The following is a 138,067-nucleotide window of genomic DNA, read 5'->3' as shown; positions in this document are numbered from 1 at the left end:
GGGAGCCAGAGGCAGGCCCCTTGGCTTCGTTGTCACCCAGCCCTGGGGGAAAACCATCCTAGCTGGACCTCCGAGAAGTGAGCGCCGGCCTCTCCCTTCGTGTGGATAGTCCCACTGGGGGTGGAGAAGGCACTAAAGGGCACCTGCTTAAGCAGAGGCGAGAAGCAGAGGTGCATGGAGGAGGAGATGCTGGGACCCGAGCCATCCGCTTGTTTCTGGTGCCCAGAGACCTGCTGGGGAAGCCCTCCTGCCACTGAGGACGTGCCTCCCAAGCAAACCCACACGCCTCTTCCCTCAGCATGTCCAACCCTGGGCCTGGAGGCGGGGAGGGCCCCTGCCTTTAGGCAGCTTCTCCTGTGGGTGTGAGGGTGTGAGGTCTGGACACTGAGGCTGAGAGAACCCTCCCTCCAAGCTGTTGCACTGAGGCCCCGGAGTGTGACCCGTCAGAGAGGAAGGGCTCTGTGCCCGTCAGCCATTCTGTGGTCAAATCGGCACTAGGTGCTACCCCACATCAGGCTCTGCTGGGGAGGCTGAGGGTACAGAAGCCAGGCCTGGGGCGGGTTGAGAAGGTGGGCCTTGCAGGTTAGCCAGGGGTGAGGAGGTGTGAGCAAGGCGAGTGTGAGCGTAGCAGGATGTCAGTTACAGAGGAGAGCGGCAAGGGGCCGGGGAGACATGCTGGGGAAGTTAGCTGAGACCATGACTGCCAGGCTGAGGGCTGTCCTGGGGGAGATGGGGGCCACTGTAAGGTCAGAGTTGATCTGAAGGGAGAAAAGTCCTCCACCTGTGTGCCTTGCAGGATGAGCCGGCAGGTGGTCCGTTCCAGCAAGTTCCGCCACGTGTTTGGACAGCCGGCCAAGGCTGACCAGTGCTATGAGGACGTGCGCGTCTCACAGAACACCTGGGACAGTGGCTTCTGCTCTGTCAACCCCAAATTCGTGGCCCTGATCTGTGAGGCCAGCGGGGGAGGGGCCTTCCTGGTGCTGCCCCTGGGCAAGGTGAGCCCCTGGAGCCCTGGGGGGGGGGCCTCTGGTCATCTAGTGGCCCCCTGGGGGTCCTGATGAGGTGATTGACTATCCCCAAGCTTTCCCGGGCCACAGTGTGGTCGTCTGTAAAATTGAGCTGGGCCAGATGAACCTTATGCTTCCTTCAGCTCCTACATGCAGTGGTTGGATGGAAGCTAAAGCTCAGGGGGGAGATGACACGGGAAGGGACATACAGTGAGTCCTGCAGACCCAGGGCCAGGCCTCCCAATTCTCAGCCTGGACCTTTCTCTCTTCGGGAGCACGAAGAGGGCTGGGATGGAGTCTGGGCAGGCCCAGCAGTGCTCTTAGGGTTTGGAGGGACCTTTCTGAGCCCTTGGGAACCCAGCAAGCTCTGGCTCCCAGCTCACAGGCAGGGGTGATGTAAGAGACCCTCTCCGCTCCCCCAACCCGGCCTCCGTCAGATCTCGCCTCCCCGGCCCTGTTGTCTGCTGACCCCACCCCCAGCACACTCCTGTGCTCTTGGGTGGTGAGACAGGAAGGGGAGACAGGCCCTCAGTTGTTACCTTAAAAGGGCCGATGGAAACAAGAGAAGAGGAAGTGGTTGTCGGGGTGAGAGCTGGGCCCGCTTTTCACACAGGAAGCCCTGCTGCAGCAGCTGTCCCCGGAAGAGCCCATTTCCAAACCTCTGCTCCTGCCAGGGGGCCGGTTATGACAGACTTCCCCATCCCTGTCCTTTTGGAAGGACCCATCCCTACAGCCCCATCATTCACACTTCCCTGGGGAACTCCAGCCCCAGTATAACTACCCCCCGCCAGCCTGTCCCATGCCCAGGGCCCTGGCCTGTCTTCCCATGGGAGCCTCACCTGGGGAAGCTGGGGTGGGAGTACCGGGCCGCGGGGCATGGATGAGAAACTGAGCTAGAGATGGCAGGAACTTGGCAAGGCTCTGACAGCAAGGCAGGACCAGCCCCGTGTGCCCATCCTGCGCTACTGAGTTGCCCAGACAACTCTGGGGCTGGGGCAGAGGCCCAAACCCTCCCACCCCAGGCCCTGCTCTGCCTCCCAGGGACCTCACAGCTTTTCTCTCTGTGCCTCGTGGAGGGGAGTGGGGAGGTTGGATTGGGTTTGGAGGGCAAAAGCACCTCCCTCAGAGGCCCTGCTGTGTCCTCTAGACTGGACGTGTGGACAAGAACGCGCCTACGGTCTGTGGCCACACGGCCCCGGTGCTGGACATAGCCTGGTGCCCGCACAATGATAATGTCATTGCCAGTGGCTCCGAGGACTGCACAGTCATGGTGAGTGTGGGGACACACGGGCCAGGAGGGGGCTCCAGCACTGGAGCTGACGTTTGGAGCCCCCAAGACTCACTCGCCGCTTCTCTGCAGGTGTGGGAGATCCCCGATGGGGGCCTGATGCTGCCCCTGCGGGAGCCTGTCGTCACCCTGGAGGGCCACACCAAGCGCGTGGGCATTGTGGCCTGGCACCCCACGGCCCAGAATGTGCTGCTCAGTGCAGGTGCCCGGGGGAGAAGCAGGGAGGGCTGGTCCCCTGACAGCGAGGGTGGGAGGCTCATGGCTTCTGACACTGGGGGCATCGCCCAGGTTGCGACAACGTGATCCTGGTGTGGGACGTGGGCACGGGGGCGGCGGTGCTGACGCTGGGCTCGGATGTGCACCCGGACACAATCTACAGCGTGGACTGGAGCCGAGATGGCGCCCTCATCTGTACCTCCTGCCGCGACAAGCGATTCCGCATCATTGAGCCCCGCAAAGGCACCATTGTAGCTGTGAGTTGCCTTGACCCTTGACCCTGAGAGCTTTGCCCCTCCTACCCACCACCAACCAGGCCCCTAGATGCTACCCTCTCCCAGCTGGGGCCTGGCCCTTAGGGCATGCGTGCGGATGCCTGACCAGTCCCCTCCCTTTCCTTCCAGGAGAAGGACCGTCCCCACGAGGGGACCCGGCCTGTGCGCGCCGTGTTTGTGTCAGATGGAAAGATCCTGACCACAGGTTTCAGCCGCATGAGTGAGCGGCAGGTGGCGCTGTGGGACACGGTGAGTGCCCGGCGGGGAACAGGCTTAGTCCCAGCCCTGCCAAGTGTCTGGCTGGAAGGCCATGGCCTCAGTTTACCCACCGCGAGATGGGGTTTTCCACTGGCTGGTCTTTGAGCCCCCCACCCCACTCCTGCATCACTGGACCACACCTGGGCCTGACAGGGCCCAGCTCATTATAACCCCCTGCCCGTTTCTACAGAAGCACCTGGAGGAGCCGCTGTCCCTGCAGGAACTGGACACGAGCAGCGGTGTCCTGCTGCCCTTCTTTGACCCCGACACCAACATTGTCTACCTCTGTGGCAAGGTGGCCCCATTGGGCAGGGGGTCGGGGGAGCGAGGTGGGCAGGGGGACTGGGAAGGGACCACGGCTGGAGGCATCTGCCGGTGTTGATCCTCCCTTGCATCCACCACCTGCAGGGTGACAGCTCTATCCGGTACTTCGAGATCACTTCCGAGGCCCCATTCCTGCACTATCTCTCCATGTTCAGTTCCAAGGAGTCCCAGCGTGGCATGGGCTACATGCCCAAACGTGGTCTGGAGGTGAACAAGTGTGAGATTGCCAGGTAACTGCCCCTGACCCTGACCTGAGTATGCTCCTTGGGCAGTGCCGACCGCATGCCGAGCTTCAGTCCCAGCCCAGCCATGCTGTGGGTGCTGATCGCCTTCCTGTTTCCACAGATTCTACAAGCTGCATGAGCGGAGGTGTGAGCCCATCGCCATGACGGTGCCTAGAAAGGTGATGCTCCAGTGTCCCTCCCCGGGCTCTCGGAGTGGCGGGTGGTGGTGTGGCCCAAGCACTTTCTTAACCAGCCTTGGCCTTGCCCCACAGTCGGACCTGTTCCAGGAGGACCTGTACCCGCCCACTGCAGGGCCTGACGCTGCCCTCACAGCTGAGGAGTGGCTAGGGGGTCGGGATGCCGGGCCCCTCCTCATTTCCCTCAAGGATGGCTACGTGCCCTCAAAGAGCCGGGAGCTGAGGATCAACCGGGGCCTGGACACTGGGCGCAAGAGGATGGCACCTGAGGCCAGTGGCGCTCCCAGTTCGGTGAGAGGCAGATGGGAGCCCGGGAATCAGGACAGGAAGATGGGGTAGGGCAGGGGCTGCTACTGATGTGGTCATTGACCCGGTGGAAAGAGGCTGGCATTTGGGGCAGCCCAAACTCACAGTGTTGGGGATCCTTTGGGGGCTGGGAGTGGATAATCCTGAGGCCTCAGAAAACAGGTTTCAGGCTTATAGGCCTGCAGCTCTCTGGCTGAGAGACAGAAGGGCCCAAGCGCTGGGGCTCTTGGGAGGAGGCCTAGTGGCCAGGGAGGAGCTGGGCCTGATGTAGCCCTGGATCCCCCAGGATGCCGTATCCCGGTTGGAGGAAGAGATGAGGAAGCTCCAGGCCACGGTGCAGGAGCTACAGAAGCGCCTGGATAGGCTGGAGGAGACAGTCCAGGCCAAGTAGAGGACCACCGGCTGAGGCCAACAGCATCGCCTCCCTCCCTTCCACTCCCACTCCTCAGGCCACAATGGCAGATAAGAAAATACTAATAAAATGGCTTTATTTTCTGGTAACTCTCAGACTCCAGTGACTGGTCACCAGATGCTGGGTCTCCTGAACTGACCTGCGCTTGAGCTTCCCCCTCCATAGCCTTGATGAGCTTGACCCATAGCAGGGGTGGGCTGGGGAGATGCCTCAGAATGCCCTAGACCACAGCCAGGAACAGCCCTTTGCAGGTGGGAGCCATCCTGTGCTGCTGTGGGTTGGAAGCCTGCTCTGTTTTCCAGCTGGTAGGTCAGAGCTGCTCAGGGCTCTAGCCTGGAGCCTCGCTCATTCCCACGTTTACCCCAAATCTGCCTTTGCTGGTCAACCCCAACATCAGCTTGCATGCAGCTGTCCTGACACTGCTGCTTGCTTGTGGGGAAAATGAAGCAACCAGCACTTGCATGACATCTTTCAAACTGTAAGCCCAAGGGATCAAAATAAGGGGTGCTTTTGTAAGAAGAAAGCTTAGAATCAAAGCAATAGGCCCTGACCCTAGTTTACAAGTGAGGAAACTGAGGCTGAGAGCAGGAGCGGGGCTTGCTGAAGGACAGAGCCCGAGTCAAGATGCAAGTCTCCCCTTCTAGTTCGGAGCCTTCCCTGCACGGCGTGGCTGCCTCTTGAGCCCTGTCTGTGGCTTCCACCTGGGTCTGGCCTCAACCTGTCAAGCGCTATCAAGGGGGGACTTGGAAATGGGTTTCCGATGGCCAACTTAGCAGGTGATCCCCCCTGAGCTGGGACACAGGACTATTGGGGATGGGTGTCCCGGCCACAGCAGGGCTTTGTTCATCCACATAGGGACCACAGCAAGGACTAAATGTCCCCTTTGAACCCCCATTCCCCATTTGGCATGCCGTACAAACGTCCCTGTCTGCCCATTTGGGTCTCAATCTCTATGCGAACCATGTGACCCTGGGCAAGTCACTTCTCTCCAGGCCTCAGTTGCTCATCTATAGAATGGGGAGGGATTCCACCACAGCTCTGTGAACCCAGGGGGTGGATCCAATGAGGGGTGTGGTACAGAGAGAAGGAGACCATCTGGAGCCTGGGCCTCAGCCTCCCACACAAAGGGATGATGGGCCCTCCTAGTGAAGCAGACTTGTGGGTAGTCACTAGTTCTCCTGGCCCAGGGAAACGGACAAAAGTTCAGGGAAGGATCCCTGGAACTCAGAAGGGTTAGCCCCTACTCACCATGATTTCCAGCTTCCTCTGAGAGAAACAAGAGAGGGAGATGGGGGTGGGGGTTGGCAGTAATTTAGGGGCCAAGAAACTGGCCTTGAAAACAGGAGAGCAGGGTGGGTGGGATGGTTGAAATCTGCAATTTCTCACCCCCAAAGAGCTCTGGCCCCAATTAGCACACTTTCTATTCCTCCTGGGTCTCAGGGCCCTCATCTATGCAAGGCCTAACCAACCCTGGCACCTGTGTCGACTCTAGGGTATCACATGCCCCAATTTTGTGGCTCTGGTTGGCCTTACTTTCCTGCTGTAACCCCATCCCTATGCCCATCCCATCCCTCCATTCCTGAAAAACCTCACCAGCTCTCCAGGGGCAGCTGTGGCCACATCAAGCCCAGGGCCAAAGGGTCACTGGACCTTCTCCAGGGGCCAGAAAACACCAGCATTCCAGATGTTGGGAAGCCCCTGCTGGGGTACCAGGTCCCTGAGGCTGTGAAGGGCTTGGGGAACCAACAGAGGAAGTGTGGAATCTTCTATAATGCCTCTGACATTGGGATGATATTAGGGAGAGGGAGAGGTTTGTTAAATTGCCCAGGGCCCTGAAACCCTGAGCACTTCTCATCTATGCATCTTGAAGGAGAACAGAGCAGGAACCCCCAGCAATGGTCAATGAATGCGTGGGTCAGGTGGGTAGTGGCCGTACCCCTAGGGGGTCCACCAAGGATTACAAAGAAGACCTGTGAGGCCCACCCTGGAAGGGACTTTAAGAACTGAACTTTCGGGCTTCCCTGGTGGCACAGTGGTTGAGAGTCTGCCTGCCAATGCAGGGGACGCGGGTTTGAGCCCTGGTCTGGGAAGATCCCATGTGCCGCGGAGCAACTAGGCCCGTGAGCCACAACTACTGAGCCTGTGCGTCTGGAGCTTGTGCTCCACAACAAGAGAGGCCGCGACAGTGAGAGGCCCGTGCACCGCGATGAAGAGTGGCCCCCACTCGCCGCAACTAGAGAAAGCCCTCGCACAGAAACGAAGACCCAACACAGCCAAAAAAAAAAAAAAAAGTACTGAACTTTCACTTTATAAATGGGGACACAAAGGCCTCTGTGTGGAGAGGGACTTGCCCAAAGTAAAACAATGGAGAGTGGAGGGCAGGGAGAAGCCAGGCCCTAGACCCGGCCTCTGCACACCTCCCACCCTCCTACACACAACACACACTGACACTGAAGCTGGGCCTGACTCATAATTTAATAGATGTGCAGGTCCGGGTCCCTTATTTCTGCTGCTCACGGGTCCACTGCTCTGGAGTCAGGGTTTTCTGCTCAAAGGCATGGATGTGCAGGAGCTCTTCTGCTAGGCAAGTGTTCACAAGCCTGAGAGAGAGATGGGGTTAGAAAACGACAGGCTGGGGCCTGGGTCGCAGACCCCGAAGCTAGGGTGAGCCGGGAGACTGGAGGTGTCCCCCAGGTCGTAGTCCCCGGAACCTAGCAACAAGTGAGGTAGAGGGCTAAAGTCTCAACATTTGAAGCAGAGGCCATGAAGGCGGGATCGCTGGGGTCGTGGTCTGCGGTGCTGGGCCGCGTTGGTGGGTGTGAGTTAGGTTTCGGGGAGCGGCCGGGGATGTGGTCCTGGAGCTGGGGCCGCGCTGAGTGAGGCGTTCCTGGGGTCTCACCGGTGTCTCTGAAGCAGCGGCTTCCCCTCGAACTTGGCCGACACCACGAGGACTCGGAAGCTGGACGCGCAACGGTTGGGAGTCGTGTCCTCCACTTCCTATGGGGCAGAATGGGGTGCATGGTACCAAGCCCGCCCCTCAGGAGCCCTGTTCCCCTCGCTGGGCGAGTGTCCCGGCCGCTCAACTCACCACGTGTTCCGCCTCCAGGTCCCGCTGCAGCTTCTCCCGGAGGTACTCCGCGCTGAGTTCCATTGTGGCAGCCCAACGGGGGCGACAGCTCAGCTGGGACAGAACCGCGGCTCGGACCCCTGCCACACTGCTTCCGCCCTTACTAGCGCCACTTCCGTTGAGGCCTCTACTTCCGCCCTTACTAAGGCGTCAGTAAACACAGTACTTCCGCCCTCTTGCAAGCCCAGTTTTCCAACAGTCTCCGGTTTCTGCACCTACCATCAGTCAGCCAATCAGAGTCTGCATAAGGCCCCTGCGGACGCTAATTGGTACCCGCCGCCTGCACAGCAGCCCGGGTTCTGTGCCCCGGTTTGGACACCCTAGCTCCAGCTAGGAGAGGGTGCGCGAGCCTGCATTGCTGTGGCCTCTAGGGTACCTCGGGATTGCCCCCAAGCGCTTTTTCCGAGACAAGCATCTTGCGGCCCTGGCAACCCGCTCTCCCCGGGGTCACAGGCCAGAGCAATCAACCCCCAAGTTCCGATGGGCCCCACAGGGGGCGCGGCGAGGCCCGGGCGCTTCTTCGGCGTCTACCTGCTCTACTGCCTGAACCCTCGGCACCGGGGCCGCGTCTACGTGGGGTTCACGGTCAACCCTGCTCGTCGGGTGCAGCAGCACAACGGGGGCCGCAAAAAAGGCGGGGCCTGGCGGACCAGTGGACGCGGGCCCTGGTAAGAGACGGCGGGTCACTGTCAGGAGGAGGGCTTCTAGGAGAAGGCCGGAGCCGGCGGAGGGGAGGCCCGCTGAGAGGGGCGGGGCGGGCGTGGGGGCTGAAAAACAGGGCTGCGGGCGGGGTCCTAGTGACGAGGGCGGGACTATCGCGGGGGAGAAGGGGTAGTGGGGAGGCGGAGCCCTGTGAGTCTGGGCTGTGGGTCTCAGAGGAGGGGGCTGGGTGGGAAGGGGACTGATGATCTAGGTTTGGTCCACCGACCAGGGGCTTGGTGAACAAGGCTGGGTTGGAATAGAGAAAGCCTGGAAGGGAGAGGAACTGAGGAGGGCTGTTAAATACCTGTGACTGGAGGCGGGGCCTGAGGTTAGCAGGTGCGAGGGGACATACCCCCATGAAGGGGGCAGAGCCTCGTGGGCTAGGCTTGAAGCCGGGTGTGACTCCCCTCTCAGGTAGGACCGGAGGCGCATCATGGCGAGGGCATTCGGTTTGACACGGGGAGGGGCGAGGGGCTCACAGGCCGCGCCCTTCATTCTCTTCCCCAGGGAGATGGTGCTCATCGTACACGGCTTCCCCTCCGCAGTGGCCGCCCTTCGGGTAAGAAAAGAGATGGGGGTGCCGGGAGGACGGGGGATAGGGCTTAGGGCTTTCCCCGGGCAGCCCTGAAGCTCAGTACTCCCCGCCTGCAGTTCGAGTGGGCCTGGCAGCACCCGCAGGCCTCGCGCCGCCTGGCGCACGTGGGTCCGCGCCTGCGCGGTGAGGCCGCCTTCGCCTTCCACCTGCGCGTGCTGGCGCACATGCTGAGCGCGCCGCCCTGGGCGCGCCTCCCGCTCACCTTGCGCTGGCTGCGCGCCGACTTCCGCCAGGATCTCTGCCCGCCGCCGCCGCCTCACGTGCCGCTGGCCTTCGGGCCTCCGCCGCCCCGGGCCTCGGCCCCGAGGCGCCGCGCGGCTGACACCGAGTCCGAGCTGGAGCACGACGCCGAGACCCGCTGCACCCTGTGCGCGCGCGTGCTCCAGGTAAGACTCTCCACCTGGTCTCCCGGTCAGGGCGGTCTAGGGTTCAGAGGACTCAAGATCAAGCTGTTTCTTGAGGGACTGGGCAGCCCATTGACACCCTTTGGCCAGTCTGCCCCCGTCTCTAAAACGGGGATCATAGTGCTTGCGGCCATTCCTCGACGCCAGTATCCTCTTTTCAGGGCCTTTGCCCTTTCCCTTTGACTGGAAGGTTCTTCCCTAGACCTTACGTCTTGATAAAATGCCACCTTTCCTCCGTGAGGTCTTCCTTGGCTCTCCATCTGAAATTGCCACTCTTGTACACTTCCCTGGTTTCCTTTAACACTTATCATTGTCTGACATACTGTATATTTTATTTACCTTATTATCAGTTTCTACCCCCCCCCCCAATTCTAAACTCTGTTGGGGCATTTAGTTCCTTTTCACTACTGTAGAACAGGGTCTAGTGCAGAGCAGGTGGCCAATAAATATTTAATAAATTAATTGAGATGATGAGTCTGGCTTCTACTGAGCCCTCAGTAAATGTAAGTTGAGCTCTTGCCATTCAGAGATTAAGTGACCTGCCTGAGATTGCTCAGCCTTTAAGGAACTCTAGGTCTGGCTGCCCTGCCATGGTGTTATATAATCGCTGCTAACACTCAGAGAAAACTGGCCAGCTTAGTCCCTGTGGGCCAGTATTTTAACGTCTCCGTGCCTCAGTTTCTTTATCTATAAAATACAAATAATAGTATCAGTAGTGCATGTCTCACAAGGTGGTTTTATGTGAAGTCTTGGAACAGTGTGTGGTCCATAGAAATTCTTCACCATCGCTAGCTACGTCATTACTCCCCATTTTCTCTCTTACCTGCCTGCCACCTCTGACAGGATGAAGAAGACCCCCTGTGTTGCCCCCACCCTGGCTGCTCCCTGAGGGCCCATGTGATCTGCCTGGCAGAGGAGTTCCTGCAGGAGGAGCCAGGGCAGCTTCTGCCCCTAGAGGGCCAATGCCCTGGGTGAGTCCAGCACCCCTACTCCAGCCTGGTTTAGCTCTGGGAAGATGGTGGCCGGTTGTCCAAGTCCAGGCCTGGGGTAGTCCTCATCTTAGCACCCAGGTCCTGGCCTGGAGGAGGCCTGTGATCCTGACTCTGTCTCCTACCAACCGCACCCCTGGTAGCTGTAAGAACTCACTGCTGTGGGGAGACCTGATCTGGCTGTGCCGGATGGGCACCGAGGAGGAAGAGGAGGACTCGGAATTAGAAGAGGTGAGAGGTGGCTTGGGCCCCAGCCTCACTACCCCACCCCATCTCCTGGGCTGCCTTTCACCAACCCTCCTGTCTCCACAGGAACACTGGACCGACATGCTGGAGATCTGATCCTCAGCGTCCCCAACCTCTGCCCACTCCTTTTCTGTGCCACGCCCTGTGGGTCTGGGCAGTTTTTACTTGAGTACAATAAAAAGTCTGAGTTAAGGTACCTTCTGGTGTTCGCTGGGGGGTGGGAGAGTGGGGTAGGAGGCAGAGGCCCTGCCAGTCACTGGGGCCTGAGGAGGACAGAGTGGGGAACGGCCACAGGCCCCAGCACAGACCAGCCTCTGAAGTCACATGGTCCTTTGAGGGCTTGGGAGACTCACACCCTGCACACAGAGCCCACCCACCTCCGGTGCCCAGCTTGACGCTGGACTTTAATCCAGATAGTAAGGACAAAGGCCGAGGAGGAGAGGGGGGATGCTGTCCCCCCATGGGGTCCTGTGGCTCTCTAAGCCCCAACTCCTTCTCATCTCTGTCTGCAGAGCCTTGTTCAAACCCACAGAGAGAAAAACACCTTCTGGGGGCTGTTGTTTTACCAACCATGAGTGAGGCGCCGTGCTGTCCCACGGGAGCCGCCTTCCCACGGGAGCCATGGAGCTGGGGCTCACTCCCAGGGTTATTCGACTTAAGCATTCTGGCTCTTTCCTATCCTTTGCTGCCTCAAAAAGAGCCGGCCCTGCTCGGCTCTGCCCCAAACCCCATGACCCGGCCCACGCACATCCCTCTGGACTGGCCTTGTGGTCAGAGCCAGAAGTTCCTGGAACAATGTTTGGGCTGCTGGGGGCCTGTGGGCTGCCTTCCACCTGAACCCTTGGCCTCTTCAAGACTGATCGGGAGCCAGCAGGAGGGTGAGTATCCCACGTTTCCCCTCCACTCCTCTGCCCTTTCTAGACTGGGTCCGTTAGGTAAAGCTGTCTTTTGGCCCCCTTTTCAGGGGTGGAGTTTAGAGGGCAGGTCGGGAGCCAGGATTACAGCTCGAAACACCAAAAAACAAAAAAGAAAACTATTGCACCCTTGTGTCTAGTTTCAGTCTTCTATTTTCTACACACTAAACCCACATCTTAGGTTTTCAGGCCGGTCTAAGCTTGATTCCAGCTGGGCACTGAGCAGGGTAGCACAGAGGGGCCCTCCCATCCCGAACTTCACCCTTTCCTTCCTGGACGACAGCCAAGTCCCAGTGCCGGCTCCAGATCCCTCCCACTTTGGACCTACAAGACCTTCAGCTCAGAGAGCAGTTGTGCACTCACCATACCACACCCGTTCTAAGCCACAGCACGCAGACGTCACAAGGCCAAGATCCAGAGAAGTCAGGTGAGAGCGAGGTTGTGGGCTGGCTGGGCTGGATCTCCCTCAGCTTGCGCTGCTGGCTCTTATCCTGTCGCTTGATCTTTCTGGTCCAGCTTCTCACATCCTGCCCTTTCCCCATGGATTGCCCATCTCAATCTACAGCCTGGCCTGAATAATCCCCCTCCTCCTCCTCCCCCTCCCACTTCACTGCTCCCTCTCCTCCCCCTCCTCCAGTGAGTCATCAGTTTTGCCCATTCACATACCAGACTCTGGCTCCCCAAACAGTTGCTCAATTGGCTGTGTTTTTCTCCAAGCTGGGGAGGGTAGTTGGGCAAGCGGGGTCTCAGGCCCAACTGGCCTTTGGGAGTTTTCCATATGCGAGGCGCCAGGAGGGGAGCTCAAGGAGGGGACGTCAGGGAGGAGCCCACCAGGATTAGGCCTGGAGGCAAAGCAGGAAGAGAAAGCAAGCCGGGGGCTGGCAGGAAGTTCAGACAGGCAGGACCTAGAGTAGGTTTTCTCAAGTGCACAATGGAATCCCCTGGAGAGCTTCCAAAAAACTGCTATCTGGGTCCCATCCCCAGAGAGTGTTTTAATTGGTTTGGGATTTTAAAAGCTCTGCAGGCAAATAAAAATGAGCCTGGGTGTGACCCACTGCGTGAGCACTGGATCTGGCTTTGAATCCCAGCCCCACCACTCACTAGTTCTGTGAGCGTGGGCAAGTGGCTCCCTCAGCCTCAGTTTCCTTACCTTAAAGCAAGAATTCAACAGCTGGCACCATTGTGATATTGTTAAGGGAAGGAAGCTACACTCTCGCCCTTGACGTGGCAGCATGGAGCTGGTCCAGGACACCTCCCGCCCGCCACTGGAGTACATGAAGGGGATCCCTCTCATCAAGTACTTTGCAGAGGGACTGGGGCCGCTGCAGAGCTTCCAAGCCTGGCCCAATGACCTGCTCATCAGCACCTACCCCAAATCTGGTAGGTGATGAGGGCACCAATGCCTCTCCTGGGCTGCAGTCCCCACCTTGGGCCGGGGGAGGCGTGCCCTCAGCCCTGCTCATCTCCGGTTTCCCTTTCTCTCCAGGCACCACCTGGGTAAGCGAGATCCTGGACCTGATCTACCAGGGTGGCGACCTGGAGAAGTGTCAAAGAGCCCCCATCTTCGTCCGGGTGCCCTTCCTTGAGTTCAGGATCCCTGGGGTTCCCACAGGTGTGTGGCGGGGTGCTGGGGGCAAGCAGAGCAGAGGGAGGTAGGACTCGGGCTCCAGCTCAGCCAACTTTTCCCTACCTACGGCTTAGGTGCTGAGCTTCTGGAAGATACACCAGCCCCACGGCTGATCAAGACACACTTGCCCCTGGCTCTGCTTCCCCCAACCCTGCTGGATCAGAAGGTCAAGGTGAATGGCAGAGGAAGCCAGGGAAGGAGGCTGCTGGGGCCATCCCAACTTTGGCCCTACCTTCTGGGAAGGTCTTAACTTCCTCCAGCCTGGTCTCATCTTAAGGGAGGCGGGGGGCATCTGCCTGATGCTCTAGTGGGGTCAGATAATCTGGTGAAAAGGAGACTCCTCTGTGCAGGCTGGGGCTCACAGGCCCATGGAAGAGGGGCTGGTGGGAATCCAGCGTGCCTTGTTCCAAATTCAGGCAGAGCGGCATTGAGGGGATTAGATTAGTATAAAATACGGTTTCAGGGACCAGCCCAGAGTTCGGCATCAGAGCAGGGTTCAAGCCCTAACTCAGTCTCGCCCACACCATGGGACTGCAAGCGAGTCAGCCTCTAGACCTGTTTCTCCCTCGGCCAAACTGAGAGAACCTCCCTGGCAAGGATGCTGTGAAGGGTGGGACACCTAGTGCCCGGTGTGCTGTGTGGTCATGATGCTGGGGTGGGGGTGTCATCTGCCCCTCCAGGTGGTCTACGTTGCCCGCAATGCAAAGGATGTGGCCGTCTCCTATTACCACTTCTACCGCATGGCCAAGGTGCACCCTGACCCTGGCACCTGGGACAGCTTCCTGGAGAAGTTCATGGCTGGGGAAGGTGGGGCTGACTCTGGAGGAAGGAAAGGGGTGGGGTGGAGCTGAGGGGCACCAGCTACAACTTATGCCAACCTCTGTGTCCATGCCCCCTGCCCTTTTCCCCAGTGTCCTACGGGTCCTGGTACCAGCACGTGCAGGAGTGGTGGGAGCTGAGTCACACCCACCCTGTTCTCTACCTTTTCTATGAGGACATAAAGCAGGTGAGACCACCTGCTTCTGCCTCCCTCCATGTCACACGCAGAGAGGCAGGAACCTCACAGCGACCTGCCAAGGCCCTCTCAGCCCCCCTCCCCTATGACAGCCCACAGCCCAGTCCCCCTGGATCCCCTTCGCAGGACTGAGCAGCAGTGCCCCCTTGCAGCAGCGCCCTGTATAGCTCTCATCTCCTCGCACTCGAGTCAGCAACACGTGCACTCATCCATCAGCTAGTTACTGCTGTTGCTTCTCCTGGGGCCACGGTTATGAAAGAGGACTGTCCCTCCTCTCATCCAGCAGGAACCAGACATCTGTAATAAAGGATCACAGGGCAGAAGGCAATCAAACCTGCCCTAGGGAAAGATGACCAGAGAGTCAAGGAACAGGGTCTGAGGTCTCTAAGCAGAAGTGGCCAGATCCCCACAGGGTTAGAAAGGGGCCTCCCTTCTGTTTGCTCAGCAAGCAATCCAAACCTCCACTGAGGAGCCCTCTGCTGCTCCAGAACCCCAAAAGGGAGATTCAGAAGATCCTGGAGTTTGTGGGGCGCTCTCTGCCAGAGGAGACCGTGGATAACATCGTCCAGCACACGTCTTTCAAGGAGATGAGGAAGAACCCCATGACCAACTACAGCACCATACCCATCAAAGTCATGGACCACAGCATCTCTGCCTTCATGAGGAAAGGTGAGAGCCGCCCCAGGGAGCGGGAGCGGGCATCTGGGGAGAGAGTGGGGGAGCAGCAGCTAGAGCCGCCCTTCAGCCACTCAGGGCCTCCCCTGTGGCGGGGACCTCCCTCCTTTCGTCTCTCCCAGGCATCACTGGGGACTGGAAATCCACCTTCACTGTGGCCCAGAATGAGCGCTTTGAAGCCGACTATGCCGCGAAGATGGCAGGCTGCAACCTCCACTTCCGCTGGGAGCTGAGTGGTGCTCATCAGGATGAGCGTGAAACAACCCTCAACAATAAAATCTGATGTGTGTTAAACAGAGCCTCTGCTGGAAGCAAAGAGCAAACCTGAGCTAAAAGGGTAAATGCCCATTGGGACCAAATGAGGCCATCTTCCCTGGTGGCCTCCAGCTCGCCCTAGTGGGGAGGGAAAGAAGGGTCTGGAAAAGTAAAACCCATGAGACATGGACAAGGAGGGGGAATATTTATTTGATCACAAAATCTTGTGTTGCATCCCCCTTCGAGGGTGTCAGGAGACTGCGAGTCTGCTAGGCCGCTTCACTTTTTCTTGGGCTCCTTACAAGCCACCACGTACCGCTGGGCCACATTGAGGGGAGGGGAGTAACCATCTGCATACGAGGTGTCTTCAAACAGGACCGAATAGTCATCCTGGGGCTGCAGTAGGGGGCAGACAGGAGTCACTGGTCAGAGACCTCCAGGCGAGGCCCCCCCAAACCTAGATAGACAGGAACCTCTGGCTCGTGGGCCCCCAGCCTCTCCTGTCCTCGTAGTCACTCAGGAAGTCTAGATGTTTGAACCTAGTCCCTGTTACAACAGAGCTCTTTCCTCAGCAACAAAGGGCCAAGGGTAAGGGATGAAGAGCAGGGAGAAGGGAGACTTGCCACCTATGTGGATGGGCCATAACTGGAGGGTCTGGTACCAGGGAGCCTGTGTTAAAGGGATCAAGGACAACCTAGAGGGGGACTTCCCTGGTGGCAGAGTGGTTAGGAATCCGCCTGCCGGTGCAGGGGACACGGGTTCGATCCCTGGTTCCAGAAGATCCCACATGCCTCAGAGCAAGCAAGCCCGTGTGCCACAACTACTGAAGCCCGTGTGCCTAGAGCCCGTGCTCCGCAACAAGAGAAGCCACCGCAATGAGAAGCCCACGCACTGCAACGAAGAGTAGCCCCCGCTCGCTGCAAATAGAGAAAGCCCACGCGCAGTGACGAAGACTCAACGCAGCCAAAAAAAAAAAAAAAAAAAAAGACAGCCTAGAGGGCAGCAGGCAGGTATCCTGGAGGAAGAGGGGAGAACAGCCTTTAAACTACCATCAGGTGATGGGTGACCAGGGTGTCAGCAATGTCAGGAGCTTGAGAGAAAGCAGCTCAGCCAAGGAAAGGGCCGTGGTGCAGGAGTCAAGGGTTCCAAAACAGGCCCTGGGCATCGAACTTCCCATCTCAGTGCAAAAGCGAGGTTAGACTAAAGTATGCTTCGGGTCCATTCCGCTCAGGGCTTGCTAAGGCTCTGAAGCTTGGAAAGAGGAGGGTTGGCTGGTGCTGCCCTAGAGGGCAGGGCTGTAGGGCAGACTAAGCAGAAGACAAAGGCCAACTTACAGGACCCTCCTAGCCCAGAGAGGCTGTAAGATGAGGAAAAGGGGACGGAAAGTGGGAAGATGTTCCATGACCCAGCTGGTCCTTGTATCGGGCCAGTGTCTCTCCCGTGGAGGCTGCCTTACCCGTTGCGGGGGTGTGTGGATCAGAGCACGGTAGAAGCAGGTGGTCTGGGGATACAGGGCCAGCACGAGCTGCTCCTTCTGGAATAAGGCTTCGGGGTCCGTCTCCGGGTTGGCCTTCCACTGGGGCAGTGGGATGATCCGCCGGCGGCTCAGGGTGTGTCTCCTGGCGGGGGCGAGGGGGAGCTGAGGTCAACCCATGGCCAGGTGGGGGCCCCATCCCAGCAGCTTAGCTGCCCCCAGGCTTCCATGCCCGCCCCCCCATGAGCACACTCACTCTTTGCCTTCTTCGTCAATGTCATCTACCTCATACCTGCGGGTAAACAAAAGGAAAGCGGTGGATGCAGGGAGGGGCATAGTCCAAGTCAGGGAGCCCCGAGGAAGCGGGGGAGGAGGGCGGGGAAGGGAAGTAGCCCCAGGAGCCCACTGCTTCCCACACCATCCCCACCGGCACCCAGGGGAAGCTGCTTTTCTCCCATCTTGCAGACGGGTGAGAGTCGCAGCCCAAGTGGGTGTGGTGACGGGAGAACAGCCCACAGGGCTGGGCGTCCACTCACTTGTTGGTGGCATGGCTATAACTGACCACCTCGGCCAGGATCCACTGCTCATCCCCATCCACGGCCTTCACCCGGGCAGCCACCTTGTCTCCAGGTTTGGCCACGTAGTCCCCAGAAGCTGGAATGGCCCCACAGAGGGGCGGGGGCCTGAGGGTGGAGTACAATGTCACTTCCAGTCCCCTCCTTGCCAGCGCCCCCAGCCCTGGGCCCGCCCTCACTTGTCACCGGGCTTCCCGATCCACAGGGGCAGGGTCATGGCTGACTGCTGCAGCAGGGTCATCAGCACGCCCCTGCGCATGGTCTTCCGAGGGGGCTCCGAGTCATTGTACAGGCCCGCGATCTTGGCCGCTGTGGGAAAGAAGTGAGCCCTTGAGACACCAGGGACAGGGTGCCCGCCCCCAGGCCCACCCTAGCCTGCCTGCATCGGGCTGTCAGAGCTCAGCCTGCAGCCCCACCGCCCAAGTTAGCACCAAGGGCCCAGGTGCCATCCTGCCCCTTCCACCAGATGCCCACAGTCAGACCGCCCAGATGGTGAGACACCAGGAGGGTGGATACCCTAGGGAGAGGGAACTAGAAAGGGCAAAAGCTGGGATTCTGGGGTTCTGGTCACATTCTATTTCTTGATCTGGGTGCTGGTTACATCGGTTTTGTTCCATTAGTGAAAGTTTCGGTGAGCTGTATGTTCACTTACGTGTACTCTTCTATGAACGTATGTTGTAATTCAACAAAAAGTTTAAAAAACAAACTAACTCTCAAATGTGGACAGACCCCTGACCTCCTCAGGCACGGTTCAACACACCCAGCCACTTCATACAAACCCAGCTGGCAGTGTGACAGCATTTTTGATGGGTGAGGAGTTGCACACGGGGGGTTCACTGGGGCAAGAGAGGTGGGAAAGCCACAGCAGCCTGAGGGGTCTGGAAGCCAGCGCCTCATGTAGGTAAACTCCATGTGGAAGGCTGGCTTCAAGACACCCAGGGTGCAGCTCTGGTTCTCCCCACAGCAAGAAATGGGAGTGGGTGGCAGTAGGAAGGAGGGAGGTGACTGACCCAGGCAGTAGAGGGAGCAGGGGAATCAGCGTGGTCTGCAGGGAGCTCTGGGGATGATCCCCATTCCCTTCCCAACCCCAGGCTGCCCAGGCGCTTCTCTGTCAGAAGCCCCCGGAACAATCCCACCGGACTGAGGTCACAGGCTCCCCTACAGGGAGACCTGACTGCTGCTCTCAGGAACCCTCACTCCGCCTGGTCCAGGAATGCCGGCCTGGTCGTCTCTAACTCACCAATCCGCCTCTCTTCCAACAGAGACTTGATTTCCGCAATCTTATCTAGGGCTTTCCGGAGGATGCTGAGGGCAGGGAGAAGGGAAAGAAGAGGTCTGGATGAAGCACAAAGCGCAGACTTCCTTTTCTCATTACGGCAGGCTGGCTAGCTCAGACCAACCCTGATGCTGGAAACTATAAACCCTAGGCATGTGTTTTTTAATCTTAAAAGCATAAAAGAACTGATGAGACAAGAGAAAGTGGCAGGCCAAAAAACCTAAGAGGGTCCTGGAGAGGTAAGCAAAGCAGAGAGCTGCCTTGGCCGGAGTGCATCCGACAGATCCTGAAGAAGTGTTGCTGGGTGCCAGCAGACTCTAACAACCTCTTGCGATTCAGAGGACAGAAGTTAAAACTTGGGGTCTGCCCTAGTGGCACCTGTAAAAGAGACATTCCAGAGGACTGTGGGGAGTTGTCTCGGCTCAGAGCAGGGCTGGGGGTGGAGGGAACTCATCCCTGAAAGACTGCAGCCCCAGGAAACCTCTGGAGTTCGATTACAGGGGTTCCAGGGTGGCTGGGACCCAAGCAACCTGGCAGAAGTGCACACAAATCCTTGCGGGAAGAAGGCTTCTTTATCCTAGACCTTCGGGAACCTCCCCCAAAGAATATCTCAACAGCAATAAGCAGCATAGAAGCCACTTCAGGTCATTTATTCTCCAGCACATTCCTCTAGCAAACCTTTAGTAAATGCCCACATGTTTCTGAAGGCCTTGGTTCAGACCCATGGGAACACAGCACAATAGTGTCACAGGAGGTGTCCCAGAGGGTATGACTCTTGTGGACCCATCAGGCAAAGAAAGGCCAGAAGATCGGGCAAGGGGCAGCCTTGGCAGAGGGAATTGGGCAAACCAAAGCAGGGAGGGATGAACACCATGCCGACAGGCTTGGAGCACTGAAGCTCAGCGTGGCTGGTGTCGGACGCCAGGACGGCTCAGCGGGAGCCACCTCGGGCTTGTGAGTGAGCACTGGGACACGGGGCAATCAGGCTTCCAGGAAAGCAGAGGAGGAGTAAAAGCCAGCAGGCCAAAGGGAACTTGCAAAGTCTGATCATTGCTGCCGGGCCTGTTTGGAGGACATCCTTTTACGTAGTATGTCCTAAGCTGTATTCTGTGAGATATTAATGGAGTGGTTCTCAACCCTAGCTGGACATCAGAACACCCTGGGGAGCTTTTTAAAAAGAATCCCAATTGCTTTAAGTAAGAATCATCAACAGATGCCAAAACTAGTGGGTCTGACGTGAAACGGGATATGTACATAGTCTCCAAGTATCTCTCATAAGATACTTATTAATCACACAGTGGAAAACAGCAATAACTTGACACAGGAGAAACCTGGAAGAGCCCACCTTAACCAGTGGGAGTCTTTTGCCTTCTAATATGATGACGGAGGACAACATCACTTCCATGCTATTACTTCCAAAAGCGTAAAACCTGAATCTAATCATGAGGAAACATCAGACAAACCCAACTGAGGGACATTCTGCACTGGCCTATAATCTTCAAAATGTCAAGGTCAGGAAAAGCAAAGACAGCCTGGGAACTGTTCCAGATTGAAAGACCAGAGAGACAGGAAAACTAAACACAGTGCTGATCTGCACTATAAAAATGTTCTTTTGCTGTAAAGGTCATCACTGGACAGTGATGAGATCTGAATAAGATCTGTAGATCAGTTAATAGTTTTATATCTGTTATTTCCTGATTTTGAGAAATGTACCGTGGTTGTTTAAGAATGTCCTTGTTTTTAGGCAATGCTGACTGATGTATTTAGAGGTCAAGAGGCATCATGCATCATGTCTGCAACATAAATGATTCAGAAAAAAAAGATTCTAAATACATACATAGAGAGAGAGTGATAAAGCAAATGTGGTAAAAATACATTTGTATAAGTCTGAAATTACGTAGAAAGCTAACACCAATGCATGAACTCCACCCCAGTTAAAGCAGAACCTCTGGGCACAGCCAGACTTGAGAACCAGTGTGTAAATGTATTCCACTGTCAAGTAAGTTTGTGAAATACTGAGTTAAAGAAATTGCTGTTGCAGAACTTGGCAGAGCCTTCAATACTCTAATACTTTAATACTGCAGTACTTTAATACTTCAGTACTTTAATTTGCATTGTGAATCTCTAAGGAGAGGAATGTAATATTCCGTTTCCTAAAGTTACTGAAGTTCCACTGCAGAGATCTGAGGAAACAATGTTTTAAGATCATTTACTATTTAAAGAGCAGTTTTCTGGAGCTGAAACTTCTCCATCTCGGAACCATAGAGGCTTCAGGTCAACCAGGATGACCACCCAGCAAAGCGTGGGTCCCTACCTTCTGGCAGGCAGCCTGCCAGCCCATCAGCAACCGTCAGGGATGGTGCCATCCCAAGAGCCCCACTTCACCTGCGACAGCAGAGGAAACGCCTCTTGCTGGCTGACCTTCCTTTGCAGGGTCCTCAGCCAAGAACCCTGAGCCCTAACCTCCCTCCCCCCACAAACCCGGCACCCCTCCCCAACCATTCGTAAGGGGCTAAATGGTGTGGGCTCTTTAAAGTAATCCAATACTGCTGCATACCAATACACAGTAATTATTTGATTAGGGTGAAAAATAATTCCTTGTGGGCCTTCTCTCCTGTGCCCTCACAGAACCGCACCTGGAGAAGTGCCTTCTGAACCAATGTTGGAAAATATCTTGTTCCCACCCAGAATGGCTACCCGTCTCCACTGGAACACGGAAAGTGACATCTTTGATCTGTTTCCCTTTGACTCCTGCTGCTAAAAGAGATGATTGTTAAATGAAGACACGGGTTCCTTTCTGTTTTCTGCAAAAGCAGGAGGAGGAAAACCAGCCAGGACTGGATAGAAGGAACAGCAAAGCATCACAGGCTTGGGCTAGCTCATGAAGCAGGCTCTTGGCGCCTCTTCAGTTTCCCAAGAGGTTTAATGCAAATATTTAGAAGATGAGCTGATAGGTGCTGCAGCACCTGGGTCAGTGCCACAGGCACACACAGTACCATGTTTTCCCCACCCAGACACGGAGCTCCCTGCGGGTAGGGGTGGCATCTTATCTGTCTCACCCACTCTCCTGTTCCCAGCATGGTATCTGGAGGTGAGGACACCTTATTTGTTGTTTAGTGAATGAACGTATGAAGGTCTAAGAGTCTGAAAAAGTGAAATGACAGCAGGACTGCAAGGGACCTGCACTTATGAAACAAGCTTTAAGTGTTAAACTCTGGTTAAGTCCATGCCAGAGAAGAGCTCACACCAGCTGGTTGCAGAAGCAGCCGCCTCACTCTGCCGGCAGTTAAGCTGGGAAGGGAAAGTATGCCTTTTACTTCCAAATGAGCGTTGAGTCACTCTGACTTATACAAGCCAAACTCCAGGCCCACTAATGGGAAAGGGCCCAACTATGGCTACCTGATGAATCTGCAAATCAGGGAGAAGATGGGGGTGGGGAAGGCTGGGCTGGAAAGCCAAGCAAGCAACACCTCCAACCAGAATTCACTGTGTCCCCTCCCCGCCAGTCGGCCCCACCCTTTTGTTCTCTTCCCACCCTGGCAAAGGGAGCCCCATCAGACCCCTCTGTTCAAGCTAAAAACCTTGGAAATCTTCTCTCCCAACTCGTCCTCCAGTTTGATCTCAGAACCCACCCTTGTTTCTCTATCCCCACTGCCATTGTCTCATCTCAACTCCGTCACTATCTCTTGCCTGGTCTCCAAACTAGCCTTGAATCTCACCTAGTCTACTCTCCGTGCGGCAGCCAGGGGTTTCTCTCCTGCTCTTACATCGTCTTTGGCTCGCTATGGCCTCCAAGATAACGTCCAGGTATTGGAGGTCTTCCACATCCTGCCCTCCCCTCCCCCAGCCATGCAAGGACTAGTTCTCATTCCCCAAATGCACTCCTCCATGGCCCTGGCACACTCTGTCCTCCACTTGGGCTCTCTGACTTGTCTGCCTACCCATCCCCAGCTCAAGTTTCTCCTCCTCCCTGACAGGGTCTCAGATCCCCAGGCACAGTGAACACCATCTCGGCCAGCCCACCAACTACACTGTCCTGTAACTTTTTTAGGGTGTCTCTCCTTTCTGGACTGCTTGCCCTTGAAGGCAGGATCCTCACTATCCTTGTGTCTCTCTATGGAGACTGCCCAACACCAGGCATAACCATGGGTTATGGTCAAAAGAGTTTGAAAAATACTGGTATTAGGCACTTTGTGTGCATTCTCCCATTTTACGCTGACAATTCTACAGGTAGTTATTATCCCTACTTTAATGATGGAGCAACTGAGTCTCAGCTGAAATGACTGCCCAAGGTCAAGTGACTAGAAAAAGGCATCACTGGGATTTGATCCACACCTTTCTGCCGTCTATAAAACAGCAGGGCCAGGGAAGAGAGGCCAGAGTGGGCTCTAGGGAAAGTGGGCCCTAAAGGAGAAGCTGGGGAGTCAGAATCTGCTTATCCGTGGGAGGAGAGGCAGGCTGGGGCTACGGTCCACACGCTCCTACAGCCCAGCACCTGGATGAGGAGGGGAGGCGATGGCAGGGCAGTGGGACGGTACTCACTTGCACTCAGCCTCTGCATCGGCCTTGGCAGTTGTATAGAGGCCACGCAGCTTTGTCCGGTAATAGGGAGAGACTGCAGAATAAACAAAGGGAGGAAGATGCATGGGTGAGGGGCAGCGGGCAGCAACGTGGCACTGCTTCCAGTCCGCCGGAATCAGACTCTGGGAGGCACCGAGGGGCCGTGGGCTGAGGTATGAGCTTTACTGGCTCAGAAGTGCCCCCCAAGGCCCATACCTCCATGTTCACATTTTCATATGGTACAGATGCCATCACAACATCTAGGAGAGGACTCTCTAACCTCTGCCAGAGTGTGACGCACGCAAACAGAAAACAATTCTCCAAGCTCCTCAGAGTTGGAAAGCACCAGCCCGGGAGCCTGACCTCAGGGCATGTGCAGGGCACACGAGTAGGGAAGCTCTAGAAAATGCCGGCTAACTGGGGGGTCCTGTGCACTGTAAGGGGGTTCCCGAGACGCAGCGTCATTTCCTGACTTCCCAGTCCTCAGAGTTGGGGGATTTTAAGGTTCCTTAGTGGCTAGGCAGTCTGTCATCTGTCTCCTGGGTCATCTTAGGTCACCCAGCCTAAGGGAAAACTGTTCCTCAGGCCTAGGGAGCAAGCAGTTCATTTTGGATTAGGCAGATACATGCAAAAGTCCCTTTCAAAAACGATGACCACCATGTTCCCAGTCTTGGCCCACTCCTTTCTCTCCTGAGCCCAGCCACTCACTCTTGTTCTCTGTCTGCATCCGCTCGTGGGTCTTCTGGATGTTCACTAAGTTGTGTTCGCTCCTCGAACGCTCTTCCTGCAAGGAAGAGGTCAACAGGACATGAGCGGAGGCCCTTTATCCTGCTGTGGCAACTACCCTGCAGCCCAGGCCAGAGGCCCCATAAATATGACCCTCATTTTGTAAATCCAACTTCCAAATCCGTAAGTTTAAAAGGATTTTTTCCCCCGACTAATGCAAAAGCAATACAAAAGGCATTAAAGTTAACTTACAAGTTATACATTTAATGACTCTCCTTTATCAAAAAGACAAACTGATCCACAGATTCAATGCAACCCCCATCAAAATTCCAGCTGACTTCCCTGCAGAAATTGACAAGCTGATCCTCAAGTTTATATGGAAATTCAAGTGACCCAGAATAGCCAAAACAATCTTAAAAAACAAACAAACAAAACATTGGAGGACTCACGTTTCCCAATTTCAAAATTTCCTACAAAGCTGCAGTAGTCAAATGGTGTGATACTGCCATATAGGTCAATGGAACAGAATTGAGAGTCTAGAAATTAACACATGTATCTATGATCAATTCATCTGGGGAGCGGGGTGGGTAAGGATGCTGATACAATTCTTCCCCACATCAGCGGTCCTGGGACCAGAGCTGCAAATGAAGATGCCGGAAGCAGGGATGATTCCTAAGGAGAAATTGTAACTATACCTTTTAACCTTTATGTCAGAATTTCTAAGTGCCTGAGGGGGTAGGTACTTTCACCCCATCTGGCAAAATGGAGTTAACAGTGAACGCAGCTATAATGCCTAGTGGTAAAAACAGCCCACTAGTTCCACACCTAAGTAACCCTACCTTACATGAATGGGAATGGACGGGGGCCGGGGTGGGGATAGGGGGAGAGTCGGGGGAAGGTGAGGCACTTGCTAGACTAGCATTGTTGCTGGCAATCAGGACCAGCACGGTAGCTGAGCCTAACGTCCTTCAAAGAGTAGAAAAATCTGGACAAAAATCAATGACAAATGGAGAGAAGGAGAAAGAGTAGCCAAGGGTAAAAGAATGAATAAATGGGTTATGCAATGATGGAAATTCAGTATTACATTAATACCTGAGAGAGGCTCAGAGCAAGAGAATAACATTGACTCTTAACTCAAGTCATACCAGATGCCCTGAAGGGTGACGCCGTGTGTTTGCCAAGACCACCTCTGCTTTTAGAACCCGACAAAGTCAAATGGAAGCCTGAAAACCCTCTGAGAGACATTTTGGCTATATAGTATGATGATAAACTGGACAAACTGTTGATGACTGACTGGAATTCTAGTAATGTGCCAGTATCTTTTTTTCTTTATCTTCAAAATTTTATTAATAAACTATTTTTAGAGCAGTTTTAGGTTTACAGAAAAATCACGCAGGTGGAAGACAGAGTTCCCATATACCTGCTTTCCCCTGCACGGCTTCATCTATTATTAACATCTTGCATTAGTGTGGAACATTTCTTACAATTACTGAACCAATATTGATAATTATTATTAACTAAAGTCCACAGATTACATTAAGATTCACTTTTTGTGTTTTACATTCTATGGGTTTTGACAAATGCAAAATGTAATGTATCCACCATTATGGTATCATACAGAAGAGTTCCACCTCCCTTAAAAATCCCCTGTGCTCCCCCTATTCATCCCTCCCTCCCTCTAAGCCCTGCGCAATCACTGACCTTTTTATTCTCTCTATAGATTTGCCTTTTCCATATTGTCATATAGTTGGAATCATACAGTATAGAAAACCTTTCAGACTGGGTTTTCACTTAGCAATATGTGTGCCAGGATCTTCTGACTCTTATTTTTCAGGTCACATTCCACTACAAAGGATACCATTTGGAAAGGAATCTCTGGGAACTGCTCCCATTGGGTTGTATGGCGGCTCCCAGCAGACTGATCATTGTGTAACTACAAGCCTGGATGATGGGATGCTCAGAAAGGTCCCTGGTTATAATGGACACGATATGCCACAGCATGCTCGCACAAATACATATCACCCTTCTCTTTGTGAACGAAAAGCAAGTAAAAACAATAGGGAAAAGTGGGTTTCTGACAGGATTAGAGCAGTAGGCACATGGTAGGTCCAAATTCCCCTGGGGAACAGCCCCATCCCCCGCTCCCCTAGACGAGGAAGGTTTTGAGAGGCCTAAGAGGCCATATGATATACTTAGGCTAAATTACATCTAGGTGCAACTACCACTCATCTAACCCTAGTATGGGGCACCCAACATTTTTGGGTACAAAATATGTATCCTAACTGCAGTACCCAGGCCATTAGTACACAATGGCAACAAAATGCATGGTGGAGTAAGCAACATTGGCCCATAGACAGAAAAAGGCTTTAGGGGACATAGGTACTGTCGTGTTCATTGTGGGGCAAGCTGAACTCATTTTCAATGAGAAGCAGCAATCAGGGGGAAAAGATTGTTGATTAGAATAAACAAACAGAAATGAGTTCCCTCCTAGGAGGAAGGCAAGGATGGGAGTCAGCCTGGAAAGATGATGAGGCTTTAGTGAAGTGGTTCAGGCCAACCCAACAGGTAATGTGGATAGCTCTAGGGCCCACCTGTTGTTGGGAAAGGGCTTGCACCTTGACCCACCAGGGTTTCTTGACTATTTTAAAATGGATGATACTTTAATAAGTAGCCATGAGCAGCGGCCCTCCATCGAGCTGCTGAGCCCCAAGGGGCACACTTATGGGAATTTTGTGGACCTCTAAACCTATGGAAGCCCTCAAGCGGCATGTGCAATTTACATCAATGCACCATGACTACCCTTGACCCAAGAATAGATCAAAATAAGACATATCCTGAAGTCCAGTTAGCAGAGGTAGGACTTGTACTCTGAACACCACCTGTGTCCTCCCCGTAGGAGGGAGGTGGACTCTGCTGTACAACAGTATGCAGTGGAAACCAGTCTCAGTACGAGCCTGAGCTGAGACAGAGTGACTGGCTTCATCCCCAGCTGACTTGGAACCCAGAAATAACTGAATCATGGCCAACTGTAATAAAGCCTGTCCGTAATAAAATCTGGTAAATGGGCAGGGCCAATTCTGTTGTAAAGGCCTAACAAAGAGCTCTGTAATTCTTACTGATTTGTTCCATAATGAAACCGAATTTTACCATGACCATACTTCAATATGGTGTAACACACTGGCACAGTTGGTAAGATTCAACTACCTTATGTAAGTCAGTCATAGGATAATACTGATATTGATGACCAAATGTATTGGGAGATTGATTCAAAGTCTTCTGGGAATGTAATGCTGATGGGAAGTGACTGACTGACCTGAGGAAGAACTGGATTTAACTCACCATCAGCTAATTGCTATGCTAAACAGTTTCACACAAATTTATCATAAGGTACAGATGGTGGTAGATGAAGGAGGAAAACAGGTAATCAAATTAGTACAGAAATATGAAAGTGTATGTAATGGCTCCACAGGACAGATTAGTTGTTTCTTTAAGTCCATCCCTACCCTATAAGGATTCCTGCAAATGTCAGGCGTATTTATCCTGATACTATTGCTGTATCTTTTATATAAATGCTATACTAAAGGTAAATGCTCAAATGACTGTTTTGCTGTAACAGAGCCTAGGCCAAGGGCCAGGGGGGTGGCAGGTGCAGTTAAAGATCAATTCAGCAGGCCTGGGTTTTCAAACACTACACATTCCAAAAAAGGGTTGGCCCTTGACCAGCTCTTAGTAGATAACCTCTAAACACGCTTGGACTATCTTGCCCGATAAGAGTGTCTCTGTTTACCTGAGGTGGAGGCACAAGGAGAATGACTGCTATTGGGTACAGGGTATTTTTGTCAGGTGATGAAAATGTTCTGAAATTGATCATGGTGATGGTTGCACAACTCTGAATATTGATTCAAATTGGATTGTACACCTTAAATGGGTGAATTGTATGGTATGTGAATTATACCTCTCAATATAGCTGTTACTAAACAAAACGAATCATGAAACCCTGCACATGACAGAAAATCCAACAGGAATGGGAGTCATACCCTACATTCTCTTTCTCCTCCCACCTTCATTACATCACCGTGGTTCCTGCATGTCCAATCTCTTTGAACACAACCACCCCCGCCCCCTCCACAGCTCAGCATCACAGCCCACGTTCCCCTCTAGGAGTGGAGGGCTGTGGATTTTTACCTGGGTTTGCTTGATCAGCTGATGGAGCTCTGTGAGCAGTTCTGCAATGCGGGAATCAGCAGACACGAGGGCCATGGTGTGGTATGCAGGGGCGCCTGGGGTGGAGGGGGAGCAGAAGAGAGCCTTGTTAGTGGCTGTTGTGGGTTAAACCATTCTCCTGAAAGACATGCTGAAGTCCTAACCTCTGGTACCTCTTACTTGGAAACAGGGTCTTTGCAGATGTAATTAAGATATATGTTAAGATGAAGTCACACTGGAGTACGGTGGGCCTTAATCCAACATGACTGGTGTCCTCATAAGAGAAGAAACAGAGACACACATACAGAGAATGACAGGTGGAGAGAGAGACACACACAGAGGGAAGACAGCCATGTGACAGACGCAGAGAGAGAGTGCAGTTACGCAGCTGCAAGCCAAGGAATAGCAAGGATTGCTGGCAACCACTAGAAGCTGGAAGAGAGGCACGGAACATACTCTCCTTCTGGGCACTCAAGAAGGAACCCACCCTTGATTCTGGAACTAATACAACCCCTTGATTTTGGAATTCTAGCCTTCAGAACTGTGAGAATACATTTCTTTTAAGTCACCCAGTTTATGGTCGTTTGTTATGGCAGCCCTAGGAAACTGATACAGTGGCAAGTTGTCTTGGATTTCCTCCCTAATCCAATGATGCTCATATTCGATATGTTCAACCAAGTCAGGTGTACTTATTAAGTATCTTCAAAAGCAGTATGCCCTAGCCCCAGCTCTGCTCCTACTATCCTGACAAATGATTCAAGCATTCTGGTTTTCCTTTTTTTTTTATGTGTAAAATGAGGATTCAAATAAGATTTTATATGAAGACACTTTCTAAGTCATAAAGCATTGTTACTTTTTTTACTGTAGAGGGAAGAGAAATTAACTACTAAAAATGTCTGACTTAAGGTAAGATGAACGTATTCTGATGAAAATAAAATGCAACAGTAGGTAATTAGAAAAAGAATAAGAGACAATAAAAGGTAATTTTAAAAGTAAGCTATTGTATAGCCAACACATGGAAACAACCTAAATGTCCACTGACAGATGAATGGATAAACAAGATGTGGTACATACATACAATGGAATACTACTCAGCCATAAAAAAGAACGAAATAATACCATTTGCAGCAACATGAATGCAACTGGAGATTATCCTACTAAGTGAAGCAAGTCAGAAAGAGAAAGACAAATATATGATATCATTTATATGTGGAATTTAAAATATGACACAAATGAACCTATCTATGAAACAGAAACAGACTCATGGACCTAGAGAACAGACTGGTGGTTGCCAAGGGAACCTATCTATGAAACAGAAACAGACTCATGGGCATAGAGAACAGACTGGTGGTTACCAAGGAAACCTATCTACGAAACAGAAACAGACTCATGGACATAGAGAAAAGACTGGTGGTTGCCAAGGGGGAGGGAGTTGGGGGAGGGATGGAGTAGGAGGTTGGGGTTAGCAGATGTAAGCTTTTATATACAGGATGGATAAACAAGGTCCTGCTGTATAGCACAGGGAACTATATTCAATATCCTATGATAAACCATAATGGAAAAGAATATTAAAAAAAAGAATGTATATATATGTGTAACCGAATCACTTTGCTGTACAGCAGTAATTAACACAACATTGTAAATCAACTATACTTCAATAAAAATTTTTTTTTAAAAAGTAAACTACTGTAACTAGGTAAAACTGGACATATGCCTAAAGATAAAAGTAGACTGGAAAAAAAGAACTTTTTTTTAGGATGCTGAAATTTTTACTTTATACCCTACCTTCTTATAAAGATCATTCAATTAGTACATCTCCATATCCACAAAGATCAGATTCACACTGCATGTCTCCCACCCCCCGGTAATGAACTGTGAACTCTATGTATTTAAATATGCATATCTTCTTAAAATCTCTGCTTTTGTTTATTAAAAGAGTAATATACAAACCAGGAATAGAGGGGAATTTCCTCAACCTGATCAAGGGCATCTATGAAAACCCACAGATAACATCATACTTATTGGTGAAAGACTGAAAGCTTTCCCCCCTAAGATCAGCAACAAGTCAACATTGTTCTGGAGGTTCAAACTAGGGCAATAAAATGAAATAAAAGAATCAAGATTGGAAAGAAAGAAGTAAAACTATCTTCATCTGCAGATGACATGACCTTGTATACACAAAATCCTGAGAAACCCACTAAACAACTATTAGAACTAATAAAGAAGGTTAAAGGACAGAAGATCAACAGGCAAAAATCAACTGCATTCCTATACAGTTGCAATGAACAACCCAAAAATGAAATTAAGAAAACAATTCAATTTACAATAGCATCGAAAAGAATAAAATACTTAGGAATAAATTTAATAAAAGTATACAATTCTTATACTGAAAACTACAAAGTATTGTTTAAAAAAATTAAGAAGAGCTACATAAATAGACATCCCATGTTCATGGATCAGCAGACCTAATATTGTTAAAATAGCACTACTCCCCAAATTGATCTACAGTTTCAATGAAAGCCCTATCAAAATCCCAGGTGGCTTCTTTGCAGAAATTAACAAGCTCATCCTAAAATTAATATGAAAATTCAAGGGATCCAGAATAGCCAAAATAATCTTGAAAAAGTTTTGCCAATTACAAAACGTACTATAAGGCTGTAATCAAGATGTTGTGGTACTGGCATAAGGGTAGACATAAACATGAATGGAACAGAATCAGACCATAAATAAACCCTTATATCCATGGTCAACTGATTTTCCACAAGGTTGCCAAGACAACTTAATGGGGAAAGAATAGTCTTTTTTGATAAATGGTGCAAGGACAACTGGATGTCCACATGTAAAAGAGTGAATTTGGGGCCCTACCTCAGACCATATATAAAAATGATCTGAATAGACAGTTCTCCAAAGAAGATATACAAACTGCCAACAAGCACATGAAAAGATGCTTGATATCATTAGCCATCAAGGAAATGCAAATCAAAACCACAGGAGATACCATTTCACACTCACTAGGATGGCTATAATGAAAATGAGACATAATAACAAGTGTTGGTGAGGATGTGGAGAAACTATATGGATGGGTAAAGTGTGGTATTATCCATACAATAGACTATGTTATTACGCTAAAAAGGAATGAAGTACTGACATGCTACACATGGATGAACCTTGAAAACATTATGCTAAGTGAAAGAAGCCAGACAAAACAAACCTCATATTGTATGATTCCATTTATATGAAATATCCAGAATAGGCAAGTCCATAGAAAGCTGTTGGGGGGGGCGGGGGGGTTTGAGGGAGGAAGGGGAGTGACTGTTAATGAGAATCGGGCTTTTTGGCCAGGCGGTGAAAATGTTCTAAAATTGATTGTGGTGATGGCTGTGTAACTCTGAATATACTAAAAACTACTGAATTGTATGCTTTAAATACATGTACATCTCATCCCTTCCAGCCCCAGGCAAACACTAATCTACTTTCTGTCTCTATAGATTTGCCTATTCTGCACTTCATTTCTTTTTATTGTTGAATAATATTTCATGTTTGCATATACCACATTTTGTATATCCATTCATCAACTGATAGACATTTGGGTTGTGTTCACTTTTTGGCTGTTATGAACATTGCTGCTATGAATACTTGTGGACATGTTTTCATTTCCTGGGTATACACCTAGGAGTGCAACTGCTGGATCATATGGTAACTCTATGTTTAACCTTTTGAGAACAGCTAGACTGTTTCCAAAGTGGGTGTACCATTTTATATTCCCATCAGCAACGTATGAGGGTTCCGATATCTCTGCACGTGCACCAACATGTGATATTGTTTGTCTTTTTTTTTAAAGTTTAATTTTTATTTATCTATTTTTTTATTTATGGCTGTGTTGGGTCTTTGTTTCTGTGCGAGGGCTTTCTCTAGTTGCGGCGAGCAGGGACCACTCTTCATCGCGGTGCGCGGGCCTCTTTATCGAGGCCTCTCCTGTTGCGGAGCACAGGCTCCAGACGCGCAGGCTCAGTAATTGTGGCTCACGGGCCTAGTTGCTCCGCGGCATGTGGGATCTTCCCAGACCAGGGCTCGAACCCGTGTTCCCTGCATTGGCAGGCAGATTCTCAACCACTGCGCCACCAGGGAAGCCCTGCTTGTCTTTTTGATTATAGCCATCCTAGTGGGTGTGAAATGGTAACCAGTGGTTTTGATTTGCATTTCCTTGATGGCTAATGATGTTGAACATCTCTTCATGTGTTTACTGGCCTTTGTGTATCTTCTCTGGAGAACTGCCCTTTGCCATTTTTAGTTGGCTTTTTAAAAAATGATTACTGAATTGTGTCCTCTGAAGCACATGTTTTTAATTTTTATGAAATCCAACTTATTTTCATTTGACTGCTTGTGACATATCTTTTTTTCCTCACACGTGCAACACTATTTTTACCACCACAAGCTTTATATAATGCATTCTAATATAGAGAAGAACATGTCCCTTAAGAAAAAAAAGTCTGGTTGCATTAATTAGAACCACACAAAATCAGGGATCTAGAGTTTAAGAGATTCAAAGTGGATAAATTTGAGAATGATCAGCATAAAGGTCGTTGCTAAAGTGTTGGGAATTGATGACGCTAGGGATGATCTGCTAAGTGAGCAAAGAGGAAGGGGGAAAGAGCCCCACTGAACCACAACCAAGCTGAAGGTGTGCACCAAAGGAGAGTCCAGTGGGAAGATCCCTGGAAGGAACGGATCAGCAGGGAAAAGGGTTGTTCTCTCCTGCCACATAAAGCAGAATCCTGGTCAGAACCGCCTGCCTTTTACATGCCTACACCTGTGCATATTAAAACTGGGGGAATGGGGCTTCTGTGGTGGCGCAGTGGTTAAGAATCCGCCTGCCAATGCAGGGGACACGGGTTCGAACCCTGGTCCGGGAAGATCCCACATGCCACAGAGCAACTAAGCCCGTGCGCCACAACTACGGAGCCTGTGCTCTAGAGCCCGCGAGCCACAACTACTGAGCCCGTGTGCCGCCAACTACTGAAGCCCACGCGCCTAGAGCCCGTGCCCCACAACAAGAGAAGGCACAGCAATAAGCCGGCGCACCACAATGAAGAGTAGCCCCCACTCGCTGCAACTAGAGAAAAGCCCACGTGCATCAACGAAGACCCAATGCAGCCAAAAATAAATAAAAGTAAATTAAAAAAAAAAAAATAGAACTGGGGGAAGCCCCCCCCCAACCGGACAGCGGGTTTTACTTTATACAAGCATTGAAAGCAAGCACTCCCACTCTGCTGCCAGGTAAATCAGTTACCTTCCCTGATAATTCTGACACTTCAAACCTTCTCCCTCCTCAATATCTTTGCTCCTGCCCTCAGACCCACCACCATGCAGGAGGGGTGTGGTAGCAAATAAAGATAACAATTTCCTGCTAGCAGGGCTGTGACCAGAGACAGGGGTGGTGGCTTGAAGGGGAGGCCAAGCAGACGGAGGAGGGTTTACAGGTGGAGGAAATGTGAGCATGTTGGCTGAGGGGTGGGAGCACACTGAGAACAAGTCCAAGGACGAGAGAATGGGGCTGCATCTGAAGAGGCCGGAGGGTGAGGGGTGGGATCCAGCCCTGAGACATATCCAGTGTCATCTGTCATTATCTGCTGACATTTCTTCTGGTCTGTCTTACCTACACACACTCAAATGCAGATGTCCTGTCCCATTCCACACTACCCTCCAAAGAGGCTGAAAGGGTGTGCCATCTACACCCTCTCCCTCTCTGCCAAGGACACAAACATTACACTTTTTTCAACAACCAGATCAAAACTGGTCTTGTCTGACCATCCCTAAATAAGCCTAACTTTTCTCTTGACTTTTCCTGGAACCTACCTAGACCTATAAACTGGCTTTCCAGCCAGTGGATGTAAGTAGATCTTTTCTTCCCCAACCAGCCTGGAAGCTCCTCAGGCAAGAACAGTCATCTCTGCTGTCATCAACAACCCCCTTTCACCAATAACCCCACTGGAAATAGTGTCGGGAAATCGACAGGAACTTCATAGTTTTACTCCTTCACACACCACCTCTCTCCTGCCCTGACCCCCCTCCCCGAAGTTAGGTCCATTTTGAAATTCCCGTAACAACTATTCGTGTTGGCTGGACATCTCCACCAGAGGAGACCCCAAATCACTCTGCCCAGCACAGACACTCCTTATGTGATTCTACTTCTGTATGTCAGAAATGTTCCATAATAAAAAAAATTTTCTTAAATCAATGTACCCAGAAAATATTCTAAAATTAGATGATGATGATAATGGTTGCACAGCTCTGAATATACTTTAAAAAATGCAATAAATTATACATTTTAAATGGGTGAGTTGTATGGTAGGTGAATTATATCTCAGTAAAACTGTTTAAAAAAAAAAATCAGTATGTGCAAAAGCAAGCTCATCCCCTCCCTACTCACCCCACCCCCAAACCCCTCCGTGGTAGCATGCTTCTCCTAACCCATTCAGCCACTTCTGGCTGGAACCTGAGTTATTTTCAAGTCCCCCTTCTCCCTCAATCCTCATGTCCAACCAATCACCACTCTGGCTGATTTACTGCCCCAGTATTTCAGGACTCCATCCACTCCTTTTTAGTCCTTCACTCATTGGTTCAGGCTGTATCAGGTCGATCTCACCGTAACTTATACAGCAGCCTCCTAGCTGGGCTTCCTCCCTGCTTTCTCATCTCCCTCAAATCCACCCTCTGCAGAGCTCCAGGACTATCCATCTAAAAGACAAGTGTGGCCATATCGTTTCCCTACCAAAAACTTTCAACCCCCTCCCACGTCCCCCCCCCCAGGAGAAGTCAAGCCCTTAATACAGGACACAAGGTCTCCACAAAGAGGTTTCCATCCTCATGTCTCCCCCCACTCCAACATCTCTCAGCCCTGTCTGCCTCACATTTTACATTCCAGCGATACTAAACTGTTCCGCTTTTGACTGGGCGCCATGGAACTTCCTATGCCTGTGCCCTATGTTTGTGCTGCTCCCTCTATCTGGGATGTTCTTCCTGCAGGCAGATTACCCCTAATCCTCTGCCTGATTTAACTGTTCTCTAAGACCTGCATTACTACCAAGTCACCCCCTCCTCTAATCACAGAAACCCCCAGTCTCCTCAGCTGGGTGAAGTTACCTTTCTCTGTGTCCCCATTATACCCTGTGCATCTCTCTACCACTGTGCCCATCAAATCGTATTACAATTCTCTGTGTGTGTGTATTTGTCCCCTCCCCTAGCGTGTCCAGTCTCTGAGAGCGGGGATCACTTTACTCTCCGTACCTAGCACAGGGCTGGCACGGTACCCACCACCCTCACTTCTACTCCCATTTAATCTTTAACCATTGCAGTCTGGCTCTCCCTCAGTGCCTGTGATCTCCTGCCAGCTCCTGGAACTTTCTGCTGCACTGAATACCTGACCACACACTGCTCCTCACTCAAAGCTCTGTTCTCTGGGTTTCTAGGCCTCCAGTCTCCCCTATTTTTCTGTTGCCCTCCTCCTCCACCTCAGCGGAAGGTCACCCTGGATCCTCTTCTCATTCTCTAAGCACTCCCTGAGCACTGTCACCAGCTTCAAGCACCCATATTCTGAAACTTCCGCATCAGTATCATCAGCGCTGACTTCTCTCCAAGGCTCCCAGCTCAGACCTGCAGCTGCCGCCTGAACGTCCCAACCATGATGCCCCTCAGACACTTCACACTTTCTGCCCTGCACGGCTCTGCCTTCCAGACGTGGGTTAGTGGTGCCCATCAGTGTCCAGCCAGCTTCCCAAGCTGGAAATCCTGGGGTCTTCTCCTTGCTCATCTCCAAACCCCATGCCCTTGATCAATCCCCCTTCAAATTCTATTGATTTTGCCTCAGAAATTTCTCTTAAATCCAGACCCTTCTCTTCCATCACACCTGTCACTGCCTTAGTTTAGGCTCTCATCACATTACTGCGATATCACCTGTCTCTTCATCTCACTGTGGTTAGACACAAAGTCTGTTCCGCTTAAGGGGGAAAAAAAAAAAAAAAAGAAAACCTTTAACTACTAGATAATATATGCACACAGTAAAAAAAATTCAAACGATTAAAAGAAACACAATGAAATCTCCCACCCCTTGAGGCAACCCCTGCTGTTTTATTCAAACGATTAAAAGAAACACAATGAAATCTCCCACCCCTTGAGGCAACCCCTGCTGTTTTTTGGGTATTTCTCCAGAGATCCCATGTATATACAAGAAGAAAAAGTATGTTATCTCATAAAACCTTTTGCAATTAGTAGATGCAGAGTCAGACAAAGAAATTGATGTTGAAACTTTCAGCCAACCAAAGTGAAAAAGTTGACCCACTTGGTCTGGAGGGGAAGGAGTAGGTCAAATACCGAGCCAGGCAGGGCCTAATTCTGCAATCAGAAGGCAGAGGTGGGAAAGGAGGGCCCTGTTTTTGACAAGAGACCTGTCGGGATGCCCTCACATAAAAACACTGACTTGTGACTTTTAAAATGCTCTCTTCTCACCTCATTTCTGTTCAGTGTGAAGTACTGGGTTGACCAAAAAGATCTTATGGAAAAACCCTAACGAACTTTGTGGCCAACCCAATAATTCTGAAGTAATAAGATGAGTGCCAGGATTCTGGAGGCTCACTTTGCCCACTGGGTAGTGCCCTGCCTAGGAGAACCTCATTTTATGATTTTATCATACAGTGAACTACTGCTCTCTCTGTAAGCAGTCGGTATTGAGCTCTCTGAAAGGACCATCAAGCTGTTTCCACTACCTTGATGCCCCTCCCCCGGGACTTGACTGACAAATGGCAGCGAGTTCTTCCTACTCCAGTGCCCTCTTTTCTCTGGGGTACTGCTTAACCAGCGAGGCAGTCAGAAACTCCCCTGGCTCTCCAAAGTACTTTGGTCACACCTCTATTTCCATTTTTTCCTAATTTAGGTGATAAAAAAAAAAAGTCAACAACATCAAAGAATATCTTAAAGCAAATCCCAGCAACCTACAATGATTTTCATTTTGTATGATACCTTCTGTATATGTAATATACAGATCCTTGACTTACCATGGAGTTATGTTCCGATCAACCCACTATAAGTTGAAAATATCATAAGTTGAGAATGCACTTAATACACCTAACCTATTGAACGTCATAGCTTAGCTTCGCCTACCTTAGACGTGCCCAGAACACTTACAGTATTAGCCTACAGTTGGGCAAAACTGTCTAACCCAAAGTCTATTTACAATAAAGTGACTATCTCATGTAATTTATTTATTTAAAAAAAATTTTTTTTATTTTTAATTTAATTTTTTTTTTTTTTTTGCAACACTGCACGGCATGTGGGATCGTAGTTCTCCAATCAGGGATTGAACCCGCATCCCCTGCATTGGAAGCGTGGAGTCTTAACTACTGGACCGCCAGGGAAGTCCCCTCGTGTAATTTATTGAATACTGCACTGAAAGTGAAAAACAGAATGGCTGCCTAGGTACAGAATGGTTGTAAGTGTGTTGGTTGTTTCCCCTCGTGATTGCCTGCAATACGCCATCAGGGTAATGAACTGACAGGCATATTTTAGAAGTGTTCCAAGGAGAGGAATGGGGACAGAACAGCTATAAAGTTCTCACCCTGGGAGAGTTCTCTAACCTTTCTGAGTCTCTATAAAAACCAGAGCACCCACTTGAGGACTAACCACACAAGTAAGGTGATAGACAGTGTCTGGCACAGAGCGTGCACTTAGTAGATACGAGCTGCCTCCTCCTTGTCTGTAGATGTGGGTCAGGGGACTGCCAGGAAAAAAGACAGGGACTGTGTTAAGTTGAGCAAAGCAGTCAAAGGCACAAGGAACAGAAAACACTGACGCATCCCAAGTCTGGGGAAGCAATCACTGCCCCCACCATTTAAGGGCCCTCTCTTGCTTAAGCTTTGCCTACTGGGTGCGCCCTGCCTGGGAAAACCGACTCATTTTATGATTTTCCAATAAACTACTGCTATCTCTGGATCCAGTCAGCTGTGAACTTGAACTTCCCCAGAAAACACATTCTCAGTAGAGGCAAAGGTTTCTGTGGCTCTCCACTCTGAGGACATTAAGCCTGGTGGTGCAAAGCCGGAATGCAGACTCAGGACCACATCTAACTGAAAGTTCAGGCAGCTCCCAGCTGGGAGGAAACTGAATGTTCAGCCCAAGCTGCCCATTATCTGAGTCCAAGGGTCCCAGTTGATCTCAGCATTAGTCTCAAACCAAGAAGAGGTTACGCAATTCCTATAAATTTCAGAATTCTTATGAATTCTGAAGCAAGGCCCAGTACCCTAAACCTTCTGGGTCCTAGAACCCTCTTTTTTCCACTCAGATGGCCACACTTTCTATTTCTACCCACAAGGGGAACCACTGTTCTGATATTTTCCACTACAGACTAGTTATGCCTATTCCAGAATTTCATAGAAATATAATCATGCCATCCATATTCTTTAGTGTCTGGATTCTTTCACTTAATGTGTTTTGAGATTCATCTGTGTTGCTGTGTGTATCAGGAGTTTGTTTCTTTCTATTGCTGAGTTGCATCTATTGTATGAATAAACTGGTTTGTTTAACCTGTTCTCTCTGAACAGCATCTATTTCCACTTTTGGCCATTATGAATAAAACTGCTATGAGCAGTCATATGTGATTCTTTTTAAAGACACATATTCATTTTTCTTAAGTAAATATTTAGGTCTGGTAATAGCACTCTGAATTTCCCTTTGGGAAACCACCCCTCACTTTGGCTCCAAGGCTGGGTATACCACCTGGGCCCATGAAAATATTATATTCTCCCTGACCACCATGACTGCTTCAGGAAGAGATATGTGACCCAAATCTAGGCAAAATCAATTTCAGATCTTTTGCTAGAGCTATCTGCAAAAAGATAACCTCTTTCTGTTGGTTAAGAGTAGCATGGAATATGACCCAGCAATCCCACTACTGGGCATATACCCTGAGAAAAACCATAATTCAAAAAGAGTCATGTACCACAATGTTCATTGCAGCTCTATTTACAATAGCCAGGACATGGAAGCAACCTAAGTGTCCATCGACAGATGAATGGATAAAGAAGATGTGGCACATATATACAATGGAATATTACCCAGCCATAAAAAGAAACGAAATTGAGTTATTTGTAGTGAGGTGGATGGACCTAGAGCCTGTCATACAGAGTGAAGTCAGAAGAGAAAAACAAATACCGTATGCTAACACATATATATGGAATCTAAAAAAAAAATGGTTCTGAAGAACCTAGGGGCAGGACAGGAATAAAGACGCAGACGCAGAGAATGGACCTGAGGACATGGGGAGGGGGAAGGGGAAGCTGGGATGAAGTGAGAGAGTGGCATGGACAGATATACACTACCAAATGTAAAACAGATAGCTAGCTAGTGGGAAGCAGCGCACAGCACAAGTAGATCAGCTCGGTGCTTTGTGACCGCCTAGAGGGGTGGGATAGGGAGGGTGGGGGGGAGCCGCAAGAGGAAGGAGATATGGGGATATATGTACACATATAGCTGATTCACTTTGTTATACAGCAGAAACTAACACACCATTGTAAAGCAATTATACTCCAATAAAGATGTTTAAAAAAAAAAAAAGCAATTATACTCCAATAAAGATGTTTAAAAAAAAGAGTAGCATGGAAGCCTGGAACCGATGGAGGCTTTTACCTGCCTGAGGGAGAAATCAACATGGACGAAAGCAGAGCTGAGAAGACACAGAAAATACTGGTGACATAATTTAGGCTTCTGGATACAGCCATGCCTGAAGCTGATGCACCCAAGACTCCAGATACAGTCAATAGATACTCCTTTTCTGCTTAGACTAGTTTGGGTTACCTTTTTGTTACCTGCAACTGGGAAGTTTGACTAAAAAGAGGTAATTCTTGGGGACAAAGGCTTCAGGTGGAAAGCACATATCAGCTGCTAAACACCCAGCTTAAAACTATTCTCTGACCCTCTACTAGCAGCCAAGGCCTCATATAAACAAATGCAAACATCCTATACTTAAACCACTCTAAAAAGAATCCCACAGGACTCAAGACAATAAAAGCTTTGTTATGAGTCAAAGGGAAGCAAAGCATCTAAGGCCCTACACTCAGATCCCATACCCTCAATTTAGCCACCATCAGTAAGAAGCTACATTAATCAATTAGTTTTTTTTTAAAAATTAAGACGATGATTTCCACTTACCCCCCCAGTACCTACCATGCTTCTGTACTGAAGCTTACACAGGTGATTCTCCTTTAAACCTACATCAATGCTACAAGCCCACCTTCTTTACAGCTGGGGAAACTGAAGTTCAGACAGGTTAAGTTATGCTGGTAACTCAGGAAATACAGGTAGTTGAGCTGGGATTGCAAGACTGCAAACTATAAAATCTATGCTCTTTCTCCCAATTCTAAGTTTTGTCACAACTTCAGCATATTCAATAGCAAAAGAGGTCATGGAAGTAGAAGCAATTTGTCTACTGTAAACTGCCAATCAACTGTTAGGTTATTATGATTACACTGAAAGTATCACCAGAAAGACAGTGATTCATTGTGCCATCTGAAAAAAAAAGAGGTAGGAAAATAAAGGTAACAATGACAGCTATTCCTGATTACCTACCATGTGCTAAGCACTCTTGCGTGGATTATCCTATTTAACAATCCTGCAAAGTACTGTTCATAGCACTGAGGAAACTTGAGTCTTGGAGAAATAAATGACTTTACCAAGAAAACGCAAAAAATAAGTGGCAGAGGTGGGATTCAAATTCATATTTGTCTGACTCTGCAACCTAAGCCTTAAGGGCTCAAACAACTTAGTATCAACATCCAACTCCCACTGGTTCAGTGTTCACCATTCTACCTTCCTCTCCACAGATACAGTGACCACAAATCCTGAAGTGACATAAATTGGGTATTTTTTCCAAGGCAGATGACTCATCAAAATTCCAAGTGAGATTTCATTTTTAAAACCTTTGTAAGAATCTTTGTATATAAATTTAGAAATCAGAAAAAAAGGACTTTGACTTAACATCCCTGCTTCTAGCTCCAGAAAATTGGTCTCTAAAACTATGGACTCTAATTGGACCTACCCACTGAGAAAAGGGTGCCTTGTGGTGGGCCAGGTATTTATAAAATGGACACTCTGGTTTACCAAACACCTCCATGGCATTGCTTCAGATCCTGGAGGGCACCTCTCAACTGACCTACAATACCCACGCCGAAAAATCCCAGGGCCCCAGCCTCAAACAAGCACAGACTTTTATGCTTCTGTTATGCCTGCCTGAAATGCCTTTGATCCTTCCCCCTCTTCCCCTCTGGATCTCTCAAATTTACTCGTTTTTCAGGGTCCAAATCAAATGGCAGCAAAATTAACACTTTTACAGCAGTATTTGCCAACCTTTTTCACACCATGGCACTAGAACACAATATTTGTATGGCATACTAGGATAGAAGGACAAAGCTGCTTATAGCCAGAAACAACTGGCAGGGAGATCTGGCTGTCCCAGGCCCCTCTCATCTGCCCTGATGCCAAGGGCAACCAAAACTTCCAGAAACTTCCAAAACACGGTACACCAACTTCCGTTCTGGCACCTGTCACACATACACCCGGAGACAAATTGTTTCACTTGTCTCTCCTGCCACACCTCTTAGAAGAGAGGGATGCAATTTTATTTCTTTATATTCCCAGCAACTAGCACAGGGCCTGGCACCTACCAAGTCCTCAAGATAGACTGCAGAACTGAACTGAATCCTGGAAGCCTCTTAGAAACACTGCAACAATTCTGAAGCTGGGCTGTTCAATATCTTCTCCTCCCTGACCCCAGAAAACAAATTAGTTGTAACCAATACCCTCTTAAGAGGGATTGTCTACCTACCACCTATGGAGAAAAGGTACTTTCCCTTTGTAAATTCATTCATTCATTCATTCATTAACATTTATCAAGCACCTACTCTGTGCCAGGCATGAGGGGTATACAGCAGTGAATGAGACAAACAGTCCCTGCCTTGACCTTAGGAAACTTACAGTCCAGAAAGGAACACAGATATTAAACAGTTTGGTAAACTTACTTGTAGGTGAAATAAACACTCTAAAAGGGATGGATCAGAATACATAAATGGCTAAATCTGAATAAATAATGACAGAGAACGCCAAAAATGAAAACAGAAATTCTCAGGCAGAAAGGACTGACCAAATACCAAACATACCTACAACTGGACACCCAGGACTGAAACTTCAAAGCCTCAAGGATAAATATGTGCTGACTGATGCAGGAGGAGAGAGAGGAAGCAAAAGACACCTACAATAACTCAAGGTGCTTGGCCTAAGCAACTGGAAGAAAGAGAAAACTGAGCAAGGCGAAAGGTAAAACTCAAAATTTCAGGAAGAGCAATGACTTGAAGACAGAAATTTGAGAGTTAAGCACAGTACACGGTATTTATATTTAAAGCCCAGGAAATGAACACTGAGCAGAGATCTAGGATGACGCTTTGGGGCAGTACAACCATTAAAAGTAAGGAAGAGGAGCAAGAATCAGCAGAGAAGTCAGAGAGAGCTGAAGCTAAAGACGAGAATGTTCCACCAGGCAAACAAAAAACGCGTTTCCATTAAAGGCAGTGACTAACTGCATCAAATACTGCTAGGGGTCTCAGAACTAACTTAACACTGAATTTGGCGACCTAGAGATGACTGGTGGCTTTGACAAGGCGCTACTGCAGTGGAGGGGTGGGGGCCAAGGCCTGAATGGAGTGGGTTTGGAGGAGGAAAGGTGCTGGTGAATACAGGTTGAAATTTTGGCTGCAAACAGGGGCAAAGAGATGAGCCACCGGGAGGAATGTGAAGGAAGAATGAGGTTGTTTGGTTAAGATGGGCACATCTTGAGCAAATAATAGAAGCTGTCTAGGTTCGGGGCCCATCCTCTGCCCTCGTCTTCTCGCACCTGTGTTGGGTACCCCACCTCACCCGGCCACCACGCCAAGCACCACGTGCGGCGGCTTCCCACCCTCGCAAGGCGGGCGGGCGCAAGCGCAGACCTTACAGAAGGTCTGCGCCAGCCCTCCCTCCCTGCGCCCCGCCTCGCCCCACCCAGGGCGCATGCGCACCGCCCCTCAAGAGCCGCCTCAGCAAGGCCCGGGAATGGGGACCCTCAGCCCTCCGCTCCCGCCATTCTCCGGGCTGGGTGGGCGAAGCGGTGGGGGTGTCCCAGACCGCGACCCATACCCACCTACCGAGCCACGGGTGGAACAAGCACGTCGCGCTAGAAACTGCGACGGCGGGAGCAGGCGCGCGGTCCCTCGAATGCTTTTCAAAGTCTGCGGATAACAACGCGCTTGCGTTCGAAGATTCGCGGCAGGGCGAAAACCACACACGCTTTTTGCCTTTTATGAGCTTGGGCGCAGCGCGGAGGACCCCTCTACGCATGCGCCGTCTTCCTCTGTGACATGCCGCGCTGCCCCTTGGGAAATGTAGTTTTCACTTTACACACTGTTCCCGACTCAACTGAACCTTATTTTACCAAACCAGGGTCCTTGTGTGTTTTCAGTATCCTCTCCCATTCCCCAAAGCCTCTATAAAACAATAATACTTTTTTTAAACGAGCAGATTGTTGATTGAAGTGGGAGCAGTGGGCATATGAGAATTCTCTGTACTTTCTGCCTCAATTTTGCTGGAAACCTAAAACTGCTCCAAAAAATAAAGTTTATTTTTAAATTCTTTAAAAACAAATAGAAACAAGCAGATCTGTAGACCCAGCAATCATGCTTTTAGGGAATCTTCCCAGGAATGTACTACAGTTGGGTGAGCAAGTATTTAACTACAATGGTCTACATCCTAGCATCTTGTAATTTCTTGCATAACCCCTACCAAAGTTTATAATTATATATTTTTTCGATTATTTGATACACTTGCCAGCTCAATAAAGTCAGGATCATCTGTTTTAGTCGCCTATGTATTCCAGCTACCTAGCATAGTGCCTGGTATATAATAGGCCTTCAATATTTTTTTATTCATTAGAAGAATCTCAGACATCAACACAAACTGTTTCAGCCCAAAACTTAATGCATCATTTTCTTCCTGCAAGCTTGCTTTTCTTTCTGTGGTCTCTCAATAAATGGCATGACCATCTACCCAGTCTCAGCTTTATATCCTGCATTTTATGAGGCTTATGCTAGCAAGTATTTCACATTTTCGTGTTTGTAGGAGTCTCAGAAGCTATTTCTCCTGAATGTCAAATACCAACTTCAGAGTCTCCTCAGGGGAGATTTGGCGCTCACAACTCTTTGTTTGTTTGACTTTAATTTCTTATGTTTCCTACAATAAACATGTATCACTTGATTAATTTTTTTTTTTTTACTTGATTAATTTTTAAAAGTGTTTTAGAGTGTTGCCCATATTGTAAGAGGTAGCTCTGTCTTCCCCTCCACATCCAGATTTCTCAAAAGAATCATCTGTCCTCAGTTTTCATTTTCTTACCTTCCACTTGGCAACAATGGCCCAAGCCGGCAGCTGGGAGTTACCCTTGATATCACGTTTTCCCTTCCAGCCCATATTCAATCCATCACTAAGTGTCTGCAGTATAAAAATAATAACAGTTCACATTTGTTGGGCACTTACTACGTATCAGGTACTCTTATATAGGAGAAAGTTAGCACTGTGGAACTGACCAGAACACTCCCTTTGTCTGGGCAGCATAGTTCCTTCCTGCGAGAAAGCTACAGCATGGCAAAGAAATCTGGGCCTTCTTCGTCTATCCGTTAAGTCTCATCACTTCAGAGCATCACATCTGAAATGCTTTTCCAAAGAGCCTTGAAAAGTTACAGCAACCTTCACTTTCGGTCTCTTGAGGGCATGTGGAGAGAGTTACATACCATACTTTCCTAACAATCCCTTTACGAATTCCTCCCTTGACACAGAGTTCCACTGCTGAGGGCCATGCTCACATCCCTCTCTGCTCTTTGGTTTCTCCCCCTTCAGGATTGGCTTTTTACATGGTTGCTTCAGGCACCTTCTATGTAAAGCCAGCCTCCAATCTCTCAGGTTGTCCCTGTTCATGCTCACCCATCACCCACTTAAGCAAAACAAAAAGCTCTCTCTTCAACCTGACCTCATGTGGCAGGCAGGTGGGAGATATTGTAACTACTGTATTCACATTTAATGGTGGTTTTCTTTGACACAGACAAAAAAAAAAACATCATGACCAGAAGGTGGCATAGTATGCACGGAACCCAGTGGAGGAAAAGGGACGAAATAAACTGACTCAAAAATTTCCTTTTGGGCTTCCCTGGTGGCGCAGTGGTTAAGAACCCGCCTGCCAATGCAGGGGACACGGGTTCGAGCCCTGGTCCGGGAAGATCCCACATGCCACAGAGCAACTGAGCCCATGTGCCCCAACTGCTGAGTATGCGTGCCCTAGAGCCCACTCACTGCAACTACTGAGCCCGCCTGCTGCAATTACTGAAGCCCGTGTGCCTAGAGCCCGTGCTCCACAACAAGAGAAGCCACCGCAATGAGAAGCCTGCGCACCGCAACGAAGAAGAGCCCCCACTCACCACAACTAGAGGAAGCTCGCGCGCAGCAACAAGGACTCAACACAGCCAAAGATAAATTTTAAAAAAAAAGTAGATGATTTAGGTCAGTTCACAGACAATGACCCCTTTATTGACTGCACTAGAGTGTCAGGCTGCTCCCATTGCCCCCTCCCGCCACTGACAAAGGGACCCCTTATCGTCCCTTCCGCATTTAAGAGCTCTATGGCACGACCTGATTGATATAAAAATTTTAGCTTAAATGGAAGTCTATACTATGAAGTGATTATTCCTCTAAGAAGACATTTCAGGCAAATCAAAACTACAATGAGGTACCACTGGTACCACAGCAGTCAGAATGGCCAGCATTAAAAAGTCCACAAACAATAAGTGCTGGAGAGGATATGGAGAAAAGGGAACACTCCTACACTGTTGGTGGGAATGTAAATTGGTACAGCCACTATGGAGAACAGTATGGAGGTTCCTCAAAAAACTAAGAGCAAAGTTGCCATATGATCCAGCAATCCCACTCCTGGGCATATATCCAGACAAAAGTCTAATTTGAAAAGATACATGCACCCCTATGTTCATAGCAGCACTATTCACAATAGCTAAGACATGGAAACAACCTAAGTGTCCCATCGACAGATGAATGGATAAAGAAGATGTGATATTGAGAGATATATACATATATATTTATCACAATGGAATGCTTCACAATGGAGTACTACTCAGCTGTAAAAAAGAATGAAATAATGCTGTCTGCAGCAACATGGATGGACCTAGAGATTACCATATTATACTAAGTGAAGTAAGCCAGATAGAGAAAGACAAATACCATATAATATCACTTACATGTGGAATCTAAAATATGACCCAGGGACCTCCCTGGTGGTCCAGTTGTAAAGAATCCGCCTTCCAATGAAGGGGACGTGGGTTCGATCCCTGGTCTGGGAACTAAGATCCCACATGCCTCGGGGCAACTAAGCCTGCGCGCCTCAACTAGAGACAGAAAACCAACCAGCACACCACAACTAGAGAGAAGCCCGTGCGTCGCAACAAAGGGCCCACATGCCACAACAAATATCCCGCGTGCCGCAACTAAGAGACGTAGGCAAAAATTTTTTTAAATAAATAAATAAATATTTTTTAAAAAACTGACCCAAATTAACTTATCTACAAAACAGAGACAGAAGCAGACTCACAGACATAGAGACAGACTTGTGGTTGCCAAGGGGGGTGGGGGGGATGGATTGGGAGTTTGGGATTAGCAGATGCAGATTATTATATATAGGATGGATAAACAACAAGGTCCTACTGTATTAGCACAGGGAACTATATTCAGTATCCTGTAATAAACCATAATGGAAAAGAATATGAAAATGAATACATGTATATAAATAACTGAATCACTTTGTCGTATACCAGAAACTGACACAACATTGTAAATCAACTATACCTCAATAAAATAAATTTAAAAATAAAATAAAAAGACATTTTAAGCAACAGGGTTTGGAAAATCTTAATGTGTACACCTGGGTAAGCATGAGCTATGTGTGTTTTATTTTCTCTATGTGAGAAAATTGACAGATGTGCTGAATCATCATATATTTGTCAATAGACTTAGAGAGACAGGTAGTACTTAAAAAATAGCACTGAACTGGGAGATGGGAGACTATTGTCTCCTAAATCAAGTTGTACTCCAACTCCTTTGGTTAACTAAATGCACTACACTTTCCCCGCTTTGACTTTCCTGGGACACTGTTCCACGATCTCCTGGTCTATCTGACTTCTGCTCATCCTTTCCAGTACAGCTAACACATGACCTTCTCTGGGAGTTACTCACAGGTCTGGATTAGGTGCACCTTGCAGCTTGAATGTGCTTTTTTCACATTACTTATTATACTGTATGGTACCTTGTTGGACACTAGCCTGTCTATGACCTAGTTGGGTGTGGGTACCATGTTCTGCTTTTATGTCCCAGCACCAAGCAAGTGCCTGGCACATGGTTAATGCCCTAACATATGTAGAGTGGAGAATGTCAGCCTCTCTGGTCCTTACTTCCTCATCTGTTAAATGGGGTTGGGTTTGCTGATCTCTAGGGAGACTTCCAGTAATAGAATTTCTTATTCTAAAGTCTTCTACTATTGTTTTATCTGGTCATGTATCTTCCTTAGTTACCAGGAGAAATGTGTGTCATCTGTATTATGCTGACAACAATGTATTACTCATTATCTCTATTATTTCAGTAAATGTAATGCAAAATTTTGGATTATAGTATACATGATGTTCTGTAGACTACTTCTTTCATTTAACAATGATTTATGGACAACTTTCTCATCAGGGCTAGAGATATAGCTTATTCTTTTTAATGGCTACAGAATATTTCACAGAAGAGTGTTGATCAGTTGGATACCGATGGACACTTAAGTTGTTTCCTGTTTTTCACTCTACAAACAAGGCTGGGAGCATTTCTTTTTTTAAAATAAATTTATCTATTTATTTATTTTGGCTGTGTTGGGTCTTTGTTGCTGCGCACGGGCTTTTTCTGGCTGTGGCGAGCAGGGGCTACTCTTCGTTGCGGTGCGCGGGCTTCTTGTTGCAGTAGCTTCTCTTGTTGCGGAGCACGGGCTCTAGGCACACGGGCTTCAGTAGCTGCAGCACGTGGGCTCAGTAGTTGTGGCTCGCGGGCTTAGTTGCTGCGCGGCATGTGGGATCTTCCCGGACCAGGGCTCGAACCCGTGTCCCCTGTGTTGGCAGGCAGATTCTTAACCACTGCGCCACCAGGGAAGACCTGGGAGCATTTCTATAGGAGACTTCTCAGGGGGTACGTGCATTTAACATTCTTATCGATATTGCATCCATTTATACTCAAGGTGATGTTGTCACACAGTCAAGAATAATTCCAAGCACAGCAACCAAGCTTGAGGGTTTCTCTGGACTTGGGGCTATAAGGTCATACAGACGTATCTTGTTTCACCTCAATGAAGCTTCTTGAGTCCCCTTGGTATACAGTGATGTCACCAACTCACCTTGATGACATATCCTGCCTTCAAGGGACGCTCCTGATCCTTTGAGCTAAAGACCTCTGCACATCCCTCAGGCTATCCAGGCTTTCCCGACTTGGATGGTTTAACTCCTGGAGTTGGGCATGTCTTGCTGTCTTTCTCACAGTGGTTCTTGTTCAAGCTGCACTGCCTCCAGGAAGTCTGCCCTGATCCTGTCCCAACCCCGTCCACCTGCCCCACCCCATGCCCTGCTGGGTTAGGTGCCCTCTGGAGAGCTCCCCCAGCCCCCTGTGTTTACTCCAGGCTGATCATACTGGGTTGTAATAGGCATGCTTGGCAATCTCCTGGAATGTCATGAAGGCATAGTCATAAGCAGAAAGAAAATAAACTTCCCTGTAGCTGGCCTATGGTTAATGGCCTAACCACACCTGGAGGCAAGGGGATGGAAAACACGCCTCTTGACTTTTCCCATTGAGTCATCTTTTGGATCCTATAGGTCCAGCTGATGGGTTCCCCAAAGTCCCTTCTCTCTTGGGCACCCTCCCTCTGCCTGCCCCTCCCCCCAGAGTCTAGACGTCATTCTTCCAGCATGTGCACGATCAAGGCCAGAGAGACCTTCTTTCCTGGCTCCATGAAGGACAGTCGCATGTCTTCACAGTCCTCTGTGGGACTAGGATTGGGCCTCTCTGTTTCTTCAGAACAGAGCATCTGAAAGCTGAAAAAACAATATTGATCTCAGCATAGCCCTATGTATTCAACTAGTCATTTATTGAGCGCTGACTGTGTGCCAGGCACCAGGGATAAGATGGACAAGATTCCTGCTACCATGAATAACGATAATGAGAGCTAACATTATTTAACGCTTACTATGATCTAGGTACCGTGCTAAGTCTTTATAAAAACTGGTCTCTTAATCCTCACAACAATCCTCCTAGGTAGGTACAATTATTAATCTCATTTTACAAATGAGGAAACCAAGGCACAGAGAGGCTAAATAACTTGTCTAAGGGCATACAATTGGTAGAACCAAAGTTTGGACCCAGGCAGTCCCGCTTCAGAGCCTACTCCTTTATTTTTTTAATTATTTTATTTATTTATTTATTTTAGCTGCGCTGGGTCTTTGTTGTGGTGCACGGGCTCTCTAGTTGCCATTTGTGGGATCTTAGTTCCCCGACCAGGGATTGAACCCCAGCCCCCCGCACTGGGAGTGTGGAATCTTAGCCATTGGGCCACCAGGGAAGTCCCAGAGCCTACTCCTTTAACTGCTAACTAAACTAAACCAGTGATTGTATTCTAGTGGGGACAAATCATGGAGAAGTAAACAAATAAAAAAGAGATTTTTGATTAGTAATAACTGAATGCCATGGGGAAAGTAAAATGAAAGGGTAATGTACTGAGGGGATGCATGGTATTTTGGATAGGAATGTGCACTAATCTTGCTGAAGACCCACCTGCCCCAGAGCTTCCAGAGGGCGCAGTATGTAGTTCTGTGCATCTTCAGTACCTGGCCTGGTCCCAAGCAAGCACTGACTGTTTGGGAGGAAGGGAGGAAGGAGGAAACCCTGACAGATGCCTCCATACACACAGCTGTCAAACCTTTGCCAGTGTTTGGTCAGCTGTGCTGACTTAGAACGAGCCCCGGGACTAGGGTCAGGTAGACCGTGGGAGGAATCCTTCACCACTCACCAGCCGTGTGACCTTGAGCAAGTCACTCTCTGAGCCTTGGTTTTCCTTCTTCGAAGACTGGGGGAAATAGCAGTACACCCCGGGCCGGGTCTGGAGGAAGCCCTTTCACATACCAGGGGCTGTCGCCGTTCTCCCTTTACAGATGAGCAGACTGAAGCTCAGAATTGGGCTCAGGATCTCGCAGCTGGTAACCCAGAGTCCTGGTGGCAGAAGTGAATGAGCGAAAGACCGTCCCCTAGAGGTAGCTCGGGAATTTGTGGGCGTGTTCTCCGTAGTCACAATGACCTCAGGTCAGAGCAGGACAGTCCCACAACCCGTACGACGTCGGACTGTCCTGCTAGACATTCACGAAGCTATTAAAAAAACAAAAACAAAAAAAGAACTTATTTCAATGACCCGACCCCACCCCATCTCATGTCAGGCTAGAGGGAATGATTTTGCTACTACACTTAGGGATAAAGCCCACTACTTTGCAAGACCTCCATATTTCCTAATTTCTCCACCTTAAATTGCCTTGGTCTGTTTGTGGTTTTTGGTGTTTTTTTTGTTTTTTGTTTTTCTTTCTGGCTGCACCGGGTCTTGGTTGCAGCATGCAGACTCTTAGTTTTGGCATGCGGGATCTAGTTCCCCGACCAGGGATCGCAAACCCAGGCCCCCGGCATTGAGATCCCGGAGTCTTACTCACTGGACCACCAGGGAAGTTCCAGTATGTTTGTTATTTCTGTTTAAGTTATGGTTATTTTCCTCTTTCTCTTATCATCTGGTCTGTTATTATTATCCCCACTCTGTTTTTATTCAAGTGTCCTCTTGTGTTCACTTTCATTTCCTGGGTGTTAAAGAACTCACAAATCACCCAAATCTGGAAAACAGAAGCTAAACTTAATTCTGGCTCAGGCCAGGGAGAAGACCAAGCCGAAGTTATGCTTCTTGTTCTGCAGAGGATGAGAGCGGGTTATTACTGGGTTATTATTCGGGGAAGAATGGAATTTACGTAACATTGAGATGAAACAGTGTTTCAATGGGCTGACAGCAAAGTGGGAATGTGAGCAGGGAATTAACACCTGCCCTGGGCTGAGAAGGTCCTCTTGCACTGGAAACCACAGAGTTAAAAAAAAAAAAAAAAGTGGAATGTTGTGTCTGCTTCCTTCCCTGCCCCTGGTGCTGAAGCCTCAGTTGAAGCATGAGTGGGCAGCCCAGGGTGTGGCCTCTCTGGGTCAATGTGACCCACACAGATCCTTCAGGCAAAAGAGGAAAATTCCACTTTTCCATGTTTCTTATCCAAACCCCTTCTTTTAATTCATATTAAATGAGCACAAACATCTGTTTACTTCACAGTGTCTTCTACCTCAGTATATCCATGGTTTGAAATACATATTATTTTATTTTAAATTAATTTCCTTCTATGTCTCCTTTACATTACAGGGAGGGCATTATATTGAATTGTTTGGAAACTATGTGATCAGCTCATATAGTGCAGCTTACACTGTAGCAGGCACTATTGCAGGTGCCGTGCCATGGATTATCTCATTTGATCCTCTCCCCAAATCTATGAGGTAGATCGTTATTATCATCCTCAGTTTATAGAGAAGAAAACTGAGGCACAGAGAGGTAAAGTGACTTGTCCAGGGTCACACAGGATGTAATGGATCAAGGGTTTGAATACAGGGCATCTGGCTCCAGAATCAGCTTAACCACTCTGCTAGCCTCCCTCTCAGGAGTGGGAGATTACCTAGGGACCCCCATTTCAGGATGTTAAGGGGGGTTTCCAAGGTGTTTCTTATAAAAAAGGAGGGTTGGGTGCGATCAGGGTGAGAACCAATGACATAACACAGAGTGTGTTGTACCCTGTCCCAGCTCATTCTTCACTCCATGTTCTGCCACCACGGTCCTGAATCTGAGCCAGAAGTGGGTAGGGGTGAGGGTCAGCTGTGTGGCCATGACCCCCAGCCCAGGAGGGGCATGTGGCAGAGGGCGGGAGATGGATGGGAAGGAGTCAGCCAGGTGAGGCCCTCACTTCCCTGCTGCCCTCGATCCCAAGGGCTGTTTATGCCCAGACCCTGCTTCTTACCTCCCCCCACCCCCGAGGGGCGGGGATCTCCTCAGTGGAAAAATACCCAGCTGGGCGAGCCCCAGTAGAGGGAGGGGTCAAGGGGGGCTGGGACTCAGAGGACCGAGTCTTTTCCCCTCTCGTGACTGATGTTTACTGGGCTGGGTTCTGGGAAAAGGCCAGATTGCATCAGACAGGGCCTGAGGGGCTGGAGCCAGACTGTGGGCTGAGGAGGAGACGTGGCCTTATAAGTTGGGGCCAGTGAATTGGGAGGTGTCAGCAAAGCAGACACAAACAAAGCTTTAGAAGACGAGAGAGAGAGAGACAGAGACAAACAGACAGACCTTATGGCCACCTTCCCGAGAGCAGCCAGCCCATCCAGGCAGCCCCCAGGCCCAGAGGATGAAGACCCCAACCTGGATGAGTATGACCTCTACAGCCTGGCTCATTCTCACCTGGGTAAGGCCTGGCCCTGCCACCTTCCTGGTCCTTCCATTTCCAATGCCCACCCTCACAAACGGCCTGACCACCCCCCTCCCCAAACTAGGATCCCTCCTTGGGCTCCTGCCCATACATCACCCTTCTCCAGCCTGTTCCCTTGACCCCTCAAGTCACCCCCTTCTAACCCCTCATCCAGTGCGCTCTGTCCTACTCAGCCCTGGGACCACATGCACTCCTAGAATACTGGAGGAGCAACATCATTCCACACATGGGGAAACAGGGACAATGACGGCCCTAAAGCTACGTGGTGATGCCCCCCAGCCTCCCGACTTTAACCCAAGCTCTTTCCACCCCTGCCCTCTGGACCCCCTGCGGCTCACGCCTCTGCCCACCTCACCACCGACTCTCGCCTCGGTTCCCAGGAGTGGGAGGCCGGAAAGGTCGCACCAAGAGAGAAGCCGCCGCCAATACCAACCGTCACAGCCCCGGTGGGCACGAGAGGAAGCTGGTGACCAAGCTCCAGAACACGGAGCGGAAAAAGCGAGGGGCACGGCCCTGAGACAGAACTCGAGGTAAGGCATCAGGGGGCCCCGCCCGCAGCACCAGTAGAGGTCTCTCTGCCTGGAAAGGACAGGCCTGAATGGGTGAGGTTGGGTAGGAGGAGGGATCCAAGAATTGTTGTCTCAACATAGAATAAAATGAGAGAGACTTCTGAGTTTCCTAGTGACCAGAGCAAAGGGAGAAACAGACCCTTTCCAACTGGAGCAAAATTTGGTTTACAAAGAGGGAAACTGAGGCCCAGAGAGGGTAGGGTCCTTCTCTGGAGTCACGGAGCAAGTGAGCAGGAGAGGCAGAATTAGAACCCAGGCCTCTGTGCTTTCACCACATGCTTTCCTTCCCCCAGATGAGGTTAGAGCACGGACACCCCACAGCGATGGAGACAGAACTGCGAAGAATCAGCCCCTGGGGGCGGGATCCAGGCCTGCTTGCCCCCGCCCCCAGGACTTAGCCCACCTGACTGAGGTTCCGAGGGGCCACCAACGAAGCAGCCCCGACCCCAGAAAAAGGACAAGATGGGGAACAAGAGGCGGAGAATAGAGAGAGGCAGAATCATGAAGGTACCCCTCAAAAAGAAAGAAGAAACCGGAGCTCCCCAGGGTGACAGCGACAATAAACAAAGTACAGCAGCTGCAGCCTGTGTGTGTGTTTTTGTCCTCTCTCTGTGTGGCTTTTTGGGTACACATTTCTGCCTGCAAGTGTCTGCATTTGCATGAACCAATGAGAGCATTTTGGTGAGTGTTTTTTTTTTTGGTTGTGTGTCTGGGAAGGGGTGTTTCTAATTTTGTATGGGCGTAGAGGTGAGCATTTTTTTTTTTTTTTGTATACATGTGTTTTGGTGCATATGTTTCTGTGGTTTCTTATGAGGTGCAAGGGAATTTCCTCTGTTTCTTTGTAACGCTGCCCATGAAACAAGGCCCCTCCCCAGCTTCTCTCCATTTTCGGAATAACAATCTTGTTGTTTATGTTGTATTCATATAAAACCACCTTTTGAAGTGAATGTTATTTATTGATGCCATCTGCAAAATGGCAAAAACTGAGATTTAAAACATTAAGGGAGGGGCTTCCCTGGTGGCGCAGTGGTTAAGAATCTGCCTGCAAATGCAGGGGACACGGGTTCGAGCCCCGGTCCAGGAAGATCCCACATGCCGCAGAGCAACTAAGCCCATGTGCCACAGCTACTGAGCCTGCATGCCACAACTACAGAAGCCCATGCGCCTAGAGCCCGTGCTCTGCAACAAGAGAAGCCACCACAATAAGAAGCCTGAGCACCGCAACAAACAGTAGCCCCCGCTCGCTGCAACTAGAGAAAGCCTGCACGCAGCAGTGAAGAGCCAACGCAGCCAAAAATAAATAAATAAAATAAATAAATTTATAAAAGAAAAAAAATTAAGGGATTTGCCCCAAGTTATTCAGGGCTCAAATTCAAGGATTCTTATTGTCCTCTAGTGTGAGGTGGGTCCCTTTGCCAAGTGGGCTGCCAGGACAGGGTTCTGGAAAGTCAGCTGAGGAGGAAGATTCTTACCTAGTGTTAATCAGTCTTGGAGCCAGACTTCCAGAAGAATGTGGAGCAAATAAGAGGTGTGATGGGAGCTGAGAGGATGTATTGATTGAGGTAGAGACTTAGGTTGCTGTAATGAAGACTCAAATGAAACAGGATAGAAAGTTCTTTCTCTGTTACATAACAGCTCCAAGGGTCAGTACTCCTGGGCTAAAATGGCAGCTCCATTGTGGCAGGAATTCCAGCTACTTCTGGCTCATTTTTCTGCCACCCTTAAAACATGGCTACCACTTTGCAGTCTGACCTAGCTGCTCCAGTACCTGCCATCTCATCTGCATTCAGCTTATGTAAATGGAGTGGGGAAGGGACCAGGGGAGACCACACTAATTTATTTATTTATTTATTTAAAATTTACTTATTTTATTTATTTATTTTTAGCTGCATTGGGTCTTCGTTGCTGCGTGCAGGCTTCCTCTAGTTGTGGCAAGTGGGGGCTACTCTTTGTTGTGGTACGCGGCCTTCTCATTGTGGTGGCTTCTCTTGTTGGGGAGCACGGTCTCTAGGCGTGTGGGCTTCAGTAGTTGTAGCACTCAGCCTCAGTAGTTGTGGCTTGCGGGCTCTAGAGCACAGGCTCAGTAGTTGTGGCACACAGGCTTAGTTGCTCCGCGGCATGTGGGATCTTCCTGGACCGGGGCTCGAACCCATGTCCCCTGCATTGGCAAGCGGATTCTTAACCACTGCACCACCAGGGAAGCCCACACTAATTTATTTTTAAGGCCATAACCTAAAAGCAGAACACATCACATCTGCTCAGAGTTTAGACACATAACCATGCCCAACTACAGGAGAGGTTGGGACATGTAGTACTTAACTACTTAGCCACGTGCTAGCCAAAACTGGGGGAGGGCAGGGTTTTATTATTAAAGGAAGCAGGAGACAGTGAATATCAGAAAAAATTAGCAAGCAACAAGGGGTAAAGGGTGGCCCTCAGTCTAGCCCTGGGCATAGCCTTTTTCCTTTTCTCCCATCCCTTCCTAGGCTGCAAAACTTGGAGTTAATTGTTCTTAGGGACCCAAGAATATGGACAGAGGAATAAGGCAGCTGTTGAGCAGTAACAGACGCATAGCTTGAACCTTTAAGAACCTTTATCCATCAGCCTCCCCTGAGTCCAACCTAATAACAGTTGGACTGTGTTAGGAAGAACACACTGTGTTAGGAAGATAACACTGTTATCTGACTTGGGAAGGACGTTAAAAGGCATCTAGTCCAACCTCACCCCACTTCACGCTGGGATACTCTCTGCTTGCTTGAATACCACTAGGGGTAGGAAAATTGCTGCCTTTGTGTTGCCTGATTCCTTCTCAGAGTCACTCCTTAATGTAAGCTGAAATCTGATTCTCCCACCTGCCCTTGAGCAAGCTTCTGTTTTCTGGTCCTTTCTGTCTGAGATGCTTTTAATCCCACCCATCCTGCAAGGCTCAGCTCTTCAAAGTCTTCTCCTACTTGCCCTCCACCACCTGACTCCTTGCCCCCACCCCAGGGAGAGACCTTCTCTGGGATGGCACCCACAGCAAAACTATGCCCAGAATCTCACAGTCATTTTGGCATACAGCTCCTTCAGACTTTCCCTCGAACCCCTCTTTCCATGACAGATTATTTATTCATTCAGTTCATGTTTATTGGATGCCTACTCTATTACCAGGACCTGGCTGAAGGCATGCATGCAAGGAGGGACAAATGGGACCCTGATAGGATTGGAACCACGCCTTAGGGTCAGTGTCAGCTCTTGAACTCAGGAGGCAAATGGCAGGAGCATCACTGGGCAGTAGCTCTCTGCCCAGGACAGGTCTGTGCATCAGCTTCAGAAAATCATAGCAACAGCTCCCATGCATTGGGCTACTACTCTGTGACGCATGTTTTATAGGCATTATCCCATTTAATCCTTACAATAACCCAATAGGCATAGTATTATTGATCCCATTTTACAGACCAGAAAACCAAGGTTCAGAGAAGTAATTTCGCCAAAGTCTCACAGCTGCAACCTGCAGAAGCTGGGACTTTAAAATCCGGTCTGAGGCTTCCCTGGTGGCGCAGTGGTTAAGAATCCGCCTGCCAATGCAGGGGACACGGGTTCAAGCACTGGTCCGGGAAGATCCCACATGCTGCGGAGCAACTAAGCCCGTGCGCCACAACTACTGAGCCTGTGCTCTAGAGCCTGCGAGCCACAACTACTGAGCCCGCGCGCAACAACTACTGAAGCCCGCGTGCCTAGAGCTCATGCTCCGCAACAAGAGAAGCCACCGCAATAAGAAGGCCGCGTACCACAACAAAGAGTAGCCCTGACTCGCTGCAACTAGAGAAAGCCCACACTCAGCAGCGAAGACCCAACGCAGCCAAAAATAAAAAATAAATAAATATATTTATAAAAAAATAAATCAGGTCTGTCTGATTTTCAAAGTTTGGGTTACACCCTTTTTTGACTATATGCCTGAGAAGAACTATGTACTGACAATGAGGAATCCTAGATGCTAGTTAATTTCTAGTCAATTACTCCAGTGTGAGCCTCAGTTTCCCCACCTGTCAATTGCTGAGACTATCCTCTCGTCTATCAACTTCAAAGGAGAAAACAGGCTGGGGAGTGTTGTGTCTCTAGCGGGACATGGCTACTCCCTGGGTAATGGGTCCTTTGACACTTTCCAGGAGGCTCCACACATCACCCCTCACTCCTGGCCTCTGATTGGTCTTCCCTGGCCTTGGCCTTCCCTGGCACAGCCTCTGCCTGGGAGGCCTTTAAGTGGCTGTTCCAGGAACCAGACCATTCTTGGAATTACAGAACGTTCAGATCTGTAGAGCCCCACTCTTTTTCCTTTGTGGAAGGGCAAATCATGGCCCAGGGTGCAGGGGCCTGGGCCTGGCTTAAACTACATGAAGACTAGGGATCCTATCAGGATGAGAACCCTCCAAAACCTCCCTCTTCTGTTCCATTCTTTTGTCATTTCCTGGTTGTATGTAATACCTGTTTCCCCAATTTCTTGGGTTCCTCCTGAGAAATGGAGAGCTGATTGACCTCTCTTTCCCCGCAGGGGCTTATGGAAATTTCCCATCAGGTTGCCACAATCCAAAGGATTCCTGGCTCCTTTATGTGCTTGTCTTCATCCGCCCACTCCTTTCTCAGAGGCCAGCTCTCAGATGTCTATTTTTTAAAATTTCAGAATCACCCAAAGTTGATTTTCAACCAGCACTTTTTTTAAAAAATTTATTTATTTATTTATTTATGGCTGTGCTGTGTCTTCGTTTCTGCGCAAGGGCCTTCTCCAGTTGCGGAGAGCAGGGGCCACTCTTCATCGTGGTGCGCGGGCCTCGCACCATCGCGGCCTCTCTTGTTGCCGAGCACAGGCTCCAGACGCGCACGCTCAGTAGTTGTGGCTCACGGGCTTAGTTGCTCCGCGGCATGTGGGATCCTCCCAGACCAGGGCTCGAACCCGTGTCCCCTGCATTGGCAGGCGGACTCTCAACCACTGCGCCACCAGGGAAGCCCTCAACCAGCACTTTTTAAAGGTGATACTAATAACATAGTCCTAGATACCATTATTGATTACCTGCCTCAGGGTTTTCCCAGCTTTACCATCCACACAGCACTTTTGTGATTTCTGCCCTATGTGCATTCAAGCTACATCATTATTTACTTAACATTTTATTTATTATTTTTTTTAAAGATTAACTATTTATTTCTGGCTAAGGATTTTGATGACATCTCATATTCTGTTTTGAACAATTTGTATGTACATATATGCACAAGGAGAGAATGTTAAAGTTGTTATTTTTTCAACTTCTTTTTTTTTTTTGGCTCCGTTGGGTCTTCGTTGCTGAGTATGTACTTTCTCTAGTTGCAGCAAGCAGGGGCCACTCCTCGTTGCGGTGCGCGGGCTTCTCATTGCGGCGGCTTCTCGTTGCAGAAGATCTAGGCACACAGGCTTCAGTAGTTGTGGCTCGCGGGCTCTAGAGTGCAAGCTCAGCAGTTGTGGCGCATGGGCTTAGTTGCTCCGCCTGTGGGATCTTCCTGGACCAGGGCTCGAACCCGTGTCCCCTGCATTGGCAGGCGGATTCTTAACCACTGGGCCACCAGGGAAGTCCCTATTTACTTAGCATTTAAAAAATTACCTTCTTACCTTTTTTACTTAAATGTATTTTAAAAGAAACTACATAACCATAACCAAAAATGGAAGCCCACAATCACTTGTCATAATTAGAAAATAACTTTAAAAAGAAACACCTAACTAAAACTTTAAGTCCACCTGTGCACTCTCTATGACAACTTTGTCTATTAAGAGTCATAGGTGTTTAGGCTTCCCTGGTGGTCCAGTGGTTAAGACTCCGTGCTTCCACTGCATGGGGCGCAGGTTAGATCCCTGGTTGGGGAAGCTCTGCATGCCTCAACATGCGGCCAAAAAAAAAAAAAGAGTCATAGGTGTTTACACTTGGGGGAAAAAACCCCAAAAAACAGTTGCTCACGAGCCAAACACTGTGCCAGGAGCTTTGCATACATGGGAGACGGCCTCATTGTAATTACCCGGGAGTTAAAGAAAATATTGCTTCCTGGCTCCCTCTCCCTGATTCTGATTTCACTGGTCTGGGGTATAGCTTGGGCACTGGGATTTTGAAACGTGATTTGAGCTTGCAGTGAAGTTTGAGAATTGCATTTATGAAAGATGGTCACAGCAAGAGTTCCCACCCCACATGCTCTCCTTACAGTATGCCTTGACCCCCCCTCCATCAAATGGGAGACACGGGACTATGTCTCTTCCTTCTGAACATGGGAGGACTTCTACGACCATGTCTTCTTGGCTGACAGAGGACAGTGGAGGTGGTGTTTTCGTGAAACACCATGCGCTTCTACCTTGCTCCCGGCAGTTCTTGGACCCCAGCCACCCTGCTGTGAGGAAGTCCAAGATAGCATACATGAAAGACGATATAGAAAGGTCACATATTGTTGTTGTTCTGGCCTTCAGTCCAGCTGAAGTCCCAGCTGAAAGCCATCCCCAGCCTCCAGACATGTGAGTGACAGGAGCCTGCAGATGGGTCCAGCCCCAGCCGTCAAGTCACCTCCAGCAACTGAATCTTCCCAGATGAGGCCTGAGATATTGTGCAGCAGAGACAAGCCACCTCCAATTCCCAACCCGCAGAAACTGAGAGCATAATTAAATGGTTGTTTCATACCATTATGTTTGGGGATGGTTTGTTACACAGCCATAGTGACTGGACCAGCCTTAGAGTCCCCCAGACCCATGTCCAGATCCAGCCTGCAAACTTGGCTGTGACCTGGGACAAGTTATTGTTTACCCTGCATCTTAATTTCCTCATCTGTAAACACTCACCTCCCAGAATGGTGTTTTGTTGTTGTTGTTGCTGTTGTTTGTTTTTTGGGTTTTTTGCGGCTTGCAGGATCTTAGTTCCCTGACCAGGGATTGAACCTGGACACGGGCCCTCGGCAGTGAAAGCAGCAAAAGCCTGGATTCCTAACCACTGGACCGCCAGGGAATTCCCACCTCCCGGAACGGTTTTGAGAATGCAAGGAAACTGTGTTTTTCAAGCACTTAGCAGGGTACCCGAAAAAAAACTTAAAAAGGCGGCACAGTGGCAGCAGACAGCGTGGGCTCCGGGCCCAGACTCCATGGGTTCAAGTCCCAGCTCTCTTACCATCTCTGTCTGACCTTGGGCTAGTTACCTGACCTTTCTATGCATCCGTTTCCCCTGGTGTAAAATAGGAGTGCCAATAACATTCAATATAGGATTGTTGCTGTGATTGGGTTAATGTTGTGAAATGCATAGGAAGCATCATGAGAGTGAGCTATTAAAACAAGGATACAGAAACATAGGCCAGGTGTGCAAGAAATGTGATCTGTCTGTTGTTTATTTGAATTGATATTTCCTGTTCCTCTTCTGCTGGTGGCAGGTGTTTGAAGGGGTCAGTTTGTGTTTTTTTCTCTCCTTTTCCCAGGGCTCCCAGTAGCAGAGTTGAGAAGGGGCATGAATCCTCTTGGCCTTGATATCCTCTTGGTGCACTGGCATCTGCCAAGACGTCCCCCCTTCTGCCTTTCTGTCCTTTCTGTCTGTTCTTTTTTTTTTTTTTTTGGCTACGTTGGGTTTTCATTGCTGCGCGTGGGCTTTCTCTAGTTGCGGCGAGCGGGGGGCTACTCTTCGTTGCGGTGCGCGGGCTTCTCATTGCGGTGGTTTCTCTTGTTGCGCGGGACACGGGCTCTAGAGCGCAGGCTCAGTAGTTGTGGTGCACGGGCTTAGTTGCTCCGCAGCATGTGGGATCTTCCCGGACCAGGGCTCAAACCCGTGTCCCCTGCATTGGCAGGCGGACTCTTTACCACTGCGCCACCAGGGAAGCCCCTTTTCTGTCTGTTCTTTACTGTCAGCCCATACAGCCCCTCCTCTTGGTCTGTGTGCTCTGGGCCACCTCCCACAGCCTTTGTGTCACACTGGGGTGTAGAGGCACTGCTGGGGTCTGTCCACCTGGAAAACGGGGTACAGTTCCTTCCATCCTCAGATCTCACCAAACTCTTCAGGACAGGCAGGACACAGGCACCCTTTCTTGAGGACACATCTGTTCTAAGATCTCTCTGTGTCCTTTCCAAATTCCTCCTTCCTCCTTGACTTGGGGAGTATTTTAAAATTTGCCCACTCCCCACCCCATCCACCTTGCTCTTGTGTCCTCGTGATTCTCTGTGCCTTGAGTCCCCTAAGGCTGTTGAACTAAAAAGGAAACTTCAGTGACATCCTTTTACTGTAGCCATGAATGTCCTCCCTCAGTAATGGGATGAGTGTAAAGGAAGAGGGGGAAAACTCCACCTTGGTTTGTAGATAAAAATATTATACAGCCACAATGACTTTTATTATCACACTGAATATTTACCAAAGCCCTGTGGAAGGGAAAAGACTTGGGTCATGAGTTCACCACCTGTCACAGGCTGAGCCAGGAGTAGACCAGGTGTGCTGACAACCACACCCAAGCTTTCTAGAGTTCTGTGGTCTTCAGGGAGTCTGGGGGGAGCAAGCAAAGAAGCAAGAGCACCTCACCACCCACCCCACCGATCCCCTGTGCAAGCAGCCAGCCTTGACAAAGGAGACCATTTCCCAGAGGCTGGACCCGGAACCCAGATCTCTGCACCTTCTTTTCTTTGTAAAACAAGTTCTCTTTGCTTTTCTGATTACAAAAGTAGCTGATGCTGTGGAACAGAAGATAACCCCTAACCTCTTGCTCCGTCCTCTTGACCGAACATGTTCTCCTTCCAACTTTGGCAAAACACTTAAGTTATAAAATTAATCACTTTGTGGAATGTTTGCACCAGCTCTGTGCAACCTTATCCTGTTATCTCTTTTCTGGAGAATAGTTTGGAGAGTTGTCATTTCAACTGTTTAAGGAAAGAATCATTTATTCATGCGATAAATATTTCTAGAGCCAGGGAATATTCTAAAAGCTACGGATACCCTGGTAAATGAGCTCTTTTCTCGTGAAATTTACATTGCAGTGGGGGCAGACAAACGATCACAAGTGAACAAACAAAAACAAGAATTTCCGCCGGCTTGTGCAATTTAAAATGCCTTGGTTAAGGAAAGCCTCACCGAGAAGGTGGCATTGAAGCAAAGACCAGAAGGAAGTTAGGGAGTGATTCATGCTAAAATTCCTCTTTATTTCCTTAAGAGCACGTAGTACCATCTGACATACTGTATATTTACTGATTAATTTATTGTTTAGAGTTAGCGGAGGGGAACACTGGCAGCTAAGAAACCTGAAGCCATAGAGAACAGACTTGTGGTTGCCAAGCGGGGGAGGGGGGAAGGAGAGGGATGGACTGGGAGTCTGGGGTTGGTAGATGTGAACTATTACATTTAGAATGGATTAACAAGGTCCTACGTATAGCACAGGGAACTATATTCAATATCCTGTGATAAACCATAATGGAGAAGAATGTATGTCTGTGTATAACTGAGTCACTTTGCTGTACAGCAGGGATTGGCACAGCATTGTCAATCAACTCTCCCTCAGTAAAAATAAATAAATAAATAAGAAACCGGAGGCCATGAGAAGGGCTGGAGGCTGAGTGACCACAAGCAGAGGGTGAGGGTTGGCAGGGCCCTAGGGGCCAGGCAGGTAGGCCTAAGTGTCCTCTTTTCTGCTTAGGTCTCACCCACCCTCCCTGCAGTCAGGAGCTGCCGCCCCACTCCATGGAGGAGATACGCCATCTCCACCAGGAGTCTCTGTGGTCATTCTGTCAGAAGGCCTCTCTGTCACCATCCTTCTTACCATGGTTCCCAACTGCCCCTTTGACCCAGTCCATATTCTTGAGTGTGGCATTCCAGGACCTCCATCACCTACCTGTACCTTAGTGTAAGTGCCCTCTGGTTCCTCTGCTTCAGAGCTGGTACCTGGCACTAAGTAGGTGCACAATAAATATTCACGAATCAGTGCGTCAGAAATAGTCTTGCTTAGCACAGGGAACTATATTCAATATCTCGTAATAAACTATAATGGAAAAGAATCTGAAAAGGCGGGACCTCAGGGCTGGGCCTCTTGCTGTCCCTCATTTCCGGGCCTGGTTTCTGTTTTCTGGTCCCTCTTCATTCCTTTGTTTATTCATTATAGGTCATATGCACTAGGGGTTAAGAGTGTGGACTCTTGTGACTATAGTTGATTACACTGTATTGTATAATTGAAATTTGCTAAGAGAGTAGAACTTAAATGTTCCCCCCGCCCCCCACACACACAAAGATAAGTATGTGAGGTGATGGATGTGTTAATTAACTCGACGGGGGCAATCCTTTCACAATGTATATGTATACCAGATCCTCACATTGTACACTTTGTTATCTTTTTTCTTCCAATTTTATTGAGATACAACTGCATACAACACTGTGTAAGTTTAAGGTGTACAGTGTCATGATATGACTTACATACATCATGAAATGATGGCCACAATAAGTTTAGTGAACATCCATCATCTTATATAGATACCAAATTAAAGAAATAGAAAAAAATTTTTTGTTGTGATGATTGTTGTACACTTTAAATAACTTATAATTTTATTTGTCAATTATAACTCAATAAAGCTGGAAGAAAAAAAAGAGTGTGTACTCTCAAGCCATACTGTTTTGGTTCAAATTTCAGTTCTGTTACTGTCATTTAACCTCAGTTTCATCCTCTGTGAAATGGATTGTTTTGAGGATTACATGATTTTATGCATGTAAAGCCATTAGAACAGTGTCTGACATAGAGAGAAGACTCAGTAAATGCTAACTGCTATACCAGGCAGTAGAGTATAGTGGTTAAGAAAGCCAGATAGGGGCTTCCCTGGTGGCACAGTGGTTAAGAATCTGCCTGCCAATGCAGGGGACACAGGTTCAAGCCGTGGTCCGGGAAGATCCCACATGCCTCAGAGCAACTAAGCCTGTGCACCACAACTACTGAGCCTGTGCTCTAGAGCCAGCGAGCCGCAACTACTGAGCCCATGAGCCACAACTACTGAAGCCCGCGCGCCTAAAGCCCATGCTCTGCAACGAGAGAAGCCACCACAGTGAGAAGCCCACACACAGCAATGAAGAGTAGCCCCCGCTCACCACAACTAGAGAAAGCCTACGTGCAGCAACGAAGACCCAACGCAGCCAACAATAAATAAATTAATTGAAAAAAAAAGAAGAAAAGAAAGCATGGGGAATTTCCTGGTGGTCCAGTGGTTAAGACTCTGCACTTTCACTGCAGGGGGAGTGGGTTCAATCCCTGGTCAGGGAACTAAGATCCCCACATGCCCCACGGTGCGCCCAAAAAAAAAAAGCCAGACATCCTGGGTTTAAATCCCAGAGCTGCCATTTACTAGCTCTGTAACCTTGCGCACAAAATCTTAACCTCTCTGGGCCTCAGTTTCCTCTTCTGCATGAAAGGAACACGAATAATAATACCTGCAACACACGGTTATTGTGAGAATTAAATGAGCCAATAGTTGAAAAGTGTCTGGCCTATATAAGCATTTGATTAGATTTTGATTACAATTTTATTCCATTTAGTGTAAGCCCCCTGAAGCCAGAACTTTCAGTCGGCTTCATTCACTGCTGTATCTCTAATGCCTAGAGCAATGCCCGGGATATGCTGAGCTGCTCAGTAAATATTGATCAAGCAGCTGCTCTGTTTTCACGCTGTTCTTTCTCCCTGAAGTGCTCTCTCCCCTGGATCTGACACAGTGCTCTTTCTACTATATAATACTATTTGACTTTGTCATGATTTTTAAAATCTAGTCTGTGACTTTTGACATTGGAAATCAACAGTGAAGGTAGATCCAGGCAGGAGAGGGGACATATGTTACGAGTGGCAGAAACACAATTCAAAATAGCTGAAGCAAAAAAGAGGATGGGCTCGTGAAACTGAATATTTCAGAATTAATTGCTTCAGGAGTGTCTGGATCCAGGAGCTCAAAGTAAATCATCATCACGATTGTCGGCTCCCTCTCCAGCTCTCAGCTCTACTTTCCCATGCACTGACTCCAGTCTGAGGCAGGGTCTTCCCTCATGGCAGATCAGCTTCACAACCTTCCAGTTTAGCACCTCCGCCAAGAGAAAGCCTCTTTCCTGACAGCAAGTCCCTCTCAGTGTGTTGTGTACCCATCCTCGAATCCTTCATTGTAGTGAGAGGTGTGGGGCACCCTGACTCTCTGGGCCTGGGTCATGTGCCCACCATGAGGGTTAGGGATGTCAGCCTCAGGGAGAGAGGATGGATAATTCCCCAAAGGAAAATCCAGATACTTTACTATATTTTTTAATTTAAAAAGAAAGAATAAAAAATAATTTAAAATTTTTTAAAAATAGAAGAATGGTGGGCAGGTGGAAATGACAGACGTCAACTGCATCCCGAGCGAGGCTTTTCTCTCCTTATCCTCTTACCCACTGGCCAGTTGACAATCTTTGTTTATGAGCTCTCAATATATATATATATATATATATATATATATTTTTTTTTTTTTTTTTTAGCCATGCAGCTTGTGTGACTTTAGTTCCCAGACCAGGGATTGAACCCATGTCCCGGCTGTGGAAGCGTGGAGTTGTAACAACTGGACTGCCAGGGAATTCCCAATGAGCTCTCAATATTAATAGCACTTTCCAGTTTCAAGAGCACCAGAGCACACGTTCATGTGCCCTCTTTCTCTGGGAGAAAGGTATTGCTACGCCCACTCTCCAGGTGAAGAAATGAAGGCCAAAAAGTGGTTACCAGTGTCTCCCAGTAAGTTACAAAGTGCTCTGCTTTGTCGTGTCCCCTCTGGTTTCACATCGGGTCAGTCTGCTCGGCTAGGCAGCTGCCTCTGTGGGCAAGGACCAGGGTTCCCACACCTTGACATTCAACCTAATTCTGTCTTCCCCTCTCCTACCTCAAAGCAGAAGTATGGAAGGACTGGACGTTGTTCAGACCAACACTGCCGACAGGACCCAGATGCCTGATAAGCTGGGTGGATGCTCAAGGTCTGGAGAATACTCCAGGAGTTCGGGAAGGGCCTGGAATATGTAGAAAAATTGAAAGGCTAAGAGACTAACATCTATATCTTCGGGTTGTAACAGGGTCTTAGTGTAGGTGGGAATGAGATTGGACAGTTCTCAGAGACATAGAATGAAGAAGCCATTTATGAGAAGTTGAGACCTGAAGGAGGGACAAGGAGCCAGTTATTTGAAGAGGTGAGGGAAAAGTGTTCTGGGCAGAGGAAACAGCAGGTACAAAGGCCCTGAGGTAGACATGTGCCTGGTGTGTTTGTGGGGCAGCCAGGAGAACAGAAGAGGTCAATGGGAGGGATCACGAGGACACTGTAAGCCCCTGGAAGGGCTTTTGCTTTCACTCAGGGAGAAATGAGGAGCCATGGGAATCAGTGAATCCGTTGTGCAGATAGCCTGTTGGGACCCAGGACCAAAACTGAGGTAGAAGGAAGAAAAGTGGGTGAGCAGAAACATATATGTTGTATACATTCTTTTGCTCAGGTCAGATGGTACATAAAAATATAAGCTGTGAGTGTGTTCCATTCCTGGGGAGTGAACTGGGGGGCTCAAACGCAGGGTTCAGGACAAGCAAGGGACACAGCAGTCAGGGGTGGCTGAGACCCCAAGGAGGCTGCCAGGTGAGGGCCCCCGGATTGGGTGGGGCCCAGTGTCAGCCTCAGAGCTTAGGGCTGCTGGAGGGCCTGGTGTCTGCCCGGGGCCTGCCTGCCTCTCTCAGACACCTGGCAGGGCCTGGCCTGGGGCTCAGCCCAGAGTCTCTCCATTCCAAGTCCTCTCCATAGGGAGGTTTGATGAAGCCCCACCCAACTTAGGAAATGAGTCCCAACCAGTGGTCCTAAGAGCTGAGGCTGTCCACACTGTGGCCCAGGGCCTGATTGGCTGTCTCCCTGAGGTGTCTGCTTCTGGCCCGAACTCTGCTCTGATGCATGTCTCTGTGTTACCAGGTGCCTTCTGCCTGGGGCCCCCCAGCTGCACCCTGTACCTATCGGAACTTCCTAAGCTCTAACTGCAGCCTCTTCTTTACCCTCTTCCTCCAACTCTCCTTTGGCCTTTCTTTGCCCATTGATGACAACCATCCCAAGTATTTATTAATGACAACTAGCATTTCTTGAGAGTTTCCTTGTGGGTCAGGCCTTATACTAATACCAATAGCTAAAACCTACAGTCTTACCACGTGCCAGCTCCTGTTCCAAGCACTTTATAAACAATAGCTCATTGAATCCTCTAAACAGTCTTATGAGTTTGGATTATTTTTCTCATGTTATAGATGATGAACCTAGGCACAGAGAGGTTAACTAACTTGTGTAAGATCACACAGCTACTCAGTGGCAGTGCCAGCCATTTATATGCATAATCATCACAGCTGTCCTATCTGGCTGGTAGGAGTAGCGTCCCCTTCCTGCCTTGACCAAGGTCACCCTGGGAAGTGCTGGAGCTGTGAAAGGTCTGTCTGACTCCCCAGTGGGGCCCTGACCCTTGAAGCCCTGTACCTTCCCAATTTTGCCTTCACCTCTGGGCTGAGAGGTGGGCAGGGCTGGGGTCGCGGGCCTCATTTTCCAGATGGGGAAACTGAAGCCCAGTGTGCTTGGGCAGAGCAGAGCCGGGACTTGCACCGGGACTTTTCACCCCCAGGCTGGTGTTTTTTTCTCTGCAGCCCTGCCTCAGGAACTCTCTTCCTGGCACTCAACAGACCTGGCTTCCCACCTTCTCCTCACCCCCTGCATAGCTCAGTCTTCCTGCCCCTGCATTCCTGTGTCATTTACATAGAACACCCAGCGCTGAACATCTAGTCCCTGGCAAGGTGCCTCCTGCACTCCCTTTCTCTCAGCCCTCCCCTCACGTGCCTGCTGTGGCCTTGAGAGTGCCCCCCCCAACCGAGGAAAAAAGAGGTGGGACCGAGCGTGAGAAACCCTTTTCCCCTTCCAGGCTCCTCCCGCCCTGCCCCTGCAACCCCAGGGTCAGTAGTCCCATTTAGAGGCGGGCCCCAAGGTGGGTGGAAGTGGGTGGGGCACCCAAGCTGTCTTGCTGCGGCCTTGAGTGCACGCTGCAAAATAAACCCTAGGTGTGGTGTGCAGCAGGGCGCATTGGTACAATGGGCCCAGCGATTAGGGCTGGGATGCAGGGCTTTATTCACCTCTACTCTCCTGGGAGCGGGTGGGAGCTGTGCCTAGCCTCGGGGTCTCATCACTCGTGTTTGGGAGACTCAGAGGTGTGGCCCCAGCTCCAGCCTGGCCTCACCTCCTCCCAGCCTTCCCACCTTCACTGAAGCCCATCTTGGTTCCACCGAGGGGTTAGATCTCGAAGCTGAGATCATGGGGCCCAGGGATTCCCCTCGCCAGCCCAAGGTGAAAATGAGGGACTCGAGTTCCAGTCTTCATTCTGTCACTGATCTGCTGTGTGACCTTGAACAAGACTTCCCCTCCCTGATTCCATCCTGATGTCACATCTGAGGCTTCTAACTTCTGCTTCCTGAACTCAGGATTCCCATGCAACCCCATGGAGTGCCCCACACGGTCAGAGCCGTAACAGGGCTTGGAAAATAATCAGAAAAATTGGTGGGTGGTTCCTTTCTCTCTCTTTTTTTAATCATCTGGGTTTTAATTTCTCTATGTAATAATAGGCAGCATTTGAAAATTGTGATCACTTTTCAATGAGGAAACTGAGGTCCAGAGTAGGCTAGTGACTCACCTGAGGTCACCAGAGGGGTTAGCTGCACACCGGCGTCTACAGCCCTTTCCAGCAGTTCTCACCCCTCACCACATCCCTTCCATTTCCTGCTGGCCCCAACCCAAGCCTCAGCCTACCTGCCAAGATCCACCTGTGGAAACAGGCCCAGGGGGGCAGAGATGGGCCAGGCCCGTCCTCTAAGGATATGGACAGAGGCTGGCACTGCCCTCACTGACCCTCTGGCTTTTTGCCAAGGATCTGCTAAGATCGTCAGCCCACAGCCTTGCCCAGCAGCCCAGGTGCCTCCTTACCGCCCTCAGCACCTGGCTGAAGCCTTGGACAGACTGGGAGAAAGCTGACTGTGAGACTTCAGGGCTCTGGCTGCTCCCAGACCTGCTGCTCCGTCCAGGCAACTTACAGTTCACCAGCCATGAGCAGAACCTGGATTAGACACTTGTGGCAGAAGACAGATCTGTTCAATGATTTACTGAGAACCTGCTGTTGTTAGCTACTGGGGATCCATCAGTGCACAGAACAGGCAAAAATTCCCATCTCTGTGGAACGCATATTCTAGTGCATGGAGACAGACCGAAAAAAAAAGAGAGAGAGAGAGAGAAAGAAAATGTTCAATATCGAAAAATGTTTGATATCTAAAATGCTATGTAGAAAAATAATGCAGGGAAGGGGATAGAGAGTTCCAGGGGCAGGGCTGCCTTTTTTCAGGGTAGCCAGTGAAGACCCCATTTATAAAGGAGATACTTGAGCAGAGTAGTAAGGAGAGAGTGAGCTTTGCAGATATGAAGAAGAGTGTCCTAGGCAGAAGAAACAGCAAGAGCAAAGGCCCTGAGGCAGGAGCATGACTGGAATGTTCTAGGAGCAAGGAGGAGGCCAGTACGGCTGGAGAGGTATGAGTGAGTATAGAGTGGGCAAGATAAAGAAATGTGAAATGTCCATTGGAGACAAGATTTATGGCAGGAAGGGATGAGCCACTCAGGGGAGAAAGCCCATGCCAAGGGGTCTGGGCACAGAGAAGGCTGGGGAAAGAGAACTCTGGAGAAAGCAGTGAGGGCATTCTAGGCAGGGAGACCAGCTTGTGCAAAGGCAAAGAAGCAGTTGGTGGAGCAGGAAGAAGGCTGAGGCACGAGGCTGGAGGAGTCAGCTGCAGCCAGATTGAGAAGGGCTGAGAAGCAGCAAGGGCTGGGAGGTCTCTGAGAAGGTTGGGAAGGCCAGAAGGTTGTAGTCAGAGAGTGGGAGATGGGGTTCAAAGTTTGAAAGGGAAAGCAGTTCTGGATGATGGCAAAGAGTCAGGAGCGGCTGTGGTCGGAGGGGTGAGTGGGTGGCCACACCTCCTGGACAATGGCAGGACTTGGGGATGTGAGGAAGACCAGCCAGGGCCTCTGCCTGTCCTCACCATCAGTCTCAGGATGGATGGGACCCCACAGTGAGAAGCACCAGCTGCATGGCATGTGGGGAAATGGGCTGCCACCACTGGGGGGCACTGTAACGGAAACTGGTCTGGGCTAGGCAGGTGCCAGCCGCTCTTCCTTTTCCTTCTCCTCCTGCAGCCCTCTGGGATTGCTCCCCCGCTGGTGCTGGTACTTCCCTGGCAGTTGGTCCCAGGTGTCCCTGCCCAGGCACGGCTGAGGAGGCAGGGTATAGGAAGGGGAAGCCCCCTTGGTTTCTGTCTCACAGCAGGGACCCAGCAGGGAAACCCCATGGGTCCTAAAAGGAAAGTGGCAGCAGTGGGCTTGGGGGAAGACCAAGAAACCCCCATCTTCTCCCTGAAGATGGGAAATCCAGGGTGGGGCTGAGGGCGGGGCTGTGCTGGAAGGAAGATCTGTAACCAGCCCTGACGGCCCCTGACAGCCCTCTACAGAGCAGAAACACCAGAACTATCCTGGGACCTGGCTGAGCCCTGATTCTGACTTCACAGAAACCCCAACCTGGCCACAGACTGAGCCCTGACCCTGGTCATCAACTGAGCTCTCATCCCAGCCCAAGCCTGAGTCCTGACCTGAGTCACAGGCTCAGTCGGAACCTTGGCCGCAGACTGAGGTCTGTGCCCCATTTGGACTGAGCTCTAAGCCCAATCCTAACTGGCCCCATGCAGAGCCCCCAGGTCATTGATAGCTCTGACCCCAAACACAGGCAGAGGCAGGATGTTGGCCCCAGACAAAGCTCTGAGTCCAGCCCTAGACCAAGTCTTGATCAGAGTTATAGACTGAACGCTAATCCTAGATCTGCCTCTGGCTGAAGTCTGAGCTTGGCCCTGAATGAACGTGTTCTCATCCAGCCCTGACCCTGACTATAGACTGAACTCTGACTCTGCCCAGACTGAGACCCCACCGCCTCACACAAAACCTCATCCCAGCTACCCACTGAGCCCTGACTTCCCTGGCACTCCCTCCCTCAGCCATCTGGTAAACCAGAAGAGAGTAAGGATGACTCAAAACCCCAAGTCCCCTCTAATGGGCAATCCCCTTACCTGGCCATCCGTCTTTTGAAGGACAGTGAGCTGGTGATGGCACTAGGATGATGATGACAAAGAAGAGAAACAGGAGGGGTTTAGAGTCTCCGGGATCTACCAGCAAGCAGAGCGGGGTGGCTCACCCAAGAGTGGGGAAGTGAGGGGAGGGCTGGATCTGGTAGAGCAGCAGGGAGTCAGGAGCTGGGATTGACCAAAACCCCAGCTTCCCACCACCCTCACTGCACCTCCCACCCCCTCTGGGAAGGGAAATTACATTTCCCCATTTTAGCAAGGGGTGGTGAGAGGGAAGACTGAGTGAACACAAAGCCGAAAGTACAAGCAGGACGGAAAGTGAAACCGGGCGCAGCCCCCAGTATAAGACTCCCCCTGCCCGGGAGATGGCTGTCCAAAGAGGCTGGCCCCACCATGGGCCAGATGGCAGGCGACCTTGGCTGGCGTGAGTTTGAGGCCAGGGCTGGGGCAGAGGGGTGGGGGACTTGGCTGAGACTGGGCAGAGGATGGGTGAGCTTGCCTGCTGTGGATGGGCGCCAAGGGCTGAGGTGCTACTATGTGGGCAAGACTAAGGATACAGGATACAGCTGACTGGAGGATGGGAGTGACACAGGCATAAACTGGGGAGAGGGGCTGGGGCAAAGGGGTAGTGATCAAGCCAGGGCTGGGCAGAGGATGGGGCAGGGCAGGTTGGCTGGCATGAATGGGGGGCCAGGGTTCTGTAGAAGGGTGGAAGTTTGGTGAGGGCTGGGCTGAGGATGGGAAGACTTGACTGGCATGAATGGGGAGAGTTGGGCAGGCGCTTTGACCAGGATCAGGACCAGGCGCATAAATGAAGCGTTTATTTGGGGTGAATGAGCAGGGGCCAATCAGCTTGGCTGAGAACTGGGGCTGGCTAGAGGAAGAACAGCAGGAGCAGGGGGCTGGGGCCAAGGAGTCAGCAGCCTAACTGGGTCAAGGGTCTGGAGTTTGAAGCTTGGAAGGAGGTCCAAGCTACAGCTGGTGGCTGAAGAGCTCAGAGGCTGGAAAGAGAGCTCTAGACAGAGGAGCCGATGGTAGGGTCAGGGTAGGGACCAAGGACTGAAAGACGGGGACAGAACCTTCAAAGGCCGGGCAAAAGCCCCAGGATTGGCTGCAGAGGGGAAGGAGAAACCAAGGGAAGGGTCTGGGGACTCCAGAGCTCAGAAAGCAGGGGGTCAGTAGGAGACGGCACAGTTCAGTTCTGGGTGGGCAATATCCACCAGGGCCTGGGGGTGCCCATCCATAGAGCTAGGAAGAACCCCACTCTGCCTTAAGTCTCCAGGGTGCCAGAGTGGCCCCCAAGCCAGGGAGCCTGAATGCTACAGATTGCAGGCATGACCCACCACCTGTGTAAGTCCATGGGGTAGTGGAAGCGCCCAGAATCTCCCCTTAGTCTTTACTGAGAGGACATTTCGAGGAGCAGAGCCCAGGGCTTAGAGATCAAGAATGGATAGGAAAGAGGCATGGAGAGAAGGGGGAGCAGGAATAGACTTCGACTTAGTGACCAGTTTTGGTTTGGGTTTCGAGGAGAATTGTGTAACTCCCTAGTGATTGCTAGATTTCCTCTCCCTGAAGAAGAAACTGCCGTCTTCCCAGAGCTCCAGCCCCACTGCCCCTCTTCCTTCTTTCCAGGAAATGCAGGGCAGGAAGCACTTTCAGAAATCAGCCAGTCTGACTCCCCCATTTTACAGATGGGAGCCTGAGGCACAGAGATAAGACGTGACTTGCTCAAGGGAAGAACCCAAATGAGAAACAGAGGTTCAGCCTCCCATTCCAGACCCTCCTCCCTCTCCTGGCACCCCGTGTTCCTCCCACCCTGCAGAGTGATCTACCTGCCTTGGGGGAGGCTGGACCAATCTGTCCTTCTGACTCCCTGGGATAGAGCCTCAGCATCATCAGCCCACCCCTGGGACCCCGGTTCAGGCCATCAGAGCCACCTGGCTGAGCCCGGGGAATCCTTGGCAGAACAGACCGTGCCCACTCCAGGGGAGGTGGCGGTCTCCTCTGAGTTCCCTGGGGGAAGCATGCAGGCTCTGCATTTGGGCAGATCTGGAATCCAGTCCTGGTCCCCTCACCCTCTGGCTATGTGCCCTTGGGCAAGTCAACCTCACTGAGCCTCACTTTCCCCATCTGCAAAATAGGGAGAATAATAGCACCCAGGCTGCCACATACCCTTGTGCAGTTTGTTCACTGAGAAAGACACTTGGCCAAGGGAGATAGTGGGGTTCAAGATCCAGCCCGAGATCTGCTTGCAAAGGCGGGCACTCTGTGCACGACTGTGTCTGCCTGGGGGAAGGGGCACTTTCCTTTCACTGTACAGAGATGCCATATAGTGTCTCAACAGCTTGTTAGTGGTTTTGAGGGGTCAGTGAGATGACACACAGAGTGTGCCTGTAGCACAGGCTCAGAAAAGGCACGGTCCCTTCCTTTTCCTGAGTTCTTCTCCAGCTCTTCCCCTCATCTTGCCCACCCCCTCCTCATTGCTCCAGGGCTCAGCCTTTTGCTGCTCTCCTTGCTCCTGGCTCGAGCTGGTGTCTGGGGATTCCCGAGGCCCCCAGGGAGGCCCCTCCGGAGCCTGCAGGAGTTGCAGAGGGAGTTCAAGGTCAGCCTGCATCTCGCCAGGAAGCTGCTCTCCGAGGTTCGGGTCCAGGCCCGTGACTTTGTGAGTCTCCCTAATGCAGCTGGCTCTGGGGATGGGAAGATCCGCAATCCCCTCGGGCCCCCACTAAAAGACCTTGCCCCATAGGCTGAATCTCACCTGCCAGGAGTGAACCTGGACCTTCTGCCCCTGGGAGAGCAGCTCCCCAACGTTTCCCTGACCTTCCAGGCCTGGCGTGGCCTCTCTGTGAGTGGCGGACTGGCGGGGTGGGACAGGCAAACTGGCAATAAGGCTGGGTTGGGGGGATGGAGATAAAGTTGGGGATTGAATTGAAGATGGATTTGGGGATAAATTGAGGGAGAGAATCTGGATGAGGCTGGGTAGGTCACTGAATATAAAGATGAGGCTGGAATAAAGAAATGGCATTAGGAAGAAGGTAAGAATGAAGTTGAGCAAGGAAAGATGTGGGGATGGGAACAGAATGGGATTGGGGTTAGAGATTAGTATGGAGGAGGCGTGGAGTTGGTATTATGAGTGAGAACGATAAGAGGTTAGGGATGGGAAGAAGGTTGGGGATGAGAGTGAAAATGAAGTGGGGATAGAGAAAGAATGGGGGTCGCTGGTGAGGATGGGAATGGAATGGGGTTGGGTAGAGTTGGAGATGGGATGGAGAGATGGTGACATTGAGGCTGGACACATGAAAGAGGGATGGAATTGGGATAAGAATGGGAACAAGGATGGGAAAGAAGTTGAAGACAGAATGAAAACAAGTGAGGAGATGGAGATGGGGCGGGGCGGTAGAGAAGGGAATGGAATGGGGTTGTGGATAGAGAGTGACAGAAGGATGGAGATGGGCTTGGGGGTTGGAGATGAGTTCGGGTGTGACTGAAAATGAGGTTGGAAAAGGAGATAGGATAGAGATCAGAGACAGTGGAGATGGGAATGGTGATGAACATAGGAAGGGAGTAGGGATGGAGATGGGGTTAAGGATGAGAATAGATATGGGGATGGAATGGGGATTGGAGTTCATGCTGGGAATGGGACCCAAATAGAGATGAGGTTGGGTTTGAAGTGGGTCATCCTTGGCCTGCAGGCCTTTCCTGATGCCTTCCCTCCCCTTCCATAGGACCCAGAAAGACTCCGCTTCCTCTCCATGACACTTCACCCCTTCCATACCCTGTTGGGAGGGCTGGGGAGGCAGGGGTTCTGGACCAGTTCAGAGAGGTTGCAACTGTGGGCCATGAGGCTGGATCTCCGAGATTTGCAGCAGCATCTCCACTTCCAGGTAGAGTGCCCACCCACCCTCCTCGACCCCCAGAGACTAACACCCAAAATTGAGGCTCATTGGTTCCCTTTTAAAACACCCCTTGCCCAGAGGTAGGATAAGTCTGGAAGGAGATGCTCCAGATCCTCTGAGTGTGTGTGTGTGTGTGTATGTGTAGGTGTACCAGGTCCTACCTCTACCCCCTGAATCTCTGCCTTCTCTTGGGGTCTTGGTCTTAAATGACAGAAGCCAGGACAGCATCTGGCGTGAGCAGGCCCTACGGCAAAGTACGTTCCCTTCTCCCTCATCCTCTGACATCACCAGATTCTCCTGAACATTTCAAAGGGAAATAGGAATTTTACCCTTAATAAAAGAATAGAAAATGAAAACAGCATAAAAACTAACCATATCACCTTTCTGCCCATTTCTGATCTTAAGACAACCCTTAAGAGAGGAACTTCCAGTTCCCTGATGGCCTAGTGGTTAGGACTCCAGGCTTTCACTGCCGGGGACCGGGTTCTATCCCTGGTAGGGGAACATCCCGAAAGCCCCATGACACAGCAAAAAAAAAAAAAAGAGAGAGAGAGAGAAAGAGAGGACCTTCCAGAGCCCCCAGTCCCCCGGGCAGTCCTGGATGAGTGAGAGCCAGCTCCATGAGCACCATCTTGCTCTGTGACTTCCATTTTTTTGAACCAAAAAAAAAAATCAGGCAGTTCACATGAAACGATGACGTAATGGAAGATGTGAAGTAGGGGTTGTCCAGGGAAATCATGCCCTTGTGGTCTCTGATGTCATTCTGCACCACTGGGCACATAAAGAAACAAGGATTCACTCAGGGTCTCAGGCGGGCCATTCTCTGACCCATGGGTCTCTCCCCACAGGTGCTGGCTGCAGGATTCAACCTGCCTGAGGAGGAGGAGAATGAGGAGGGGGAGGGGCTGCTCCCAGGGGCTCTGGGCGGCCCCTTGCAGATGTCAGCCCAGGTGTCCTGGCCCCAGCTCCTCTACACCTACCAGTCGCTACACTCCTTGGAAATTGTCTTGTCTCGGGCGGTGAGGGACTTGCTGCTGCTTTCCCAGGCCGGGAACTCAGCCCAGGCCTTGGGGTTCCCCACACCCAGCTCCCAGCCCTGATGGAGGGTGACTTCTTAGCCCCTTCCCTCCACCCATCAGGACTTGAGGACTGGAGTCTGGGCCAGCAGACAGGCTCCGGCTCATCTGCCTTAGACAAGGCACGACTCCACTGGTGTCCCGCCCCAGACCCTATCCAATAACTTAAGGCCCCTCCAGTCCTTGCCAGATATTTATTTCTTAGATATTTATTTATTGTTTAGAAAAATGGTTTATTTATTGTTTCGGGGACCTGCTAGTCATCCTCAGACTAGGCTGCCACGCTGGGTGCCTAATAAAGCACTCTCACCCTCTCTCTGCCTCGGCTTCTTTTCAGAGAAGGGGTGCCTGACATGCAAAGGGGCCCTGGAACAGAGTCTGCAGCTTCTGGTTACCCTGGACTCCTCTCTGATCTTACATTTTTGGGGTTCCTGGCCCACCTTCCCCCACTCTGGCTTGTTCAGCTGGTGGCTGCCGTAGTAACCAGCGGAGTTCTGAGACTGAGCTCCCATTTCGGAAGCTCAAGGCAGCTGGTCTGCTTCTCTTTGATTGCAAATGGAGCACCACTGGCCCTCCTGACCTTTTCCTCGAGGCCGGCTTCAGCCCCAGAGGTTTGCGTTAGTCCTACACGGCTCTCCAGGGCCTGGTGGGGGGTTGAGAATGGGGGGGTCGAGGAGTGGGCGCAGTAGAGAGGGAAGGCTGTGGGGAGAACTGTCTCTGTCCTCGCTCAGTCCTCCAAGCAGCTGAGACAGGTTGGGGAGGTAGGCAAGGCAGGCCATCAGAGAGAGGTGACCCCAGCGGGGCAGTGGTCCACCAGCCACATTGCAGAGTCAGACTCCTTAAGTTCATGGTTCGCGCAGACATCTGGTTCTGTCTGCTCCGTGAATGACACATCAAGAAACTAAGGCCCAGAGGGTGGAAAGGACACGTCCAAAGCGGCAGAGGGAGTCAGGCTGAGCAGGGTTCAACCCAGCCTTCCGAGCCTCACGTCCCAGTCACTGGGGCTTTGGCTGGCCCAGCCTGGCTCGCAGCTCCTGCATCATGCCAGGGTGTGCCAGGCCAAACCTGCAGACGGAAGACAGGCCGTGGGAGCTGGTGTCCAGATGCCGTCAGCCTCCTCCCCATCCCAGACCGGTCACCTCACCCTGTGCTTACCTCTGTCCCAGGGGCCTTCTGGCTGGCAATGGAGTCCCTTCAGGGCTGGAGGAGCTTGGCTCTGGGGGGTGCTCTGGCTCGAGAAGTCTCTGTTCGGGGGCTACCAGCTCTCCCTCCGGTGGGGGGCTGGGAGGCTCCTCCGGTTGCTCAGGGGCGGGGGTCCGTCGGAAGGAGGGCCGGGAGCGGCGCTGCGAGGAGCTGCGGGAAAGGAGTACTCGGCTCCTCGGGACAGAGACATCCAGGCGAGACCCAGGCAGCAGGGCCTACGGGGAAGAGGGCACGGGGTACCACGGGGCCGGCTTCAGCTTCGAGACTCTGCTCTGTCCAGCCCAGGACGCTACCTGGAGCCCTCACCTCGCTCCAGCTGCTGTGAGCACCCCCTCTGGCGCTCCCGGTGGCCTCCCTGCATGGTCCAGGCTCAGCCTCTGCAGGGTCCTGGTTGGTTGACTGGTCCTCTTGGCCCTGGACGTCCTCCAGGCCTTCTGGATCCACCTCCTTGGCCTCTGCCTTTTGGTCTCCAGTCACCTCGATATCCTCCACCTCAAGGGGCCTTTGTGCCTCTCCCTCGGGGTGCTTGTCCCCATGCTGCCCCTCACTGCTTTGCCCCTGCTCCCTCGCTTGCCATCCTCCAGCCTCTTCTTCCCCCAGCGTGTGCCCTCCTGGGAGGCCCTCTACCCTCACCACCTGGGAGCCCGAGGTAACGCCATCCATCCCCCAGCTTCCTTCTGCTACTGCGGATTCCTCCACCTCAGCCTGCTCTCCCCCGGGCTCACCCTCCCGAGTGGCCTCAGAAGCCTCTCCTTGGCCACCTCTGCCAGGCACCTCCTCCTCTGCTGAGCCCTCCAGGCCAAACTCCTGCCCACCTGTTTTCTCCCCCTCTGCAGCCTCTACCAGGTCCTCACCTCCGCCGGCTTCCTCTCTCCCTTCTGAATCCCGGTCTCTCCCGAATGCTTCCTCAGCCTCTCTGCCGGGCCTGTCCCCAGTCCCAGGAGCCCTTCCATCCAGAGCTGCCTTATCCTCCACGATCTCGGTAGCCAAAGAATTTGTCTCCATGTCGTCGCTGTCCTGGAGACTCGGAGCCTCCGCCTCCAGCCTCCAGCCTCTCCTGGATGTTCTGTCTGCCCCCCAGGGCACGGCGGCCTCCACCTCCTCCTCCTTGGTTTCTGTGATGTCTGACTCTCCCAATGACTGGACGGTCCCTGCTTCTGCTCCCTGCCTTCCACCCAGCTCCTGGTTCTCCGCTCCAGGGGCCTCCCCCTCCTCTGCTTCATGCCAGGCTTCCTTTACTTTCATCCACTCCCCGCCTGCCTCTGGGACCTCTGGTCGTGCAGACTCTTGGCCTCCTTCAGCCTCAGCCACCGGCGCCTGGCCTCCTGTAGCCTCCTCCTTCCCCTCTTCAGCATCTGCTTTTTCCTCCCGGGTGTTCCCTGTCTCCACATCCCTTCTTCTGTCTTCCCAGGCTTCAGCCACAGAGCTGTTAGGTTCTACATACCCCACGTTCCTGGGATATTCCTCCAGGCTCCTGTCTGTCTCCTCTCTGCTCAGGGCTGGAATGCTCCAGAGCTCTTCCTTACATGCCTGCCCTTCCTCAGGTTGCTCTGTGGGGGTCTGGGGGCCTCCCACCAGCTCAGGTTCTTGGCCTTCAGTGACCCTGTGCTCAAGGCCACCCCACCCCACCTCCAGTGCTTCCCCCCTGGTCTCAGCCTCTTCCTCACCCCTCTCCCTGCTGCACTCCTTCTTGGGCCTGGCCTCTGGGGTTGCCTCCAAGTCAACATCACCTTCAGCCTCATTTGCTACTTTGTCCTGGAGCAGCTCAGCCTCTGCAGCCCAGCAACTCTTCTGCTGCTCCTCGGCCTCCTCTGCCTGCACCGCCTCCTTGAGACTGGTCTGAGCAGCCCTGATCTCTGAGTCTTGCCTCTCCACAGCCTCTTCCTCAGCCTGATCTGCCTGGCCCTCAAAGCCCTCCCCTCCCTCCGCCTCTGACTCCTGACCTTCCTCAGCTTCCCTCCCTGCTGCCTGGTGCTTGGCCGCTTCTTCCACTCTCTCAGTTCCCAGGGCCTGGGTCTGTTTGGGGAACAGGCTCACTTCAGCCTCTCTATTCTCATCCACCTCCTCCTCCTCCTGGTCTCCCTTGGAGGTCTCCTCTAGGGCCCAGACTCTCCCAGTACCCTCTGGGATCCTTTCTCTTGGGACTGCCCCATGTTCAGTCTCCCCAACCCCTGGGAGGTCAGCCTCCTCCCTGCCTGAGGTTTCCCTGTCCTCAGATTCTGCCCCTGGCTCCTGTGTCCCCTGTGCCCTTGTGCTTTGGCCACCCCTTACCACTACCACCTCTTCTTCCCTCCCAGCCCCTTTGGCCCCAGGCCCCTGGATCTCCTCTGCAGCTGTCTCATCAACCCCATGCTCTGACTCCTTTCTGTCCTCTGCCACCTTTTGCCCATCAACACTCACCTTCCGCTCAAGCTCCTTGTGCCAGGTCCCCTCTGACTCCGCCCCTCCAGCCACCCCTGGCTCTGTTGCCCTGACCTCTTCCTCCTCCTCCTCCCGTTCCCAGGTTCTCAGTGTCTCCTCTCTCTTCACTTCCTGCTCATTGGGCTGCTGATTGTCCTGCGCTTGGCTACTCCTGTCTCGACCAGCCTCAGACCCTGCCTCAGACTTCTTTCTGGGCTCCAGGGGGATACTTGAATGCTGGCATCTAGTGGCCGTGGCTGCCTCCCAGGCCCCAGTGTCCTGCCTATCTGCTTGAGACCCATGGGATCTGCCTTCTCCCCCACCCCAGGTCTGTTCTGTAGCTGAGCTTTCCTCCTGGCATCTTCCAGCCTCTCCAGGCCCTCTCAGCCCTCCATCCCCCTTGCTTTGGCTGCCTCCAAGGCCCTCCACGGCCTCCTGGGCTTCCTCCTCCACCTTCCCCCCAAGCCTTCTTGCAGCCACCTCCCCCAGTTCCTCAGCTGCACACGCCTCCCTCCTCTCTGCAGTGGGGACATCATCTCCCATAAGGTAGGAGACAAAGGTGCTGAAAGACTCCTAGAAGAAAAGAGGGATGGGGACAAAGGTATTAAGGGGACGCCCAGCCCTCTCCCTCGGGGCCCTGGGCCAGAGGGACTCGGGAGAAGGAAGAGGGGTTCTAGGATCTAGGAGGAGGAGGGGGACAGGATCTGCAGAAGGAGCAGGAAAGGGCCTAGATTAGAGGTGTGTGGATGTGTTTGTGGAGATGAGGGGATTGAAATCCAGAGAAGATCGGGCTAGCAGTCTGTCTGATCCTGGGGAAGGAATCTTGAGTCTGAGGAGAAGCTCAAAGGGAGAAAGGAAGGTGAGGCCCCAGGGAGCAGGGTGAAAATCTCTGGCCTCTCTTTGCCCCTCTCACCAGTGCCCCCCTCAAGGCCTGATGCAGCCCAGGGAGATGTAGCCGGAGGAAATCCATCCTGTCTGTCTCTGTCTGTGTGTCCAGAAAGCTGACAATGATTGTCCCCACCCACCAAGCCAGTCTTCCCCAGGACCCAAGACACTTCCTCTTCCCCTGTCTCTCCCTGACGCATCCCCACCCCGAGCCCTGCCCACCTTCTGCAATGCCCACAGCTGCTTCCAGCCCAGGTTGGGAAATGGGTGTATATCACACAGGGGACTCAGGTGGTGTACATTCGGAGCTAAAGGGCAAGGGAGGAGGACCCAAAGGAAAAAGCAGGAGCAGAAGACCTCAAAATTGGGGAGGGGGGAGGGGGCATGTGGCAACTGCAGCTCAAGTGACTCAGGTCTTGTATTTACACCTCAGCCGTTTCCGTCTCCCCCCAAAGCCACAGCCTCTCTGTGAGAGGAAGCTGGGGTTTGTGGTTCCTGTTTTGCCTGGGGACAAGGAGTAGGAGTGAGGAGGGGGCTGGTAAGAGCGCTGGCTTCTCATTTCAGGGTCATTAATGCTTGCCCAAGAGGAAGAAGGGGCTGGATTGGTGGCTCCAATGCCCATTCCCTCACCTGTAGTCATTCTTGCGAAACGAAACTTGGCTAAACTTTGTACTGTGGTTATTCACGTCTACCTCCTACCCTCCTTTGAGTTCCTTGAAGGTGGAGGCCATGGATGACATGTTGCTGAATTTGTAGAGCCCTGCATGGGTAGTAGGACCCCATTTTTCATTGGTTGAGTGATCTGGGAAGCAGACCAAAGGGGGTACATTTCAAACAGCAGTCTGAGGGCCTGGTGGTGAGAAAGAGCTGGGAGAGGTGGGCACTGACTGTTGGAAGCCCACAAGAGAGATTAGCAGGGGAAAGACGTGATGAAGAAAATTCAGGATGTTGCTTTACCACCTAGAGGAAGGTAAGAGAATAATCGCTGCTTATCTGGGACTTTGTGAAGTGACCTTAATCGACACCTCTTCCTTGGGTCCCCTCCCTGAGCCTCACTTTCCAAATTTCCAATTAGAGGAACTAGATGAGATCACAGAATCAGAATCTTGGGCCTTAGAATCATCTGGTCTAAGCACCCTTAATGCAGGCAGGAATCCTGCGGCAGCCAGCTCAGCCAGCACCCCTGCCTCCGGTGCTCTATTTCTTATTGCCGAGTCTCTAAGGTCACCTTTAGGTCTAACGTTGTATGTTCATCAGTAACTTTCCTTTTTTGTTTTCTCATCTGTAAAACCAGGGTTGAACTACTACTTTGGTTCTAAGGTAATTTGAGAAAAGGTCTCTCTTAACCACCTTGGATACTGCCAACAGACAATTCATGAAATCTTTTTAGGTGGGTGTTATCTTTATTTGCAGTTTCTAAAGCAATCTAAAGGCAACAGATAGAAATAAGAATGACCTGAAGCTGGCTGCCTTGCCTTTGTTGTCAGCCAGAAACAGTACCCGCTTAGGCAGGTGGCCATATTTATTTCCGGCAGTTGCAGAGGAGCTGAAGCCACTGGCAGCCATGATTAGTGCTGGTACGGTAGGTCACGGCCTTGGGCGTCCCCAGCTAACGTCATGGTTCTTCTTGCTGATCCTACCCACCCCAGTTTTAAACCGGTGGTTCCAGGGTTCTCCCAGCCTCTCTCAGTCCCCCGCCCCGAAGCTGGGAAGGTCTAAAGAGAAGATCGAGAAAAGACCCGGAAGTGGTGAGGACCTTCAGGCACGTGATGAGGGACCCACAGGTGCTGTCACGTGACCCGTCATTCCTGGGTGCGGAATGTTTAGGTGCTCTTAAAGGTACAGGCTGCAGGGCCCCCTGCTTTAGAGGGGGCGGGGGCAGAGTCCGACGGGTGGGGCGTGGTGGGGCGTACGAGGGCGCGAGGTGGAACCTGGGGTTAGGGCCGTGGCTCGTGGGGCCGCCAGTGCAGCGGAGAAGCCGGAGCTGGGACCGGCAATGGGGCGTTGATCCCTCTCGCCTGTCGTAGACCCTCATCCGCCTCATCGGAGCCAACTCTGAACTCTCGCTGACTTTGGACCCCTCGGGGGACCTGAACTTGATGCCATGGGAGGCTGTGCGGGCTCTCGGCGGCGCCTTTCGGATTCGGAGGGTGAGTATTCATTCCTGCCCACCCTCACGGGATTGACTTCCTCGGTCCCGGGAGAACGCCCGTTGTCCCATCGTGCACCTGAGAGTGGGGTAGGGGTCAGGCCCTCTTCTTTTCCCCCTTCCAGGAGAGGAGGCCGATCCGGCACCTAGGCCCCCGCCGCAGGACCGTCAGGGCGCCCATTGGAAGAACGCGGTGGGCTTCTGGTGAGTGGCCTGAAGAAATAAAAGTAGGGTGGGAAGAGGGAAGCAACAAGAGGGTTGAGAAAAGAGAGTTGAGCTTCCAAAAAGGAGCTGAATCCACAAAATATTTACTGAACCGCTTGGTTTGCCCTGAGGCCATGTGTAAATTTCCCAAATTTCACTCATTCCCTTATCACCTTCACCTTTTGGCCAGCTTCTCATATGACCTGTAGGGATATTTTCTTCATGTTTTTACTCCAACCAACTCAGCCTTTATTTTATTTTTTCATGAAAATAATATCTATTCAAATTCAGAATTCGTGTCTCTGAAATTTTCTGTGTGACCATTTCTGAGATGAATATCAGTAACAAATCATTTAATTTCTAGACAAATCTCAATGTCATCGGTTATCTTCTTGATTTTAGTTTCTCTGAATTTTCTTTTTCTTGTCTGTAAAATGGGATGATAGCAGGTGTCTTGCCATGTTGTGAGGACTTTATTTTATTAATTTTTATTGGAGTATGGTTGCTTTAGTATGTGGTGTTAGCCTCCACTGCACAACAAAATGAATCAGCCATACACATACAGATATCCCCTCCCTTTCGGACTTCACTCCCATTTAGGTTACCACAGTGCATTAGGTAGAGTTCCTTGTGCTATACAGTATGTTCCCATCTCTTGTCTATTTTATACATAGTATGAATAATGTATATGTGTCAATCCCAGTCTCCCAATTCCTGCCTCCCCACCCCTTTCCCCCTTGGTATCCGTACATTTGTTCTCTACGTCTATGTATCTATTTCTGCTTTGCAAATAAGATCACCTATACCATTTTTCTAGATCCCATATACATGCGTTATTATACGATACTTGCTTTTCTCTTTCTGACTTACTTCACTCTGTATGACACTTTCTAGGTCCATCCACATCTCTACAAATGACCCAATTTCGTTCCTTTTTATGGCTGGGTAATATTCCATTGTAATTATGTACCACATTTTCTTTATCCATTCCTCCATTGATGGACATTTAGGTTGCTTCCATGTCCTGGCTGTTGTAAATAGTGCTGCTGTGAACATTGGGGTGCATGTGTTTTTTTGAATTATAGTCTTCTCTGGGTATATGCCCAGGAGTGGGATTGCTGGGTCATATGGTAGTTCCATTTTTAGTTTTTTAAGGAAACTCCATACTGTTTTACATAGTGGCTGTATCAATTTACACTCCCACCAACAGGGTATGAGGGTTCCCTTTTCTCCACACCCTCTCCAGCATTTGCTGTTTGTAGATTTTTTGATGATGGCCATTCTGACTGGTGTGAGGTGATACCTCACTGTAGTTTTGATTTGCATTTCTCTAATAATTAGTGATGTTGAGCATCGTTTCATGTGTTTGGGCCATCTGTATGTCTTCTTTGGAGAAATGTCTATTTAGGTCTTCTGCCCATTTTTGGATTGGGTTTTTTGTTTTTTTGATATGGAGCTGTATGAGCTGCTTGTATATTTTGGAGATCCAATTCAGCCTTTAAATTTGTAAATACATGTACTTTTTAAAAAAAAAACTATGAATCACTACTCTGGACGGAAAGCCAGTATTTTCCTAATGCACGTTTAAATAAATGCATCACTACCTTTTAACAGTCATCCATCTACCTCCTAAAATCATTCGAATACTGAGCTTTGGGAAATACTTCTAGCACTAACCTAAACATCAAGGACTTGGGTAACAGATTGGGTTGGAAGTGAGACTCTCTCTCTGAGCCTCAGTTTCTCAGCAGTAAAATGGGAAGAGCAGCAGTACCACTTCAGAGGCTTGTGAAAAGGACACATGATATCCTGGTGCTGGGCCCTGTTCCCGTCCCATCACTGATGGCAGCTCTGGGAGATGAGAATAAGTGAACCAGATCCTTCATGGATCATAAAGGGTATCATCTTGTTTTGATCCCTACAGCACTCTGTGAGATAGTCAGGAGAGAAATTTGGATCCCCATTTTACACATGAGTAGACTGAGGCCACTCAAGTAGGAAGTGGCAGACTTGGGACCTGAACATAGTCCTTTGGGTTTCAAGCCCCCAGGATCTTTCTACCATACCACAGTCAGAGACAGTGGATCAGTGGATGAGAAATGCCCCGGGAACTGGATCACGGTGGGAGCTTGGAGGAGAGAGTCATCAAGGATAACTTCCTTCTCTTCCTGGGAGAGTCTCAGAGATTAGATATGAACCTAAGTTTGTTGTCCCAAAGCCTGTATTTCTAACCTTCGCACTAAGTGGGGATGGGGTCTGGCGATAGAGAAAAAAGAAAGCACAGGAAAGGGGGAGGTTTGGTGCTAGGACTGTGGATAGATTGTATATAATTATATGTCTATTTTTCTATGTCAATTATATCTCAGTAAAACTGGGGGGTGGGGGGATCTGTCCTGCTCACTCCAGGCTCCTGGGCCTCTGCAACAACTTCTCTTACGTGGTGATGCTCAGCGCTGCCCACGACATCCTCAGTCACCAGAGAGCACCTGGGAACCAGAGCCATGTAAGTGACCCTCTCTACCACCACCACCATGTTTAGTCCCTATGGGAAGATGACGGACTCACCCTTGGGCAGAAACCCACTTGAAAAATTCATGGAATGAGGTGGCTAAGGGGTGGGGCAAGATGGCTAAAGTTCCCAGACCTCAGAACAGGAAGGGTCTTTAAGAATCAATTTGTTCTTGTAAAGCAATTGCAAACTCAAACGTTGGCCAGGTGGGACTATGGTCTAAGCCATGGTTTTTTAACCCCAGCACTGTTGATGTTTTGGGCTGGATAATTCTTTGTTGTGTGACTTTCCTGTGCATTGTAGGGTGTTTAGCAGCATCTCTGGCCTCTACCCACTGGATGACAATAGCATATCCCTCACCCTCCAGTTGTGACAAACAAGAATGTCTCCAGACATTGCCAGATGTTCCCTGAAGGGTATAATCATCTCTGGTCGAGAACCTCTTGTCTATGATGAGCTGGAGGATGCAGCCCCAAGGGGAACAGCTACCACCTTGCAGGTCCAACAGGGAATTTGGTCCAAGAACAGATTTTTCTGGAAACCCAAATTTTTTAAATGAAAGTTCCCGAGTGTGTTACCCAAATAAAGTCCACTTACAAGGCCATCTTTGGCGTGTGGACCATTAGTTTGAGACTTCTGTGGAAACCTCCCCTTCCCCCTTGTGCACATAGAGAAACTGAGGTCTTAAGAAGCCAGTGCTGACCCAAGGCCATCCTTCAAGTTAGAGCAGAGCTGGGAATGGAGCCTGGCCCTGTTTGTCTGCCCTCCTGCCTCCCTGGGTGAAAGATTTTCTTGTCTCCCATCAGGTGGACCCAGACCCAACACCCACCTCCCATAATAGCTCATCTCGATTTGACTGCAATTCTGTCTCCACAGCTGTGAGTACCCATCTGGTCCTCCCTTTACCCTTACTCTGGGTCTATAGACCCCACCCACACCCCCTCAGCACCCAGCTGGTACTATCATGACTCTACTGATTAAGACTGCCATTTACTGAGCCCTTTCTGTGTGCAGCATATATTAGCTTATTGAATCCATACAACAGTACTGTGAGTTAGGCTCTGTAATCATCCCCGTTTTCCAAATAAGGAGACTGAAGCTCAGAGAATGTGAATACCTTGACCCACAGCTAAGGAGCGGCAGACCTGGGACTGGAACTCAGATCTGTGTGACTTCAGAGCCTGTGTTTGTAGCAGGTCTAATGGGCTGGTTTCTATCTTTGCTTGGCCACTTGGTTGGGAGGGTTGTCCCTGGGAAGGTCTGGGGTCTTACTCTGTTCTCCGGTCCCAGGCGGTGCTCCTGGCAGACATCCTTCCCACCCTCGTCATCAAATTGCTGGCTCCTCTTGGCCTTCATCTGCTGCCCTACAGGTCTGGGTGGAGGTGGCGGGAGGAAAGGCAGGTGGGATCTGAGAGTGGGGAGGCTGGGAGAGCAGAGGAGGTGGCGTGAAGGCTGGGGAGCTGAGAATGGCAGCTGACCATCCCCCCCGGACTGTATCTCCCTTCAGCCCCCGGGTGCTCACCAGTGGGATTTGTGCTGCTGGAAGCTTCATCCTGGTTGCCTTTTCTCATTCGGTGGGAATCAGCCTGTGTGGTGAGTGTGAGGTTTTGTGTCAGGTGGGGGGTTCCAAGGAACTACAACAGAGCATTGGTGGGGGTAATCTCCCCAGCTTCCCAGAGGAGAGGGATTACTTTTGTAACCCCCGAGAAGCATGCTAAGACTGTCACAATAGGGGAAGGGAGATGAGGTTGATTTGGAGGGGTAGGCGGTGGGGAAGATGGGAGGAAACGGACAGATTAGATGGAGATCAAGATGAGCAGAGTCACCAAGCGTCTGTGATGGAGGTGGAGGAGGCATCAAGGATGAGTTCTTGGGAATTCCCTGGCAGTCCAGTGGTTAGGACTTGGTGCTTTCACTGCCGTGGCCTGGGGTCAGTCTCTGGTTGGGGAACTAAGATCCCACAAACCTCGCAGCGTGGCCAAAAAAAAAAAGAATGAGTTCTTACTCCTGATTTGATAACTGGGCGGATGCAAGTACCATTCCCTATGAGAGGACATGCAGAGGAAGGGGTTGGTTCTACTTCAGATCTGGAGCCCAGCCTATCCAAGGGATCTGTTTTTAGCCCCACTCTGCGGATGCAGAGGAGGCTGTGGCCACACCCCTTAGGGGATTGAGGCTATTGGGGAAAGGCTAGGTAGGTATGGCCATGCTTGTCTTTCCCCAGGTGTGGTCTTGGCTAGCATCTCTTCAGGTCTGGGGGAGGTCACCTTCCTTGCACTCACCGCCTTCTACCCCAGGTAAGCAGGCAGAGCAGGGAGTGAGGGGAGGGGGTCCCACTGCTGGCTTTGGTCCTTCTTCGTGCTACTGTGTTCTCCTTCTCAGGGCTGTGATCTCCTGGTGGTCCTCAGGTACTGGGGGAGCAGGTCTGCTGGGGGCACTGTCCTACCTGGGCCTCACCCAGGCTGGCCTCTCTCCCGAGCACACCCTGCTGTCCATGCTGGGTATACCCGCACTGCTGCTGGCCAGGTAAGCGGCCTGGGCTGGGAGGAAGAGGGACTCGAGGAGAGAGAACTTGATCACGATCCCATTCTTCAGATCCCTACAGTCATGTGGGGGGATGTGGATTCTGGACTCCGATAGGCCCGAGTTTGAGTCCTGGAGCTGCCACTTGTTAACTGTGTTGTATGGGACGAGTTACTTTACGTCTCTGACCCTCAGTTTTCCCGTATTTCAAATAGTGGTGGCCTTCCTTGCTTCCCCGTGCGGTGACATGCGTGAAGCATTCATTACAATGTGGTTCCCACGATGAGGGGACAAGGACAGACTCTGTTCATTTTGTGTGTATTTTCATGTGAATTAGGAAAAGTTTCAATTGGTCGACCAAACCTGTGATTTCACAGATTATCACTTAGGATAAGGCCATGTAGAAAAAGTGAATCAATTGAAAGGGAAATATTAAATAAAAAATATTATACACAGAGGGAATGTGGATATGGCAAATATCATGAAGGCAAAACATAAGTGACCAAACTTTGGAAACTTCTGGCCTAGCACAAAATGAACACGTGATAAATGGTAGCTAGAGTGATTATTAGAAAAACAACAAGAAAACAGGGCTGACACGCTTGGTGTGAGCCAGGAGTCAAAACGAGGGCCCGTGGATTAGAAACAACAGGAAGATACATTTCAGTTCCAGAGAAAGAAGCATTTTTGCGCAGTTGGAGTTCTCTGGCGGGGGATGGAGGGCCTTGGCGGAGAGGAGGAATGAGGGGGGCTGCCCTGGGAAGAAGTGACCTTTCCAGCCCGACAGAGGCTCTTCAATCTTCTTTTCATTCTGCCCACTTCTAGCTATTTCTTGTTGCTCACGTCTCCTGGGCCCCAGGACCCTGGAGGGGAAGGGGAGGCAGACACGGCAGCCCGGCAGCCCCTGATAAACAGCGAGGCCCCAGAGTCGAAGCCAGGTAGGAGACACAGTGACCGTCGGAGTGGTCACTTTCTCTGAGTTTCAGCCTTTTCCTCTCTACTGTGGGCAGTCAGAAGAGGAAGTGGATAGGCGTGCTGGTTATGGTGAGAGCCAATCACATTCATCTACTCAAGAAATACTCACTGAGTACTGACTATGTGTTGTACCATTCATAAACAAATAACTGAATTGGAAGCACGTTGTTTTCACACGTTGATAAGTACTAGAAGAACATAACAGAGTGATGTGCTTAGAAATGACAGATGGGGGGACTTCCCTGGTGGTCCAGTGGTTAGGACTCTGCGCTTCCACTGCAGGGGGCACGGGTTTGATCCCTGGTTGGAGAACTAAGATCCCACATGCCATGCAGTGAGGCCAAAAAAAAAAAAAAAAAAAAGCAAGAAATGACAGATGGGGGGAGGAAAGGGGTTCTATTTAGAGAAGGTGGTCAGTGAAGGCCTTTTTGAGGACATCTCATTGGGCTGAAATATGAATGACAAGGAGTCAGCCCTGTGCACATCCAGGTGAACAGGTTCCAGGTAGCGGGAACAGCAAGTGCTAAGGCCCTGTGGTGGGAATGAGCTTGGGAGTTCAAAAACAGAAAGAAGGGCCCACTGTGGCTGGGGTAGGGGTGTACCGCCATCAAGCTGTACAAGAGCCATGAAGAAGTCTCATCTAGTTACTTTTTTTTTTTAAATCATGGTAAAGTATCCATACCATGAAGTTTGCCAATTTAACCATTTTTAATTGTACAGTCCAGTGGCATATGTGCATTCACACTGTTGTGTTGGCTGGCTGATTCTTGCACACCAGCACCCCTTTTCTGAGTCAGTGTGCCGACCTCACCTGCCCTTCTCTCCCTGCCCCCCTGCAGGCTCCAGCTCACACCTGTCCCTTCGGGAAAGGTGGACCGTGTTTAAGGTACGGACGGTGGCTCTGGCGTGTCCCCTGTGGCCAGTGTTCATCTCCCAGCCTCCCGCTTATGTCTCCTGACCCTTCCAGGGCCTGCTGCGCTACATCGTCCCCTTGGTGCTGGTTTACTTTGCTGAGTATTTCATCAACCAGGGACTCGTGAGTGAGGGCTGCCAGGAGGGGTGTGGAAATAGTGATGAGGGTGGGGACCCACACATCCCCGTCCATCTCCCCCGTCTGGTCTTTGCTGCAGTTTGAACTCCTCTTCTTCCGGAACACGTTCCTGAGTCACGCTCAGCAATACCGCTGGTGAGAAGATTGAGGGTGGGTGGCAGCATGTCGGTGGGCTGGGGGGCGGGACTTAGATGATAAAGACTGGGGTTGGGAGGGGCTGCCCTGCCGAGTAGGCACCGGAGGGGCTTCCTCTTACTCCCTGCCCCCTTGAAGGTACCAGATGCTGTACCAGGCCGGCGTCTTTGCCTCCCGCTCCTCTCTCCGCTGCTGTCGCATCCGCCACACATGGGCCCTGGCCTTGCTACAGGTACTGAGCCCCTGGCCCTCACTCTCCGCCTGCCTTGGCTCCCAGCTTCCCTAGGCCCCATGCTTCCCTCCCTCAGCAGGGGTTATTGATTGCATACCGTCATGTTCTAAGCACGGGAACGGAGGCCAGCAGGGCTCTGTGTAAAATGAGTGGCCTCAGGAGCCAGGCGAACCTGGGTGCAGATCCCAGCTTCTGTACTCAGTAGCTGCGTGATTTAGGGCAGGTCCCTGAACTCATCTGAGCCTCAGTTTCCTCATGTATAAATCAGGCATGGTGTAAGAAATAGAAATGCGAAGAATGAAAGAACAAGAATTTGTATTGTGTCTTAATCAGCTAGAAGCACTTATTTAATGATTATTTGCCCAAGCCTCATGCAGAGAGGCAGGCTTTCAAATAATGTTTCCAAGGATAGGATAATGTCCAGTTCTTTTATCCTGGATGGTTAATTACAATAGAATCAGTGACATTGTAGTCAACAGGTTATTTATCTCAAGGCTGGTGAGCAAATTCATGGCAACGGTCATGTAAATGATTAAGCTTTAAATGAACGAAAATACCTGCAACAGTCTAACAAAAGGAGTTTTATGTAACCAGCATTCATGTTTCATTGTCACGTCTACAGCCACTGAAGGAAACTATTAAAAAAAACCTTCAACTCTTTTTTTTTTTGGAAAGAAAACATGATTTTCAACATTCATGTCTTCTTACTTGTTTCTAAATGTCAGAGTTCTCCGTGGTCAGACTTGAAAACACTTTAAAACAAGTCATTGGCAACCTCCAAATTATTCTCGGTGACTCTAATATCCCTCTGGGCCATAATCTTGGGACCAGAAGGGCATATAAAAAATCGCCTTTAAAATAAAGCTTCAACTCTTACAGGAAAGTTCTTTGCCCTTTTTAATAATTTTAACTCAATTCTGTGATAACAATATAGAGAATTAGGGTAGATTACACTTTAATGTTATGTCAACAGCAGGCAAATATCCTCTAACTTTCTTCCTTATTTGTCTGAGCAGGACTGCTACCCCAGAGCTTTGTACCCGCAAAGTCCCAGATTGTATCAACAATTCTTTTTTTTTTTGACTGCACCGCGGGGCATTTGGGTTCTTAGTCCCCTGACCAGGGATGGAACCCGTGCCCCCTGCAGTGGAAGCACGGAGTCTTAACCACTGGACCGCCAGGGAAGTCCCTGTATCAACAATTCTTAACTCAGGGTTCTTCATTAGATGCCACTGAAATGTGTAGCTTATGATTTTAGCTATAATTTTAACCAAGGCTGCTTCATAGAATTAGCGGCTTATAATCATTTAATTCCATTACAGAAAGTGTCTGGCCTAATGCTCCAGATGAAAGCATCTGCAGTGTTTCTAGGGTCATATTAGTATTACCAGGGTGTGTTCTTTTAAATGCAGATCTCTGAGCCCACCTCACTCTTCCTGAATTAGAACCTCTGAGGGCAAGGCCTGTGTAGGTAACAAGATCCACAAGTGATCTGTGTGTATGTTAAGCATGTGAACCACTGGGGTGGCCTACACACTGGGGAGGCAACCCTGTGCGCTGAGGACTGGGACAGTGGGATCCCCTGAAGGACTGGGGCACAGAGAAAGGGACCTACACCCTTGGGTGGGGTCAGCGAGCCTTCTTAGAAGGCGTGGGAACATCTAAGCCACGGTTTCTCACCCTTGGCGTTACTGCATTTCGGGCTGGATCCTTCTTTGTTGTGAAGCTGTCCTGTGAGCTGTAGGATGTCGAGCAGCATCCCTGGCCTCTGCCCACTACATGCCCGTAACACCCTCCCTTCCCGGTTGTAACAACCAGGAACATCTCCAGATGTTGCCAAATGTCCCCTAGGCAGCAAAGTCACGCCTAGTTGAGAACCTCTGGTCTCACCATAGCCTCAGTTTGGTAAAATAGAGGGGAACCTCTCCATTCAGGGAGACTTTGGGAAGAGGAATGAGATCATAGGAGTGAGAGTGACCCTGATCCAAGCTGAGCTGTGAACGGTGGTGACTAGGAGAGCCCAAGTGGGGGAAGGTGGGATAGCATCGCAGGCGGTAGGAGTGACATGGGCAAAGGGAGGAGACCCCCAAGGTCTAGGATGCTGGGATGCGGTAGGGAGAAGGCCTACCCCAGATCCCAGGGTCTGGTAGGCCAGCTGGGTGTTGGGATTTGATCCAGGCCTGTCAGCCCTCACCCTCATCAGCTTCTCTCAGAACCGGGGCCCACTGGACGGGATGGCACCTCCCTTCCTGCCCATCTCTGGTCCCAGGCTCAGCCCTCCCCTCCACCTGCACCCACAGTGCCTCAACCTGGCCTTCCTGCTGGCGGACGTGTGGCTGAGCTTCCTGCCGAGCATCTACCTTGTCTTCCTGATCATTCTGTATGAGGGACTCCTGGGGGGCGCAGCCTACGTGAACACCTTTCACAACATTGCCCTGGAGGTCAGCACCAGCCGGTCGAGGGCTGTGGGTGGGTGGCCCCTCTGGGAAAGTGCCAGGCAGGGGTAGCTAGGACTGAAGCCTCACGCCTGCTCCCCACCCTCCCCAGACCAGCAGTGAGCACCGGGAGTTTGCCATGGCAACCGCCTGTATCTCCGACACCTTGGGGATCTCGCTGTCAGGGCTCCTGGCCCTGCCTCTGCACGACTTCCTCTGCCAGTTCTCCTGACACTCTGACTCCTTGGAACATAGGACACACTGACCTGGGCCCACACTGACAGGCGGGCAGGTCGGACCGACCCCAGACCCACAGCCCAGAGCCCACCCACGAGCTCTGCCCCCAGCCATCCCTACACGGCTGGGATGTAGAAAAGTGCTGAGGTCCTGTTCCCCTTTGATGGAGGCGCAGCAGTTTTCTTCCACTTCCAAGCTGCTTTCGGCGAATTTCTTGGCATTATGCCGTCAGAATAAATGCCTAATTTATCAATTGACTCTTGTGCCATTTTTCTCTCTGAAAAAACATTTTCTTCTATTATAAAAGCAGTAAGCTCACTTTGGAATATATACAGGAGCGTGTAAAGAAAGTCTTTCAGCAAATTGTCTAGTCTTTGAGGCTTTGCTTATTTGTTAATTCCTTTATTCATTTACTCATTCATTCACTGTGTGGGACAATCTGTATGCATTTTTTTCCCAACATGTAAGTTTCCAAACCTACAGAGAAGTTGAAAGAACTTACACAATGAGTACTGATGTATGTACCACCTGGGTTCTACAACGAATGTTTTGTTCTAGTTGCTTTGTCATGTAGCCAACCTTCCACGCAAATCTATCCTTTCCTTAGTTCAACTTATTTTTGTGATGCATTTCAAAGTAGGAGGTTGACTGCAATACACCTCCCTCTTAATGCTTCAGCATGCACATTTTTACCTAGAATCCAGTCTATTTTACAAGTCCCCTTTCTTTTTTTTTAATTTATTTATTTTTGGCTGCGTTGGGTCTTCATTGCTGCGCGCGCAGGCTTTCTCTAGTTGTGGCGAGCGGGGGCTACTCTTCGTTGTGGTGCGAGGGCTTCTCATTGTGGTGGCTTCTCTTGTTGCGGAGCATGGGCTCTAGGCGCTTGGGCTTCAGTAGTTGCGGCACACGGGCTCAGTAGTTGCGGTTCGTGGGCTCTAGGGCATGCAGGCTTCAGTAGTTCTGGCACATAGGCTTAGCTGCTCCACGGCGTGTGGGAAGTCCCAACAGTACCTTAAAAAAGGACTTGTAGGGGGACTTCCCTGGTGGCACAGTGGTTAAGAATCCACCTGCCAATGCAGGGGACACAGGTTCGAGCCCTGATCCAGGAAGATCCCACGTGCCGCAGAGCAACTATGCCCGTGAGCCACAACTACTGAGCCCACGTGCCACAACTACTGAAGCCCACGCGCCTAGAACCTGTGCTCCGCAACAAGAGAAGCCACCGCAATGAGAAGCCCACACACTGCAACGAAGAGTAGCCCCCGCTCGCCACAACTAGAGAAATCCCACACACAGCAACGAAGACCCAACACAGCCAAAAATAAATAAATAAATAAAATTTTAAAAATAAGGTACTATTTATATACAGTAAAATGCACAAATCGTTATATATTTTTAAAGTAACTGAGGTTGGCTTAGCAGTATTTCCCATACTTCACTGTTAACCGTCTCTACCATATTTGTGATATCTGTGCATAACAGTACATTTATTAAGATTTTTTGGGAATTCCCTTGGCGGTCCAGTGGTTAGGACTCTGTGCTTCCACTGCAGGGGGTAAGGGTTCCGTCGGGGAATTAAGATCCCATGTGGTGCAGCTAAAAAAAAAAATTTTTTTTTCACTAAAGGGAATTTCCTGGTGGTCCAGTGGTTAGGACATAGCACTCTCACTGCTGAGGGCCTGGGTTCAATCCCTGGTCAGGGAACTAAGTTCCCACAGCCTCACAGTATGGCCAAATAAATACTTTTCATTAAAGCAACTAATTTTTAATAAAATTCACTCATTTTAAAGGGAAACGATGTTACTATTGAAATCATGAGCTTGGAATGCTAGTTATATTTTTTCTATGACACATTAAAATAAATACATAGGACTTCCCTGGTGGTCCAGTGGTTAACACTCTGAGCTCCCATTGCAGGGGGTCCAGGCTAGATCCCTGATCACGGAACTAGATCCTGCGGGCCACAACTAAGACCTGGCGCAGCCAAATAAATAAATATTTTTTAAAAATACATAGCTGTTAAGAGTGTAAAATGAACATTCAGGTACCCCCTGAGACTACCTCATCTCTACCAGTGATGCTTGTGGCCCACACTCAGGGGAAATGCTGACACAGTGCTTGATAGCATGGGCTTTGGCGGTGGAGAAACCTGGTTTTGGGGTCCCAACTCCGCTATTCAGTAGCTCTATGATCTTAGACAAGTCTCTCCATCTCTCTGCACCTTAATTTCTTGACGTGTCAAATGGGAATAACAATAGTATCAACACAGCATAAGGTGGTTGTGGAAATTACACGAGCTCCTGGGAAACCATAGCACTCAGTATATGTTAGCTTAGATCATGCTATGGTTTGAATCCCGCCTTTACCTTTTACATTGCCTTATGCCAGTGGTTCTCAAACTTTAGTGTGCACCAGAGGGCTTGTTAAAGTACAGATTGCTGGGACTTCCCTGGTGGTGCAGTGGTTGAGAATCTGCCTGCCAATGCAGGGGACACAGGTTCAATCCCTAGTCCGGGAAGATCCCACATGCCACGGAGCAACTAAGCCCTTGCACCACAACTACTGAGCCTGCAAGCCACAAATACTGAGCCCGCGCACCTAGAGCCTGTGCTCCGCAACAAAGAAGCCACCGCAATGAGAAGCCCGTGCACCACAATGAAGAGTAGCCCCTACTCACTGCAACTAGAGAAAGCCCGCATGCAGCAACGAAGACCCAGTGCAGCCAAAAATAAATTAATAAAATAAATAAATTTTTTTTAAAAGTACAGATTGCTGGGTTCATATCCAAAATATATAAAGAAACCATACAATCCAATAGCAAAAAAAGGAAATAATCCAATTTAAAAATGGGCAAAGGAACTGAATAGATGTTTCTCCAAAGAAATACGAAAGGCCAACAGGCCAACAGGTACTTGAAAAGATGCTCAACAGCACTAGTCATGGGAGTTCCTTGGTGACCTAGTAGTTAGGATTCGGGGCTTTCACTGCCGTGCCAGGGTTCAATCCCTGGTCGGGGAACTGATATCCCGCAAACCGAGTGGCGCGGCCAAAAAAAAAAAAAACTAGTCATTAGGGAAATGCAAATCAAAACCACAATGAGATGTCACCTCACACCTCTTAGAAGAGCCATCATCAAAAAGACCAGAGGTAACAAATGCTGGCATGGATGTATAGAAAAGGGAACACTTGGGCACTGTTGGTGGGATTGTAAATTTGCACAGCCACTATGGAAAACAGTATAGAAGATCCTCAAAAAATTAAAAGAACTACCATATGATGCAGAAATTCCACTTCTGCAAATATATCCAAAGGAAACAAAAACACTAATTTGAAAAGATATCTGCACCCCTATGTACATAGCAGCATTATTTACAATAGCCAAGACATGGAAACAACCTAAGTGTCCATTGATGGATGAATGGATGAAGAATTTGTGGAATATTTATATATATATACAATGGAATATTATTCAGCTGTTAAAAATGAGGAAATTCTACCATTTGCAACTACATGGATGAAGCTTGAAGGCATTATAGTAAGTGAAATAAGTCAGATAGAGAAGGACAAACACTGTATGATTTCACTTACATGTGGAATAAAAAAAAAAAAAACACTTTTTTTTTTTTTGGCTACGCCACTCAGCTTGTGGGATCTTGGTTCCCCATCCAGGGATTGAACATAGGCCACAGCAGTGAAAGCGCTAATTTATGATCCATGAACATAGGATGTCTTTCTGCTTATTTAGATCTTTATTTTCTTTCAACAGTGCTTTGTAGTTTTCATCGTATATATTTGAACCTCTTTTGTTAAATTTATGCCTAAGTATTTTATTCTTTTTGGTGCTTTTGTACATGGAATTACTTTCCTAATTTCCTTTTTGGATTCTTCATTACAAGTGTCTAGAAATACAATTGATTTTTGTCTATTGATCTTTTATGCTCCAACTCTGCTGAACTTGTTATTAGTTCAAATAGATTTTTGTAGATTCCTTAGGATTTTCTATATACAAGATTATGTCCTCTGCAAACCTTTCTAATCGGGATGCTTTTTATTTCACTTTCTGGCCTAATTGCCTTGACTAGAGCCTCCATTACAACATTAAATAGAAGTGGCAACATTCTTCAACATTCAAATAGAAGTAGACATTTTTGTCTTGTTCCTGATATTAGGGAAAAAGCTTTTAGTCTTTCATCATTAAGTATGATATTAGCTGTGGATTTTTTGTGGATGCCCTTTATCATATTGAGGAAGTTCCCTTCTATTCCTAGTTTGTTAGGTGTTTTGATCATGAAGGGGTTTTCAATATTGTCAACTGCTTTTTTTTTCATCTATTGAGATGATCGTGTGGTTTTTGTCCTTTATTCTATTGATATGGTGTATTAGCGAACTAATATTCATTTTCACATGTAAAGCTGACTTTGCATTTCTGATAAATCCCACTTGGTCATGGTCTATGTATTAGATTTTCTAGTATTTTGCTGAGGATTTTTATGCCTCTATTCGTAAGAGAAATTGGTCTGTAATTTTCTTTTCTCTTGTCATTTTTGTCTGGTTTTGATATCCAGGCAATGCAGGCCTCAGAGAATGAGTTGGGAAGTGTTCCCTCTTCTATTTTTTGTGATGAGTTTGTGAAGAACTGGTGTTAATTCTTTAAATATTTGAGGAATTAACTAGTGAAATGATCTGGATCTGGGCTTTTCTCTGTGGGTACTTTTTGCTACATGTGGTTTTTAAGCAGTTAATATGTGGTTAGTATGACTGAGAAACTGAAATTTTAATTTCATTTAATATTAATTAATTAGGTTAAATATAATAAGCCACAGATGGTTGTTCTTACAGAACAGGTCTTGAACAGTGGTACTCAATGGGGTGGTATTGCCCCCTATCGTCATTCTGGAAGTTTGTGGGGTTTTGAATCTCATGTAAATGGAGCAGAGCCCTTTAGAGGGTGAGGGCCTAGCCATCCTGCCAAGCACAACATGGTCCTGTGTGAAGAGTAATTTTCCTACGTCTGAGTGGCTTTTTAGTGTCTCCCCACAACCCAGACATCTAATTCCATTTTACATGTGAACCCAAAGTATATCTTGCTTGGTTTTAATATACGTGAATTTTCCAGGATTTCAACTATCATGTTCATTGAAGGAAGACTGCACTTCGTTTTGTTTGAACATTTACCAAGAGCTTTTTGCTGTATTTGGAAAATCCCCTCACTAAAGGCAACACCCAGTGTCTCATTCACTGTGATTCTAAGTACATATAAAAATGCTAAGTATATATACACATACTTATTTCAAAATATCAAATATGAAGAAAAAAATTCAACGTTTGTTCATATGATAATCGTCGTTTCATAAATCCAAACTATGTCATTGCAAGTAGGTGCAAATCTCTATTTCTTTATATCTTCTAGGGAAATCACATCTCAACATTTACATATTTAAATGCATATTTTCCATAAAATTTTTTTCCTTTATAAATATACTTAGAGCACAGCAGTATTTACTGAAGCTGAATGTACACTTACTCAATGACTCAGCTATCCCACCGAAGAGGATAAGTATTTATGTCCACAAAAAGACTCGTATCAAGATGTTGACAAAAGCTTTATTCACAATAGCCCAAGACTGGAAAGAGCCCAGATCAACAGGAGAATTAATACATGGTGACATAGTCATGCGATTGAAGACTATTCAGCAATCAAAAAAGAAGGAACTTTCAGTTCACGTAACAACATGGATGAATCTTATAGGCTTCTTAAAGTAGCCAAACACTAAAGAGGACATACCTTATAATTCTACTTTTTACATGAAACTCAAGAAAAGGCAAAACTAATTGATTACGGTAGAAGTCAAAACAGTTGGTGCACTCAGCTGTATATATCTTCAATATTTATTATTATTATTGTCTTTCAATAATACTAATGAAAAGAACACATTATTGAACACGTACTATGGGAAATGCACTGAGAGGGCTACTAAGACATACAAGATACTATCCTTGTCTTCAAGGAGCTTGGTGGCTATTTGGGAAAATAAAACACATACAAAGTAAAATAAAATAGTGTGTGTCAGAAGTTTATATTATCTATTAATTTCATAAAATGTTTCAAGATATTTGTTTTAAAAGTGGGGCATTGGCTCTGCCTGAGCTGAGGCCTCAATGGCTGGAGTTGAGTAAGAGAGGGCATGGTACCCAGGATTTAGTCCCAACGAGGAGTCAGCACCACCTCCTTCCCTACCCCATGCTCTGTTCTCTGCCTCCTCTCAGTCCACTCCCCTTCCAAGTTATGATTTATTCCACTGTGGTCAGTATTAGAAAATAAAATTATACATTCAGAAGAGTCTTCTGTGGCTTCTAAATCAGAGGACCTCACTCTGTCACTAGCTTAACCATTTCCTGCTCTTTCAGAGTCTTAGTTTTCTCATTTGTAAAATGAGGTTAGTAATAGCTGCTTTTCCTGCCTACCTACAAGTTTGTTATGAGTTTTACATGCCTTTATGCATTTGAAATTGCTATTCAATTGCCAGTAATGATTATCACTTTTCTGCTTGCTGGTTACATTATTACAGGCACTGGGAGAGAAGCAATTTGCTTAGGGTCATGTGACGCCCACAATGAACTGGAGATGCCAGACTGATCAAAAGTTCCTCCAGGGTGTGCTTCTTGCTCTGGAACCATTAAGGACCTCATCAAAATCTAGGCATTAACAAAATTCATCCGTTAAAAACACCCACGTTCTGCTTGGCTCCAGTTACAGAACCTAGTTATACTCACAAAGGAAGGCATCCTCGGGGTTTTTTTTACTTTGCTGCCCTCACTCCCATCCATCTTCTTCATAAGACCAAGTTGTGGCAACTCAAACATTGTTAGCGTCTAGCTCTAAAACAGCAAACCTCCCAATAGTTCAGATGGCTGTGAAATAATATTTGGGTTAAAATACAGGCTAGCAGTGTAATCCTGGGCAAGTCACTTGGCCTCTTAGGAGGGCCAAGGAATTCCCTGGCAGTCCAGTGGTTAAGGCTCCGTGCTTCCACTGCAGGGGGCCTGGGTTCGATCCCTGGTCAAGGAACTAAGATCCCACAAACAGTGACATATGGCAAAAAAAAAAAAAAAAAGAGGGTTGGGACAATAATATCTGCCTTACAGGGTTGTTGTGAAGATTTAAAAGAGGTATTCATCAATAGGAACACATTTTATATTTCATGATATATAATGATATGATAGTCTGCCATTAAAAAGAATGAGAAGGGAAGAGGGATGAATTTGGAATTTGGAATTAATAGATACACACTACTGTATATAAAATAGATAATCAACAAGGACCTAGTGTATAGCACAGGGGACTATATTCAATGTCTTGTAATAACCTATAGTGGAAAGCAATCTGAAAAAGAATACCTATTTATATATGCATGTATAACTAAATAACTTTGCTGTATACCTGAAACATTGTAAATGAACTATATTTCAATTAAAAATAAAATTTAAAAAAAGAATGAGAGGGCTTCCCTGGTGGCACAGTGGTTAAGAATCTGCCTGCCAATGCAGGGGACACAGGTTCGAGCCCTGGTCTGGGAAGATCCCACATGCCGCAGAGCAACTAAGCCTGTGCACCACAACTACTGAGCCTGTGCTCTAGAGCCCACGAGCCACAACTACTGAGCCCGAGTGCCACAACTACTGAAGCCCACGCGCCTAGAGCCCGTGCTATGCAACAAGAGAAGCCACCCAATGAGAAGCCTGCGCACCGCAACGAAGACCCAATGCGGCCAAAAATATAAATAAATAAATAAATATATAAAAAAAAAGGAGAGATCCATAAGCATTAAAGAATGAGCTGCAAGATATATGAATAATGAAATAAGACGTAGAAGAGCACATAAAATATGACATGATTTGTGTAAGAAATCATGTCATCCCATCTCTCTCTCTAGGTAGACAGACAGATGGTTATAGATAGACAGATAAATAGTTATCAATAGATCTGTCGACCTGCCTTTCTGTATATAGATATAGGTACATAAAAGGATATAGATATATGTATGTATGTTCATGTATAAGGATTATATAGATAAGGATATATAGACAGAGAGAGATATCCAATATCACATGTAGACATCCAAGAGATAGATAGATGTTTATACAATTCTTACACGTATACATACACCCATATATCTATATCCTTTTATGTATCTATATCTAAATACAGAGAGAGACATCTGGAAGATTACGCTATAGACTGATCATTATATTTGCCCCTAGGGAGAGAAGCTAAGGAACTGGAGATTGGGGTGGAAAGGAGATTTTTTCCCCCCTGTATATTCTTTTGTATCATTTATATTTTTAATCATGTACAAGTATTATTTTCAGATAAAGGGAGATGATCACATGAAAGGGCCTGGAACATGGTAGGTGCTTTAAAGATATTTGTGGATGTCCAGTGAACCTTGTTCATTTAACTAAGATGTCCCAAATGTATTTAAATTTTTTCTTTAAAAACAAAAACGAACCACAGCAGAATGTGGTATGTGGTATCACATGAAGTTTTGACAATGCTTATTGGATTGTCGGTACATAGGTGTTCATTAAAATAGTGTTTATTCTTGTCTCTATGTTTGAAATATTTCACAATAAAAAAAATTTAAGAAGCCTGCTGGGTAGTGACAGGAGGGGGATATGAGAAGGGAGTTTGGGTGGGGTTCTGGTCATGTTCTGTTTCTTGATGTGGGCATACAGATGTGCTCACTTCGTGGAAACTCATCAAGCTGTACACTTATGATCTGTCACTCATCTGAATCTATGTTACAGTTCAATAAAAATTTTACTAAAAAAGCCCCCTCCCTGTTAAATCGAAAAATTTCATAATGACTTAGTAAAGGATTAGTGAAAAATAAACAGTTTGGATATGATTTTTCCTTTGCAAATGATCAGGGTCTTGGGAGTAACTAGAAACCACTCTAAAATCAGTAGCTTTACTTTAGTCTGAATTTGCATTTCTTCATCTTCAGTGACAATGATCTTCAAATCACTCAACCTCCTTTACCCTTTACTCAAGCTCCCTTGGCCATTTCAGTGCATTCCCTTTCTGTTTTGGGAGGTAAAGAGGTTGACTTCAGCATCAGGTGGATCTGTGGGGAGAGAGGGAGGAAGAGAGGAAAGGAGAGAGAAAGAGAGAGAGGAAAAGGGGGGAAAGTGGAAGGAGAACAGGGGTGACAGGCCAGGATGTGTGGAAAGGCCCTGCCACATTCTAACCCCAATATACCAGCTGTTGAACTTGCCCTGAACTTTCCTGTCTCTAGGATTTTGTTCAGACCGTTTCCTCTACCTAAAGTGGCCTCCTTCTTTCCCCGTGATCTGCTAAGTCCCAGTTTTCTTTCAGGGGAGCATTGTACCCCCAGTGCTAAACAGTACCAGACATGCAGCAAGTGCTGAATGAATGAAACCACCTTAAAAAATGTAAAACAGTCGCATAAGCATTTGTGGAATAGTGAATGAATACTAGCTAATATTTATTATATGCTTATGTTGTGCAAGGCATTGTCCTAAATGCTTCACATATACTAAGCCACTTAATTCTCATAACACCCTATGAAGTAGGTCCTATTATGGTCCTAACCTGGGGAAACTGAATCACAGAGAGGTTAGGAAATCTGCCTAGGTTCACACACTAGTAAGTGATGGAGCTGGGATTCAAATACAAAGTCCGATCCGAAGTTTGCTCTAAGCCTGGCTCCAAAACCTTGCAGCTCATCAGCATCGCGTGGGCGCTTTAAGAAAGTAAACTGGCCCTGAAATTCTGATTCCACAGGTGAGGTGTGTGCTTGGTTGGCTGGCTGTGAGCAACAACACCCGAGGGCAAAGCGCGGTCGGATCCAGGGATGTCGAGACCGCCTCCTCGCGGCCAAGTTTACTGCAGGCCTGACCCTGCCCCCTGCGAGGCGCGAGGGCCACTGGGAGTTGTAGTCTCACAGTATAGTTCGTCGGCGTCTCCCGGAAGTGACGCAAAGGTCCCGCCTTCTCCTCGCCGCGTTTCCGCTGCTTCGGCTAAGTAGTGTGATTCGGGAGGTCAGCAGGTACGTACTTCTTGGGCCTCGTGCTTTGGGGAGGAGGGCCCGGGTTGGGGTACGTGCGGAGACGGTGAGGATGGGGGTCAGGAGGTGGCGGCCCGGGCCCTTTCTCGTGGCCCGTGACTTTCGGGCTCTACCGTAGGTCTGGCCGTGCCCGCCGCAGCCGCTCAGCGCCGTCGCCATGTCGCGGTTTTTTACCACCGGTTCGGACAGCGAGTCCGAGTCGTCCCTGTCCGGGGAGGAGCTCGTCACCAAACCTGTCGGGGGTAACTACGGCAAACAGTGAGTGAGGGCCTGGGTCATGGGGACCACTCGTGGGGGTGAGGGGTTCGGCAGGCTGTGGAAGGCCGCGTATATGGGAGGGGAATGGAAATGGGGGCGGTGAGAGCGGGTTCTAAGGATGTTGAGAGTTTAAGGGACCGGAGCAGTGTTGGAGGGACAACCGTAACGCTAAGGGTGCTGTGAATTGTGGGAATCCACCCACCCGGCAAAGGATAGAGTCACAGAGAAGAGGTTTCCCACTGGCTGGGTGTGTTGCATCAGCAAGAAACCCCCAATACTCGCTTGATACCTGGGAGTTCCTTGATGTGGCTCTGAGGTTCTTAAACATCTATTAGTATTTTCCTGTTGTTTATTTCCATTTAAATACTCTTCTCCCATCTCTGCAAATTAAAATTCTTTTCTCCCTTTGGAACGTTGGAATGTTGTTTTTCAAACTTTGGTCATACACATGCCACTTTCATTATTTTTGCCACATACTTGTACTTAAGAATATATATACATACCACTTCAAAGTCTTGTTTCAGCATAAAACTCATTTTTAAAGGTGAAAAATACAATCTGTGTATACCCACATGAATATGATTTCATATCTGTGCCACAAGTGGAAAATCAACATCACTTGCTATAAAATAGGAAATAATTGGAAAAGTTAATAAGATGGAAAGAAAAGAGGTATTGTTGCCAGCTGAATGCTGTCTGTGGTCTGGTTTTTAATTATTAAGTAAAAATAACTAGTAATGGAGGTGTCAAAGCCGTTGAGACTCCTTCCTTGCCCTTGGCCTGTCACACTCTAGGAAATATTGCTTTCTAGTACCTAGTTCAGGTACCACCTTTTTCATTCATTCTAGGTAAAGTACCTCTTTTGTCAACTTGTTTTAGTAATTCTTAGTGATTTGTGTTTTCACATAATTAATTTCTTGACACAGTAAGTAAGCACTGTCGTTTGTTTATGTTTGAGAGGCTGGAGACGGTCATTTTTTAAATGTGTTACGACATTTGATAAAAGGCTTTACTTGAAGTAAGCTCAAAAGATTGAGTTCTATATGATGCGGCTGTGAAGAGGAAGAATAAAACAAGATGAGTGTGGTAGGAATGGGCTACCTGCCCCATCTGAGAAGAAAAAGATCATTTGGAAAGACTGGAGCTAGGAATAGAGGTTAATGGTCTCTTTTTCTTCCAAATAGGCCATTGTTGCTGAGTGAGGATGAAGAAGATACCAAGAGAGTTGTCCGAAGCGCCAAGGATAAGAGGTGAGGCCATGGGGAGGCGGGGTGATGGGGAGTTTCTGGAGCAGTGGTGGATTTTCTGGTTGGTGATGGTGGGCATGTGCAATGTGGTATTGGGCTCTCAAACCAGGTTTGAGGAACTGACCAACCTTATCCGGACCATCCGTAATGCCATGAAGATTCGGGATGTAACCAAGTGCCTGGAAGAGTTTGAGCTCCTGGGAAAAGCATATGGGAAGGCTAAGAGCATTGTGGACAAGGAAGGTGTCCCCCGGTTCTATATCCGAATCCTGGCTGACCTGGAGGACTACCTTAATGAGGTGTGATTCCTGTGGGTGCAGGGGGATCTAGAAGGGGATTGTGGACCTGGAGCTTTCTCCTGACCCACACCCAGGGATCATGTCTTCTCTGAGTTGTTTGGCAGATATTCAGTATTTCCCAGAACATAAGAAATAGGGGGATGAAGCAAGGAGCTTCATTTATGCTCAGAATTTTAATCGTATATATTTTTATATTACCTCTTATTTGTGGTTTTGTACTTTTGATACATAAATGAAGCATTGGTAAACAATAAGTTAACAGATATCGTTATTAAGTAGTATAGATGTTTATAGATAGCAAAACTCAAAAGTTGTGAAGTCTGAAGTTTAGGGAATACTACTTAATCTCAGATCTCTGTTCTCCCTTTCTTCCCTATTCTTTCCTTCAGCTATGGGAAGATAAGGAAGGGAAGAAGAAGATGAACAAGAATAATGCCAAGGCCCTGAGCACCCTGCGCCAGAAGATCCGAAAATACAACCGAGATTTTGAGTCCCATATTACAAATTACAAGCAGGTGAGGCTGCTAGAGGGAGACTCTCTGAACTTTGGGGACAGTGACCTCATGACTGAGACAAAAAAGTATTTGCAAATGGGAGGTGTGTGACTGGAGAAGGAATCATGAGAAAGCTCTGTGCGGTGGAGGAGATGGGATGGGGTAGTGGTTGGCAGGCATCCTTAATTATTCTCTCCTTTCCTTCTGTCAAGAACCCTGAGCAGTCTGCAGATGAAGATGCTGAGAAGAATGAGGAGGATTCAGAAGGTGAGTGAGGAAAACCCTTAATTGCAGATGGTTAGGAAGTCTAAAATTAAGGGTTTCCTTGGCTTGTTTTCTTGGTTGTCATTCAGCTCTTCACCATTCTAACTCTTTTTTTTCTCTCCCCTTTCCCACCAGGCTCTTCAGATGAGGATGAGGATGATGAAGGAGTCAGTGCTGCAGCTTTCCTAAAGAAGAAATCAGAAGCTCCTTCTGGGGAGAGTCGGAAGTTCCTCAAAAAGATGGAGGTAAGAGCCAGGGTTACACTGAGGGGTGGTTTGTCTGTTGTGGACCATTCTTGGGTCTCTGGGGAGAAGAAAAGACTCACAGAGCCCTAGGGTTGGGAGGGGTGGGGTTTAGCAGAGTCTGGTCTGGGGACAGGTTTCCTCTTCGATTAGAGCACTGAGTGACTTGGAATCTGGAGAACTAGATTGCGGGCCCAGCTCTGCCCCAGGGTAGCTTTGTGTCCCTGGAGCAAGTTACCACTTCTCTCTGGGTCTTGGTGGTCCAGTCCAGCTCTTAATATCCTGATTCAACCACTCTTCTTCTGCTCCTGAGAGTCTCTGAAACATGTGTCAGCTGGGAGAGCAGAGACACCAGTCAGTCTTCCCATCTTGTTTCTTCTGATCATCTTTTTTTTCTCTAAGGATGAAGATGAGGACTCAGAAGATTCAGAAGATGATGAAGATTGGGACACAGGTTCCACATCTTCTGATTCAGATTCAGAGGAGGAAGAAGGGAAACAGACAGTGCTGGCATCAAGATTCCTTAAAAAGTAAGAAAAGTAGTGGTACTTTGGGCCACAGTGGGAGGGGTAGGAAGCCTTTAATCATCTTGAAAGTTGTTGCTCCTGTGGAGTCCTTTTATTTATTTATTTATTTTTTCCATTTCAGTTTTAATTTTTATTTGTCTTTTATTTTTTATTTTGACATTAAAAGGTTTTTTTATTGAAGTATAGTTGCTGTATAATATAAGTTATGGGTGTACAGTATAGTGATCCATAATTTTTTTAACTTATTTTTTATTTTATTTTATTTATTTGGCTGTGTCGGGTCTTAGTTGTGGCACGTGGGATCTTGTTTGCAGCATGCGGGATCTTTTGTTGCGGTGCACAGGCTCTTCATTGAGGCACGGGCTTCTTTCTAGTTGTGGCTTGCAGGCTCAGTAGTTGCGGCACACGGGCTTAGTTGCCCCACAGCATGTGGGATCTTAGTTCCCCGACCAAGGGTTGAACCCACGTCCCCTGCATTGGAAGGTGGATTCTTAACCACTGGACCACCAGGGAAGTCCCTAGTTATCCATAATTTTTAAAAGTCATACTCCATTTATAGATTAGTTCCCGGTATTGTACAGTATATCCTTGTAGCTTATTTTATACCTAGTGATTTGTACCTCTTAATCCCCTACTCCTATATTGCTCCTCCCCCCATGGAGTCCTTTTAGGTTGTAGAGGCCAACAGAGGGATCTCAGAGTCAAGTATGTTAGTTGGCTAAGGTCATAAAGCTAATGTGTCCTGCAGATGAGATTTGAAGGTTCCACTGTCCAAATATTTAACCATGACATTACTTGCTGCATGTGGACTGAGTGTTATCTCTCTTTGATGCTGATTAGCTGTGTGATATTGGGTAAGCTACTTAACCTTTCCAGTCTTCAGTTTTATCTTTTGTAAAATGGAGTGGTACTTGACCCTGTCTCAAGGATACCTGCAAAAATATAGGGAGGTGATACGCCTGGCTCAGCCTGGGACTGGCATGTGGTGTGCCCTCAGTGACAGTAGCGTCTCTTCTCACTCTTCTGAGAACCTAGCATATAGCATATAGACTGCAGCAAGCCTTCCTGAACTTTACTAGTATCGTCATGGTATGGGGGAGGATTCTGATTTGGATTCTGGTCACAGCCCTTACTACTTTAGTATCTGTCAACTTGGGTGAGTTACTTAACCTTCTTAGGTCCTGGTTTCCTCCTCTGAAGTCAAGGTGACACCTATCCCTGTGTATTCTACAGAAGTTGAGTATCTAGCTCAGTGATAACTGGCAGAAATACTGATGCTCTAAGGGTTGCTTTCCTGCTTTCAAAAGTTGGGGTTATGCAGCTTCAGGAGTTAGTGAGTTCCCTCACACTAGAGGGGTCAGACACAGCCATTTTATTGAGAAGCATTTTTCATTGTGTGCTCCAGGGAACACTGGTCAAATGCAGGGGGAGTATTGTGTATCTGATGTCTTTTTACTCACAACACTTCTGACACCATATGTGTTTTTTTCTCATACCAGCTAGTTTTCCAACTCTCTGGACACCGACTGGGTGTTCAACACTAATTCAGTTCTGACACTACCCAAAGTTAGCATAGACCCCGTGAGACTGCCACCACCTTAGAGGCCAGTTGTAAGTTCCAAGTGTGGCTCCCGTACTTCTGACCAACCGGCTCTAAATTCACAGAGTTCCTACAGTCCCCTCCTCAGATTTGATAATTTGCTAGATCGACCCACAGAACTCAGGAAAGCTCTTTACTTACTATTACCAGCGTATTATAAAGGATACAACTCAGGAACTGCCAAATGGAAGAGATGCATAGGGCAGGGTATGGGAGAAGGGGCATGGAGCTTCAGTGTCCTCTCTCAGTTCATCATCCTCCTAGCATTTCAGTGGTTCATCAACCAGGAAGCTCTCCAAATTATCATTTAAGGATTTTTATGGAGGCTTCATTACATATCCTTGATTGGTTAAATCGTTGGCCGTTGATGCTGGGCTCCATTTCCAGTCCCTCTTATCCTCCTTGGTGGTCAGAGGGTGGAGCTATAAGTTCCACCCCTCTAATCATGCTTTGGTCTTTCTGGCAACCAGCCCCCATCCTGAAAGCTTTCTGGAGGCCTGTCAAGGCCTCATTAGAATGAAAGATGCTCCTATTGCTCAGGAAATTCCAAGGGATTTAGGAGCTCTGTGTCGGGAACTGAGGACAAAGACCACATAAATATTTCTTTTTTTTTTTTACTTTTATTTTTATTTTTTTTTAAAAGGGCAGTTTAATATGGATACATGGGAGCCATTTTTTTTTTAAAGTATTTGTTTATTTATTTATTTATGGCTGTGTTGGGTCTTCGTTTCTGTGTGAGGGCTTTCTCTAGTTGTGGCAAGCGGGGGCCACTCTTCATCGCGGTGCGCGGGCTTCTCACTATCGTGGCCTCTCTTGTTGCGGAGCACAGGCTCCAGATGTGCAGGCTCAGTAGCTGTGGCTCACGGGCCTAGTTGCTCTGCGGCATGTGGGATCCTCCCAGACCAGGGCTCGAACCCGTGTCCCCTGCATTGGCAGGCAGACTCTCAACCACTGCGCCACCAGGGAAGCCCCCACATAAATATTTCTTATTATGCCACAGTATCATATTCCCTTATTGGAGAGTTTACAACCATATATCAGTTAAGCAAAATTGATCTGTTTAACTTTGTTTCATTAGCTATCTCTTAAATTTGCTTTACTGTGAAACTCATGTTTTAAGCCTACTGACATCCTATAGAAATATCAACCTTATTATTGGTTCATATCTTTTATATTTCCTTTGTGTTTTTGTCTTTTCAATAATTGTGTATTGAAGTCTCCATTATTTGGACCAGTGTGTGTAGTGTGCACTGCACATGTGCATTGCACAAAGGCTCCTGTCTGAGGGAACAAGTGGGGACTAAGGTTAAACTTAGGATATCATGAGAATAGAAAACTACAGACCAGTATCTTTTATGAATTTAGGTTCAAAAATCCTCAGCAAAAACCAGTCCAGCAACATACAAAAAGGCTTTTACATCATGACCAAGTGCAATTTATCCTAATAATGCAAAGTTAGTGTAACGCACGACAGTCAATTAACGTAATACACCATATAAATAGGATAAAGGATAAAAACCTTATAGTCATCTCAGTAGACACAGAGAAAGCATTTGAGAATAATCCTAACACTCCCTCATGATAAAAGCACTCAACAAAGTAGGACTAGAAGGGGGCTTCCTCTGCTTGATAATAGGGCATCTTTGAGAACACACATACAGTTGACCCTTGAACAACATTGGTTTGAACTGCACAGGTCCACTTATACACAGACTTTTTCAATAAATGTGTGCTGTAGTACCACACGGTCCATGGTTGGTTGAATCTTCAGATGCAGAGGACCAACTGTAGAGTCACATGCGGATTTTTGACGGGGGATTGCCACCCCATCCCCATGTCGTACCCCACATCGATCATGGGTCAACTGTATATCTTCTCCTGTCCTTTTATTTTGCACTTTACCATGGTTTATGTTTAGAGATGTCTCTTACAAACACAGCTCGGCTTTTTTTCGTTTTCATCTCATGATCATTGCTATTTTTTTTTCTGTTTTCAATTGTGCCACTCATAAAATTTACCATTAATCATTTTTTAAGTGTCCAATTCAGTGTCATTGAGTTCATTCACTCGGTTGTGCAACCACCACCACTGTCTCCAAAACTTGATCTCTGCTTTTTAATCTCTGCAGGTTAATTTACATTTATTGTGATTATAAATGTATTTTGTCTTGTTCTTGCTCTCTTATTAATGTGCTTTTTATTTATCCTCTTACTATTTTTAACTTCCTTTTTTTAACATAAATTTATTTATTTATTTTTGCATTGGGTCTTCATTGCTGCGCGTGGGCTGTCTCTAGTAGTAGCAAGCGGGGGCTGTTCGTTGCAGTGCATGGGCTCTCATTGCAGTGGCCTCTCTTTTTTTAATTTAAGTAATTAATTTTTATTTTTTTATACAGCAGGTTCTTATTAGTTATCTATTTTATACATATTACTGTATATATTGTCAATTCCAATCTTCCATGTTGGTGTCTCTTGTTTCGGAGCACGGGCTCTAGGCACACGGGCTTCAGTAGTTGTGGCGTGCAGGCTCAGTAGTTGTGGCCCACAGGCTTAGTTGCTCCACGGCACATGGGATCTTCCTGGACCAGGGCTCAAACCCGTGTCCTTTGCATTGGTAGGTGTATTCTTAACCAGGGTGCCACCAGGGAAGCCCACCACACATATTTAAGTTAGCAGTTTGATAAGTTGTGACATGTTTATACTCATGAAACCATCACTGCAATCAGAGTAAATAAAATCCATCACTCCTAAAAATTGCTTTATGCCCCTTTGTAAACCTCTCCTGCCCCACTTCTCTTTGCCCTTTCTGTGATCAACTGCTGATTTGTTTTCTATCACTAGATAGGTTGGCATTTTTTAGAGTTTTATATAAATGGATTCATACAGTATGTAATTTGGTTGGGAGAGATTTGGCTTTCAGAATTATTTTTCAGACTAATTATTTTAAGATTAATCCTATCTTTATTATTTTTACTTTAGAGGTTACCCTTGATATATTTTATTAACCTGTGAAATTTTACTTTGTGTACCTAACCCACCTGATTCACCGCCCCCCCCCCCCCCCGGCCACAAAAAAAAATCTAAAATTAGATTTAGTTAAAGTGTCAAGTGTCAGAGGTTGGGTTTAACCATGGGATCCTCAAAGGCCTTATTGACATTAAGAGTTTGTGGCTTTGTAGTGTCAAAGAATAACTCAGAGACACTATTTTACTTGTATAACAAGGTAGACCAACTTTTAAGATCGATTTCTAACCAAGACAAAAAAGAATTTGATAAGAGAAAGAGGAATAAGGAGAGAGGGAGAAACCGCAGACGGTGGTGGGAATGTTGAATTTTGTTTGCACATTTGTGTGTGTGTAAACTCATTAGCTATCTAAGCCAGCCAAGGTTAGTTTCAGTTGTTAATGAATTATTTAGAAACATGACAGGCTGTCCCTATAATGTCTGCCAGCATCCTTTTTCAACATCTCCGTATTAAACCAGACTATACCCTTCCTCTCATCAGAATTTCTCAGCTTTCATCTTTTGGTCAAAACAAGCACGTAAAGGAACACATTTAATCTCAAGAGCTTCAGTTTCTTTGATGTGGGATAATAAGGTTGTCTAGCAACATTAAAGCACCTGGATATTAGATAGTGGGTTTGGGCAGAAAATATGAGGATAGTCACAGATACAATAAAAGAAACATTTAGGACCTTTATTTAATTTTCTAATCAGGCTAAGCCTATCTAGGAGAATGTCTTTAAGAATCACTTTAGTGAACTTTTAATCAAGTGGCTTTTTTCTTAATTGATTTGTTTTTTCCAAAGTATTTATCCAGGTTCAATAAGATGTTATTTATTGCACATCTTTATTTATTAGCCTTGACTGACCAGTATTTGAGATCAGTTTTATTTAGGGTTAATTCTTTTTTTTTTTTTTTTTTTAATTTTTAGCCGAGCCTCGTGGCTTATGGAATCTTAGTTCCCTGACCAGGGATTAAACCCACGCCCTCGGCAGTGAAAGCTTAGCGTCCTAACCACTGGACTGTCAGGGAATTCCCTATTTAAGGTTAATTCTTAGCTAAGGAATTTGTTAGTTTGGGGCTGAAATGTTTAAATTATTTGTTATTTTGGACCATACAAGAGGTAAATTACAGATCACATGTTTGTGTTTCTGAATTGGTAGTTGGGGTAGGAATTCTTAAGTACAAACTGATGAAATCTAGTATCTTGGACCCCTTCTCATAAGTTACCATGTTGGAGTCTTAATCAAATGTGAATATTGGTTTGCAATCTTGGGAGCTCCCTGGTAAAATCTGAAACTATCCCCATGCACAGAGGACAAGGAGAGACCGAAGAAACAGGCAGACCACTCCAGATTGGTAGGTGGCAGGTGTAATAAGCAAGGGGACTTAAATACAAGGTTTATCTTTGGTGGCCTCAAGATGAGTAGATCTCTGCACCTGTCTTCCAGAAGCTTAAGAGTTTATATAGAGGCTATAATAGAGCTCAGTCACATATTCAGATCAGATGGTCTCAACACATTGCTCTCAAGGCTGCATCCTTGAAGTGGCTCCTAAGGTGGGAACCGTGAGCAGAACGTACATTCCAAGGACAGGGGAGGGAGTAATGAGCCTCCAGTACCCTGGGTCCAGCTCTTGGGTCAGCCCATGGTCACATCCTCTCAATGACCTCTTCCAATAGTGAGCAACCAAGATTTTTACTGTGAAACTTCGATAATGATGAACTGATTCAAAAGAAGTTAAAAGAGGAGGAATACACAGAATACATTTGTTGTCTCAATTAGGAATCCTAATCTGAAGGGTTTTGGAGGAAGTTGTCTACATCTGATATGGTTGCCCTGTGGAATCTCGCCGAGATGCTGTCTGCTTCTAAGAGCTACCTGCTTCTGGAGGCCTTTTTTAAAGTGAACCTCAGGATAGACCTCTGGTGGGACTGGATCTCCAAGTTGTTAGGATCCTAAGGAAGAGTGTATGTCTAGGGGCTCTAGATCATAGTTGTGGTTAAGAGGGTGTGGAATGGTCCTTTTCAGTGTAGTTTTAGGACTAACTTCTATTGGTGTCTCTTAATGTCTTCAGTTTCTTAGCTATGTGTTTAGGTGGAGGTGTATCTGGTGATGTCCCTCTACCTGAGAGCATAAATGTCAGTTTTCTGATCGATTCTAACGATGTGAATATACCAAGGTATAATCTGTCATAGGGGAGAGATCAAGTCAAGTTTTAGGTCTTTCAGTTAGAATTTCATAGGGTGAGAGTTTGTGTTTTTGAGGTGTGAATCACAATATCCTGAGGGCTTCGAGTAAAACTTTAGGCCAAGGATAATTAAGTTCTTTTGAAGTTTAGACAGCATTGATTTTTAAATAGCATGAGGTCCTGTGATCTCAGAGCTTTGGGGATGGATGATGCAGACCAAGCAGTTTCAGCTTAATGAACACACTTAGCGTATTTGCAAAGGATTTTAGCTATGAAATGAGAGTTTTTATCGTTAGGGAGTATTGCATTAGTACAGGAGGAAAAACCATTAAGCTTTTATTGAGTTATGGCATAGGGAGTTCCCTGGTGGTCTAGTGGTTGGGATTCGGTGCTGTCACTGCCATGGCCCGGGTTCCGTCCCTGGTTGGAGAACTGAGATCCCACAAGCATCCCACAAGCCACGTGGCATGGCCCCCAAAAAAAAAAAAAAATGCCATAAATCTTTTGGCAAGGGCAAGTTTTAATCCAACTGGCAAATTTATAAACGATTACTAAAGCATATTCAAACCTTTTAAGCAGTTAAAATGAAATTTATTTATAAATGTTTAAATGGTGTTTTAATCATAGATAACTTGAATGTCTGTTCTCAAGTCTTTCTGGAGAGACTTTTTCCTCAGTATCTTTATAAAGTTTAAAATAATTTGTCCCTGTCATTTGGTTTATATTTCATTATATAAGTATTAAAGTCTGGAAATGGTTTCAGACATCAAATAGCTTAAGTCCACTTTGAGGTAGCCAGTGATATTTTTCTCTTTTGTTGGGGACATTTTGTTGTATTGAACAGTTTTTTTTTTTTAATTCAGAATTTATATTAATAATTTTCATAAGAGGGGAAAGAAAGGCAGGGAAAAGCAGCCAGTCTGGGAACCGCAAAACTTTTTTTTTTTCTAAGCACTGATTTTAAACTGATAACTCAGTTGGTGATAAAAAGATTAGTCTGGGGTCTTCCCTGGTGGTGCAGTGGTTAAGAATCTCCCTGCCAGTGCAGGGACACAGGTTCAAGCCCTGGTCCAGGAAGATCCCACATGCCGCGGAGCAACTAAGCCTGTGCACCACTACTACTGAGCCTGCGCTCTAGAGCCTGGAGCCACAACGCCTGGAGCCCGTGCTCCGCAACAAGAGAAGCCACCGCAGTGAGAAGATGGCGCACTGCAACAAAGAGTAGCCCCCACTAGCCGCAGCTAGAGAGGACCCGTGCACAACAACGAAGACCCAACGCAGCCATAACTAACTAACTAACGAACTAAATAAATAAATAGATTTATTTATTTAAAAAAAAATAAAAAAGATTAGTCTGGACAGAGCAACTAGTACCAAAAACAACTGTGTTGCTTATGGATTCTTTGGAAAACCTTAGAGTTTAGTTGTGGAGCAACATGACAGGCTGTTTCTGTGTCTGTAGTGGCCTGGTTAGCACCTCTGTCTTATTAAACTAGACCATACTCTTTCCTTCATACGAGTTGCTTAGTGTAATATGGTAACAGACCTTGGTAAGTGGTCTGGCAGATTCAAATGCTTAGTGGTCCTTGCTTTGGTTATGGTTAGTTATCCATAGGTCATTCTTGTAGAGTGTAACTTGGACCCAGGAAGAGAAAAAGAGGAATTTCGTGGGAGGAAGAAGCCTCAAGGTGGAGAGGGGGCTGATCCTTCATCTTCTCCTGTGTCTCTTGGCAGGGCCCCCACCACAGAGGAGGACAAGAAGGCAGCTGAGAAGAAACGGGAGGACAAAGCCAAGAAGAAGCACGATAGGAAATCCAAGCGCCTGGATGAGGAGGAGGAAGACAATGAAGGCGGGGAGTGGGAAAGGGTCCGGGGTGGAGTGCCCCTGGTTAAGGTGAGGATTTTAGAATGAAAAGGAATTGGGAAACAGTTTGGGAGAGCATACAGGTACCCTCCTGGTCGGATTCGGGAGAACACTTAAGGCAAGAACAGGTTTCTGTCAGCCTGCACATAACTTGTGTGTTACCTAGGAGAAGCCAAAAATGTTTGCCAAGGGAACTGAGATCACCCACGCTGTTGTCATCAAGAAACTGAATGAAATCCTACAGGCACGAGGCAAGAAGGGAACTGATCGGTAAGATTCATGGGCCTGGACTGTGTCATTACAGGGTGAAAGCTCATTTTCTCTTAAGACACAGGGTGAAGGTTGGTGGGGAAATAGTGCTATTTTGGGAAAATCTTTGTGTGGTTACAGTAGAAGGAATGATGTACTTGGAATACACCAGTCTATTTTCTGCTGTTTACATTCTGTTTGACCTTAGATCAATCACTTAACCTTTGGGGGCTGTTTTCCCATTCGTAAAATGGGAATAATACTCATCTTCTTTAGTTATTCAGTGACGAAAGAGGATGGTAGATTGTTAGCATTATTGCTATTTCTGTTTGGAATTTATGAGGGAGAAGCAAGTATATAGGTGGTGAGGCTAGGGGTGGGTATTGGGAATGAGGCTGCTTTTCTTGTCTGAAGAGGGCATGCTGTATGACAGGATAAGACTTTTTTATTTGTTTCCTGTGCCTCACCCAATTCTGTACCCCTCCAGTGCAGCCCAGATTGAGCTGCTACAGCTGCTGGTTCAGATTGCCTCTGAAAACAACCTGGGAGAGGGTGTCACCGTCAAGATCAAGTTCAATATCATCGCCTCTCTTTATGACTACAACCCCAACCTGGCCACATACATGAAGGTGAGAACAATAAGGAGCATCCCACGGCGGAGCTGGTGGGTCATGGGAAGGTGGCTAGTGACTCAAGACTCAAGGACTGTTGGAGCAATCTTGGTGGTTGAAGGCCCGTGGATTTCTGGTGAAGGGCTCTTGGGAGGCATCTGCTTGTCCCACCTTCACAGCTCTGACTGCTGTCTGATCTCTTGGCAGCCTGAGATGTGGCAGAAGTGTCTGGACTGCATCAATGAGCTGATGGACATCCTGTTTGCAAACCCCAACATCTTTGTTGGAGAGAACATTCTGGAAGAGAGTGAGAACCTGCATAACGCCGACCAGGTAAAGAGGGGATTTGGCAGGCTATTTGGAAGTGTGTGTTGTCTGCTTTGGGAAGGCTTGTTGGAGACAGAAGGGTTGAAGTCCAGGACTGGAATCTGGGCTAATTTATTTCCTCCTTTGCCTTCTCTTCAGCCGCTGCGTGTCCGTGGCTGTATCCTAACTCTGGTGGAACGAATGGATGAAGAATTTACCAAGATAATGCAAAACACTGATCCTCACTCCCAAGGTGAGCCCGAGCAAGCATGGGCATCAGTGAGAGGAAAAGTGCAGGGATTAAAATGAAGGATTATACTAAGTGAGAATGTTCGGAAAGCCAGCCCTTCCTCACCCCAGCATTCATACCACAGGGCCTCTTTAAGATACTGGACCCCACTCCCATAGCTTCTGATTCAATAGGTCTGGCTGAGGCCTCACATTTTGCATTTCTAACATGTTCCTAAGTGATGCTGCTGTCTGCTACTTTGAGAACTGTTGGGGTATGATGGTCTCTGTCCACTTGGCTTGTTTAGCTTGTACGCCTTAAGCATTAGAATGGGGAAATGCAGGACATTGACACAGTAAAATGTGAGTGTCTACATGTGTCCACCAAGTCAAAGGTGTATTGATGAACAAGACAACTTGGGGCCTTCATGCTCATGGAGCTTACATTTCGGTGCTGAAGCAAGGCAGTTCTACAGAAAAAATGAACGAGTCAGTTGTAGATAATGTAAAGTGTGAATTAGAAATTCAGATCGGGACATGTGACAGAGGATGTCTGGAGTGGTGGCTGCTTTAGATTATGGTTGAAGAAGCATCTGTAGGTAGGGCCCATTTGAGGTGAGAGCCGAATGAGAAGGAGGAGGAGGAGTTAATCAGGGGAGGAATTAGCAGAAGAGAGTGCCTGACAGCAATGGAAAGTGAGCTTGACATGTCCCAGGAGAGGATGGTATTTTTAGGGCACAGTGAGTAGACTTTTCTGATGGGTACAGAAAACACATGCAGAGGTAATTGGGTTGTTGAGGGACATATGATTGGGAAAGCCTGGGTGCCTGGCTAAGCTGAGGGTGGGTGCTCTCCCTGCCAGAGTACGTGGAGCACCTGAAGGACGAGGCACAGGTGTGCACCATCATTGAGCGTGTGCAGCGCTACCTGGAGGAGAAGGGCACCACTGACGAGATCTGTCGCGTCTACTTGAGGCGCATCCTCCACACCTACTACAAGTTTGATTACAAGGCCCATCAGCGGCAGCTTACCCCCCCTGAGGGCTCCTCAAAGGTAAGTGCTTGGCCACCATGTCAGAGGGGAGAGGGGTGTGTCCGTCGGTTCTGCATGTCTGTCAGGACTTCATGGCAGATCTTCTATTCCCTGGGGACTGTCTGTGGTGGAGCAGAGGGACGAGGATGAGGCTGGATGGAGTCTTGTCTTTGGTTGCTGAAGGTTGAGCCATTTAGAACCATTGTCCTTGCCGCATCTCCTCCTCCAGCAATATCTCCCCCCACCCCCTACCCCTCCAGTCAGAGCAAGACCAGGCCGAAAATGAGGGCGAGGACTCAGCTGTGCTGATGGAGAGACTGTGCAAGTACATCTATGCCAAGGACCGCACAGACCGAATCCGCACATGCGCCATCCTCTGCCATATCTACCATCATGCTCTGCACTCCCGCTGGTACCAGGCCCGTGACCTTATGCTCATGAGCCACCTACAAGACAACATTCAGCACGCGGACCCGCCAGTACAGGTAGGGTGGGAAGGAGGCGTTCTGGCCCTGGTGGCAAAGGGAAGACCAGGCCAGGCCCCCGTCCTCTCTGTTCAGGCAAAGTGTCTCAGGCAGATTAGCCACCTGTCTGGCTAATGCAGATACAGGGAGACACTTGGTCCTTCCCTAGTGCTAGCATTCTTTGATTCTCCTACATATTAACATAGAGTCCTCTGGGATAGGATTTGGGTTCAACTAACATTTATTATAACTACTATGTGTCTGGTTTGGAACAAACATTAGGAGATCATCTTACTTAAAAAGATGAAAAAGCATTTAAGCAGTTAAACTGAGAAGGACAAGGACCCAAATACAGTGTGACGTGTGAAACATAAAATTTTGTGTGTGGCAGCATTGTGAGGACATTTTCATGTAGGAGTATTACAGCTGTGTCTAGGTATAGATCCTATAAATGTGTGTTTAGAACAATTGTGAGGGATTTATGTATAAAACATTTGGTGAGCCTGTCTGGTGGTGCTTTTTGAATAGCACTCCTATTTTTTATTCCATTGTATGAATTTATCACAGGTTCTTGAGTTTCCTCTTGATAGATACCTGATCAACCAGTTTGGGGTATTATAAATGAAGCTCTTGTGATTTATGTGTAAGTTTGTGTGGATGTATGGTTTCTCTTGGGTAAATACTTAAGCGTGGAATTGCTGCATCATAGTGTAGGTGTATGTGCAGTTTTTTAAGAAACTCAAAAGTGAGACTTCCCCGGTGGTACAGTGGTTAAGAATCTGCCTGCCAATGCAGGGGACACGGGTTCAAGCCCTGGTCCGGGAAGATCCCACATGCCGCAGAGCAACTAAGCCCACAACTACTGAGCCTGCACTCTAGAGCCTGCAAGCCACGGCTACTGAGCCCCCGCTCAGTACGAGTACTCTACTCAACGAAGAGTAACCCCCGCTCACTGCAACTAGAGAAAGCTCGCGCGCATCAATGAAGACCCAAGGCAGCCAAAAATAAATAAATAAATTTATTAAAAAAAAAAAAAAAAAAAGAATGAAACTCAGAAATGGTTGTACCATTTTTCTTTTTTTAATAAATTTATTTATAGTTATTTTTGGCTGTGTTGGGTCTTCGTTTCCGTGCGAGGGCTTTCTCCAGTTGCGGCAAGCGGGGGCCACTCTTAATTGCGGTGCGCGGCCTCTCACCGTCGCGGCCTCTCCCGTTGGGGAGCACAGGCTCCAGACGCGCAGGCTCAGTAGTTGTGGCTCACGGGCTTAGTCGCTCCGCGGCATGTGGGATCTTCCCAGACCAGGGCTCGAACCCCTGTCCCCTGCATTGGCAGGCAGATTCTTAACCGCTGCGCCACCAGGGAAGCCCGGTTGTACCATTTTTCACTTCTACCTTGTCAATATTTAGTGTTGTTGGTCTTCTTAATTTTCGCCATCATAGTTGTTGTCTAATGGTGTCTCAATGTGGTGTTAGTTTGTATTTCCCTGATAACTATTGAAATTGACTACTTTAAAAATTTTTATTGGCCCTTTATATGTCTTTGTGAGATGTCTGGTCAACTTTTGCCCCCCCCCTTTTTTTAAAGATTGGATTATTCATCTTTTTATTATTGCATTGTAGGAAATCTTTATATATCCTGGATACCAGTCCTTTGTCATATAAATGTTTTCCAAATATTTTTTTCCAGGCTGTGGTTTGCCTATTCATTTTCTTAACCATGTGTTTTGATGTATATTCTAATATATCAGTTTTATCTCTTTTGGTTATTTTCTGGGTCCTATCTAAAGAAACTTTTTCCTACTTGCAATTCATAAGGATAATCTTTTTTTATTTTTAGTTTTTGGAAGTTCTTGTGGTTTTAGCTTTCACATTTAGGTCTATGTTTTCTGCATATGGTGTGAAGTCAGGGTCAGAGACGTTCTTTCCCCATTATATTGCTTTGGTGCCTTTGTGGAAAACCACATGAAAAACCAACCACATGACCCTATAAATGTGTTTCTGGGCTCTCTATTCTATTCCATTCATTCATCTTTTTGTCTTTCCTTACGCCAGTTCCACACTGTCTCGATGGCTGTGCCTTTAGAGTTAAGCCTTTTTTTTTTTTTTTTTTTTAATTTATTTATTTATTTATTTATGGCTGCATGGGGTCTTCGTTGCTTCGCCCAGGCTTTCTCTAGTTGCGGCGAGCAGGGGTTGCTCTTTGTTGCGGTGCATGGGCTTCTCATTGCAGTGGCTTCTCTTGTTGCGCAGCATGGGCTCTAGGCGTGCAGGCTTCAGTACTTGTGGTACTCGGGCTCAGTAGTTGTGGCTTGCAGGCTCTAGAGTGCAGGCTCAGTAGTTGTAGCGCACGGGCTTAGTTGCTCCACGGCATGTGGGATCTTCCCGGACCAGGGCTCGAACCCGTGTCTCCTGCATTGGCAGGCGGATTCTTAACCACTGTGCCACAAGGGAAGTCCCTAGAGTAAGTCTTGAAGTCAGGTAGTATGACTCCTCCAACTTTGTTGTTTTTTAAGAATAGTTGGAATGTTCTGTGACATTTGCATTTCCACATAAATTTCAAAATCAGCTTGTCAATTTGTGCAAAAATGCCTGCTGGGATTATATTGAATCTGTAAATCAATTTTGGGAGAACTGACACCTTAACAACTTTGAACCTTTTGATCTTACGTGTTATTCTTCATTTAATTTCTTCAGTTTCTCTCTGCAGAGGTAATACACATCTTTTAAAAAATTATTCCTGAGAATTATACGATTTTTGATGCTATCGTAAATGCAATTTTTAAATTTAATTTAATTTTATTTTTATTTTTTATTTTGTCCACACGGTTTGCGGGATCTCAGTTCCTCAACCAAGGATTGAACCTGGGCCACGGCAGAGAAAGCACTGAATCCTAACCAGTAGACCACCAGGGAACTCCTGTTAATTTCATTTTTAAATTGTTAACTACCAGTATCTAAAAATAGAGTTAATTTTTTTACATTGGCCTTGGATCCTGCCATCTTGCTAAATTCAGTTTTAGTCTGGCCTTCTGTCCTCTGTATTTGCGGATTCAACCAACTGCAGATTGAAGATATTTGGGGGGAGGGGGAGGGATTCCAGAAAGTTCCCCCAAAAAACAAAATTTGCCTTGTTTGGTAACTATTTACATAGCCCTTACATTGTATTAGGTGTTACAAGTAATCTACAGATGATTTAAATTACATGGGAGGATGTACCGTAAGTTATATTCAAATACTATGCCATTTCATGTAAGAGACTTGAGCATCTGCAGATTTTGGTATCCATGGAGGGTCCAGGAACCAATCCCCCATGGATACTGAGGGACAGCTGTATTGGGTCTAGTGTTTTATAGATTCCTTAAGTTTTTTTTACTGAATTAATCATGTCATCTGCACATAGGGACAGTTTTATTACTATACCAATCTCTGAGACTTTTCTTTCTTTTTTATTTTATTTTTTTGCCATATTGTAAAGACTCAAATCTCTAATACTTAGTGCTGAATAGAAGTGAGAGCAGACATCTTGCCTCCTTCCCAGTATCAGCAGGGAAGCAGTGAACATTTCACCATTAAGAAGAATGTTACCTATTTTTATAGATAGTATTTTTGTAGATAGACTTTCTCAGATTGATGGAGTTCTCTTCTGATCCTAGTTGGCTGGGAATTTTTGTCCTTAATAGGTGTTGAATTTTGTCAAAATCTTTTTCTGCATCTATTGAAATAATGCACAGTTATTTCTCCATTATTCTGTTCATGTGGTGAATAACCTTGATTTTAGATTTTTATACCAGACTTTCATTCCTGTGATATATCCTGCTTGGTCATGGTATATTATCTCTTATATGTATTGCTGGATTTTGCTTGCTGGTATGTTTTTAAGGCTCTTTGTATCTAAGTTCATGACCGATATTGACCTCTATATTTTTGTTGTCAGTAAAGACTTGGTCTTTCCCCCCCACCAAAATCCATACTACCTACAATCTTCCCTATCTTAATTATTGATAAGTCCATCTTTTCAGTTGCCTAGGCCCAGAAGCCTTGCATTCACCTTTGATTCTTGTTTTTCTCTCACATTTGATTCCCCACCCATCTGTGTTGAAAATCCCTATCTGACCACTTATTATCACTTCCACTGCTACCCTCTGGTCTAAGCCACCATCAGGTTCCCGGTCTGTCTCTCTGCTTCTGCCCTTTTATCCCTTCAGGCTGTTCTTTCTTTTTCTTTTTCTTTTTCTTTTTTTTAATGTTTATTCCTTTTACTTTTTTAATTAATTTATTTTTGGCTGCATTGGGTCTTCATTGCTGCGCACGGGCTTTCTCTAGTTGCGGCGAGTGGGGGCTGCTCTTCATTGCGGTGCGCGGGCTTCTCATTGTGGTGGCTCCTCTTTGTTACGGAGCACGGGCTCTAGGGCACGCGGGCTTCAGTAGTTGCGGCGCATGGGCTTAGTTGCTCCGCGGCATGTGGGATCTTCCCGGACCAGGGCTCAAACCCATGTCCCCTGCTTTGGCAGGCAGATTCTTTTTTTTTTTTTTTTTTTTTTAATTTTAAATAAACTTATTTATTTTTGGCTGCATTGGGTCTTTGTAGCTGTGCGTGGGCTTTCTCTTGTTGCAGTGTGCGGGCTTCTCCTTGCGGTGGCTTCTCTTGTTGCGGAGCATGGGCTCTAGGCCGGCGGGCTTCAGTAGCTGTGGCGTGTGGGCTCAGTAGTTGTGGCACACAAGCTTAGTTGCTCCACATGTGGGATCTTCCCGGACCAGGGATCGAACCCATGTCCTCTGCATTGGCAGGCGGATTCTTAACCAGTGTACCACCAGGGAAGCCCCTTCAGGCTGTTCTTAATGCAGCAGCCAGAGTAACCCTGTTAATAAAGTCAAATTATGTAACTTATTTGCTCAAAAGCTTCCTGTGGTTTCCCATCTTAAAATCTTTAACATGGCTTACAACGCCCTGTGCTTGCCCAGCCTTCAGTTTCTGGTCACATCTTTTACCAGCTCTAGCCATATCTCGTTCCTTGTCCTTGAATACGTCTGGCATCGGGCCTTTGCACTTGCTTTTCATGTTTCCTAGAATATTCTTCTTCCTCCAGGGATCTGTATGACTTGCTCTTTCTTTTTCTATTAGGTCTTTGTTTTTAAACATCCCCTTCAAAATGAGGCCTTCCCTAGTTATCCTACATAAAATTGTGAGTTCCCACCACTACTGCCACCACTCAGACTCCCTTCTTAACTTCCTCGTCTGCTTTATTTTTCTCCTTAGCTTGAGGCACCACCTGCATATTATGCTTATTTTGTCCTCCATACCCCTGTCCCTAGAGTGTAAGCTCCATGGAAGGGGAGGAACTGGTCTATTTTGTTCTCTGTCCTAACCCTGTGAAAGACTTGCCTTGTGGCTATCACCTCTGAGTGCATTGCCCTTCGCTCTTAGATCCTGTACAACCGCACCATGGTGCAGCTGGGCATCTGTGCCTTCCGCCAAGGCCTGACCAAGGATGCTCACAATGCCCTGCTGGACATCCAGTCAAGCGGCCGGGCCAAGGAGCTTCTGGGCCAGGGTCTGCTGCTGCGCAGCCTGCAAGAGCGCAACCAGGAGCAGGAGAAGGTGGAGCGGCGCCGGCAGGTGCCCTTCCACCTGCACATAAATCTGGAGCTGCTGGAGTGTGTTTACCTGGTGTCGGCCATGCTCCTGGAGATCCCCTACATGGCCGCCCATGAGAGTGATGCCCGCCGGCGCATGATCAGCAAGCAGTTCCATCACCAGCTGCGGGTGGGCGAGCGACAGCCCTTGCTGGGTGAGTGTGGGGCTCTGTAGTGCAGCAGACTTTGTTCGTTTGTTCCTTGATTACTTGTAATCAAAGGAGTAAGAGAAGATAAAGGGAGTAAGCTTTCCCACAAGATGATTCCCTTTGATTTAATGGCATTTCCATGTATGGCATAAAAGCATCATTTTTACTAAGTAGTCTCCATCGTCTCTTACCATCGGACACGTTGTCTTAGCTTACAAATTAAGCTCCCTGCTTCCTATCATTCTCCCCTTCAGTCTGTATTTGTCAGTAGTATCTTTCTACCAAGTGTAGGATGTTATACACCCCCAGCACCTTCAGAAGTTCTTCATTGCCTGTAGAATGAAGTCCAGCCTCCTTAGTCACTAAGTTAAAGTCTCCATGACCTGATTCCAGCGGTATTTTTAATTTAGTATAAACTTACGTACTACTTTTTCCTGCCTGGCACTAAGTGTTTTATAAATAATAATAATTCATTTATTCTTCATTAGTCATAGCCCTATGAAGATACTATTATGACCCTCCTTTTTCCTGATTAAGAAACTGAGGCACAAAAGTTAAGTGACTTTACCCAGGGTTAACACAGCTGGTATGTGTCTCTCTGACCTTTTTGTCTTTTTCCCTTTCATCCATATTATTTTTTAGCTAACTAACTAGACCCTTGGCATTCAAGAATCTGACATTGGCTTCTTTGAGCACTTTTAGAGATCTGATCATTCAATCCAGAGGTTGAGTGAGTTGTGATTTCACTGGGAAAGGACTTTGAATTGTGCCTTTCCTGTAAGGCTGGTGCATGGAAGGACTTGGCAAGTGAGCCAAGCTTATTGCCCACAGCCACGTCCCTCTACAGATTTGTCCTCTACTGGTTGTGTGTATGGTCATATTAAGAGCGGGCACACTTTAGGCGCATTTTGTCTGCGCTGTGTAGTGGTGCTTTACTTTGTTTTGTTTTCATTGGAAAATTGCCAGTGAAAATCTGTATGTCCAGCATCTCTTAGGGCTTCTTGGTTCACATTCCCCGCCTCTCTACTACTGTCTGCAGTGGATGTTAGACATTTTTTTTAGGTCAGTGAACCTTGTAAGAATCTGATAAAAGCTGTGGACCCTTTCCTAGGAAAATGTGCATAAGGGTACACACAGCAATTTGTCAGCATTTTCAAGGAACTCGCCAATCCCCTGAGGCACATCATAGACTAAGTCTAAATGTAAATATAGTTATTCTGATATTAAGTGACTATTACAGTTACATGGCTACTTAATGGAGAGCTGGGAGAGTCTCAATCCAGTTGTTTGCTCTCCTAGCCTGGGTTCCTCCTTAAATAGTGCTTGTGGGGGAAGGAGCCCTCATCCCAAGTTTCCCTAGGCCCTCCCTCATTCCCAACTTTTCAGGTCCCCCCGAGTCAATGAGGGAACACGTGGTCGCTGCCTCCAAGGCCATGAAGATGGGTGACTGGAAGACCTGCCACAGTTTTATCATCAACGAGAAGATGAATGGCAAAGTGTGGGACCTTTTCCCGGAGGCTGACAAAGTCCGATCCATGCTGGTTAGGTGAGCAGAGAACAAGACCCTAGTGGGTGGGGAAGAAAAGACTTGGTCTCCTTCACTGAAAATCTCCCCCTTTTCTCCCTTCTCCCCACAGGAAGATCCAGGAAGAGTCACTGCGGACCTACCTCTTCACCTACAGCAGTGTCTATGACTCCATCAGGTAGGATGGGCCCTGAGGAGGCACAGGAGCCCCAGCTCTGTGGTCAAGGGTCCTAATTGCTCCCTGCTCTTGGCCTTCTTTCTCCCCAGCATGGAGACACTGTCTGACATGTTTGAACTGGACCTGCCCACTGTGCACTCCATCATCAGCAAGATGATCATTAACGAGGAGTTGATGGTAAGGGCCATCAACATGGGCACATGGGCAGGTGGAGTCATGGAGAGATTGGAGTGCAGGAGACTGATCTGTCCCTTCCTCCGCCTCACTTCTGTCAGGCCTCCCTGGACCAGCCGACACAGACAGTGGTGATGCACCGCACTGAGCCCACTGCCCAGCAGAACCTGGCCCTGCAGCTGGCTGAGAAGCTGGGCAGCCTGGTGGAAAACAATGAGCGGGTGTTTGACCACAAGCAGGGTACCTATGGTGGCTACTTCCGAGGTGAGTGCTTCCATCCCCTCTGCGCTCCCAGGGTCCTGGCCCCCTTACTGCCTCTCCCTTGGCATTCACCCCCTCCCCTCCCCATCTCTCTCCTGCAGACCAGAAGGATGGCTACCGCAAAAATGAGGGCTACATGCGCCGGGGTGGCTACCGCCAGCAGCAGTCTCAGACGGCCTACTGATTGCTTGACTTCAGTTCCCAGTGCCCTAAACCATTCAACGTTTAGGTCCAGCCACACCCCAGTCATTAAAGGTCTATTTAGAGTTGCTGCAGTTCTGCCTGTCTGTGTGTCGCCAGAGGTGTGTTGGACACATTTATTTGCTAATTATATTTCTAAGCTTCTATCCCATGACAGGCACAAGGCTCAGGATGCAGGGGTGACTTGCACGTATCCCTGACTTCAGAGAGCTTGCTGCTTTTTGACATTTGACCAGAAAATTGTAATAACATGTGATAAGTTATAACGGGTGTTTTTTTAAAAGGTGGTGGGCATATTGAATAGGATGTGATTATGGGGCATAAATGTCAGGGAAAGCATAGTGGAGGCAGTGGTGATGGACGTTGCAAGTGGATGGGTGGTGGTTCACCAGGCAGGGAAAAGGGAGAGTTAGTCTAGACCCGTGTGAAGTGTAGTCCTCAGACCAGTGTGGATGCACAGTTAGCCTGTCCATGACAAAACAGGCACCATAATTAAGAGTAAGCACTGAGAAACTTTGCCATTGCTGTGATATCTAAGCATGTGATCGATTTTCTGATTTGTGTGTATAGTGTTTTCGAAAGTATTTACCCACAATAGGCTGGAAATTTTTTTAATGGCCCTTCACCACATTTGAAGAGCATTGGTGTAGGCAAAGGAAAAAGAGCACTTAAAGAGGATGAGAGGAGCAAAAGAATAGTGTGGTTGGTATAAAGTGTTTGTGGAGTATGTGCAGAAGATCAACTAGAGGCTTAATCTGGGGGCCACCTCATGAGGGCTAAATGCTTTGGACTTGTGGAAACAAAATAGAATGGATCCATTTTTAAGAAGGGTAATGGAGCAGTACTGTGGAGTATAGAGTTGGAGGCAGAGTGCCTACCATAGTAAAAAACATCTAAAGCCAGGGTGGGGCTTCCCTGGTGGCACAGTGGTTGGGAATCCGCCTGCCAATGCAGGGGACACGGGTTCGAGCCCTGGTCCGGGAGGATTCCATGTGCCGCGGAGCGGCTAGGCCCGTGCGCCACAACTACTGAGCCTGCACTCTAGAGCCCATGCTGCGCAACAAGAGAAGCCACCGCAATGAGAAGCCCGTGCACTGCAACTAGAGAAAGCCCGCGCGAAGCAGTGAAACCCAGCACAGTCTAAATAAATAAATAAATAAATTTTTTAAATAAATAAATAAAGCCAGGATTGGTTTGGGATCAGAGGTGAGGGAATGATAGAAGAGGGATGTATGTGTCAAGCTGTGGGGTTCTGTGACAGGTTGAATCTGAGAGTAGTAAGAGCGACAGATTCTCGTGTCTGGGGATAAATTGACAGTAGGGATGTTATCAAGAAATTGTTGGGCTAGTCTTTGTGTTCAGAAATACAAGAAGAGCAGGGGTGCAGAGTGGGCTTGATAATGAGGTTGGTTTTACGAATGTTGAGTTTGAGGTTCCTCTGGGACATAAGCAAGGCAGTTGGAGGTTAAGGTTTGGGATGCATATTAATTAGACTATTAAGCTGCTCTAACAAATGGACTCCAAAGCAATGATTCACACAAAATAGTTTAGTTCTCATGTGACAGTCCAGAGGTAGGTGAGTGGCCCTGGCTTGCAGTTAAGCAACTATATTACAGGATCATCTGGGGACTCAGGGTCCTACTGTCTTAATGCTTCACCATCCCCTAGGTGGTGGTTCTCATCTGTATGGTTGAAGCTAGTGCACCAGCCCCACATCTTTGTTCAGGCCCATAGGAAGGGGAAGAGAAAATAGAGGGCCTGGAAATTACCCTGATCCCATGGGCTAGAACCTAGTCTCAAATTCTTACCATCCTGTGGAGAAGGCTAAAATGCCTCTATCTGGATGGTTGTGTGTTCATTTAAACTTGGGGGTTATATTATTAAAAGAAGAGGAGAGTGGACCATGGGGGCACAATTATTAGTCTGTCACAGAAGGAAAAGAACAAAAGATTTTGGATTGAGTGGCTTGTAAATGGTTGTAAAAAGTATGGTAGTGGGTAACATTTATCAGAGCCAGCATTATTGACTGCTTACATGCTGGGTGCTTTACATGCCTTAACTTCATTTACTCCTTCTAGAATAACCCTATTATCTCCATTTTATAGTTGGGAAAACTGACATTAAGTGATTTGCCTGAGATCACATAACTAGGAAGTACGGTAGATAGATGCACAGTAAGGCAGCCTTACTCTGTGATCCTAGCTCTTAACCGTTGTACTTAGTGATAATTATATTTCAGGAATGGTCAGCATAGAGTAGGAGACAGCTAATGACTGAACTCTCAGCATGTGAGTGGTAGGAGAAAGGGGGAAGCCAAAGAAAGGAGTGGCCACAGAGGCAGTAGAACCAGGGAGGAAAGGTGATGGAAAGGCTGAAGAGTCTGCATCTCTAGACTAGGCTTCCCCGTACTAAACTTGGCCAGTTTAGCACCCTTTGGCAGAAGGTACAGTCATCGTGTTGCCTGGTTCCATGAAGTCCCTTTCCATTTTCCAGTCTAGAACTGGTAACCACTGAACAGTGTTGTCAAAGCTTTTTCTGTCTGGGGCTAGATATTAAATATTTTAAGCTTTGTAGGCCACATGTGATCTGTCACATATACCGTTTTTCTTTTGAACAACTCTTTAAACATGTAAAATCCAGTCTTGGCTAACTGATTGTACAGAAACAATCCACGGACCAGATTTGCCCCAATCCCTGCCCTAGATACAGAGTGATTGGTGCCACCTGGAATTGTACCACTTGGCATTATTGACGGAGGCCTAGAATACGTTCAACATGATTTTGCCTCAGCCTGGCCTTATGGAGGGAGGCAAAATATGACCGCTGCCAATGCACGCCCTTCAGTTTTTGTTTTTGTTTTTGTTTTAAAGATTATTTATTTATTTTTGGCTGTGTCAGGTTTTAGTTGCGGCACGCAGGCTCTTTGTTGTGGCTTGCTGGCTTCTCTCCAGTTGTGGCGTGTGGGTTTTCTCTTCTCTAGTTGTGGCGTGCAGGCTCCAGAGCACGTGGGCTCTGTAGTTTGCGGCATGCAGGCGCTGTAGCTGAGGCGTGCGAGCTCAGTAGTTGTGGCGCATGGACTTAGTTTCCCCACGGCATGTGGGATCTTAGTTCCCTGACCAGGGTTTGAACTCCCGTCCCCTGCATTGGAAGGCAGATTCTTTACCACTGGACCACCAGAGAAGTCCCACGCCCTTCAGTTTTGGTGAAAAGCTCAACTTCACAAGTTTTTCTCAAAATTTTCAAGAGTTCACAGAATTTCTCAGTTGTACGAATCTAGCTGAAACAATAGTCTTTTATGAAAATAAAGTCAGATTCAAAAGTTTTCAAGACTTCAGCAGGAGTTTGAGCAAACCTAGAGGATAAAAAACACTTTTTGTTAAAAGAAACTCCAATCAAAATGTCTCAAAAGTATGTTCAAGCAAATTTGGATGAAATAAGAATGAAACAGTTTTTGTGAAAGCTAAGCTTAGATTCATAAATTTTCCTGTTACGAATTTGAGCAAATGTAGCTAAGACAGCCATTTTTGTGAAAGCAAGCGCAAATTCACAGTTCTCAGATGCGACTTCCTAGCATCAGTTTATGCAAGTGTAGGTGGAAAGCAACAGTATTGGCTCTTGTGAAATTGTGTGAAAGCACAGATCATGAGTTCTCAGAAATTGCTTCCCAACTTCTGGTGCTGGTCAAGATTTAAGCCCACTACAGCCTATCTCCAACTGATTATAACCAAAAATTGGAAAAAATACAAAAAGTTACCTGAGGATTCTGAAAAATAAAAGAAGTCAGATTAGGGAGGGGGAGTCAAAACTTACACAATCCCTACAGGGCTGAGTTTCCTGGTGTTTTTCCTTTTTCATGGCTTTCACTTCTGAGGTCAGGCTGCAAAACCCCCTAAAGAACCCAGCTTGGCTTTGGCCAGAGGACCGGGAAAAGGGACCCTGTGAGCTGGAGAACATAATAGGAAATCCATTTCTTTTTTTCCCTCTGCTGGCCCCCAAGAGCAGGCAAAAGTTGCAAGGCTGCAGCACTTTAGCTCTGGCAGCTAAAACTATTATTGTCTGGGCAGAGGAACCAGGAAAAGGGGACACTTGTCTAAAGAAGGGGAATCACCATTCTATTTCTCTTCCTATTTTGGCCCAAGTATGGCCCTGTCATAGAGCTAGAGCTGTAGTGGTGGCACAGGCAGCTAAAACGTCTAAGGAACCCTATCCTTCTGACAGGTTAAATTGCCTGCTGAAACAAAAATATTCTTGAGAGGATTTAGACAGAATCTAGAGTCTCACAACATAATATTCAAAATGTCCAAGATATTGTCCAGAATTACCATGTGACCAATTCTCAAGGGGAAAGTCCCTTGACAGATGCCAGCTCATATCAAAACCTATAAAGCAGCTATTATAACTACTGCATGAAATGAATATAAACACACTTTAAGTGGATGGAAAGATAGAAGTTCTTAGCAGATTCTCAACAAAATACAAGCAAACTAAATTCAACAGCATATTAGAAGGATTATATGCCATGACCAAAAGGGTTTATTGCAGAAATGCAAGGGTGGTTCAATGTAAGAAAATCAGTGTAATACACCACATTAATAGGACAAAGAAAAACCCATATGAGCATCTCAGTTGATGCAGAAAAGGCATTTGACAAAACACAATGCCCTTCCATGATAAAACAATAGAAAACTAGGAATAGAAGGGAATGAATATTCTTTACATCAGGGGTCCCCAGCTCCCAGGGCCCAGTCCGCGGCCTGTTAGGAACCAGACCGCACTGCAGGAGGTGAGCAGCAGGCGCCGAGAGAGTGAAGCATCATCTCTCTCCCCATCGCTCGCATTACCACCTGAACCATTCCCCCCCAAACCAGTGGAAAAATTGTCTTCCATGAAACCAGTCCCTGGTTCCAAAAAAGTTGGGGACCCCTGCGTTACGTGATAAAGGATATTTATGAAAAACTGATAGCCAACATTCTCTGGTGAAAGACTGAAAGCATTTCCCCGAAGATCAGGAACAAAACAAGGACACCTGTTATCACCATTGCTGTTCAACATAGTATAAGAAGTTTGAGCCAAACCAATTAGACAGGAAAAAGAAAAGGCATCCAAATTGGAAAGGAAAAAGTAAAATATTCACAAATGAGGTGATCCTGTATAGAGAAAATTCCAAAGAATCCATAAGAAAGCTACTTGATCCAACAAATTCAGCAAAATTACAGGGTACACAACACAAAAATCAGTTGCATCAAAGGACACTACCGACAGTGAAAAGGCAACCCACAGAGTGGGAGCAATTTGCAAATCATACATCTGATGAGTTATTGTTCAGAATATACAAAGAACTCTTAAAAACAACAACAAAAAGATTTTTAAATGAGCAAAGGACTTGAAGATATTTCTCCAAAAAAGATAAACAAATGGCCAATAAGCACATGGAAAGATGTTCAACATTATTAATTTTTAGGGAAATGCAAATCAAAACCACAAGATACCCCTTCACACCCATTAGGGTGGCTGCTATCACATAGAAGATGAGTGTTGGTGAGGATGTGGAGAAATTGGAACTCTCATATGTTGCTAGTAGGAATGTAAAATAGGCTACTACAGAAGACAGTTTGGTGGTTCCTCCAAAAGCTAAACAGAATTACTGTATGACCAAGCAGTTCCACTACTAGGTATATACCCAAAAGAATTGGAAATAGGAACTCAAAGTGATGCCTGTACAGCAGTGTTCATTGCAGCATTTCTCACAGTAACTAAAAGATGGAATCAACCCAAATATCCACCCACAGAGAAATGGATAAACAAAATGTGGTATATACATGAAGTGAATAATTGTTGGCCTTAAAGAGGAATAAAGTTCTGATACATGCTACAACCTTGAAAAAATTATGCTAAGTGAAATAAGCCAGACGCAAAGGACAAATATTCTGTTAGTCCATTTATATGAGGAACCTAGAGTGGGCAACTTCATAGAGGCAGAAAGTAGAATAGAGGTTTTCAGGGGCTGGGGCGGGGCAAATGGGGAATTACTGCTAATAGCTAAAGAGTTTCTATTTTGGGTGATGAAAAAGTTTTGGAAGTAGATTGTAGTGATGGTTACAAAACATTGTGAGTGTACTTAATGCCCCTGAATTGTGTACTTAATAATGGTTAAAAATTACTATTACACACCTATTAAAATGACCAAGTTCCAGAACACTGACAACACCAAATGCTGGCAAAGTTGCGGAGCAACAGGAAATTTTATTCATTGCTGGTGGCAAAGCAAAATGAATGGTACAGCCACTTTGGAAGACAATTTTGGCAATTATCTACAAAACAAAGTATGTTCTTACCATACCATCCACCAGTCATGCTCCTTGGTATTTACCAAAGGAGTTGAAAATTTAACGTCTACACAAAAACCTGCACATGGGTACTTATAGCAACTTTACTTATAATTGCCAAAACCTGGAAACAACCAAGATGTCCTTCAGTAAGTGAATGGATAAGTAAACTGTGGTACATCCAGATGATGGAGTATTTTTCAGCACTAAAAAGAAATGAACTGGGACTTCCCTGGTGGCACAGTGGTTAAGAATCTGCCTGCCAATGCAGGGGACACAGATTCGATCCCTGGTCTGGGAAGATCCTACATGCCATGGAGCAACTAAGCCCGCGAGCCACAAATACTGAGCTGGAGTGCCGCAACTACTAAATCCCGTGTGCCTAGAGCCTGTGCTCCACAACAAGAGAAGCCACCTCAATGAGAAGCCCATGCACTGCAACGATGAGTAGCCCCCACTCACCACAACTAGAGAAAGCCTGCGCACAGCAATGAAGACCCAACTCAACCAAAAAAATTTTAAAAAGTGAACTATCAAGCCATGAAAAGACATGGAGGACACTTTAAAATGCATTCTGAAGAAGAAAAGTTTACGTATTGTATGATTCCAACTATGTGACATTCTGTAAAATGCACAGCTATGGAGACTAAAAAGATCCGTGGTTGCCAGGGATTGGGGGAGAGGGAGGGAAGAATAGGTGGGGCACAAAGGATTTTTAGGGCAGTGAAACTACTGGGTGTGATACTATAATGATGGATACATGTCATTAAACATTCCTCTAGACCCATAGAATGTATAACACCAAGAGTGGACCCTAACGTAAATTATGTACCTTGGGTGATGATGTGTCAATGTAGGTTTGTTGATTGTAACAAATGTACAGGGGGTGGGGGGACATTGATAATAAGGGAGGCTGTACATGTGTGGGAGCAGGGGGTATATGGGAAATTTCTGTACCTTCTGCACAATTTTGCTGTGAACCTAAAATTGCTCTTAATGGGAATTCCTTGGCGGTCCAGTGGTTAGGACTCTGCTCTCTCACTGTTGAGGGCCCAGGTTCAATCCCTCGTTGGGGAACCTAAGATCCCAGAAGCTGCAGGGTGCAGCCAGAAAAAAAAAAAAAACTCTTAAAAATAGTGTCTTTTTTTTTTTAATGATAAACTTCATCTTATGTATATTTTACCACAATAAAACAAAAATGGATCAAAGGTCTAAATGTAAAACTTAAAACTATAAAACTGTTAGAAGGAAACATTGGTCGGAAATCTTTGTTACCATGAGTTAAGCAAAGATGTATTAGGTGTAATACCAAAAGCATGCTTCAAAGAAGAAAAAAAAAAGATAAATTGGACCATCAAAATTGAGAACTTCTGTTCTTCAAAAGTCACTGACGAGAATGAAAAGACAAGCTAGGACTGGGAGAAATTTGCAAATCATGTATCTGACAAAGGACTTGTATCCAGAATATATAAGGAACTCTCGAAACTCAGTAAGGAAGTAACACGACCCAATTTAAAAATGGGTAAAAGATTTGAACAGACACTTTACCAGATATATCAATGGCCAATAAGCACATTAGAAGGAGGCGTAACATCATTGATTATTAGGGAAATAAAAATTAAAGCCATGAGATACCACTGTATACCTATGAGAATGTCTAAAATTAAGCAGACTGACAGTACTAAGTGTTGGGGGCGGGATGTAGAGGAACTGGAACTCATACACGGTGGGAATGTAAAATGGCATAACCATTCTGGAAAACAGTTTGGCATTTTCTTCAAGAGTTATACAGCTACCATATGGACAGAGGTCTCAAGAGGTTTAGAGCATTGAGGACACCCGTATGTAATGCTCTCCATGGCTTGCTTGCCTTTCCTGGGCTGGTGACAACCTTGTGGATAGGAAGGACAGAGTGAAGTGGGAGATGCAGGGCCAGAACCTGGTTTTGGTTCCTCTGCCACCACTTCTGTGTAGGTGTGATCTGGGGCAGATTTCTCTCAGCCTCTCTGAGCTTCAATTTCTCCATAGCTACATCACTGGCACACTAAGATTTAACAAGATGTGTGATAGTATAATTGTAAAAAGCTGTTTAAGCATGCAATGTGCTATGTTGTCATAAACATCAGGGAGTTTTAATTACTTGCTTGAGGTCATACAGGTTTTAAATATAAAAGAAATGTATGATGCTAGTACTTGAAAGGACTTTCAGGTGTTGTAGTCAACATTTGTCAGATGAGGAAACTAAAATACAAGGAAAGTTATTTTCCCAAGGTCGTTTGCATCCCTCTGTGACTGTCACGAATTCTCACTCCATGACTCTCTCCCCCTTAGTGTAGGAAAGAAACTCAGGCCCCAAGTTGTTATCTTCCTGCTATAAGTTATGGATGCCTCTCCTGGAATCTCTGCCACAATTCCTGGGCTGGCCTCCCCGAGAAAACAGGACAAGAGTTCCTAGCCCTGTCTTGGCACATCTCAGTCTAAGAAACAAATTCTGGAGTCTGAAAACAAGCGGCAGCTTTCTTTGGGGTAGAAAGTGGCTACACAGCCCAAACCTTTACTCTAAAGACCACATGGTGTGTCTAAGTCAGGCAGAGAGAAAGGCTATGGCCAATGAAAAGCTAAGGGCATTGCTAACAGATGTCAAGCCCCCACTTGGGTTCAGTCCAGGCCCTGGGGCTATGGGAGGTATGGAATGTGGTAGGAAGGGGCATGTAGTCGAGAGGTGTGGCAGACCCACCAATAACTCATACATGCAACCTGAGTGATATTTCAAAGAAAAAAAATTTTTTTCTGACTATAAAGTCACTCTTGCTTATTGTAGAAAATTTGGAAAATACTAGAAAGTGTAAAACCGATAAAATCACCTGTATTTTAAAAATAAACACTTTTAACATTTTGGTGCCTTTTTTTTTTTCCTGGCATGTGTATATTAGTTTACTACCAATTGGGATCATCCTATATAACTCTCCAGCGGGTGGGGTGAACCAGCAGGAGGGGCTTGGTACATACATGATGGATGTGTTTTCTTGGCCTCTGGGGAGCAGCCACTGGATCTTTCCAGGGGAATTTCTGACCTGGCTACTGGGATTTCTGCTCTGAGTCACGTTCTTTTTAACAGGAAAACTTGTTTCCTTTTGACCTGGGTAACCACTTTTGGGAATGATGTTTCACTTCCCAGTGTCTTATTGGGGGTCAGGAGAGAGACACCCCCTTTGTTCTAGTCTAGGGATCACAAGACAGTGCCTACAGGGGGCAGTCATGAGTAAATAATGCAGTGAAGCAAGATAAATGAGAAAGGCAATAGGGGATGTGACAAACTGGAGAGCTTTGCCCTACTTTAGGAGGCAGCCCCTCAGAATACGGGCCCAGTGTTGCCAGAGCTGATTTTTCAAGAGAAGCAGAAATTTGAATTTTATTGTGAAATCTCCTGATCTTGGTATTTTGGATTTTTTAAAATTTTATTTATTTTATTTATTTGTTTTTGGCTGGGTTGGGTCTTCGTTGCTGCGTGTGGGCTTTCTCTAGTTGTGGTGAGCGGGGGCTACTCTTCCTTGCGGTGCGCAGGCTTCTCATTGCAGTGGCTTCTCTTGTTGTGGAGCACAGGCTCTAGGCTCACAGGCTTCAGTAGTTGTGGCACGTGGGCTCAGTAGTTGTGGCTCGCAAGCTCAGCAACTGTGGCGCACGGGCTTAGTTGCTCCGCAGCATGTGGGATCTTCCCGGACCAGGGCTTGAACCCGTGTCCCCTGCATTGGCAGACGGATTCTTAACCACTGTGTCACCAGGGAAGCCCGGTATGTTGGGTTTTTATAAAACACTTTACTGATCAGTACTTTGTAGGACAAACATAATATTTGCTGGCTAGGTTCAGCCCCAGGGCTCTCAGTTTGTTGAATTCTGCTCTCATGATGCTGTTAGTAAGAAATAATTAAGCATTCGGCCAAAATTTATTGAGGCTTTCATGCAGGGCTTTGAGGAAGGCACTGGGGTGAGATTCAGTGAATGTCATTCATTTAAACAGTCATTTTGGTTCACCTTTTCTGTGCTAGCCCCTGATCTGGGCCCATGGATACATATGAACAAGGCCTCACTCTCAAGAGAAAGAGGGGAAGGAAGTGCCACCCCTTTGCTCTGGAGAACAGATCTGCAGTCAGAAGAGATGAGAAAGGGATTGTCACGACAGTCCAGACAGTTGTCACAAAGCAAGCCTTTGGTCCCCTCTTCAGGACCTAGGATGCCCTCAGATCGAACCACCAGGCCCCAGATTCCTCAAGGTTGAGTGTAGAAGGGTCTAGTATTTTGCTGCCTTTCAGTCCTCTGACATCCTTGACCTAGTGTCTGTCTTCACCCTCTGCACTACCTTTATTTCCCCAGGGGGCGCTATTCCCTCACAAAAGACAGCCCAAGGCCCGCTCTGTATATCATAGAAGATACAGTGCAAAAGAAAGCTGAAGTGTTTATACTAATATGAGGCAAAATAAACTTCAAGAAAAAAATGTTTTTAGAGACAGAGAAGGACATTTTATAATGATAAAAGCATACCATTGTGAAGATACAATAATTATAAACATATAAGCACCTAATATGAGAGCCCCATGAAGCAAAAACTGACAGAATTGAAGAGAGCTTACAGTTCAACAATAATCGTTGACGACTTCAATACCTCACTTTCAGTAATGTAAACAATAAGTAGGCAGAAGATTAACAGAAATAGAAGACTCGAATGACGCATAACCAACTAGACCTAACAGGCATCTATAGAACACTGTATCCAACAACAGCAGAATAAAGATTCTTTTCAAGTATACTTGGAATATTCTTCTTGATAGAACATATATTAAGCCATGAAACAAACTTCAGTACATTTAAAAAGACTGAAATCACACAAAGTGTGTTCTCCACACCATAAAGGGATTAAATTAGAGATCAAGAACAGAAGGAAATTTGGGAAATTCACAAATATGTGGAAATTAAAGACCACACTTCTAAAAAGATTGATGAGTCAAAGAAGAAATTACAAAGGAAATTTTAAAAGTACTTTGAGGGACTTCCCTGGTGGCACAGTGGATAAGACTCTGTGCTCCCAATGCAGGGGGCCAGGGTTCAATCCCTGGTCAGGGAACTAGATCCCACATGCAAGCCACAGCTAAGGAGCCTGTGTGCCGCAACTAAGACCCTGTGCAACCAAATAAATATTTTTAAAAATAAAATAAAAGTACTTTGAGATGAATGAAAGCAAAAATACAACATACCAAAACTTAGGGAAATCATCTAAGTCAGTACTTAGAGGGAAATTTATAGCTGTAAATATATATATAAAAAAAAGAAGAAAGATCTTAAATCAATTAGGACTGCGCTTTCACTGCCGAGGGCACGGGTTCAATCCCTGGTCGGAGAAATAAGATCCCACAAGCCAT

General features: G+C 47.9%; 10 protein-coding genes and 1 long non-coding RNA gene across 23 annotated transcripts in view; 7 read left to right on the top strand and 4 right to left on the bottom strand.

Moving 5' to 3' along the window:
- The window catches only part of CORO1A (coronin 1A), a 5,552-nt gene extending 956 nt beyond the window's left edge, over positions 1 to 4,596 (top strand). Inside the window, exons 2-11 of one of the 2 annotated variants that reach the window (XM_082359769.1) lie at positions 797 to 995; positions 2,155 to 2,277; positions 2,368 to 2,497; positions 2,584 to 2,768; positions 2,916 to 3,035; positions 3,235 to 3,339; positions 3,453 to 3,598; positions 3,714 to 3,771; positions 3,865 to 4,080; positions 4,382 to 4,596. In XM_082359769.1, the coding sequence (XP_082215895.1) occupies positions 798 to 995; positions 2,155 to 2,277; positions 2,368 to 2,497; positions 2,584 to 2,768; positions 2,916 to 3,035; positions 3,235 to 3,339; positions 3,453 to 3,598; positions 3,714 to 3,771; positions 3,865 to 4,080; positions 4,382 to 4,486 (1,386 nt within the window). In that variant the 5' untranslated portion in view covers position 797 and the 3' untranslated portion in view covers positions 4,487 to 4,596. Of the gene's footprint in view, positions 1 to 785; positions 996 to 2,154; positions 2,278 to 2,367; positions 2,498 to 2,583; positions 2,769 to 2,915; positions 3,036 to 3,234; positions 3,340 to 3,452; positions 3,599 to 3,713; positions 3,772 to 3,864; positions 4,081 to 4,381 lie in introns of those variants that run through there. The other variant, XM_082359770.1, reaches the window with a different exon arrangement.
- Positions 4,597 to 6,964: 2,368 nt separating this feature from the next.
- BOLA2B (bolA family member 2B) lies at positions 6,965 to 8,744 on the bottom strand. Its single transcript, XM_082359781.1, is given in 5 exon segments — positions 6,965 to 7,107; positions 7,407 to 7,504; positions 7,596 to 7,726; positions 7,729 to 7,849; positions 8,641 to 8,744. Coding segments are annotated over 5 exon segments (504 nt in total). The 5' UTR covers positions 8,695 to 8,744; the 3' UTR covers positions 6,965 to 7,007.
- On the top strand, positions 7,845 to 10,766 carry SLX1A (SLX1 homolog A, structure-specific endonuclease subunit). 4 transcript variants are annotated; one of them, XM_082359777.1, is made up of 6 exons: positions 7,845 to 8,302; positions 8,844 to 8,895; positions 8,988 to 9,317; positions 10,179 to 10,306; positions 10,399 to 10,555; positions 10,637 to 10,766. In XM_082359777.1, exons 1-6 carry the CDS (start codon positions 8,115 to 8,117, stop codon positions 10,664 to 10,666), a joined length of 885 nt encoding a protein of 294 aa, XP_082215903.1. In that variant the 5' UTR covers positions 7,845 to 8,114; the 3' UTR covers positions 10,667 to 10,766. The 4 variants fall into 4 exon arrangements, with proteins under 4 accessions (XP_082215903.1, XP_082215904.1, XP_082215906.1 ...); XM_082359778.1 differs by having other exon boundaries at positions 10,468 to 10,555; positions 10,637 to 10,762; XM_082359779.1 differs by lacking the exon at positions 7,845 to 8,302 and adding an exon at positions 8,611 to 8,750 and having other exon boundaries at positions 10,637 to 10,762.
- Positions 10,767 to 10,797: 31 nt separating this feature from the next.
- Positions 10,798 to 15,095, top strand: LOC309613211 (sulfotransferase 1A1). 4 transcript variants are annotated; one of them, XM_082359775.1, is made up of 9 exons: positions 10,798 to 11,448; positions 11,768 to 11,911; positions 12,681 to 12,864; positions 12,971 to 13,096; positions 13,186 to 13,283; positions 13,792 to 13,918; positions 14,023 to 14,117; positions 14,615 to 14,795; positions 14,924 to 15,095. In XM_082359775.1, the coding sequence occupies exons 3-9, from the start codon at positions 12,717 to 12,719 to the stop codon at positions 15,082 to 15,084; spliced, it is 936 nt and encodes a 311-aa protein (XP_082215901.1). In that variant the 5' UTR covers positions 10,798 to 11,448; positions 11,768 to 11,911; positions 12,681 to 12,716; the 3' UTR covers positions 15,085 to 15,095. The 4 variants fall into 4 exon arrangements, with proteins under 4 accessions (XP_082215901.1, XP_082215902.1, XP_082215899.1 ...); XM_082359776.1 differs by having other exon boundaries at positions 12,646 to 12,864; XM_082359773.1 differs by having other exon boundaries at positions 12,642 to 12,864.
- Positions 15,096 to 15,246: 151 nt separating this feature from the next.
- On the bottom strand, positions 15,247 to 43,286 carry SGF29 (SAGA complex associated factor 29). 2 transcript variants are annotated; one of them, XM_082359771.1, is made up of 10 exons: positions 43,092 to 43,286; positions 27,853 to 27,947; positions 23,650 to 23,725; positions 22,924 to 22,996; positions 18,346 to 18,410; positions 17,285 to 17,414; positions 17,067 to 17,213; positions 16,787 to 16,822; positions 16,513 to 16,675; positions 15,247 to 15,452 (listed from the first exon to the last, which is right to left on the bottom strand). In XM_082359771.1, the coding sequence occupies exons 1-10, from the start codon at positions 43,282 to 43,284 to the stop codon at positions 15,336 to 15,338; spliced, it is 1,095 nt and encodes a 364-aa protein (XP_082215897.1). In that variant the 5' UTR covers positions 43,285 to 43,286; the 3' UTR covers positions 15,247 to 15,335. The 2 variants fall into 2 exon arrangements, with proteins under 2 accessions (XP_082215897.1, XP_082215898.1); XM_082359772.1 differs by having other exon boundaries at positions 43,088 to 43,206.
- A 933-nt stretch (positions 43,287 to 44,219) lies between these two features.
- LOC309613215 lies at positions 44,220 to 53,084 on the bottom strand. The gene is made up of 3 exons (XR_014235587.1): positions 52,961 to 53,084; positions 50,081 to 50,433; positions 44,220 to 49,109 (listed from the first exon to the last, which is right to left on the bottom strand). It is a non-coding gene; the product is annotated as an uncharacterized lncRNA (long non-coding RNA).
- On the top strand, positions 52,299 to 53,761 carry NUPR1 (nuclear protein 1, transcriptional regulator). Its single transcript, XM_082359782.1, has 3 exons — positions 52,299 to 52,586; positions 52,991 to 53,140; positions 53,473 to 53,761. The coding sequence occupies exons 1-2, from the start codon at positions 52,475 to 52,477 to the stop codon at positions 53,125 to 53,127; spliced, it is 249 nt and encodes an 82-aa protein (XP_082215908.1). The 5' UTR covers positions 52,299 to 52,474; the 3' UTR covers positions 53,128 to 53,140; positions 53,473 to 53,761.
- Positions 53,762 to 70,119: 16,358 nt separating this feature from the next.
- On the top strand, positions 70,120 to 76,464 carry IL27 (interleukin 27; the record flags this gene model as incomplete). The annotated part of the gene is given in 8 exon segments (XM_082359723.1): positions 70,120 to 70,154; positions 73,509 to 73,547; positions 73,549 to 73,583; positions 73,816 to 73,988; positions 74,073 to 74,171; positions 75,052 to 75,210; positions 76,071 to 76,319; positions 76,322 to 76,464. Coding segments are annotated over 8 exon segments (930 nt in total). The 3' UTR covers positions 76,463 to 76,464.
- Positions 76,465 to 76,481: 17 nt separating this feature from the next.
- APOBR (apolipoprotein B receptor) lies at positions 76,482 to 80,886 on the bottom strand. Its single transcript, XM_082359610.1, has 4 exons — positions 80,815 to 80,886; positions 77,808 to 80,474; positions 77,454 to 77,716; positions 76,482 to 77,363 (listed from the first exon to the last, which is right to left on the bottom strand). Exons 1-4 carry the CDS (start codon positions 80,869 to 80,871, stop codon positions 77,294 to 77,296), a joined length of 3,057 nt encoding a protein of 1,018 aa, XP_082215736.1. The 5' UTR covers positions 80,872 to 80,886; the 3' UTR covers positions 76,482 to 77,293.
- A 521-nt stretch (positions 80,887 to 81,407) lies between these two features.
- Positions 81,408 to 93,493, top strand: CLN3 (CLN3 lysosomal/endosomal transmembrane protein, battenin). 5 transcript variants are annotated; one of them, XM_082359670.1, is made up of 17 exons: positions 81,408 to 81,756; positions 82,436 to 82,625; positions 82,814 to 82,936; positions 83,037 to 83,139; positions 85,546 to 85,642; positions 86,455 to 86,526; positions 86,939 to 87,018; positions 87,156 to 87,241; positions 87,873 to 87,945; positions 88,031 to 88,174; positions 88,997 to 89,109; positions 89,986 to 90,032; positions 90,114 to 90,182; positions 90,277 to 90,332; positions 90,471 to 90,564; positions 92,865 to 93,005; positions 93,112 to 93,493. In XM_082359670.1, exons 3-17 carry the CDS (start codon positions 82,891 to 82,893, stop codon positions 93,229 to 93,231), a joined length of 1,341 nt encoding a protein of 446 aa, XP_082215796.1. In that variant the 5' UTR covers positions 81,408 to 81,756; positions 82,436 to 82,625; positions 82,814 to 82,890; the 3' UTR covers positions 93,232 to 93,493. The 5 variants fall into 5 exon arrangements, with proteins under 5 accessions (XP_082215796.1, XP_082215797.1, XP_082215795.1 ...); XM_082359671.1 differs by lacking the exon at positions 81,408 to 81,756 and having other exon boundaries at positions 82,288 to 82,598; XM_082359669.1 differs by lacking the exon at positions 81,408 to 81,756 and having other exon boundaries at positions 82,288 to 82,625.
- A 9,709-nt stretch (positions 93,494 to 103,202) lies between these two features.
- Positions 103,203 to 126,397, top strand: LOC309613122 (eukaryotic translation initiation factor 3 subunit C). Its single transcript, XM_082359639.1, has 21 exons — positions 103,203 to 103,309; positions 103,446 to 103,585; positions 104,770 to 104,835; positions 104,942 to 105,131; positions 105,521 to 105,646; positions 105,838 to 105,892; positions 106,025 to 106,134; positions 106,534 to 106,661; positions 115,186 to 115,345; positions 115,482 to 115,585; positions 116,052 to 116,193; positions 116,383 to 116,508; positions 116,641 to 116,734; positions 117,572 to 117,762; positions 118,002 to 118,226; positions 123,631 to 123,994; positions 125,375 to 125,534; positions 125,626 to 125,691; positions 125,781 to 125,868; positions 125,967 to 126,129; positions 126,228 to 126,397. The coding sequence occupies exons 2-21, from the start codon at positions 103,485 to 103,487 to the stop codon at positions 126,308 to 126,310; spliced, it is 2,742 nt and encodes a 913-aa protein (XP_082215765.1). The 5' UTR covers positions 103,203 to 103,309; positions 103,446 to 103,484; the 3' UTR covers positions 126,311 to 126,397.
- Positions 126,398 to 138,067: the final 11,670 nt, after the last annotated feature.

This window comes from Balaenoptera borealis (genome assembly GCF_965194805.1).
Source record: "Balaenoptera borealis genome assembly, chromosome: 16".
NCBI classification, from domain to species: Eukaryota; Metazoa; Chordata; class Mammalia; order Artiodactyla; family Balaenopteridae; genus Balaenoptera; species Balaenoptera borealis.
This window is presented reverse-complemented; position numbering and strand designations above follow the sequence as displayed.

Bases quoted from the DNA above. Each gene is read 5' to 3' on its own strand.
- SLX1A (XM_082359777.1), top strand. From the start codon at position 8,115: ATGGGCCCCACAGGGGGCGCGGCGAGGCCCGGGCGCTTCTTCGGCGTC. The intron at 9,318-10,178 runs GTAAGACTCTCC...CACCTCTGACAG, and splicing joins TGTGCGCGCGCGTGCTCCAG to GATGAAGAAGACCCCCTGTG. The intron at 10,307-10,398 runs GTGAGTCCAGCA...TCCTCATCTTAG, and splicing joins CTAGAGGGCCAATGCCCTGG to CACCCAGGTCCTGGCCTGGA.
- LOC309613211 (XM_082359775.1), top strand. From the start codon at position 12,717: ATGGAGCTGGTCCAGGACACCTCCCGCCCGCCACTGGAGTACATGAAG. The intron at 13,097-13,185 runs GTGTGTGGCGGG...CCTACGGCTTAG, and splicing joins GATCCCTGGGGTTCCCACAG to GTGCTGAGCTTCTGGAAGAT. The intron at 13,919-14,022 runs GTGGGGCTGACT...CCTTTTCCCCAG, and splicing joins GAAGTTCATGGCTGGGGAAG to TGTCCTACGGGTCCTGGTAC.
- SGF29 (XM_082359771.1), bottom strand. From the start codon at position 43,284: ATGCGTAGAGGGGTCCTCCGCGCTGCGCCCAAGCTCATAAAAGGCAAA. The intron at 23,726-27,852 runs GTAAAAATCCAC...TCTTCCTTGCAG, and splicing joins AGCTGATCAAGCAAACCCAG to GAAGAGCGTTCGAGGAGCGA. The intron at 17,214-17,284 runs GTGAGGGCGGGC...CTCCACCCTCAG, and splicing joins ATCGGGAAGCCCGGTGACAA to GCCCCCGCCCCTCTGTGGGG.
- NUPR1 (XM_082359782.1), top strand. From the start codon at position 52,475: ATGGCCACCTTCCCGAGAGCAGCCAGCCCATCCAGGCAGCCCCCAGGC. The intron at 52,587-52,990 runs GTAAGGCCTGGC...CTCGGTTCCCAG, and splicing joins CCTGGCTCATTCTCACCTGG to GAGTGGGAGGCCGGAAAGGT.
- APOBR (XM_082359610.1), bottom strand. From the start codon at position 80,871: ATGGATTTCCTCCGGCTACATCTCCCTGGGCTGCATCAGGCCTTGAGG. The intron at 80,475-80,814 runs GTGAGAGGGGCA...CTTTTCTTCTAG, and splicing joins AGGCCTTGAGGGGGGCACTG to GAGTCTTTCAGCACCTTTGT. The intron at 77,717-77,807 runs GTGAGGGCTCCA...TCTTCCCCGTAG, and splicing joins CTCACAGCAGCTGGAGCGAG to GCCCTGCTGCCTGGGTCTCG.
- CLN3 (XM_082359670.1), top strand. From the start codon at position 82,891: ATGGGAGGCTGTGCGGGCTCTCGGCGGCGCCTTTCGGATTCGGAGG. The intron at 86,527-86,938 runs GTGAGTACCCAT...CTCCGGTCCCAG, and splicing joins GCAATTCTGTCTCCACAGCT to GCGGTGCTCCTGGCAGACAT. The intron at 87,019-87,155 runs GTCTGGGTGGAG...ATCTCCCTTCAG, and splicing joins CTTCATCTGCTGCCCTACAG to CCCCCGGGTGCTCACCAGTG.
- LOC309613122 (XM_082359639.1), top strand. From the start codon at position 103,485: ATGTCGCGGTTTTTTACCACCGGTTCGGACAGCGAGTCCGAGTCGTCC. The intron at 105,132-105,520 runs GTGTGATTCCTG...TCTTTCCTTCAG, and splicing joins TGGAGGACTACCTTAATGAG to CTATGGGAAGATAAGGAAGG. The intron at 118,227-123,630 runs GTAGGGTGGGAA...CTTCGCTCTTAG, and splicing joins ACGCGGACCCGCCAGTACAG to ATCCTGTACAACCGCACCAT.